The sequence below is a fragment of the Cupressus sempervirens genome, chromosome 3, assembly GCF_028749045.1.
Source record: "Cupressus sempervirens isolate cs-2001-9-10 chromosome 3, ASM2874904v1, whole genome shotgun sequence".
Classification (NCBI taxonomy): domain Eukaryota; kingdom Viridiplantae; phylum Streptophyta; class Pinopsida; order Cupressales; family Cupressaceae; genus Cupressus; species Cupressus sempervirens.
The window spans coordinates 992,819,537-992,963,715 of NC_143120.1; the positions used below are offsets into that span (position 1 = coordinate 992,819,537).

Consider the following 144,179-nt stretch of genomic DNA (forward strand, 5'->3'; position numbering starts at 1 on the left):
TTCAATGATATTATATCTAAAGGTAATCTTATCAGTTGGCAGGAAGTGATTTCAATGTATAATGTACCTCTGTCACACAAAAGGATATTTTCCATCCTAAAAGAGGCATGTGGTACTCTCAACGTCCTGAGGCTGATGATAAGCTCTCCCTACTAAGATGGCCATATGGGTCTCCCTTGTGCTCTAGCAAGGCTAAAAATGTATATAACCTTCTCTTGGATTCCTCTATCATTCTTGAACACCGTAATTTAAAATGTTCTTGTTACCTTGACCATCAAAATTGGATTAGAATCCTTGGTAATCTCTAACACTTACCCATCAAGCCCAAAACTCAATGTTTAATGTGGCAGATGCTCTTGCGTAGGCTTCCCTTCTTTAATTTGATGGTGAACCCTCTACCCAATTAGTTTGTCAACTCCTTGAATCTATTCTCCATGTTTTCTTTTATTGTCCCTTTGTGAAGGCAGTTTGGAAGTCCTTAACGTCTATGTGGGCAATTTGATTTCTATTTTTCAAGTGATATCTGGTTTTATTGCTAGGATTGATAAAAATAATGTAATATTTTATACTTTATTTTTGCTCCTCTTATGCTTTGGCACATCTATAAGATTAGGAATGATGATATTTTTTAGGGTAGTCATAGAATTTTTATCTAGTCTTTGTGGAGACTTGTTCATTTAACATAGCTATGCATGTGATTATGACTCTACAGGTGAAAGGTCATCCATTGGCTAAAGTCATCAAAAAATGCACCTCCAACCTTAGGAAAGAAAGCATCCCCTTTGAATTTACAATCAAAGACAAGGTTTAATTTGATTTTGACTATACCTTAAAGTAGTTCCTAGATCAAATTAAGATAAAGAAGATGGTGCGAGATGCATCTACCAATATAATACCATATCCTTGAATCCTCAACAAAGCTCATCAACAATTGGAAACACTTGTAATGCCTACCCCTAGTTGATTTTTCATGTTGGATTGTTAGATTATTTTAAGCCAGATTTATGATTATGTTTTATGATTAGTGGTACTTGGTTACTATATTTGATTAAATGTATTTCATATTCAATTGATATATGTGTTGAGTTAGTTATTTCATGTGTTCATGATTATTTTGATGATGATACATGTATGTTCATATAGTGATTTTAGTTATTTCATGATGTTAGTTAGAGGAATGATTTATATGCATTTCTATAGATACCCTCCCCATATTTGCATGTGTATGATGTACTTGCATCTTTTACTTTATGTGTGACATTTTTGATGTGGTTGAGGGAGGGAGTCATAGTCACCTACTAGTCAAGATATACACAATGCACCACTTCTTGCCATTGTCTATTTAGTTTAGACTATATGTGTATGTACATGCTCAAAGTTTATGCAGATTGCAAGCATCAAGTATCAACTTCCCTAAATTGACAGGAGAGCATACTGTATTACAGTATCTTAATGGTAAAAGAGGGGAGATAATTAGTCCAAATCATAACCCTAAGCCAATTGTTCTAGAAAATAGGATAAGTATCTGAGTTGTTTACCTTTTGGAATTCGTTTAGAAACCCTCATTTTGTAAATTTTTAGAGAATTGCATTTTGAAATGAGTAGGCTTTTGAAAAGAAATCAAGAATGTTATATATAGATTTGATTGATTATTCATTTCTCTCCTATCAGATCTATATGGGGAAATCTTTATATATATATATATATATATATATATATATATATATATATATATATATCACAATAATTAGTAATTACTGTGATAATTATAAATTTATATAATATAAATACAAATCATATTGATTAAGTGGGCTTGGTTTTTTATTTGTTTTTTTAAAATAAAAAAATAAAAAAATAAAATTTTAATAACTTGGTAGGACGTGGGCCACTACAACCACCTCCCCTCCTCTTTCTCTCCCTGCAACGGTTGTTGTAAGGACTGCATGCAACAATCTTGTTGTAAGGACCCTATTTATTAAATTTTAAATATTATTATTTATTATTTATTATTTTATTATTAGATTAATAATTATTTATTAATAATTTAAAATAATTTTTTTTTTTATCGGTAAATGAATGAAGCCTTTGATTAACTTTAAATAAAATGATACAGCTTAGGTTTCTCTATTCAAACAAGCACTAGTAGGAAAGAACGGAGAAGAAAACCTCTAGTCTCACCTGAGACCTTAGTCCTTTATTATTACACTATAAAAGGGGCATACCCCAATTTCACAGATGAGTATTTATTACAAAGAAAGTTGATAGTAATCCTTATCTGAATATGAGTGCTCTAGAGTGATCTAAATCAACCACATGTAATTTTCTCCAAATGAAGCAACAGACCAGACCTTAAGATGCTTAGTAGGCATCCCTTCTTTGTTGTTTTGTCAGTAGCTCACAAATCTATTAAATAGAAATCCACTTAACCAAAATTCATTAGTAGTATTAGTAAGTGATACAGATGAATAACCTGATAAGAAATTTACAATCTTTGTCAGTCTTTCTCAAAAAAATTGAGTTATATTACCAGCCCTACTTGTTCCTACTTATTCTTAGAAAACAAATATTGAAGCCAAATCTATCTTGAAAAAATCAAGGAATAATACCACATGCTTAGAACAATGTAATTATCCTAGTCATCATTAAATATTAATCAATTATTTAACTAAATTTCTTAACTTATGAAAGGATTAAATTTGCAGACTAGCTTATTGGATTATTTGAGGTGTATTTAATTTAATTAACTTGATTAGCTTCATGAACTAGTAGTTTCACAATGAACACCATCATACTACATAAGTTACAAATCAATTTATAATAATACAAAGTATTAGATCTTGAGAGCTTGGGCTATCCCGGAGGCACTGAAACTCATGATATCAGTTGCCTGAAAAAAAGTTAAGTTGAACAAAACCAATAGATTAATAAGTAACAAAACTAAACAATACTAGGATAAACCCTAATAGGTCGAATATCCAAGCTACATCATGAAATCCTAATTTATGCAAAGGGTAATTTGATAGTGAAGCACCTAGATGAGGGGATTTGATCAAAACATGACTACTACTACCTACTACTTTGTAACGGGCCTAATTACTTACACTCAGGAAGCCAAAAAAACTCCCATTCTCGAGTAATTACTACTGGGTAAGATGAAGTGACAATAGTGTAATAGGAATGAAAGCTAGCCATTAAACATCTAATATGAAAAGAGAACTAAAAGGACAAGGTGTCCGAATTACAAGTCTACCTTTAAAGTATTAAAAGATGATGGAAATAAGAACATAGTCAAAAATAGACCCAGCTAGTAGATTCCTTGATGGGTCAAAATTTCAACTACCACATCTTCTTCATTAGAGTAATGCCTTAGTCATCTTCAGATAAAGCTATGATCGCATAAGATGTTCCTATCCTAATGTAGATGTCTCTTGAGAAGATTGAGAGTAACTAGAACTGGCATGAAATAAGAAAAGGAAGGAGAGGAAGCTCAAGGGGAATAAAATGATTATTGATCTCTGATAATTAGGAAAGTTTTCCCATTAGCCCCCTCGTTAGCCAATTGATCACCCTTCTTATTACCTTCCCGATATATGTGAAATATTTGGGTATCTACAAACTTATCAAGAACATTAAGGACCTCCTCTAAATTTGAATTTAGAACCCAATTGGGCATAGCTCTATTCCTAATAGAGTTTAGGATGATCTGGGAATCACCTTCAATGATAATTTTGGAGAGTCCTAGTTTTAGACAGAGTTGGAGCCCATCTTGCAATGCTTCCAACTCAGTAAGGTTATTAGTGGTTGGGACAATGGATTTATCCCTTCTAGCTATCCAAAATCCTAAATCATTGGTTATAGTACAACATGTACCTGCTATGCCTAGGTTGCCTTTGGATGTGCCATCAAAATTTAACTTATACCATCCCATGAGAGGGGGTTTCCATATACAATATTCCCTTGCCTGTTTATTCTTCTTTTTATAAATGAGCGGAGGGTTGATGAGGTTAGTCCAATTTTTCTTGATAAATCCATCACATTTAGAGAAAGATCGTTCTTCCAATTGGTACTTCTTGAGATGACAATTAAATGTCTCTACTATGCTTGCCTCAATCTATTTCACAATCTCATCTGATTGTTTTTCCTGATCCCTAAATAATCTTCTATTTCTTTCTTTCCATACCTCCTAGATGAGGATAGAAGGGAAAGTATTCAAAATGTTGGCAGTCCAACTAGTGAGAAGATTAACTAATGAATTTGGCATGGGGGTGTGCCAACCCAACATGTGCCTAAGCTAGTCCCAACAGTGTTGGGTGTAAGGGTAGATGAATAAAATGTGGTTTGTATCTTTGCTATTTTATCTACATAACACACATTTAGAGGGTCCTTCAAAACCCAACTTGCAGAATCTATTAGTTGTGAGGATCTTGTTTTGATATGCCAACCATAGAAATAACCCAGCCTTTGGTAGGCAGGATGGCTCCCAACATAGTTTGAGTGGGATATTCACCTCATCCCTACTTTTGGAATTAGTAAGGGTTTTATAACCATCCTTAACCCTATATTTTCCATCATTTGAAGCTACCCAAACAAGCTTTTCATTCCTCTCTAGTTGTTTGATTTTTCTACTTTTGATTATCTTTCCATATATTTCTTTTTTCGAAGGTATTAAATCTATATTGTCTAGAGCTTTCCGCACCCAACTAATCATACCATTTTGAGAAATCTTTATTTTTTAATTACTAACCTTGCAACCTCATAAATTGACTAATTTCTCTTTGATTACTGCTGGAAACTCCAAGTTTTCTATAGGGGGATGTATGTCCCATGAGTCCTCCCAGAATAAGGTATCATCCCCCTTGCCAATATCCCAAGTGAGATATTTGTTGATTAGGGCTCGACAGTTTATCATAAAATTCTAACTTTTAGATCCTTTAGGGAGGGTCTTCATCCTAAAAATAGAGAAGGGGTCTGCTTCATTAAGGTACTTATTATACATAATTTTAGCCCGCTTGTTGTTTCTTTCAACAAAGAGGTGCCATATTAGTTTGGCCCCAAATGCTTCATTTTTCCAAATTAAGTTTTTGATGCCTATCCCTCCTGCATCCTTTGGATAACAAATATTTTCCATCTAATGAATGCAAGCTTTTTGGAATCCTTGTCATTCCATAGGAAACTTCTAAGTAAATTTTTGAACTTCTTATTAGTATTCTTGGGTAGAGGGAGGCGAGAAAGGGGGTAGATAGGGATGGCAAATAGAATAGATTTTATCTTAGTTATTTTGCCTACTTTCAAAAGCAATTTATCTTTCCAGTGCCCTATCCTTGTCTCTAGTCTACCCAAAATATTTTGCCACACCTTGGTGGATTTACTTGCTTTTCCTAATTCAATACCCAAGTATTTGCATGAGAATTCATGCTTCTTATACCCCATGATATGATAGATCTACTTTTCTATTTTTGGCTTAGTGTTAATGAAGAAGATTTCAGATTTTGCTGCATTTATTTTTTTGCCCGAAGCTGCAATGTAAAGTTGAATGATGGATCTAATATTTAATGCATCTCTCATAGAATTGCCACTAGGCTGAATGGTTTCATCTGCAAATTGTTGATGTGTAATATTGGGAATATTTTATGTCACCATAATACCCTTGATATCCCCTCTACTCTACGTAGTAGAGAGTGCTCTCCCAAATGCTTCCCCATAATGATATATAGAAATGGAGAGAGGGGATCTCCCTGTCTAATACCTCTAGAAGCTTTCAAGAAGCCCTTTGGGGTCCCCTTCACAAACATTGAGATCATAGTGGTTGAGATGCATTGATATATAAGGTTGATCCATTGGTGAGTGATGGCATAGAACAATAGATGATTTTGAGCCCCTTTTTATGAACATTTGTCTATATCTTGTTAAAACTTATCATCTTTTAAGCCTAGTATTTTGAACCTTTCAATGTATAAAGTATGAACTTATGGCATGAAAATGATAGTTGATATTATGTTTAAAAATGGGGTTCATTATGTTAAATCTTTCTTCATGTATGTTTAACATGGGTAGGTCTTCCTACAGTTGAAAATATTGTGGAACCGTTAGTTGAATGGTTAATGTTTTTCTTATAAATTAATAAATATGAATAGATGTTGTCGAAAGTTTCATGTGTATCATTGATGATCGAAGGAATTTAAGCCAAGCAAGAATCAATTGGATGACCACAAAAGACTCACGTTGAGGAAGCGTTGGTGTTAATGGACTTGGCAAAAAAAATTAGAAGGGACCTGTTTTCATGGATGACAAGTAGGACCTGACAAAGTAGTTGAGCAGAAAAGTAAGCATTGAAGCGGGCAGTTAAGCATGCATCGAACTATTACGAATACCTAGATTCCTGGAGGATGGTTTAAGTCAAAGGAACAAATATAGCATCCTTTGTGCTCTATATTTGTGGGAATTCATGGAATAGTTAATTTTTTTATGTTTGCATGTTGTAACGGACTATCCTTCAAGAGAAAATTGTAAATTTAGGACTTTGTTATTCCTTCCTTTTAAATAAGACCTTGTCTATATTCGAAAGGTGAGGAGAGGAAAATAATAGAAGGATAGTAGAATTGTTGGTTATCTATTTTTTTATGTAACACTGCATATTTGAATGAATATATGGTTTTACTGAGTTCTTACACTTTTATCTAAGCTTATCTTTCCTTCATTCTTCCATGGGGGCCCATGTAGAAGGTGGAGTTTACTTTAGTCATTAGGAGTTGTTTAGTTTTCTAAGGTAAGTGTAGAACTATTGTTCATATAGCCACTATAAATAGAACCAGTTACTATTCTCGCAGCAATAGGTGCATAGGTGAATGGCTTAGTAGTTAAAATCTCCTTCTAAGCATTTGATAATTGTCTTTTCTATTGGTAAAATAGATTTCCTTAATAGCACATGCATTCAAAGTAGTAGTGGCTTTTAGTGGAAATTAGAGCATATACTTTGCAGAAATCATCCCTAGTTCATGCTCTCGGATTGATATTTAATGGAGATCAGCATAGTACTTTGGTAGTAAAGGATGTCCAATCCTGTAGCTAAAAAGGTGTTATATTGGATAGAAATTTTTGGCTCCATTGTCGAGGATGCTGTCAATCTAGTATTCACTATAGAGTCACCTAGTTAGTTTCATTTTTAGTATTTTGCATACATAGGAGAAGAGACCATCTTAGAAGATTTCTTCTCAACTTCAATTAGGAAGATACTTTTCCTGAAGAAGAAGAAGAAGAAGAACTATTTGAGAACACGTTTGCAAAAATATTGAATCAAGAACACTCACCAACCACAAGATAATCCACTAGCTCTGATCATTTATCAACCCTCACTAGGACATCCACAAATGACAACTGCTCAACCAACCTTTCCATTTCCAATTCCTCCTTACTAAGGTAACCAAAATCTAAAGAATATACCCTCTGCTGCCCTACCAAAATTTTATGGTCTTATTACCAAAGATCCAGAAACCTTTCTCTTCGAGTTCAAAATTCTTTGTTGAAGCTATGACTATACCACAGATGCCCACAAACTAAAGTTGTTCCCATCAACTCTCAAGGAGGCTACTTTGACATGGTTTATGAGTCTAGGTGCCAATGTTGTGACAGACTAGCAACAAATGAGCAATCTATTCCTTGATAAATATAAGGAATATTGTCGAGGTCATGATTTAAAAAGAGATGACATTTTCAAAATGTCACAAAGGGAGGATGAGGCTTTGGAAGACTATGTTTCTTGGTTCATGTTTAACTTGTAGCATAATACGTAGCATCTGTTAAATGAGGAATCTTAGAAGCATCTCTTTTTTAAAGGAGTTCATGATAGGAGTATGGAAGCCTTAGACTTGAAGGCTGGAGGTGACATTACGCAGAAGACATGGGCTGAAATCCAAAATATTTTCTTAAATTATTCCAAAGCAACAATAAAAAAAGGGATGAGGTGTAAGAGACTTACTCCAAAAAAATCTTGGTGCAAGAGTATCCAAAACAAAATTGTCAAACCTCTTATCAGATTTCAAGCAAGACATCATTAATGATGTTGCTACACAATTAGACACCATGCAAGCAAGAAGAAAGAAGGAGGATGTTGATCTTATGCTAGAAAAATATTGTCCTCACTATAGAGAGAAGAAGCGCAATTGCCGATGCAAACCTGTCGCTAGCATGGACTCACAGCATGTGCCTAATGAGTTCAAGGTAATTGATGAAGATGGATAAATCATCTACATTTCTCAACAAAGGTTGTGGGCTCCAAAATTAGGTACTCCTCAAGACCCACTCCATAATTATAGTGGTAATAGTCAATGGCAATAGTAATGGGGTAGTCATAATAATTGGCAGTAGCCTAACCAAGGGTGGCAATAGCCTAACCAAGGTTGGCAATAGCCTAACCAAGGGTGGCAACAACCTCAGCAAGGTTGGAACCAACCTCCTCTTGGTTCTCAGAACTAGCAACAATAGCATCAGCCAGCCTTGCCACAGCCTCCCCAACAACAAGCTTTAATGCCTCCTACAAGCAATAGAGCCCCTCCTAAAAAACCACAAATGCCTGCACAACCTGCGCCTAACCCGAATAATGTAAAACCCTTAGCCTAGAAATAAATTTATTCCATCACCTTGAATGATATTCATCTACATCTAGAACAATGCTTGTGTCACCTTAGCAGACCATTATAATAGAAGTAGATGATACAAATGTTGAGTCAATCCAAGAACCTACCAACACTGTCTCTCCTATAGTAGGTTGGCAGAACAAGTATTGCCAAATGAGAATCAAGTTACATCAGATTTGCTTGATCAACTCAAGCAAATGATGGTGAAAATCTCGTTGCTTGATGCAATAAAATGTGTTCCCATATATTAAAAATCTATCAAGGAAGCCTATGTTAAAACTCTAGGAAGGAAAAAGAAATACCAAAGACCATCCATGTCCTTGGCTAGCTTTCTAATCTTATGCTTGATAACCCAAGGATACCCAAGTATGTAGATCTTGGAAGTCCAATAGTAACCCTTGCTATTCAAGGAATAGAAGTGTAGAATGTCTTGATAGATTTAGGAGCATCCATTAATGTAATGACCAAGGAACTGATGTGCAAGCTAAACATTATTGGTCTCAGAAAAACTCTAACAAATTAGCAAATAGTTCTACTATTGTTGCTGATGGTATGTTGGAGGATGTCATTGTTACATTACATTCATGGGATTAGCCTGTTGATTTTGTAGTTCTTTCTCCAAAAATAAGTGTTAGAGGATATCCTATCATCCTAGGATGACCATGGTTAGCAACAACCGATGCCTATATTGCATGTCGATTAGGAAAGATGACATTTCAGATGGTACGAATACTAAAAACTTAACCCTGTATTCTCCTGCTTAGCCTCTACTCCAAGATGACCAAGTTGTGTGGCCAAACATGGGAGATCCTAAAATGGACTTGGATTCTATTAAACAACTGATGATGATCTCAAGAGAGTCATTTCCTCTATCATCCTGAATGAGTATGGAACATAACCTGAGACATCTTCTAATCATGAGTGTCTTTTAGAAAGCATCTTGCCTTTGTTGTTTCACTCTCATTATTCTAAGTCTACACAATTACTACATTTACTCCTTCCACATGAAATAGATTCATCACCAATTGCTCACATCTCAATGGTTGAAAAAGTAGTTAGGATGGCAATTACCCCAAGGAAAGAACTTAATTTAAGTAAATCCTTATCTCAAGAACAACATCAAGCTGTCTTGTAGCTGTTACAGAAACATCAAGATGCTTTTGCATGGGAATATACATATATGAAAGGTTTGGACCCCACACTCTGTACTCATAGAATCTATAGAGAAATCAACTTGGCCACCAAAAGGGATCATTTCCCATTGCCATTTGTCGACCAAGTTCTTGACAATCTTGCAGGAAAGAAATATTTTTCATTCCTGGATGGGTTTAGTGGCTATAACTAGATTCAGATAGCACCTGAGGATCAGGACAAGACTACATTCACATGCCCATGGGGAAGATTTTCTTATTCTATCCTAGCATTTGGTTTCTTCAATGCACCTACAACCTTCCAAAGAGTTGTTATTATTATTTTGGTTGATATATCTGCAAACTATTTAGAGGTATACGTGGATGACTTCACCACATATGGGAAGACCTTTGAAAAGACTATAACTTGCCTTAAACAGTGAAAACTGTTTCATAATGATGCAAGGAGTGTTGCTAGGGCACTTTATTTCTCCCAAAGGGATTGAAGTGGATCGAACAAAGATAGAAGTTATCCATACATTGTCTATACCAACCAAACTAAAGGGAGTAAGGAGTTTTCTATGGCATTCAGGGTATTATCGGCACTTTATTAAAGACTTCAATCAAATTGTAGCCCCTCTATACAAGTTGCTCCGAAAAGATGTCGAGTTTTTATGGGACTTTGATTGTACAAAGGCTTTCTTGCAACATAAAGAATTCTTTTCGATGGCACCAGTCCTCCAAGGACTAAATTGGGAGTTACCTTTCCACATACATATTGATGCCTCAAATCATGCCATTGGAGCAATGCTTGGTCAAAAGCTGGATTCAATATAACATGCATTATATTACATTAGTAAAAACCTTCAGGGAGCCGAATATAACTATACTATAATAGAGAAAGAGCTGCGTGTTGTAATTTATGCTCTAAATAAGTTTAGACATTATATTACAAGATATCAAATATTTGTACACACAGACCACTCTACTATCAAATATATGATGAATAAACTAGCAATCTCTGGATGATTGGCTCGATGGTTGTTATTGATGCAAGAATTTGACATAACCATTATTGACAAACTAGGTAAGGCAAATGTTGTAGCTGATTTCTTGTCTCGCCTTCAGACACCTGAGGATCCTACATTCATAGACGCTAGTTTTCCTAATGAGCATCTCTTCCTTCTATCAGCACAAAATCCTTGGTATGTTGACATTACCAACTATCTAACCACTAGAAGAACACCCCCATAATTCTCTACAAAGGAAAAATGGTTGTTGGTAGAAAAGAGGTTTAACTTCTCATGGATTGCAAGGTTCATGTTTTATACTAGGCTAGATCAGGTGACATGTTGGCATCTCAGAGAAGATGAAACTTATGATGTTCTTCGCGCTTGTCATGATGAGCCTTGTGGTGGTCACTTTGCTAACAAAAGGACCACATTAAAGATTCTGAATACAGGTTATTATTGGCCCACACTTCACAAAGATGTAGTTCAATATACAAAAATATGAGACAAATGCAGAAGAATGGGTCAACCAATGAAGACAGATGAAATTCCCCTATAGCCACAAATAGTAGTAGCACCATTTGATAAATGGGGAATTGACTTTGTTTGTCCTATTGAACCACCATCAGAAGGAAAGAGTTACATCTTGGTATGGACTAATTATGTTACTAAATGGGCAAAAGAAAAGCCTATGAAGCACCCTCATGATAACAATGTTGCAAGGTTCCTGTACGAGTGTATCTTTACTAGATATGGTGTTCCAAGAGAATTGTAGTCAGATCAAGGGCCTCATTTTTCATCCAATCTAGTAGCTGCACTTATGGAGGAGTACCAAATCTAACATGGTAAATCTTCCCCATACCATCCACAAGCCAATAGACAAGTTGAAGTGACAAACAGGGAGTTGGAAAATATACTCACTAAAATAGTGTCCTTACATAAGAAGGATTGGGTAGCTCAACTTCCTGAAGCTTTATGGGCATATCGAACAGCATGGAAATCCACTACTAGGTTTACCCCTTTTGAGCTCCTCTATGGAAAAACAGTTATCATGCCCATCGAGTTTGAACACAAGACTCTGTGGACAGCCTTAGAACTTGATATCACTCTTCCTATAGCACAACAGGACATCATATTGCATCTTAATGAGTTAGATGAATGGCGCAACTCAGCTCTTCATAGCACAAAATTGATACAAAGATAGAGGAAAAAATGGCATGATAAATTTATTAAAGATAGAGAATTCTCAGTTGGTGATTGGGTGCTCCTATATGATTCATGCTATTAGCACCATCAAGAAAAAATTTAGGCTAGATGGCTTAGACCATATGAAATTGTTGCAATTTTTAATAATGGAGCAGTTCAACTATCTACAATTGATCTAATCAAATTCAAACTCTTGGTTAATGGAAATTGTTTGAAACTATATCATAAACCAGCCACCAAGGAGGAATTTCTTCAATAGTTCCAATAAGAAAAAACATTTCTTCCTGTAGCCATTATGTATGAGTCTTCCACTCAGACGCCTGCAGCCCCTTGAATTCATTTGAAGGTCTTCATAATAAAAATGTCACATTTATGTGGAATTCATTTCTTTTCCATTTCATTCCATCTCATCTTCTTGTCTTCCCATTATCACTCCATTCCTTCATCATTCAATGGTACAATATTCTTCCAACCGCGCTTCCCATCACACTCCAGGTTAATGACACTTAACTTCTCTCCATTCATTCATTTTATTATTTATTTAGAAAGGCATAATTATTTTGATTTTTGGAACTTGCAATCTTTAAGGGCTAGTGGGACCCAGTCCATGATAGGTTGGCCGGGGGGGGGGGGCGGCGGGGGGGGAATCGAAGTGATAAATAAAAATCATAAATGAAAATCAAGAGACCTAAAATCATAAATGAAAATCTAAAAAAATCTTATGTTGGCACAAAGAATGTAAGGGGTAAGATGATCTCAGGGATGAGCTGGCCTCACTTTGTACTTCCTTGGTATGTGTGAAGTAATTAAGCAAGTGCAGTCATTATTTTATGATTTCATCAGCGCATAACTTCTTACTAACACCCCCATTATGTTAATGCCATCATGTAGTACTAAAGAAAAGTGTGTTTTAAAAACTATTGTTTCATTTTCAAATGCCATTGTAACCATTGTCGAAACCTTGTAGCAATCTTCGCCCCACTTTTCAGTCATTTTCAATCCCTTTCAATTTATTTTAAAATGGGTGGAGAGCCTCAACGACATGAACTAGTAGATCATAGAGTTTTGTTGGTGGATCCCACAACATGCAATTTATTTCAACAATGAGACTTGTTGGTGTATTGTCTCAGTTTGAAGCAATTCAACCAGGAAATTGTGCTTAGGTTTCACAACACATTAAGGGATGGGTATGCTACTATGAAAGGAATTCATATAGAATTCACAGAAGAAGTGGTTGTAGAAGTCACTGGGTTACCCACAAGTGGGGAGCGATGGATAGAAGACATGGATGTGTGGGCAACAAAAGAGCAATTCTCAATGCATGGAGATCCTCGACTGGAGGAAAATAAAAAGTAAGGTACTTTGCAGTTATCTCTTCCTCTATAATTTATCTACCCTGTTGAATTTATTATAAGATATTTTACTTGTGAAGGAAGATACTCTTATCTGCATGTTGTGCATTTTAAAATTTTAAGTGGGTTACGACATGGTGATCACCCTGTGAATCTTCCAAGCTTTCTCTATAATATTATTAAAAGACAAGCTTCCGATATCCAGCAATGGAAAGTCTAGTCAGTGTCCCACCATTGTTTAATTAGGGCCATAGTTGAAAGGGAATCAACTAGGCGGCATTTAGGAACATGGGAGGATTTCATTAAATAAAAATAGGTGGGACCTCAAAGTAGTGGACCTAAAGGGCAAGGAATGGGGACACGAGAGAAGACTGTTGTAGGAATTAGGAAAGTAGTGTATAAAACAACTCCAGAAGCTTTGGCTTCTGCATCCCCACCAAAAGTTGTGAAAAGGAAAGTTTCTCCCATGGATGCCTCTACCTCCAAAAAGAGGAAAGCCCGTGCAACTATTGTAGAGGAAAGTTTAGAGGAGGCATCTTTGCCATCACATGAAACTACACTTAATTCTGAAAAGGGGAAAGTTGTTGATAAGGGTAAGAAACCAATTTCTACTCCACGAAGAGTCGCCAGAATTTCTAGGGTAAATTTGAAGAATGAACCTTCTGTGCCACCTGCTGAACCTCCTACATCACCTATTAATGTTCAAACTCGAGTACTTACACCTGCATAGTCACCAAAGCACAAAATACCTACTCCTAAACATAATAGTGATCTTGAGGAAATTCTCCAAAGACCAGTTAGTCCTATCAATACTGATAGTGATACAGATTCCTTAGAAAGAACAGTGTCTGGGTTTGAGCAACAAGTGGAAGAAAATGATAGTTTACCTTTAGAGGAATACCCATCGACTGCTCAGGAAATAGTTCAAGAAATTGTTGAAACATTCCAAGTTAAAATGGCTATTGTGTCTTCTCCTGCAGTCGTTGAGACACAAGAAGAAGTTGTCAATCATGTTGCTCATCAACCGCATGAGGATGACAGCACTATCGCTAGACCGAGTGTTAATCCTTCTACTAGCCACTTTGATGATAATCATTCTATTATCTGACATCATATGCCACCCAATATTCTTACTCCACTATCAACTAGCCTTAATGTTTATCAGCAATTTCAGTGGGAAAAAGTAAATTGGGATCTAGAAAGGAAATAATTGCTCAAAACCATTAAAGAATAGGCATGGCAACTTGAAGAAAAAGATAGTGAAATTAAGGTCCTACAACAACATGTTTCTAAAGTAACAAAACTCATTCTAGAACTTTTGAGTTGCAAGTCACCATCTCTTGTTTATACATTGTCTTTAAAAGAGAAAATGGTCAATTTTCAATTGTCTTGGGTTATTCAGGGGTTGAATCCTTCCTTGAACACACCCCAAGAGTTTTATGCAGCATTTAAATTAGTTCCAATGGCCCTCCAAAATATTCTTTATGAATTATACATCCATAATCTTGTAGTGCCACATAACAAAGATTGGAATTCACTGTTGTATGTAGGAGATGTGCAGTTTAGAGCCATTATGTCTTGGATGCAAAATGAAATCAGTCAAGAAAGTCAGGCTGCCCCATATAGGGAAAAGGAAATGTTAGAATCATTATACATTCGTCCCGAGCTACAGAATGCTCATAGAGTATTCTTTGACTGGCTCTTCATTAATAGTAAACCTAGTGATGCTGCTAAAATTCATCCCGTACGAGAATAGGCATTCCTAAACTGGGAGTGGCATTGTTCTGCAATTGGTCCTGAAGCCATACGAGCCTCTATTCAAAGGTGGATTCGATTATCTGAAGATCTAAAGACAAGGGAGTTACACTCACCTCAAAACTTGGAATTAGCCACCTACAAGATGCCTAGGTATGTGACATTGGCCAAGAATCAGAATAGCTATTGGGTCCTTCTTTGCTTTCAACCACCTATACTACTGCATCCCATGCTTGGAAAATATGAATCATTTTCTGATTATAATCTGAATCATGAGGAATAGAAATGGGAAAGATTGAAATAGGACCATGGATACTTCAACTATAGGGCTCACGAGTTAGGGGAGAAGATTCCTAATGATCTCGGGTTAGATATGCAAATCAAGAACTTGTGAATGCTGAAGGGACCAGCATTGGGGTGGTTGGGGGGAAAATGATGGCACAGAACAATAGATGATTTTTAGCCCCTTTCTATGAACATTTGTCTATATCTTGTTAAAACTTATCATCTTTTAAGCCTAGTATTTTGAACCTTTCGATGTATAAAGTATGAACTTATGGCATGAAAATGATAGTTGATATTATGTTTTAAAAGGGGGTTCATTATTTTAAATCTTTCTTCATGTATATTTAACATGGGTAGGTCTTCCTATAACCGAAAAGATTGTGGAACCGTTACTTGAATGGTTAATGCTTTTCTTATAAATTAATGAATATCAATAGATGTCATCGAAAGTTTTGTGTGTATCATTGATGACAACAAGAATTCAAGCCGAGCGAGAATCCACTAGATGACCATGAAAGACTCACATCGAGGAAGCATTGGTTTTAATGGACTTGGCGACAAAAATCAAAAGGGACCTATTTTCATGGATGACAAACAGGACCTGACAAAGCGGTTGAGCGAGAAAGTAAGCATTGAAGCAGTCAGTTAAGCATGCATGGAGTTGTTATAGATACATGGATTCCTAGAGGATGGTTTAAATCAGAGGAACAAATCTAGCATCCTTTGTGCTCTATATTTATGGGAATTCAAGGAATAGTTAATGCTTTTATGTTTGCATGTTGTAACAAACTATCCTTCAAAGTAACTCATAAATTTAGGAGTTTTTCATTCCTTCTTTTCAAATAAGACCTTGTCTGTATTTGAAAAGGTGAGAAGAGGAAAATAATAGAAGGATTATAGAATTGTTGGTTATCTATTTTTTATGTACCACTGCATATTTGAATGAATATATGGTTTGCTAAGTTCTTACACTTCTATCTGAGCTTATCTTTCCTTCATTCTTCTGTGGGGGCCCACACAAAAGGTAGAGTTTACTTTAGTCATTAGGAGTTGTTCAATTTTCTAAGCTAAGTGTAGAACTGTTGTTCCTATAGCCACTGGAAACAGAACCAGTTCTTTAAGCACTTTCATTTTTGAGACAAATATGTACATTTTAGATCCTTTGAAGATACCTTGCTTCCACCAGTCTCTAATTTGTTCAAGAAAGTTTAGGTCTAAAAACCACATTTTTTCACATTTGAATAAATTTTTAACCAGTTTCAAAGGTTTAGAAAATTCAATTCTAACCAAGAAATGATCTGAAATAGCTATTAGAAAAATAGAGGAAGAAACTTTAGCATTAATTTCACTCAATTATCCTTTGAGGAAAAACCTGTCGAATTTCTTAGCAATGTATGAAGAGTGCTTCCTTCTATTGGTCCATGTGTAATTCCCATTACTAGACAAGATGTCAATCAAATTTTTGGAGTTACACCAATATTTAAAGTCTTTAGTGGCTTCGAAAGATTGTTGAATAAGTTTGAATTTTTCATCGATATTTAAAATGGTATTAAAGACTCCTCCTAAGATGATTAGGTCTTTATCATAATTATGATGAATATAGTGATTTCATCCCACAAGATTTTCTTATCTATGTTATAGGTAGGACCACATATATTTATTAGGAAAAATTGAAAATTAGTTCTGATGATTTTGACTCTACTACTTAACCAATTGTTATTTGATTTTAAGATATCTAGAGATACTTTCATGGGGTTACAGATGAAGCCTAAGCCTCTTGAAGCCCCTCTAGATTTTTGTAGTTTAATATTCCGGCTACCTAACTTTTTTTCAAACTTTGATCCTTATAACTTGTTTAACTTGATTTCCTGTAATAGAATGATTTCAGATTCAAAAAAATTTAAGTTTTGTTTTAATAATCTCTTTTTACTAGGGTTGTTTAAGCCCCTAGCATTCCAGGTAGTGATCTCCATGTTTCCTTGGGAAGGATCTTCCCCTTCCCTATGTTTAATAATTGGCTGATCCTTTGTTGTTCTCTGGCCTATCCATCTGCCTCTTTGAGTTCCTTGTAGGATTTTCTACCTCTTTTGGATTTCACCTTACCACACTTAGGGGATTTGTTTCCCTCCTGATTCATATAAATACCTAGCTATTCTATATTATTATGTGCACTTAATGCAATTTTAGATTGATTGCTTTATGTACCTACCTTATCTTCATTTACCAGTTCCTGTAATAGTTGCTCCATAATACTCAAGTGAATGTTTATGGTTCTATCCTCTACCAGAGTTAGCTTTCTAAAGTCATTCCCTTCAAATTCCTTACCTTGAAAATTTATTGGAACATCCCTAATAAGTTGTGAAGTTTCCTCGTCTTTGTCACCACATTCAATATTTAATAGATTTCTACTTAGGTCTTCATAGGTGTAATTATCTCCTCCTAATTTTAAGACTTTTTGTATTAAGATCTCCTTTTGAGCATCACTGCTCTTGTCAATGTTCTCATAGCTAAAAACTTCAATTAATTCCTCAATCAAGGATTCTAGATTGTCCCTTTCAACCTTATTTAAATTTAGATTGTCCTGCTCTAGTTCCCAGACCGAGTCTCTATGTAGAAATTCATGAAAGTCTTGAATTAGTGGCCTATTTGTTATACTCAATTCGCTACTCTTCTCCTTTTGAATGCTACCAAAGGCGGCTTTATCTTTAGATTTAGTTGGTGGTGATTGCCAAAATTTGGAGAAACTACTATTTGATTTTTTACTAATGTTTCTTGTCTCTATCCCATTCTTTCTTGTCTGAATCTGAGGGGATCCTTGAACCTCTTCTATATTCTTGCATAACCCCTTTGTTGATTCTACCCCAACAAATAGAAGGGCATTTTCTGTTTCTTTTATGTTGCTATCACCATCATCCAGCTACTTCTTGGATAGTTGTATCTTCATTTTTTCTTAAGACTCTTCCTTTTTTATTGAAGCACTACTATCCTTATTCATCTTGGGTTTCCTTGGATTCTCCTTGGATTTCCTAGTCTTGACTATGAACCTCTGTGACTTCTTGATATCCATATCTCTTTGACTATTTATATCAGCTCTATTGGAATCGTTGGGTTTTTGGTTCTCAAAGGGAGTCTACATTTTTGAAGGAGGGCTTGCACTTTTTTATACCCCACTGTCTGATACATCTTCTTTACATTGGTTGAAACTTGGTCCTTTACTTTTTCCTTTTTCTCTACCCTGACCTCTCATTGTTTTATTTGCTTGCATTGCCTCTGGAATTTTCATTTTCACTTCCTTAAGATCCATGGGGGCATTATGTTTAGGAACGAACTGAGGAGTTGTTCTTTTGGGTTCTTCTGTGCTTGCTTTCTCGTATTCTTGGTACTGAGCAGAACTTAATGGAATGTCTTGGAGAGAATGAATTGAGGCTTTCTTCTATGTGGACTGCCTTTGAAGCTCCTTTTGTTTTCTTATATTCATCAGTGGGAAAGTTCCTTTAAGATCTATTTTTAGGTGTAGTTTTTTAAATGTAATTTTAATATCATTATCTAGTCTTATGATTTCAAAAATTTTGCCTTCATATTTGTGAAATTTAAGGCTATATATTGCTCTATTAGTTATTACTTTGATTTGGTTAGAATCTTGACTATTGATCTTGCCTCTAATCAGTAGTTTGATATTGTTACAAAATTGAAATCAAGAATCCACATCTATCAATTCACCCAAAGAAGCCCTTAATTTTTTGATGATTTCAAAATGTAGGAGCTCCGATGGTAGGGATTGTCTCAAAGTCTAACATCTCCTCCTTACAATCCGAGGTCCATTCAAAAAATTTCGCAGCATAGCCTTTAAAGAAACATTTAGAAACAAAAAGGAAATCATTTTTAACAAATTCATCACTATAGTGCAAAAATACTAATCTATCTGAATAGTGAGAAATACTTACTTGATATTCATAGAAGTCCTAAACCTACTTGCAGAGGTTGAGTAATGCACACTTTGGCCCATTCCAATATGTGAATATGCCCACTTCTTTTCATTCTTGCTAGCAAGCTTCCTTATGTGGTTGTTGATAATGATAGTATTGTCAATGGGGGAGGGGGAGAAATAGGGGAGGGCCTAGACTTATGGTTAATATGATCCAATGGAGAGGCAACGTAGAATCTAAGATGGGGTAGGAAATAAAAGTTAGGTGAGGCATAAGGGGATGAAAAGGAAAAGGGCTCAGGGCTCCTTGGTTGGGCCTTGATGGTCTGATCTGCAGCACTATTCGGGAAGAACCCCATTTTCTTAAAGCCTAAATACTTAGTGAGGTTGAAAAACCTAATTTGGCTATCTAGGGTAGCCACAGAGAAGATGATAGGGTGATAACTGCGAGCACCCGATGGGAGGGAGGGCCAAAAAGAATTGAGTCTGAGATGTCTGATGGCGAGCCTTTATGCAATGCTTGCTATCTTTTCTGATTGATGAGGCTAGGGGATGGACTTGATCAGGTCCTGAATGAATTTGTTTTAACTGATTGGTATAGGCTGCTTTTGCTCTTTATACCTATTTAGAACCTCGAAGGTGCCGTTGTAGGCACTTCTGTCCAAAAATAGAGATTCTTCAGAATCCAATGGTACACGTGTGGCATACTGACAATTAGAATCGGAAGCCAATTTTAGTCGTTTACATGCAGCATATCCAATTAGAATCTTTTACATGTAGCATAGCCAATTTTAGTTATGTTTTTCACCATTTTTGCGTAATAGGTTAGAGAGATGAGCAGGGAAGTAAAGATGAGCATCAGAGGTCAGTTATGAATTGGGGAGAAAATAAAATAGGAGGAGATTATGCTTTTGGGGGATATCAGTGAATGGACAAACAATTGGAGCAGGTTCTCTCTTTGTCTTTTGAGTACTCAAAATTGAGTTGTTTTGATGTATGGAAGCTTGAATTAAGTAGTTGTTGTCGCATTCTAAATTGGAAGTTTGGCGTATGTGGAAGTTTTTTTTTTTTCAATACAACTGCAACTTGTTTGTTTGATTTTTTTATCTTCATTTGCGTGCAATCTCCTTAGAAAATTTTTGAACAAAATGGTCAAAGCTTGGGTAAAGTAGACTCATGAGCCGTAATAGGGCTATGGAACAATTTTGTTGCACTCAGTGAAGCATTTGGTGCCACTAGAATCATAACAAAAACTTGTGATTTGAAACCCCCAACTAGCAAGAAATAAATATTTTTTTTGAGAAATCATTCTTCACCCAAAACAATCTGGCGGTGTGCTTGAACATAGGTAGGTGGAAGAACAGAGTTGATAGGATAAACTTTCCCTCTCGGACTTGAAAAATAACAAAATAGATGAAATCATTAAAGATTTTATGGTGAACCAAATGATAAAGAAACAAAAGAACAGAAGGGAACAGGAAATAATATGGGTAATACTGCTAATATGGGTTTGGGTTTGTTAAGTTTCGTTTGCTAATATGGGGTAGAAAAATCGGAAGTCAATGTATTCGTTTGCATGCACGGCAGCCATCTCTACATTTGACCCTCTGCAAACAAAAGATTCATGTTATGTATAATAACTTTCAACATAATGAAGAACAAGACAACCCACTTCACTTGATATATGTAGACAAACTATTAGTGTTAGTTTGATTTGATTTATGTAGACAAACTATTAGTGGTAGTTTGATTTGATGAGAATGTGAGTCAGACTGATGATGGTAGAATATTTAGATTAATGAGAGTGTTGAATTAATGAAAACATATTATGTTGTAATTAAAATCAATCTTCAAATATAAAAGCCGCAATGTCACAATCAACTCTCACACTATTCTACAAATGACTATTTTTAAAACAAAATAATCCAAAAGTTAGCTGGTCCCTATTTTAACAACGTATCCCTTTACATCTTGTAGTTGTAGCATTTACAATTTATTGTGACTCATAATGATATAACAGCTAAATTCAATTCAATACAGCCATACTCTCAACATAGAACAAACATTAAAAAAATTAAAACTTTTAATAAAGCTGAACAAAATAAGATTTCATAAAAACCTTAGATTTAAGAAATTTCAATCCTTGAATATAACATCAATTTATCAGAACTTGGCCTTTAAATTATAAGAATAATGTGGAAGTAAAGTCACGGTCTTACAAAACGAATATTTGGTAAGCTCGATGTGTAATCATTTCAATTCCAGCTTTCCGTATGGCACTTATGCCGTGTGCTTATTGTCTAAGCTTTTTTCAGAATGTCATTATTTTATTCCCCCGTGTCTCTACGTGGTCGTAATTTGTGAATTTGAACAAGTTCAACTTGCGTCCACCCTGATTTTATATATTTTAGTAATTAAATACATAAAGTTCAGAATCATTTAGGTGAGGTTAAATCTACATACACAAGATGAAAACTGTGAGAGAGAAATATGATGGTATCTATTGTTTTCTAGTGATATCACAATAGTGAAATATATAAAAATTTATTTTTCAAATAAAATTGTTAAGGCTAAAATTGTATTTAATATATAAGAAAAGTATTATACATGTACAAATCGTGAACATGATAAATGATGTATATGATTAGATTTAAATTGAGAATTAATTTGAAATAAAGAATTTGGTTAAGATTATAAAAGAAAGGAAAGTGACAATTCCAATTTTAATAAATTATGTGGGCTTTTAAAGTGATTTATGTTAATCACTTTATAATCTACAGAATAAATGTTAAGAGAAAACTCTGTATTGGTATACATGCAAGCATTACACTGAAAACAGTATCTAATACTTCAAAAACATTACACTGGAAGGAAAGATTTCATTGGTGGACTGTAGTGTTTGGTTTTTGGTTTTAATTATGTATATTCTTCAATCAATAATGCATAGTTATTTAAATTATATTCAATTATCATATATTTTATAATGCGTCTAATAATACACGAAGTTTAGGATCATACTTCTGTCTTTATATTGATAAATTACTGAATACGATCCAAAATATCATTTTCAAGTAAGCTTGATGCATCACTAGATGCGATCAACTAAAAACATCAAACTTAAGTGATTAAGAAAGAAGAACTCAGACCAACTAATGATATATATTGTTTAAAAATGAGATATTTGAACTTTGTAAGAATGATTTTGAATGAACAATCATAACAACAAATAGGGGGGAAAAATGAAACTTTAATTGAGAATGGCATTCAAGAACCACTCTCTTTTTCATGTTAATGGATCACTAACACGATCTAAAACATCATATTCAACTAAACATAGGCTACACTAGTCGATGATCACTTTCCTCTTCTTACTAATAGATCACTGAACGTGATAAAAATATAGATGGAAGCTATTATACACTCAATCAACACTGTTAATCACTCATAACTACTAATCATGCTATATTTTGTTTGATATATCAACTATGATTTCGAATGAATAACAAAGATAATAATGCCGCTTCACCATGAGTTTTTATTTCCACAATGCTGCTCCAGGTAGATGTCGCCCTACAAGCTGCCTGTCCCCAAATTCTAGTAGCTCTTTGAGCTCCTCATAGATAAGCAGGCAACCAATGCATCACCTTATTTATGGCTCAAACACTCTCTTACATCTTCCAGAAAACCATGGTCCTCAGAAATGGAGTCCAAGTAGGCCTGAAAAATGTCAAATGGTTTGTTGAGTTTTAAACTACAACAGTATTCTTCTGTCTTCTATTAAACTACATTAGGGTTTCATTTGTATTCATGCATGTCTAACCTGAACCTTTCTAGTCCATTCTACCAGTATTCTATCAAAAAAATCACATTTCATAATTTGACTTGAAGATTAAAAACAAATCAGGTATTCTGCAGCAGGAATAAAACTTCAAGTTGATCAAATAACCAGCTTGTTAGATAAACCATCCTTTTTATTTATTGCATTAGGGAAAAAAAATGGACAGATCTATATATTTTTGCATCTTGATTATCTGAAATTTTTATTATAAATAAAATGCTTCTTAGCAGTAGCAGAGTTTTAACCATGCTATCCACAAGATCTCAGCATTTTCAGTTCCAATTTATTTGCAGCTTCAATCATATGTTTTCAATCAGTATCCAATTTTTAACAAGTTAAACCTATCATTTTCTTTAAAATCTATAACTTACTTTTCCTAATTAGCAATTATATTTTATTTTTAACATATCATTATATTAAATTGAATGTTTTATTGAAACATTTGGTAATTATTTATTGAAATAATTGATAATTATTTTTTAATATATGACTGAATATTTTGTTAATATATTTAATTTTCTTTGTATTTTTTAATATTATTTTTCATCTTACTAATGAGTTTTTATTGTTTTAAATGAATAATGCAGATAAATATAAGTTTGGTTTTACTTTTATATAGGTACTCTCCCTTTCCTCTCAAATAAATCTTATTATTATATATATTACATATTGTTTGTGATGGGAAGAGTTAAGCTTCAGATCAAGAAAATAGAAAGCAATACAAACAGACAAGTTACCTATTCCAAGAGGCGAAATGGACTTACAAAGAAGGCCTATGAACTCTCTATTCTATGTGATATTGATATTGCACTTATTATGTTTTCGCCTTCTGGAAAACTCAGTCATTATTCTGGAAAGAAAAGGTAAGCTCTATTAGAACCATTGAATAACTTGTGTTTTTAATGTCTATGTTGCTTCTATAGATAGTTTTATTTACTAAAGAGATTTATTTCATATGTTGTATATTTAAGGAACACTTCAAATATGGTGAATATACTTTGGATTATGTATAGTATTTCATATGAAATAAATGCCTAGTATTAGGGGAATTCTCAATTAAAGTTCATTCTATTTTATTTTATACTACAATATTAAATTTTCATTTTCCTTTTAGATTGACAGAAGATGTTATAGTTCATTATGTTGATCTACTAGAATATGAGAGAGGAAGGTATGGACTTTTTTGCAATATCTTAAAAAGATAAAAATGAAATTCATAATATTTACTTTTACATTTCAATTTTTTTTTTTACATATAATATGCTCACTTCAATTCCAATATTCTTGTATCAAATTACTCATTTAATAAGATAGATCTTTTACAAAGAATAAATATAAAATTTCATTAATCTTAGTTATAAGTTGTCTATGAACAAGATTGCTCCATTATTGCACTTATATGAATGTTTGATTAGACAATTTGTATACAAATGTATTGCAATTCACAGTAATATTATACTCACTTTCTTTTAGCTTTTTCACCTACATACCTCTAATAAGATTAAGTTTTGAATAAAATTGTGTTCATGTTTAGTTTGGTTTTATAACTAATATTTTTGTCATATTTGTTCTCTATTTGGTATAAATTCTTTGAAATACGACAAATATACAGGCTTTAAAATCAAGAAGTAAGTCTCAATCTACAATGTTTAGTTTAATTTTTCTTCTTTCTGGTGTAATTTATTTTTGTGAATAATTTATTAATGTAGAAACAAAATCTTAGAATTAGACATAAATAAATGTTATTTTATGATATGTCTTAGCAGCTTTTAAATGAAATATTGAAGAAATTGAAGAGCGACAATGATCATGCCAATCATTTATCAAGGTCTTTTTTAAATTTATCTATTATTTTTGTACATGTAGTAAAACCCTTTTTACTAAGTAATATCTTACTAATGAGTGTTTCTACATTCTATCCATGACTATGCATTATCATCAACAACTCAGGAAACATTCCAAATGTTGAGGTATGCTTGATTTCACCATGATAAAGAACAATGATTTCTATTTTTTTAAGTTATGATCCAATTTTTATGTATAATTATTATGATAATTTTATAGGAGATTCAAAGAGAAATTAATACATGGAAATTGCAACTACTGAATGCAGAATCAACACTAAGGTAGAGTCTCTTACTTAATCTGAAGTAATATTTTTTAAATTAAATTATACTACATTGTAATTTAGTAAATTGATCTTAAAAACATTTAAACATCTGCAATTACTGATATGAAAATTATCCATTAACATTTTTCATTGATTTCACTGTTCATATCAATGCTACCTATACTTTTATTCAATTTCCAATAAAATTATCCCTCCCTTTCTATGAACTCCTTCGCTCTGTAACCCTCCCCTTCACTAAAATTACAAAAATAAAAATTGAAAATCATACTGTTACTTTCTGTATAAATCAAATGCCCAGGCAGTATTTGTGGGATCTTAAAGAACTATTTTTGATTTTGTAAAGAACATAAATATGAAAAAATTATATAAATATATTGAAGTTTCATATAATATTTCATTTTTTTGTTTTAAATTTGCAGGTGTTTGAAAGCAGATCCTAAAATGATAACTTCAGTACATGATGCTGAGTATTATGAGAGAGTTCTGGAAGAATCCTTAATTAAAGTTCAACTTAAAAGGGTGAAGAACTCCACTTCTATTTCATTAAATGTCTTTTTGTAAACATATCTTACAAATTTTAATATTAAAAAACCAGTATAACAATTAGTTTTGATAATTATATCATTTTCAAATTCTAAGAAAATTATAATTTTCTTCAAAACAATTTTGAAATATATTACAAAATTTTCTTGAACAATCTGGCATAGTCTCGTATGGCCAAGCTAACATCCATGGTCAATCAAATATGCAGGTATGTTCTATTTGTGAGAAATCAAAATTTTTTTTTTTAAAAATAATATTTTCCATATATCAGTGAAGATAAATTTTCATATAGAGATAACTTATTCAATGCCAAAACTTTTCTCTCCATTTTTTTCTCAAAATGTACATGGCCGATCAAAATATACAGATATGTTTCATTTGAGCAATGCCAAAAAAATTTCTTTTGTCATATCTAATGAATGGAATAGACTAGCTAAACTTTAAAAATGTTTCATACTAATGTGCATTAGAAATAGATACATTAAACGATGATAAACTATTTTGCTAACTATAAATTTTAATTTTAATTATATTGATATTTGCAGCCACAAAATAATTCAAGTGAGAGTCAAATGTTAAGCCAGATATCACAAAGAGACCAAAACTCTGTAGATCTTTCCAATACTGATGGCATCTTTAGCATTAGGTATGTCTTTAGAACTTGTATTATTCATGGCAGTGATAAATGTTTACAAATATTTTGACATTGAATAAGTGTTTGGCTTCTTGAAATGAAGGGACAGTGGGGGAGAATGCATGGCTACAACAATTTATCCATCCTTTCAACAAGGCAATGGAAGTATGCAACTTGGAAATCATGCAAGTGAATCCAATATATCACATTTGAGTTATTATAATCTCCCTGTTGAAGACAACAATAGTGATGAGCATGTTGAGCATGATATGGTGGGCAATGATTATGGCTCTACAATAATATTCCCATCACAATGGCAATCAACATATGGTGGACTTGATGACACCTTCATCAATGATGTAATGTATTGATATGCATGATTATAATGTTTTTGCTGACACTTTTGAAAACTATATTAGATTTATTTTTCCAGAAAGGATCTTAAAAATATTTCAAACAACTGTAATTAGTTTCAAACATATATTTTTCATTGCAATTTTTTGTTTCAATTATTAGTTCATGTGCCAATTTTTACATTTTGACATTTCAAACTATCAATGAAATTGCAATATTAAATTCTATTACACAAAGTTACAATAGTTAATACTTATTTCTTATAATTTAGAAAAGCAACTTTTTCTGATTTTTGATTCCTTGCAACAAACAAAAAAAAAAATTGTTTGAAAAAATACCAATTTTTTAAACAACATTTGAAGCCTCTGAGTTTCCTATTCTTCTTGACATGCAGATTCACCAAAACAAACTAAATCCATATGTATATCCATTAATGATGCAGTTTGGTGGTCTATTTTTTATATTATTCTTTAAAGTTGTTTATGCTGTTATTTTTCTTCCATTGATTTCAGAGTAGGGCTAATTTTTTTACACCTAGAGAATCCAAAATGTTCATTTTAAATTTACTGTTCCATTGCAGTTAGGGTTTCTTAAAACTAAGATAGTGCAAATGTTAATTCTGATGTCTAAAACAAAGCACTCTGCCTAACATATGTGAAGGAAGTAATTCCATATTATTTTTTCTAATACTTCTTCTACTAATATTTGTAAGGCTAGAATTCGCCTACACTTCATCATTATATTGTCACTTTCATTTTCTATATATTTTTATTTCAATGGGTGTTTGTGGAATACTACAATACTATCCCACACATTGCATTTATCTGGTAGCATTTCAACTCTTCCTAAAATAATTAAGGAGGCTCCTTACAAGTCTACAAATAAATAGAATCAGATAGTGTTCAATGAACCCATGTTGAAAGTAGCTGTAAAGATGAAGCAAAAGACTTGGGACCTTCAACTCTCGCAAACAAGGAGAAACACTCTATTCTCAGATTTGCAAGACGTGCAACTCCAAGCCAAGCCTGTACTATCAAATTCAGGATTTGATGTCCCGATTTTCTTTCTCTTATGCATTCTATTTGTTCTTAGATTCCTTTCATGAACTATATAACTCAATGAAATTGGAAGAACTTAATTCTGCAATACATGATCATGAAAGCTACATAATGAAACATTCTTTCGTTCTTTCACTACTACTACAAAATATAAGGAGATGGATTCACACAATATTTTCAACCAATGATATCAACAATGGCATCTTTTATTTAAACTTTAAGATTCATACCATGCAAGAAGAATTACATATGGAGTGGAAATCTCATCACTCAACTCATACAATACATTGAAGGAACAAAGGTAAGAAATGGAGAACTCTCCAACAACAACACTTGATCACAACAATCATCAACTCCTTTCATCACAAGGTTCCAATAGGAAGTTCAAAGCCTCCCAAGCTACCCAAGATGGACCCAAAAAACCTGCAAATAAGATTTGAACATACCATGGAGAGCTCACCTCCCAACCTAGGCTTCAAAGACACCACCCACTGAGATAGGATAACCAATGCCAAATGGGTCACAACCACAATCAAACCACAAATGCAAGAACATCACATGAACTCCAAATCCAAGGATTCACAATGGGTTTCACCTAAGAAACCATGACAAGGGTGAAGGTGGAGTAATCGTGAAGGATATTTCAATGCCAATACACACAATTGTCATGGCTTCACAAGGCTCGTAGCAATCACATTTCTTCCGCAGACATTCTCCTTATCACCCCCAAATGACATCAAGTCATTGACAAGAAAAGGCTCATACACCTTGCTTATTTTTCCTCTTATCCATGAGAAGAGAACCTACACTTTCATGGAGGTCACAACTAACCCTTTTGCCCCAAGGCCACTTCTTCCCTCCCAAGGGTGAGTAATGCCTTCACACCCATGAACGGTCCCTCAAATAAAATGCAAGAAAAACAAGATTGAAATTGGCATTTCCCAACCCTTGCAAGAAAAAAATAACAATACATGTAAAATGCAAGAAATACATGAACACTTGATCTTCAACATGCTATTCTATTATAAAAATGAAGAGCATCCTTGGAAAGAACCACCAACCTTACTCAAAATGTGATGGAATAGAAATTTGAGAAGAGCCCTATCCTTTTTTATCCAATATTCAAACCCTAGTGTCTCTAAATCTAGAGAGTTGGTGAACAACCACTAAGTTCTTCAAGGCCCTCTAAAAAGGCCTCCAAATCCCACCCACCTACTAGAAATCACTTCTTGATTTGACCCTAAGTTCTTGGGCATCATAAGTGTCTCCTACCATTAATGCAAATCTGGGAAAGTATGTGGATAAGGGTAAGGACATAAGAATTCTCCATTTTTGCAACTTTCGGAAAATGCGTCTTTTGGAGGGTCCCTAAAGTTGCTTGGGCCTTCTAGTGGTACTTAAATCCCACTAAATTAAGCTCCTATGATTACTATTTGGCTTCCAAAAGTGAATTAAATTTTCTAATTCAAATTCTTCTTTTGTGGGACTTCACATGATACCTCTAAACAAATGTGATTAACTTGAGCTCCTAATTAAGTTTAGTTTTAGTGTAAGGGTCTCATTGCAAAACCCTGATTGACATGTCATTCACACATATACATGGCATGTTTCAATTGACACCAAAAAATTATATTACACCTTACAATTGACATGTGACTAATTACATAATGAATTAACCTAATACATACATTAAAATTATGATTACAAATTAAATTATGTAACAATGAGGTTTAAATCTCATCAATGGGTTCAACCTTGGTTTCACAATTTGTACATAGGTTTAGTTTTTGGTTCTCCGATCAATACCATGGTTTATTACCTATTAATTCCCTACACACTCAATTTGAATATTAGTAGTTTGAGAAAATCACACACACAGACACACACACACACACACACACACACACACACACACACACACACACACACACACACACACACACACACACACACACACACACACACACACACACAAACACACACAAAACTTGCATAATCAAATTTAAATCAAAACATTCCTAAATTTCATTTCAATAACTTTACCATTTTCTACACATTGATTAGATATAATAGATTTGCATAATCAAAACACTATGACATCTTCATCAATTCAATTTAAATTACCAAAATAAACCATCATAATGCATGCAAGTATATAAAATATCATCAAGCATCATAAGTAGAATATGTTGAAGTAATCATCATATGACATCTATAATATAGATCAATGTCTAGCCAGTTGAACAATGTCTCAAAATCTTGAGCCAAAATGTATCAAAAATAATTGTGTCAACTGAGCTATGATGGGTTGAGGTAAGGCCTCATAGGATTAAAATGGATTTCCTTGAAGATCAAGTTCTTAATGATCACAAGAAGATCTAATGGTTACTTTTAAACTGGAATGGTCACTTATTTTTTCTTCCAATGTAACAAATTTCAAATTTCCTCCTTGTAAAAGTGACTTATGTCACTTATTGTAATTAAAGTCAACTTTAGGTCTTAATCATTGTAAAAGTTAGGTAAATCCTAACTTATTTTCAAAAGGGAGGTTATTCCAAGTTATTCCAAGTAGGCACTTAGGTAGTTATTCCATGAAGATGTCTCAAATAACTCCTAGCTAGTTAGTCTAAGTGATTGCTTGAGTAGTCTTCCTAGGTACTTACTCTGAGTAGTTATCCTAAGTAGGTATGATAAGTGGTTACAAGTTGGTTATCAAGAAAATCTTATAAAAGAAAAGGATTTGGTAATGAAAAGGGGGGAAGAGCTTTTGCAAAGGAAGAACTTTGCAGAAATATTTAGAGAAACTTTCAATAAAAAATGATTTCATATTATGTAAAGGTTTTTGGGTTGATACTTTCTTGAAAATAATAAAGAATGCATTTATTCATGTGTAAAAATGTCTCTCTAATTTATGCTTGCTAATTTATCATATGATAAATTAGTAGCTCCTTTATGCATTTGTATGGATTATGTACAATCCATGCAAAGAAAAATGTTCATCTCTTGGTATCTTGATGTGAATGCACTAGTATAGTTTATCTTTTCATATGTTAGGGTCTACTACTATCCACTCTTTTTCATTGTTGCATTTTATGCTCAAAACCCCTTTACAAATTGTTGTCTTTTAGGAATCTCATTTGGTGTTTGTATGTATATTCTTTGAGTTTTTGTTGTTCATCTTATTTAGATTCATGTTCTATCCCTTTATACTTTCAAGTGAAAAGTACACCAAAATAAAAATAAACCCATCATATGAGGGAGATGCCCCTCTCAAATGCAGAGGAAGATTGCAATTTGATAGTGAATAGCTGCAATCTCTCCAACTATTGGCATAATTTTTACTGTTCATAGAGCAAATAGGGTCAATTTTGAAGATAAACTCATAACCAAAACAAACCAAAAAGATCTCCTTTGCCTAGACCTTTTGAGCTCTAATACCAGATGATGTAGCCAAAATTCTTCAAATAATTAACTAAAATATAAGAGAGAAAGAATACAAAAATAAATTTCAGAATTACCTCTACTGAAAAGGAAGAATCGTAGCCTACTTAGTCACAACCCTAATCAACCCCATAAATCCATCGAGACATCTTAGCAGGAGAACGCTATCATTGACTGTCCTCGTACCCCTCAACTTTTTCATTATGTTATTCCTTGTGTCAATTCAAAAGCAATTTGTGCTTCTCTTGATGAATTGTAAGCTACATTCAACAAACATATAGAGGCCCCTCCTCCAAAGAGGGACCTCTCCCAAATCGTTTCCCTACTTGGTCCTAATGAGACATATATATATATATATATATATATCACAGTAATTAGTAATTACTGTGATAATTATAAATTTATATAATATAAATAGAAATCGTATTGATTAAGTGGGCTTTGTTTTTTATTTGTTTTTTTAAAATTAAAAAATAAAAAAATAAAATTTTAATAACTTGGTAGGACGTGGGCCACTACCACCACCTCCCCTCCCCTTTCTCTCCCTGCAATGGTTGTTGTAAGGACTGCATGCACCAATCTTGTTGTGGTAGTAGCATGTACTAGTAACGCAATACCCTATTGTTGTGACAGCGTTGCCATTAAGGTCAGCAAGCCATAAACATTCTTTTTTTTAAATAAAAAATTTATGTGTTTTATATTTATTAAATTTAATAATTTAATAAATGTTTTAATATTTTTAAAATGGTTATTAATTAATTTAATTAATATAGTTTTAATTATTATTTATTAAATTTTAAATATTTTTTATTATTTTATTATTAGATTAATAATTATTTATTAATAATTTAAAATAAAATAAAAAAATTTATCGATAAATGAACGAAGCCTTTGATTAACTTTAAATAAAATGATACAGCTTAGGTTTCTCTATTCAAACAAGCACTAGTAGGAAAGAATGGAGAAGAAAACCTCTAGTCTCAGCTGAGACCTTAGTCCTTTATTATTACACTATAAAAGGGGCATACCCCAATTTCACAGATGAGTATTTATTACAAAGAAAGTTGATAGTAATCCTTATCTGAATATGAGTGCTCTAGAGTGATCTAAATCAACCACATGTAATTTGCTCCAAATGAACCAACAGACTAGACCTTAAGATGCTTAGTAGGCATCCCTTCTTTGTTGTTTTGTTAGTAGCTCACAAATCTATTAAATAGAAATCCACTTAACAAGAATTCATTAGTAGTGTTAGTAAGTGATACAGATGAATAACTTGATAAGCAATTTACAGTCTTTGTCAGTCTTTCTCAAAAAAATTGAGTTATATTACCAGCCCTACTTGTTCCTACTTATTCTTAGAAAACAAATATTGAAGCCAAATCTATCTTGAAAAAATCATTGAATAATACCACATGCTTAGAAAAATGTAATTATCCTGGTCATCATTAAATATTAATCAATTATTTAACTAAATTTCTTATCTTATGAAAGGATTAAATTTGGAGACTAGCTTATTAGATTATTTGAGGTCTATTTAATTTAATTAACTTGATTAGCTTCATGAACTAGTAGTTTCATAATGAACACCATCATACTACATAAGTTACAAATCAATTTATAATAATATAAAGTATCAGATCTTGAGAGCTTGGGCTATCTCAGAGGCACTGAAACTCATGATATCAGTTGCCTGAAAAAAAGTTAAGTTGAACAAAACCAATAGATTAAGAAGTAACAAAACTAAACAATACTGGGATAAACCCTAATAGGTCGAATATCCAAGCTGCATCATGAAATCCTAATTTATGCAAAGGGTAATCTGATAGTGAAGCACCTAGATGAGGGGATTTGATCAAAACATGACTACTACTACCTACTACTTTGTAACAGGCCTGATTACTTACACTTAGGAAGCCAAAAAATCTCCCATTCTCAAGTAATTACTACTGGGTAAGATGAAGTGACAATAGTGTAATAGGAATGAAAGCTAGCCATTAAACATCTAATATGAAAAGAGAACTAAAAGGACAAGGTGTTCGAATTACAAGTCTACCTTTAAAGTATTAAAAGATGATGGAAATAGGAACATAGTCAAAAATAGACCCAGCTAGTAGATTCCTCGATGGGTCAAAATTTCAACTACCACATCTTCTTCATTAGAGTAATGCCTTAGTCATCTTCAGATAAAGCTATGATCACATAAGATGTTCCCATCCTAATGTAGATGTCTCTTGAGAAGATTGAGAGTAACTAGAACTGGCATGAAATAAGAAAAGGAAGGAGAGGAAGCTCAAGGGGAATAAAATGACTATTGATCTCTGATAATTAGGAAAATTTTCCCATTAGCCCCCTCGTTAGCCAATTGATCAACCTTCTTATTACCTTCCCGATATATGTGAAATATCTAGGGATCTACAAACTTATCAAGAACATTAAGGACCTCCTCTAAATTTGAATTTAGAACCCAATTGGGTATAGCTCTATTCCTAATATAGTTTAGGATGATCTGGGAATCACCTTCAATGATAATTTTAGAGAGTCCTAGTTTTAGACAGAGTTGGAGCCCATCTTGCAATGCTTCCAACTCAGTAAGGTTATTAGTGGTTGGGACAATGGATTTAGCCCTTCTAGCTATCCAAAATCCTAAATCATTGGTTATAATACAACATGTACCTACTATGCCTAGGTTGCCTTTGGATGTGCCATCAAAATTTAACTTATACCATCCCATGAGAGGGGGTTTCCATCTACAATATTCCCTTGCCTGTTTATTCTTCTTTTTATAAATGAGCGGAGGGTTAATGAGGTTAGTCCAATTTTTCTTGATAAATCCATCATAGTTAGAGAAAGATCCTTCTTCCAATTGGTACTTCTTGAGATGACAATTAAATGTCTCTACTATGCTTGCCTCAATCTTTTTCACAATCTCATTTGATTGTTTTTCCTGATCCCTAAATAATCTTCTATTTCTTTCTTTCTATACCTCCTAGATGAGGATAGAAGGGAAAGCATTCAAAATGTTGGTAGTCCAACTAGTGAGAAGATTAACTAATGAATTTGGCATGGGGGTGTGCCAACCCAACATGTGCCTGAGCTAGTCCCAACAGTGTTGGGTGTAAGGGTAGCTGAATAAAATGTGGTTTGTATCTTTGCTATTTTATCTACATAAAACACATTTAGAGGGTCCTTCAAAACCCAACTTGCAGAATCTATTAGTCATGAGGATCTTGTTTTGATATGCCAACCATAGAAATAACCCAACCTTTGGTAGGCAGGATGGTTCAAAACATAGTTTGAGTGGGATATTCACCTCGTCCTTGCTTTTGGAATTAGTAAGGGTTTTATAACCATCCTTAACCCTATATTTTCCATCATTTGAAGCTACCCAAACAAGATTTTCATTCCTCTCCAGTTGTTTGACTTTTCTACTTTTGATTATCTTTTCATATATTTCATTTTTTGAAGGTATTAAATCTATATTGTCCAGAGCTTTCCACACGCAACTAATCATACCATTTTGAGAAATCTTTATTTTTTAATTACTAACCTTGCAACCCCATAAATTGACTAATTTCTCTTTGATTACTACTGGAAACTCCAAGTTGTCTATAGTGGGATATATGTCCCATGAGTCCTCTCAGAATAAGGTATCATCCCCCTTGCCAATATCCCAAGTGAGATATTTTTTGATGAGGGCTCAGTAGTTTATCATAAAATTCCAACTTTTAGATCCTTTAGGGAGGGTCTTCATCCTAAAAATAGAGAAGGGGTCTGCTTCATTAAGGTACTTATTATACATAATTTTAGCCCACTTGTTGTTTCTTTCAACAAAGAGGTGCCATATTAGTTTGGCCCCAAATGCTTCATTTTTCCAAATTAAGTTTTTGATGCCTATCCCTCTTGCATCCTTTGGATAACAAATATTTTCCATCTAATGAGTGCAAGCTTTTTGGAATCCTTGTCATTCCATAGGAAACTTCTAAGTAAAGTTTTGAACTTCTTATTAGTATTCTTGAGTAGAGGGAGGCGAGAAAGGGGGTAGATAGGGATGGAAAATAGAATAGATTTTATCTTAGTTATTTTTCCTACTTTCAAAAGCAATTTATCTTTCCAGCCCCCTATCCTTGTCTCTAGTCTACCCAAAATATTTTTCCACTCCTTGGTGGATTTACTTGCTTTTTCTAATTCAATACCCAAGTATTTGCATGAGAATTCACCCTTCTTATACCCCATGATATGATAGATCTACTTTTCTATTTTTGGCTTAGTGTTAATGAAGAAGATTTCAGATTTTGCTGCATTTATTTTTTTGCTTGAAGCTGCAATGTAAAGTTGAATGCTAGATCTAATATTTAATGCATCTCTCATAGAATTGCCACTAGGCTGAATGGTTTCATCTGCAAATTGTTGATGTGTAATATTGGGAATATTTTATGTCACCATAATACCCTTGATATCCCCTCTACTATACGTAGCAGAGAGTGCGCTCCCAAATGCTTCCTCATAATGATATATAGAAATGGAGAGAGGGGATCTCCCCGTCTAATATGTCTAGAAGTTTTGAAGAAGCCCTTTGGGGTACGCTTCACAAACCTTGAGATCTTAGTGTTTGAGATGCATTGATATATAAGGTTGATCCATTGGTGAGTGATGGCATAGAACAATAGATGATTTTGAGCCCCTTTTTATGAACATTTGTCTATATCTTTTTAAAACTTATCATCTTTTAAGCCTAGTATTTTGAACCTTTCAATGTATAAAGTATGAACTTATGGAATGAAAATGATAGTTGATATTATGTTTAAAAATGGGGTTCATTATGTTAAATCTTTCTTCATGTATGTTTAACATGGGCAGGTCTTCCTACAGTTGAAAATATTGTGGAACCGTTAGTTGAATGGTTAATGTTTTTCTTATAAATTAATAAATATGAATAGATGTTGTCGAAAGTTTTGCGTGTATCATTGATGATAAAAGGAATTTAAGCCAAGCAAGAATCAATTGGATGACCACAAAAGACTCACGTTGAGGAAGCGTTGGTGTTAATGGACTTGGCGAAAAAAATTAGAAGGGACCTATTTTCATGGATGACAAGTGGGACCTGACAAAGCAGTTGAGCAGAAAAGTAAGCATTGAAGCGGTCAGTTAAGCATGTGTGGAACTATTACAAATACCTGGATTCCTGGAGGATGGTTTAAGTCAAAGGAACAAATCTAGCATCCTTTGTGCTCTATATTTGTGGGAATTCATGGAATAGTTAATGTTTTTATGTTTGCATGTTGTAACGGACTATCCTTCAAGAGAAAATTGTAAATTTAGGACTTTGTTATTCCTTCCTTTTAAATAAGACCTTGTCTGTATTCGAAAGGTGGAGAGGAAAATAATAGAAGGATAGTAGAATTGTTGGTTATCTATTTTTTTTATGTAACACTGCATATTTGAGTGAATATATGGTTTTGCTAAGTTCTTGCACTTTTATCTAAGCTTATCTTTCCTTCATTCTTCCATGGGGGCCCACGCAGAAGGTTGAGTTTACTTTAGTCATTGGGAGTTGTTTAGTTTTCTAAGCTAAGTGTAGAACTATTGTTCATACAACCACTAGAAATAGAACCAGTTATTGTTCTTGCAGCAATAGGTGCATAGGTGAATGGCTAAGTAGTTAAAATCTCCTTCTAAGCATTTGATAATTGTCTTTTCTATTGGTAAAATAGATTTCCCTAATAGCACATGCATTCAAAGTAGTAGTGGCTTTTAGTGGAAATTAGAGCATACACTTTGCAGACATCATCCCCAGTTCATGCTCTTGGATTGATATTTAATGGAGATCAACACAGTACTTTGGTAGTAAAGGATGTCCACTCTTGTAGCTAAAAAGGTGTTATATTGGATAGACATTTTTGGCTCCATTGTCGAGGATGGTGTCAATCTAGTATTCACTATAGAGTCACCTAGTTAGTTTAATTTTTAGTATTTTGCATGCATAGGAGAAGAGACCATCTTAGAAGATTTCTTCTCAACTTCAATTAGGAAGATCCTTTTCTTGAAGAAAAAGAAGAAGAAGAACTGTTTGAGAACATGTTTGCAAAAATATTGAATCAAGGACACTCACCAACCACATCTGAAGAATCCCTCCATTTAAATAATCTTTTTGCTAAGCTTGAATATCAAGATAATCCACTAGCTCTGATCATTTATCAACCCCCACTAGGACATCCACAAATGACAACTGCTCAACCTACCTTTCCATTTCCAATCCCTCCTTAGTAAGGTAACCAAAATCTAAAGAATATACCCTCTGCTGCCCTACCAAAATTTTATGGTCTTATTACCAAAGATCCAGAGACCTTTCTCTTAGAGTTTGACATTCTTTGTTGAAGCTATGATTATACCACAGATGCCCACAAACTAAAGTTGTTCCCATCAACTCTCAAGGAGGCTGCTTTGAGATCGTTTATGAGTCTAGGTGCCAATGTTGTGACAGACTAGCAACAAATGAGCAATCTATTCCTTGATAAATATAAGGAATATTGTGGAGGTCATGATTTAAAAGGAGATGACATTTTCAAAATGTCACAAAGGGAGGATGAGGCTTTGGAAGACTATGTTTCTTGGTTCATGTTTAACTTGCAGCATAATACGCAGCATCAGTTAAATGAGGAATCTCAGAAGCATATCTTTTTTAAAGGATTTCATGATAGGAGTATGGAAGCCTTAGACTTGATGGTTGGAGGTGACATTATGTAGAAGACATGGGCTGAAATACAGAATATTTTCTTAAATTATTCCAGAGAAACAATAAAAAAAGGGATGAGGTGTAAGAGACTTACTCCAAAAAACTCTTGGTGCAAGAGTATCCAAAACAAAATTGTCAAACCTCCTATCAGATTTCAAGCAAGACATCTTTAATGATGTTGCTACACAATTGGACACCATGCAAGCAAGAAGAAAGAAGGAGGATGTTGATCTTATGCTAGCAGAATATTGTGCTCACTATAGAGAGAAGAAGCACAATTGCTGATGCAAACCTGTCGCTAGCATGGACTCATAGCATGTGCCTAATGAGTTCAAGGTAATTAATGAAGATGGAGAAATCATCTACATTTCTCAAAAAAGGTTGCGGGCTCCAAAATTAGGTACTCCTCAAGACCCACTCCATAATTATAGTGGTAATAGTCAATGGCAATAGTAACGGGGTAGTCATAATAATTGGCAGTAGCCTAACCAAGGGTGGCAATAGCCTAACCAAGGTTGGCAGTAGCCTAACCAAGGTTGGTAGTAGCCTAACCAAGGGTGGAAGTAGCCTAACCAAGGGTGGCAACAACCTCAGCAAGGTTGGAACCAACCTCCTCTTGGTTCTCAAAACTAGCAACAATAGCATCAGCCAGCCTTGCCACAGCCTCCCCAACAACAAGCTTTAATGCCTCCTACAACCAATAGAGCCCCTCCTAAACAACCAAAAATGCCTGCACAACCTGCACCTAACCCGAATAACATAAAACCCTTAGCCTAGAAATAAATTTATTCCATCACCTTGAATGATATTCATCTACATCTGGAACAACGCTTGCATCACCTTAGCAGACCATTATAATAGAAGTAGATGATACAAATGTTGTGTCAATCCAAGAACCTACCAACACTATCTCTCCTATAGTAGGTTGGCAGAACAAGTATTGCCAAATGAGAATCAAGTTACATCAAATTTGCTTGATCAACTCAAGCAAACGATGGTGAAAATCTCATTGCTTGATGCAATAAAACATGTTCCCATATATTAAAAAGCTATCAAGGAAGCCTATGTTAAAACTCTAGGAAGGAAAAAGAAATACACAAAGACCATCCATGTCCTTGGCTAGCTTTCTAATCTTATGCTTGATAACCCATGGATACCCAAGTATGTAGATCTTGGAAGTCCAATAGTAACCCTTGCTATTCAAGGAATACAAGTGTAGAATGTCCTGATAGATTTAGAAGCATCCATTAATGTAATGACCAAGGAACTGATGTGCAAGCTAAACATTATTGGTCTCAGAAAAACTCTAACAAATTAGCAAATAGTTCTACTATTGTTCCCGATGGTATGTTGGAGGATATCATTGTTACATTACATTCATGGGATTAGCTTGTTGATTTTGTAGTTCTTTCTCCAAAAATAAGTGCTGGAGGATATCCTATCATCCTAGGATGACCATGGTTAGCAAAAAGTGATGCCTATATTGCATATCGATTAGGAAAGATGACCATTTCAGATGGTATGAATACTAAAAACTTAACCCTGTATTCTCCTGCTTAGCCTCTACTCCAAGATGGACATGTTGTGTGGCCAAACATGGGAGATCCTAAAATGGACTTGGATTCTATTAAACAATTGATGATGATCTCAAGAGAGTCATTTCCTCTATCATCCTGAATGAGCATGGAACATAACCTAACACATCTTCTAATCATGAGTGTGTTTTAGAAAGCATCTTGCCTTTGTCATTTCACTCTCATTATTCTAAGTCTACACAATTACTACAATTACTCCTTCCACATGAAATAGATTCATCGCCAATTGCTCACATCTCAATGGTTGAAAAAGTAGTCAGGATGGAAATTACCCCAAGGAAAGAACTTAATTTAAGTAAATCCTTATCTCAAGAACAACATCAAGATGTCTTGTAGCTATTACAGAAACATCAAGATGCTTTTGCATGGGAATATACATATATGAAAGGTTTGGACCCCACACTCTCTACTCATAGAATCTATAGAGAACTCAACTTGGCCACCAAAAGGGATCATTTCCCATTGCCATTTGTCGACCAAGTTCTTGACAATCTTGCAGGAAAGAAATATTTTTCATTCCTGGATGGGTTTAGTGGCTATAACTAGATTCAGATAGCACCTGAGGATCAAGACAAGACTACATTCACATGCCTATGGGGAAGATTTTCTTATTCTGTCCTACCATTTGGTTTCTTCAATGCACCTACAACCTCCCAAAGAGTTGTTATTATTATTTTCTTTGATATATCTGCAAACTATTTAGAGGTATAAATGGATGACTTCACTACATATGGGAAGACCTTTGAGGAAGCCAAAGAAAATTTGGATTAGGTCCTACAAAGATGTAAAGACTATAACTTGTCTTAAATAGTGAAAACTGTTTCATAATGATGCAAGAAGGAGTGTTGCTAGGGCACTTTATTTCTCCCAAAGGGATTGAAGTGGATCGAACAAAGATAGAAGTTATCCATACATTGTCTATACCAACCAAACTAAAGGGAGTCAGGAGTTTTCTATGGCATTCATGGTATTATCGGCACTTTATTAAAGGCTTCAATAAAATTGTAGCCCCTCTATACAAGTTGCTCCGAAAAGATGTCGAGTTTTTATGGGACTTTGATTGTACAAAGGCTTTCTTGCAACATAAAGAATTCCTTTCGATGGCACCAGTCCTCCAAGGACTAAATTGGGAGTTACCTTTCCACATACATATTGATGCCTCAAATCATGCCATTGGAGCAATGCTTGGTCAAAAGCTGGATTCAATATAACATGCATTATATTACATTAGTAAAAACCTTCAGGGAGCCGAATATAACTATACTATAATAGAGAAAGAGCTAGGTGTTGTAGTTTATGCTCTAAATAAGTTTAGACATTATATTACAAGATATCAAATATTTGTACACACAGACCACTCTACTATCAAATATATGATGAATAAACTAGCAATCTCTGGATGATTGGCTCGATGGTTGTTATTGATGCAAGAATTTGACATAACCATTATTGACAAACTAGGTAAGGAAAATGTTGTAGCTGATTTCTTGTCTCGCCTTCAGACACCTGAGGATCCTACATTCATAGACGCTAGTTTTCCTAATGAGCATCTCTTCCTTCTATCAGCACAAAATCCTTGGTATGTTGACATTACCAACTATCTAACCACTAGAAGAACACCCCCATACTTCTCTGCAAAGGAAAAATGGTTGTTGGTAGAAAAGAGGTTTAACTTCTCATGGATTGCAAGGTTCATGTTTTATACTAGGCTAGATCAGGTGACATGTTGGCATCTCAGAGAAGATGAAACTTATGATGTTCTTCGCGCTTGTCATGATGAGCCTTGTGGTGGTCACTTTGCTAACAAAAGGACCACATTAAAGATTCTGAATATAGGTTATTATTGGCCCACACTTCACAAAGATGTAGTTCAATATACAAAAATATGAGACAAATGCAGAAGAATGGGTCAACCAACGAAGACAGATGAAATTCCCCTATAGCCACAAATAGTAGTAGCACCATTTGATAAATGGGGAATTGACTTTGTTTGTCCTATTGAACCACCATCAGAAGGAAAGAGTTACATCTTGGTATGGACTAATTATGTTACTAAATGGGCAGAAGAAAAGCCTATGAAGCACCCTCGTGATAACAATGTTGCAAGGTTCTTGTACGAGTGTATCTTTACTAGATATGGTGTTCCAAGAGAATTGTAGTCAGATCAAGGGTCTCATTTTTCATCCAATCTAGTAGCTGCACTTATGGAGGAGTACCAAATCTAACATGGTAAATCTTCCCCATACCATCCACAAGCCAATAGACAAGTTGAAGTGACAAACAGGGAGTTGGAAAATATACTCACTAAAATAGTGTCCTTACATAAGAAGGATTGGGTAGCTCAACTTCCTGAAGCTTTATGGGCATATCGAACAGCATGGAAATCCACTACTAGGTTTACCCCTTTTGAGCTCCTCTATGGAAAAACAGTTATCATGCCCATCGAGTTTGAACACAAGACTCTGTGGACAGCCTTAGAACTTGATATCACTCTTCCTATAGCACAACAGGACATCATATTGCATCTTAATGAGTTAGATGAATGGCGCAACTCAGCTCTTCATAGCACAAAATTGATACAAAGATAGAGGAAAAAATGGCATGATAAATTTATTAAAGATAGAGAATTCTCAGTTGGTGATTGGGTGCTCCTATATGATTCATGCTATTAGCACCATCAAGAAAAAATTTAGGCTAGATGGCTTAGACCATATGAAATTTTTGCAATTTTTAATAATGGAGCAGTTCAACTATCTACAATTGATCTAATAAAATTCAAACTCTTGGTTAATGGACATTGTTTGAAACTATATCATAAACCAGCCACCGAGGAGGAATTTCTTCAATAGTTCCAATAAGCAAAAACATTTCTTCCTGTAGCCTTTATGTATGAGTCTTCCACTCAGACGCCTGCAGCCCCTTGAATTCATTTGAAGGTCTTCATAATAAAAATGTCACATTTATGTGGAATTCATTTCTTTTCCATTTCATTCCATCTCATCTTCTTGTCTTCCCATTATCACTCCATTCCTTCATCATTCTATGGTACAATATTCTTCCAACCGTGCTTCCCATCGCACTCCAGGTTAATGACACTTAACTTCTCTCCATTCATTCATTTTATTATTTATTTAGAAAGGCATAATTATTTTGATTTTTGGAACTTGCAATCTTTAAGGGCTAGTGGGACCCAGTCCATGATAGGTTGGGCGGGGGGGGCGGGGGGGGAATTGAAGTGATAAATAAAAATCATAAATGAAAATCAAGAGACCTAAAATCATAAATGAAAATCTAAGAAAATCTTATGTTGGCACAAAGAATGTAAGGGGTAAGATGATCTCAGGGATGAGCTGGCCTCACTTTGTACTTCCTTGGTATGTGTGAAGTAATTAAGCAAGTGCAGTCATTATTTTATGATTTCATCAGCGCATAACTTCTTATTAACACCCCCATTATGTTAATGCCATCATGTAGTACTAAAGAAAAGTGTGTTTTAAAAACTATTGTTTCATTTTCAAACGCCATTGTAACCATTGTCGAAACCTTGTAGCAATCTTTGCCGCACTTTTCAGTCATTTTCAATCCCTTTCAATTTATTTTAAAATGGGTGGAGAGCCTCAACGACATGAACTAGTAGATCATAGAGTTTTGTTGGTGGATCCCACAACATGCAATATATTTCAACAATGAGACTTGTTGGTGTATTGTCTCAGTTTGAAGCAATTCAACCAGGAAATTGTGCTTAGGTTTCACAACACATTAAGGGATGGGTATGCTACTATGAAAGGAATTCATATAGAATTCATAGAAGAAGTGGTTGTAGAAGTCACTGGGTTACCCACAAGTGGGGAGCGATGGATAGAAGACATGGATGTGTGGGCAACAAAAGAGCAATTCTCAATGCATGGAGATCTTCGACTGGAGGAAAATAAAAAGTAAGGTACTTTGCAGTTATCTCTTCCTCTATAATTTATCTTCCCTGTTGAATTTATTATAAGATATTTTACTTGTGAAGGAAGATACTCTTATCTGCATGTTGTGCATTTTAAAATTTTAAGTGGGTTACGACATGGTGGTCACCCTGTGAATCTTCCAAGCTTTCTCTATAATATTATTAAAAGACAAGCTTCCGATATCCAGCAATGGAAAGTCTAGTCAGTGTCCCACCATTGTTTAATTAGGGCCATAGTTGAAAGGGAATCAACTAGGCGGCATTTAGGAACATGGGAGGATTTCATTAAATAAAAATAGGTGGGACCTCAAAGTAGTGGACCTAAAGGGCAAGGAATGGGGACACGAGAGAAGACTGTTGTAGGAATTAGGAAAGTAGTGTATAAAACAACTCCAGAAGCTTTGGCTTCTGCATCCCCACCAAAAGTTGTGAAAAGGAAAGTTTCTCCCATGGATGCCTCTACCTCCAAAAAGAGGAAAGCCCGTGCAACTATTGTAGAGGAAAGTTTAGAGGAGGCATCTCCGCCATCACATGAAACTACACTTAATTCTGAAAAGGGGAAAGTTGTTGATAAGGGTAAGAAACCAATTTCTACTCCACGAAGAGTCACCAGAATTTCTAGGGTAAATTTGAAGACTGAACCTTCTGTGCCACCTGCTGAACCTCCTACATCACCTATTAATGTTCAAACTTGAGTACTTACACCTGCATAGTCACCAAAGCACAAAATACCTACTCCTAAACATAATAGTGATCTTGAGGAAATTCTCCAAAGACCAGTTAGTCCTATCAATACTGATAGTGATACAGATTCCTTAGAAAGAACAGTGTTTGGGTTTGAGCAACAAGTGGAAGAAAATGATAGTTTACCTTCAGAGGAATACCCATCGACTACTCAGGAAATAGTTCAAGAAATTGTTGAAACATTCCAAGTTAAAATGGCTACTGTGTCTTCTCCTGCAGTCGTTGAGACACAAGAAGAAGTTGTCAATCATGTTGCTCATCAACCGCATGAGGATGACAGCACTATCGCTAGACCGAGTGTTAATCCTTCTACTAGCCACTTTGATGATAATCATTCTATTATCTGACATCATATGCCACCCAATATTCTTACTCCACTATTAACTAGCCTTAATGTTTATCAGCAATTTCAGTGGGAAAAAGTAAATTGGGATCTAGAAAGGAAACAATTGCTCAAAACCATTAAAGAATAGGCATGGAAAATTGAAGAAAAAGATAGTGAAATTAAGGTCCTACAACAACATGTTGCTAAAGTAACAAAACTCATTCTAGAACTTTTGAGTTGCAAGTCACCATCTCTTGTTTATACATTGTCTTTAAAAGAGAAAATGGTCAATTTTCAATTGTCTTGGGTTATTCGAGGGTTGAATCCTTCCTTGAACACACCCCAAGAGTTTTATGCAGCATTTAAATTAGTTCCAATGGCCCTCCAAAATCTTCTTTATGAATTATACATCCATAATCTTGTAGTGCTAGATAACAAAGATTGGAATTCACTATTGTATGTAGGAGATGTGCAGTTTAGAGCCATTATGTCTTGGATGCAAAATGAAATCAGTCAAGAAAGTCAGGCTGCCCCATATAGGGAAAAGGAAATGTTAGAATCATTATACATTCGTCCCGAGCTACAGAATGCTCATAGAGTATTCTTTGGTTGGGTCTTCATTAACAGTAAACCCAGTGATGCTGCTAAAATTCATCCCGTACGAGAACAGGCATTCCTAAACTGGGAGTGGCATTGTTCTGCAATTGCTCCTGAAGCCATACGAGCCTCTATTCAAAGGTGGATTCGATTATCTGAAGATCTGAAGACAAGGGAGTTACACTCACCTCAAAACTTTGAATTAGCCACCTACAAGATGCCTAGGTATGTGACATTGGACAAGAATCAGAATAGCTATTGGGTCCTTCTTTGCTTTCAACCACCTATACTACTGCATCCCATGCTTGGAAAATATGAATCATTTTCTGATTATAATCTGAATCATGAGGAATAGAAATGGGAAAGATTGAAATAGGACCATGGATACTTCAACTATAGGGCTCACGAGTTAGGGGAGAAGATTCCTAATGATCTCGGGTTAGATATGCAAATCAAGAACTTGTGAATGCTGAAGGGACCAGCATTGGGGTGGTTGGGGGGAAAATGATGGCACAGAACAATAGATGATTTTTAGCCCCTTTCTATGAACATTTGTCTATATCTTGTTAAAACTTATCATCTTTTAAGCCTAGTATTTTGAACCTTTCGATGTATAAAGTATGAACTTATGGCATGAAAATGATAGTTGATATTATGTTTTAAAAGGGGGTTCATTATTTTAAATCTTTCTTCATGTATATTTAACATGGGTAGGTCTTCCTACAACCGAAAAGATTGTGGAACCGTTACTTGAATGGTTAATGCTTTTCTTATAAATTAATGAATATGAATAGATGTCGTCGAAAGTTTTGTGTGTATCATTGATGACCACAAGAATTCAAGCCGAGCGAGAATCCACTAGATGACCATGAAAGACTCGCATCGAGGAAGCATTGGTTTTAATGGACTTGGCGACAAAAATCAAAAGGGACCTATTTTCATGGATGACAAACAGGAGCTGACAAAGCGGTTGAGCGAGAAAGTAAGCATTGAAGCAGTCAGTTAAGCATGCATGGAGTTGTTATAGATACATGGATTCCTAGAGGATGGTTTAAATCAAAGGAACAAATCTAGCATCCTTTGTGCTCTATATTTATGGGAATTCAAGGAATAGTTAATGCTTTTATGTTTGCATGTTGTAACAAACTATCCTTCAAAGTAACTCATAAATTTAGGAGTTTGTCATTCCTTCTTTTCAAATAAGACCTTGTCTGTATTTGAAAAGGTGAGAAGAGGAAAATAATAGAAGGATTATAGAATTGTTGGTTATCTATTTTTTATGTACCACTGCATATTTGAATGAATATATGGTTTGCTAAGTTCTTACACTTCTATCTGAGCTTATCTTTCCTTCATTCTTCTGTGGGGGCCCACACAAAAGGTAGAGTTTACTTTAGTCATTAGGAGTTGTTCAATTTTCTAAGCTAAGTGTAGAACTGTTGTTCCTATAGCCACTGGAAACAGAACCAGTTCTTTAAGCATTTTCATTTTTGAGACAAATATGTACATTTTAGATCCTTTGAAGATACCTTGCTTCCACCAGTCTCTAATTTGTTCAAGAAAGTTTAGGTCTAAAAACCACATTTTTTCACATTTGAATAAATTTTTAACCAGTTTCAAAGGTTTAGAAAATTCAATTCTAACCAAGAAATGATCTGAAATAGCTATTAGAAAAATAGAGGAAGAAACGTTAGCATTAATTTCACTCAATTCTCCTTTGAGGAAAAACCTGTCGAATTTCTCAGCAATGTATGAAGAGTGCTTCCTTCTATTGTTCCATGTGTAATTCCCATTACTAGACAAGATGTCAATCAAATTTTTGGAGTTACACCAATATTTAAAGTCTTTAGTGGCTTCGAAAGATTGTTGAATAAGTTTGAATTTTTCATCGATATTTAAAATGGTATTAAAGACTCCTCCTAAGATGATTAGGTCTTTATCATAATTATGATGAATATAGTGATTTCATCCCACAAGATTTTCTTATCTATGTTATAGGTAGGACCACATATATTTATTAGGACAAATTGAAAATTAGTTCTGATGATTTTGACTCTACTACTTAACCAATTGTTATTTGATTTTAAGATATCTAGAGATACTTTCATGGGGTTATAGATGAAGCCTAAGCCTCTTGAAGCCCCTCTAGATTTTTGTAGTTTAATATTCCGGCTACCTAACTTTTTTTCAAACTTTGATCCTTATAACTTGTTTAACTTGATTTCCTGTAATAGAATGATTTCAGATTCAAAAAAATTTAAGTTTTGTTTTAATAATCTCTTTTTACTAGGGTTGTTTAAGCCCCTAGCATTCCAGGTAGTGATCTCCATGTTTCCTTGGGAAGGATCTTCCCATTCCCTATGTTTAATAATTGGCTGATCCTTTGTTGTTCTCTGGCCTATCCATCTGCCTCTTTGAGTTCCTTGTAGGATTTTCTACCTCTTTTGGATTTCACCTTACCACACTTAGGGGATTTGTTTCCCTCTTGATTCATATAAATACCTAGCTATTCTATATTATTATGTGCACTTAATGCAATTTTAGATTGATTGCTTTATGTACCTACCTTATCTTCATTTACCAGTTCCTGTAATAGTTGCTCCATAATACTCAAGTGAATGTTTATGGTTCTATCCTCTACCAGAGTTAGCTTTCTAAAGTCATTCCCTTCAAATTCCTTACCTTGAAAATTTATTGGAACATCCCTAATAAGTTGTGAAGTTTCCTCGTCTTTGTCACCACCTTCAATATTTAATAGATTTCTACTTAGGTCTTCATAGGTGTAATTATCTCCTCCTAATTTTAAGACTTTTTGTATTAAGATCTCCTTTTGAGCATCACTGCTCTTGTCAATGTTCTCATAGCTAAAAACTTCAATTAATTCCTCAATCAAGGATTCTAGATTGTCCCTTTCAACCTTATTTAAATTTAGATTGTCCTTCTCTAGTTCCCAGACCGAGTCTCTATGTAGAAATTCATGAAAGTCTTGAATTAGTGGCCTATTTGTTATACTCAGTTCGCTACTCTTCTCCTTTTGAATGCTACCAAAGGGGGCTTTATCTTTAGATTTAGTTGGTGGTGATTGCAAAAATTTGGAGAAACTACTATTTGATTTTTTACTAATGTTTCTTGTCTCTATCCCATTCTTTCTTGTCTGAATCTGAGGGGATCCCTGAACCTCTTCTATATTCTTGCATAACCCCTTTGTTGATTCTACCCCAACAAATAGAAGGGCATTTTCTGTTTCTTTTATGTTGCTATCACCATCATCCAGCTACTTCTTGGATAGTTGTATCTTCATTTTTTCTTAAGACTCTTCCTTTTTTATTGAAGCACTACTATCCTTATTCATCTTGGGTTTCCTTTGATTCTCCTTGGATTTCCTAGTGTTGACTATGAACCTCTGTGACTTCTTGATATCCATATCTCTTTGACTATTTATATCAGCTCTATTGGAATCTTTGGGTTTTTGGTTCTCAAAGGGAGTCTACATTTTTGAAGGAGGGCTTGCACTTTTTTATACCCCACTGTCTGATACATCTTCTTTACATTGGTTGAAACTTGGTCCTTTACTTTTTCCTTTTTCTCTACCCTGACCTCTCATTGTTTTATTTGCTTGCATTGCCTCTGGAATTTTCATTTTCACTTCCTTAAGATCCATGGGGGCATTATGTTTAGGAACTAACTGAGGAGTTGTTCTTTTGGGTTCTTCTGTGCTTGCTTTCTCGTATTCTTGGTTCTGAGCAGAACTTAATGGAATGTCTTGGAGAGAATGAATTGAGGCTTTCTTCTATGTGGACTGCCTTTGAAGCTCCTTTTGTTTTCTTATATTCATCAGTGGGAAAGTGCCTTTAAGATCTATTTTTAGGTGTAGTTTTTTAAATGTAATTTTAATATCATTATCTAGTCTTATAATTTCAAAAATTTTGCCTTCATATTTGTGAAATTTAAGGCTATATATTGCTCTATTAGTTATTACTTTGATTTGGTTAGAATCTTGACTATTGATCTTGCCTCTAATCAGTAGTTTGATATTGTTACAAAATTGAAATCAAGAATCCACATCTATCAATTCACCCAATGAAGCCCTTAATTTTTTGATGATTTCAAAATGTAGGAGCTCCGATGGTAGGGATGGTCTCAAAGTCTAACATCTCCTCCTTACAATCCGAGGTCCATTCAAAAAATTTCGCAGCATAGCCTTTAAAGAAACATTTAGAAACAAAAAGGAAATCATTTTTAACAAATTCATCACTATAGTGCAAAAATACTAATCTATCTGAATAGTGAGAAATACTTACTTGATATTCATAGAAGTCCTAAACTGACTTGCAGAGGTTGAGTAATGCACACTTTGGCCCATTCCAATATGTGAATATGCCCACTTCTTTTCATTCTTGCTAGCAAGCTTCCTTATGTGGTTGTTGATAATGATAGTATTGTCAATGGGGGAGGGGGAGAAATAGGGGAGGGCCTAGACTTATGGTTAATATGATCCAATGGAGAGGCAACGCAGAATCTAAGATGGGGTAGGAAATAAAAGTTAGGTGAGGCATAAGGGGATGAAAAGGAAAAGGGCTCAGGGCTCCCTGGTTGGGCCTTGATGGTCTGATCTGCAGCACTATTCGGGAAGAACCCCATTTTCTTAAAGCCTAAATACTTAGTGAGGTTGAAAAACCTAATTTGGCTATCTAGGGTAGCCACAGAGAAGATGATAGGGTGATAACTGCGAGCACCCGATGGGAGGGAGGGCCAAAAAGAATTGAGTCTGAGATGTCTGATGGCGAGCCTTTATGCAATGCTTGCTATCTTTTCTGATTGATGAGGCTAGGGGATGGACTTGATCAGGTCCTGAATGAATTTGTTTTAACTGATTGGTATAGGCTGCTTTTGCTCTTTATACCTATTTAGAACCTCGAAGGTGCCGTTGTAGGCACTTCTGTCCAAAAATAGAGATTCTTCAGAATCCAACGGTACATGTGTGGCGTACTGACAATTAGAATCGGAAGCCAATTTTAGTCGTTTACATGCAGCATAGCCAATTAGAATCTTTTACATGTAGCATAGCCAATTTTAGTTATGTTTTTCACCATTTTTGCGTAATAGGTTAGAGAGATGAGCAGGGAAGTAAAGATGAGCATCAGAGGTCAGTTATGAATTGGGGAGAAAATAAAATAGGAGGAGATTATGCTTTATGGGGATATCAGTGACTGGACAAACAATTGGAGCAGGTTCTCTCTTTGTCTTTTGAGTACTCAAAATTGAGTTGTTTTGATGTATGGAAGCTTGAATTAAGTAGTTGTTGTCGCATTCTAAATTGGAAGTTTGGCGTATGTGGTAGTTTTTTTTTTTTTCGATACAACTGCAACTTGTTTGTTTGATTTTTTTATCTTCATTTGCGTGCAGTCTCCTTAGAAAATTTTTGAACAAAATGGTCAAAGCTTGGGTAAAGTAGACTCGTGAGCCGTAACAGGGCTATGCAACAATTTTGTTGCACTCAGTGAAGCATTTGGTGCCACTAGAATCATAACAAAAACTTGTGATTTGAAACCCCCAACTAGCAAGAAATAAATATTTTTTTGAGAAATCATTCTTCACCCAAAACAATCTGGCGGTGTGCTTGAACATAGGTAGGTGGAAGAACAGAGTTGATAGGATAAACTTTCCCTCTCGGACTTGAAAAATAACAAAATAGATGAAATCATTAAAGATTTTATGGTGAACCAAATGATAAAGAAACAAAAGAACAGAAGGGAACAGGAAATAATATGGGTAATACTGCTAATATGGGTTTGGGTTTGTTAAGTTTCGTTTGCTAATATGGGGTAGAAAAATCGGAAGTCAATGTATTCGTTTGCATGCACGACAGCCATCTCTACATTTGACCCTCTGCAAACAAAATATTCATGTTATGTATAATAACTTTCAACATAATGAAGAACAAGACAGCCCACTTCACTTGATATATGTAGACAAACTATTAGTGGTAGTTTGATTTGATGAGAATGTGAGTCAGACTGATGATGGTAGAATATTTAGATTAATGAGAGTGTTGAATTAATGAAAACATATTATGTTGTAATTAAAATCAATCTTCAAATATAAAAGCCGCAATGTCACAATCAACTCTCACACTATTCTGCAAATGACTATTTTTAAAACAAAATAATCCAAAAGTTAACTGGTCCCTATTTTAACAATGTATCCCTTTACATCTTGTAGTTGTAGCATTTACAATTTATTGTGACTCATAATGATATAACAGCTAAATTCAATTCAATACAGCCATACTCTCAACATAGAACAAACATTAAAAAAATTAAAACTTTTAATAAAGCTGAACAAAATAAGATTTCATAAAAACCTTAGATTTAAGAAATTTCAATCCTTGAATATAACATCAATTTATCAGAACTTGGCCTTTAAATTATAAGAATAATGTGGAAGTAAAGTCACGGTCTTACAAAATGAATATTTGGTAAGCTCGATGCGTAATCATTTCAATTACAGCTTTCCGTATGGCGCTTATGCCGTGTGCTTATTGTCTAAGCTTTTTTCAGAATGTCATTATTTTATTCCCCCGTGTCTCTACGTGGTCGTAATTTGTGAATTTGAACAAGTTCAACTTGCGTCCGCCCCGATTTTATATATTTTAGTAATTAAATACATAAAGTTCGGAATCATTTAGGTGAGGTTAAATCTACATACACAAGATGAAAACTGTGAGAGAGAAATATGATGGTATCTATTGTTTTCTAGTGATATCACAATAGTGAAATATATAAAAATTTATTTTTCAAATAAAATTGTTAAGGCTAAAATTGTATTTAATATATAAGAAAAGTATTATACATGTACAAATCGTGAACATGATAAATGATGTATATGATTAGATTTAAATTGAGAATTAATTTGAAATAAAGAATTTGGTTAAGATTATAAAAGAAAGGAAAGTGACAATTCCAATTTTAATAAATTATGTGGGCTTTTAAAGTGATTTATGTTAATCACTTTATAATCTACAGAATAAATGTTAAGAGAAAACTCTGTATTGGTATACATGCAAGCATTACACTGAAAACTGTATCTAATACTTCAAAAACATTACACTGGAAGGAAAGATTTCATTGGTGGACTGTAGTGTTTGGTTTTTGGTTTTAATTATGTATATTCTTCAATCAATAATGCATAGTTATTTAAATTATATTCAATTATCATATATTTTATAATGCGTCTAATAATACACGAAGTTTAGGATCATACTTCTGTCTTTATATTGATAAATTACTGAATACGATCCAAAATATCATTTTCAAGTAAGCTTGATGCATCACTAGATGCGATCAACTAAAAACATCAAACTTAAGTGATTAAGAAAGAAGAACTCAGACCAAGTAATGATATATATTGTTTAAAAATGAGATATTTGAACTTTGTAAGAATGATTTTGAATGAACAATCATAACAACAAACAGGGGGGAAAAATGAAACTTTAATTGAGAATGGCATTCAAGAACCACTCTCTTTTTCATGTTAATGGATCACTAACACGATCTAAAACATCATATTCAACTAAACATAGGCTACACTAGTCGATGATCACTTTCCTCTTCTTACTAATAGATCACTGAACGTGATAAAAATATAGATGGAAGCTATTATACACTCAATGAACACTGTTAATCACTCATAACTACTAATCATGCTATATTTTGTTTGATATATCAACTACGATTTCGAATGAATAACAAAGATAATAATGCCGCTTCACCATGAGTTTTTATTTCCACAATGCTGCTCTAGGTAGATGTCGCCCTACAAGCTGCCTGTCCCCAAATTCTAGTAGCTCTTTGAGCTCCTCATAGATAAGCAGGCAACCAATGCATCACCTTATTTATGGCTCAAACACTCTCTTACATCTTCCAGAAAACCATGGTCCTCAGAAATGGAGTCCAAGTAGGCCTAAAAAATGTCAAATGGTTTGTTGAGTTTTAAACTACAACAGTATTCTTCTGTCTTCTATTAAACTACATTAGGGTTTCATTTGTATTCATGCATGTCTAACCTGAACCTTTCTAGTCCATTCTACCAGTATTCTATCAAAAAAATCACATTTCATAATTTGACTTGAAGATTAAAAACAAATCAGGTATTCTGCAGCAGGAATAAAACTTCAAGTTGATCAAATAACCAGCTTGTTAGATAAACCATCCTTTTTATTTATTGCATTAGGGAAAAAAAATGGACAGATCTATATATTTTTGCATCTTAATTATCTGAAATTTTTATTATAAATAAAATGCTTCTTAGCAGTAGCAGAGTTTTAACCATGCTATCCACAAGATCTCAGCATTTTCAGTTCCAATTTATTTGCAGCTTCAATCATATGTTTTCAATCAGTATCTAATTTTTAACAAGTTAAACCTATCATTTTCTTTAAAATCTATAACTTACTTTTCCTAATTAGCAATTATATTTTATTTTTAACATATCATTATATTAAATTGAATGTTTTATTGAAACATTTGGTAATTATTTATTGAAATAATTGATAATTATTTTTTAATATATGACTGAATATTTTGTTAATATATTTAATTTTCTTTGTATTTTTTAATATTATTTTTCATCTTACTAATGAGTTTTTATTGTTTTAAATGAATAATGCAGATAAATATAAGTTTGGTTTTACTTTTATATAGGTACTCTCCCTTTCCTCTCAAATAAATCTTATTATTATATATATTACATATTGTTTGTGATGGGAAGAGTTAAGCTTCAGATCAAGAAAATAGAAAGCAATACAAACAGACAAGTTACCTATTCCAAGAGGCGAAATGGACTTACGAAGAAGGCCTATGAACTCTCTATTCTATGTGATATTGATATTGCACTTATTATGTTTTCGCCTTCTGGAAAACTCAGTCATTATTCTGGAAAGAAAAGGTAAGCTCTATTAGAACCACTGAATAACTTGTGTTTTTAATGTCTAAGTTGCTTCTATAGATAGTTTTATTTACTAAAGAGATTTATTTCATATGTTGTATATTTAAGGAACACTTCAAATATGGTGAATATACTTTGGATTATGTATAGTATTACATATGAAATAAATGCCTAGTATTAGGGGAATTCTCAATTAAAGTTCATTCTATTTTATTTTATACTACAATATTAAATTTTCATTTTCTTTTAAGATTGACAGAAGATGTTATAGTTCGTTATGTTGATCTACTAGAATATGAGAGAGGAAGGTATGGACTCTTTTGCAATATCTTAAAAAGATAAAAATGAAATTCATAATATTTACTTTTACATTTCAATTTATTTTTTTACATATAATATGCTCACTTCAATTCCAATATTCTTGTATCAAATTACTCATTTAATAAGATAGATCTTTTACAAAGAATAAATATAAAATTTCATTAATCTTAGTTATAAGTTGTCTATGAACAAGATTGCTCCATTATTGCACTTATATGAATGTTTGATTAGACAATTTGTATACAAATGTATTGCAATTCACAGTAATATTATACTCACTTTCTTTTAGCTTTTTCACCTACATACCTCTAATAAGATTAAGTTTTGAATAAAATTGTGTTCATGTTTAGTTTGGTTTTATAACTAATATTTTTGTCATATTTGTTCTCTATTTGGTATAAATTCTTTGAAATACGACAAATATACAGGCTTTAAAATCAAGAAGTAAGTCTCAATCTACAATGTTTAGTTTAATTTTTCTTCTTTCTAGTGTAATTTAGTTTTGTGAATAATTTATTAATGTAGAAAAAAAATCTTAGAATTAGACATAAATAAATGTTATTTTATGATATGTCTTAGCAGCTTTTAAATGAAATATTGAAGAAATTGAAGAGCGACAATGATCATGCCAATCATTTATCAAGGTCTTTTTTAAATTTATCTATTATTTTTGTACATGTAGTAAAACCCTTTTTACTAAGTAATATCTTACTAATGAGTATTTCTACATTCTATCCATGACTATGCATTATCATCAACAACTCAGGAAACATTCCAAATGTTGAGGTATGCTTGATTTCACCATGATAAAGAACAATGATTTCTATTTTTTTAAGTTATGATCCAATTTTTATGTATAATTATTATGATAAATTTATAGGAGATTCAAAGAGAAATTAATACATGGAAATTGCAACTACTGAATGCAGAATCAACACTAAGGTAGAGTCTCTTACTTAATCTGAAGTAATATTTTTTCCATTAAATTATACTACATTGTAATTTAGTAAATTGATCTTAAAAACATTTAAACATGTGCAATTACTGATATGAAAATTATCCATTAACGTTTTTCATTGATTTCACTGTTCATATCAATGCTACCTATACTTTTATTCAATTTCCAATAAAATTATCCCTCCCTTTCTATGAACTCCTTCGCTCTGTAACCCTTCCCTTCACTAAAATTACAAAAATAAAAATTGAAAATCATACTGTTACTTTCTGTATAAATCAAATGCCTAGGCAGTATTTGTGGGATCTTAAAGAACTATTTTTGATTTTGTAAAGAACATAAATATGAAAAAATTATATAAATATATTGAAGTTTCATATAATATTTCATTTTTTTGTTTTAAATTTGCAGGTGTTTGAAAGCAGATCCTAAAATGATAACTTCAGTACATGATGTTGAGTATTATGAGAGAGTTCTGGAAGAATCCTTAATTAAAGTTCAACTTAAAAGGGTAAAGAACTCCACTTCTATTTCATTAAATGTCTTTTTGTAAACATATCTTACAAATTTTAATATTAAAAAACCAGTATAACAATTAGTTTTGATAATTATATCATTTTCAAATTCTAAGAAAATTATAATTTTCTTCAAAACAATTTTGAAATATATTACAAAATTTTCTTGAACAATCTGGCATAGCCTCGTATGGCCAAGCTAACATCCATGGTCAATCAAATATGCAGGTATGTTCTATTTGTGAGAAATCAAAATTTTGTTTTTTTTAAATAATATTTTCCATATATCAGTGAAGATAAATTTTCATATAGAGATAACTTATTCAATGCCAAAACTTTTCTCTCCATTTTTTTCTCAAAATGTACATGGCCAATCAAAATATACAGATATGTTTCATTTGAGCAATGCCAAAAAAATTTCTTTTGTCATATCTAATGAATGGAATAGACTAGCTAAACTTTAAAAATGTTTCATACTAATGTGCATTAGAAATAGATACATTAAACGATGATAAACTATTTTGCTAACTATAAATTTTAATTTTAATTATATTGATATTTGCAGCCACAAAATAATTCAAGTGAGAGTCAAATGTTAAGCCAGATATCACAAAGAGACCAAAACTCTGTAGATCTTTCCAATACTGATGGCATCTTTAGCATTAGGTATGTCTTTAGAACTTGTATTATTCATGGCAGTGATAAATGTTTACAAATATTTTGACATTGAATAAGTGTTTGGCTTCTTGAAATGAAGGGACAGTGGGGGAGAATGCATGGCTACAACAATTTATCCATCCTTTCAACAAGGCAATGGAAGTATGCAACTTGGAAATCATGCAAGTGAATCCAATATATCACATTTGAGTTATTATAATCTCCCTGTTGAAGACAAAAATAGTGATGAGCATGTTGAGCATGATATGGTGGGCAGTGATTATGGCTCTACAATAATATTCCCATCACAATGGCAATCAACATATGGTGGACTTGATGACACCTTCATCAATGATGTAATGTATTGATATGCATGATTATAATGTTTTTGCTGACACTTTTGAAAACTATATTAGATTTATTTTTCCAGAAAGGATCTTAAAAATATTTCAAACAACTGTAATTAGTTTCAAACATATATTTTTCATTGCAATTTTTTGTTTCAATTATTAGTTCATGTGCCAATTTTTACATTTTGACATTTCAAACTATCAATGAAATTGCAATATTAAATTCTATTACACAAAGTTACAATAGTTAATACTTATTTCTTATAATTTAGAAAAGCAACTTTTTCTGATTTTTGATTCCTTGCAACAAACAAAAAAAAAAAATTGTTTGAAAAAATACCAATTTTTTAAACAACATTTGAAGCCTCTGAGTTTCCTATTCTTCTTGACATGCAGATTCACCAAAACAAACTAAATCCATATGTATATCCATTAATGATGCAGTTTGGTGGTCTATTTTTTATATTATTCTTTAAAGTTGTTTATGCTGTTATTTTTCTTTCATTGATTTCAGAGTAGGGCTAATTTGTTTACACCTAGAGAATCCAAAATGTTCATTTTAAATTTACTGTTCCATTGCAGTTAGGGTTTCTTAAAACTAAGATAGTGCAAATGTTAATTCTGATGTCTAAAACAAAGCACTCTCCCTAACATATGTAAAGGAAGTAATTCCATATTATTTTTTCTAATACTTCTTCTACTAATATTTGTAATGCTAGAATTTACCTACACTTCATCATTATATTGTCACTTTCATTTTCTATATATTTTTATTTCAATGGGTGTCTGTGGAATACTACAATACTATCCCACACATTGCATTTATCTGGTAGCATTTCAACTCTTCCTAAAATAATTAAGGAGGCTCCTTACAAGTCTACAAATAAATAGAATCAGATAGTGTTCAATGAACCCATGTTGAAAGTAGCTGTAAAGTTGAAGCAAAAGACTTGGGACCTTCAACTTCGCAAACAAGGAGAAACACTCTATTCTCAGATTTGCAAGACGTGCAACTCCAAGCCAAGCCTGTACTATCAAATTCAGGATTTGATGTCCTGATTTTCTTTCTCTTATGCATTCTATTTGTTCTTAGATTCCTTTCATGAACTATATAACTCAATGAAATTGGAAGAACTTAATTCTGCAATACATGATCATGAAAGCTACATAATGAAACATTCTTTCGTTCTTTCACTACTACTACAAAATATAAGGAGATGGATTCACACAATATTTTCAACCAATGATATCAACAATGGCATATTTTATTGAAAATTTAAGATTCATACCATGCAAGAATAATTACATATGGAGTGGAAATCTCATCACTCAACTCATACAATACATTGAAGGAACAAAGGTAAGAAATGGAGAACTCTCCAACAACAACACTTGATCAAAACAATCATCAACTCCTTTCGTCACAAGGTTCCAATAGGAAGTTCAAAGCCTCCCAAGCTACCCAACATGGACCCAAAAAACCTGCAAATAAGATTTGAACATACCATGGAGAGCTCACCTCCCAACCTAGGCTTCAAAGACACCACCCACTGAGATAGGATAACCAATGCCAAATGGGTCACAACCACAATCAAACCACAAATGCAAGAACATCACATGAACTCCAAATCCAAGGATTCACAATGGGTTTCACCTAAGAAACCATGACAAGGATTCACAAGGGTCATGGCTTCACAAGGCTCGTAGCAATCACATTTATTCCGCAGACATTCTCCTTATCACCCCCAAATGACATCAAGTCATTGACAAGAAAAGGCTCATACACCTTGCTTATTTTTCCTCTTATCCATGAGAAGAGAACCTACACTTTCATGGAGGTCACAACTAACCCTTTCGCCCCAAGGCCACTTCTTCCCTCCCAAGGGTGAGTAATGCCTTCACACCCATGAACAGTCCCTCAAATAAAATGCAAGAAAAACAAGATTGAAATTGGCATTTCCCAACCCTTGCAAGAAAAAAATAACAATACATGTAAAATGCAAGAAATACATGAACACTTGATCTTCAACATGCTATTCTATTATAAAAATGAAGAGCATCCTTGGAAAGAACCACCAACCTTACTCAAAATGTGATGGAATAGAAATTTGAGAAGAGCCCTATCCTTTTTTATCCAATATTCAAACCCTAGTGTCTCTAAATCTAGAGAGTTGGTGAACAACCACTAAGTTCTTCAAGGCCCTCTAAAAAGGCCTCCAAATCCCACCCACCTACTAGAAATCACTTCTTGATTTGACCCTAAGTTCTTGGGCATCATAAGTGTCTCCTACCATTAATGCAAATCTGGGAAAGTATGTGGATAAGGGTAAGGACATAAGAATTCTCCATTTTTGCAACTTTCGGAAAATGCGTCTTTTGGAGGGTCCCTAAAGTTGCTTGGGCCTTCTAGTGGTACTTAAATCCCACTAAATTAAGCTCCTATGATTACTATTTGGCTTCTAAAAGTGAATTAAATTTTCTAATTCAAATTCTTCTTTTGTGGGACTTCACATGATACCTCTAAACAAATGTGATTAACTTAAGCTCCTAATTAAGTTTAGTTTTAGTGTAAGGGTCTCATTGCAAAACCCTGATTGACATGTCATTCACACATATACATGGCATGTTTCAATTGACACCAAAAAATTATATTACACCTTACAATTGACATGTGACTAATTACATAATGAATTAACCTAATACATACATTAAAATTATGATTACAAATTAAATTATGTAACAATGAGGTTTAAATCTCGTCAATGGGTTCAACCTTGGTTTCACAATTTGTACATAGGTTTAGTTTTTGGTTCTCCGATCAATACCATGGTTTATTACCTATTAATTCCCTACACACTCAATTTGAATATTAGTAGTTTGAGAAAATCACACACACATACACACACACACACACACACACACACACACACACACACACACACACACACACACACACAAAACTTGCATAATCAAATTTAAATCAAATCATTCCTAAATTTCATTTCAATAACTTTACCATTTTCTACACATTTATTAGATATAATAGATTTGCATAATCAAAACACTATGACATCTTCATCAATTCAATTTAAATTACCAAAATAAACCATCATAATGCATGCAAGTATATAAAATATCATCAAGCATCATAAGTAGAATATGTTGAAGTAATCATCATATGACATCTATAATATAGATCAATGTCTAGCTAGTTGAACAATGTCTCAAAATCTTGAGCCAAAATGTATCAAAAATAATTGTGTCAACTGAGCTATGATGGGTTGAGGTAAGGCCTCATAGGATTAAAATGGATTTCCTTGAAGATCAAGTTCTTAATGATCACAAGAAGATCTAATGGTTACTTTTAAACTGGAATGGTCACTTATTTTTTCTTCCAATGTAACAAATTTCAAATTTCCTCCTTGTAAAAGTGACTTATGTCACTTATTGTAATTAAAGTCAACTTTAGGTCTTAATCATTGTAAAAGTTAGGTAAATCCTAACTTATTTTCAAAAGGGAGGTTATTCCAAGTTATTCCAAGTAGGCACTTAGGTAGTTATTCCATGAAGATGTCTCAAATAACTCCTAGCTAGTTAGTCTAAGTGATTGCTTGAGTAGTCTTCCTAGGTACTTACTCTGAGTAGTTATCCTAAGTAGGTATGATAAGTGGTTACAAGTTGGTTATCAAGAAAATCTTATAAAAGAAAAGGATTTGGTAATGAAAAGGGGGGAAGAGCTTTTGCAAAGGAAGAACTTTGCAGAAATATTTAGAGAAACTTTCAATAAAAAATGATTTCATATTATGTAAAGGTTTTTGGGTTGATACTTTCTTGAAAATAATAAAGAACGCATTTATTCATGTGTACAAATGTCTCTCTAATTTATGCTTGCTAATTTATCATATGATAAATTAGTAGCTCCTTTATGCATTTGTATGGATTATGTACAATCCATGCAAAGAAAAATGTTCATCTCTTGGTATCTTGATGTGAATGCACTAGTATAGTTTATCTTTTCATATGTTAGGGTCTACTACTATCCACTCTTTTTCATTGTTGCATTTTATGCTCAAAACCCCTTTACAAATTGTTGTCTTTTAGGAATCTCATTTGGTGTTTGTATGTATATTCTTTGAGTTTTTGTTGTTCATCTTATTTAGATTCATGTTCTATCCCTTTATACTTTCAAGTGAAAAGTACACCAAAATAAAAATAAACCCATCATATGAGGGAGATGCCCCTCTCAAATGCAGAGGAAGATTGCAATTTGATAGTGAATAGCTGCAATCTCTCCAACTATTGGCATAATTTTTACTGTTCATAGAGCAAATAGGGTCAATTTTGAAGATAAACTCATAACCAAAACAAACCAAAAAGATCTCCTTTGCCTAGACCTTTTGAGCTCTAATACCAGATGATGTAGCCAAAATTCTTCAAATAATTAACTAAAATATAAGAGAGAAAGAATACAAAAATAAATTTCAGAATTACCTCTAGTGAAAAGGAAGAATCGTAGCCTACTTAGTCACAACCCTAATCAACCCCATAAATCCATCGAGACATCTTAGCAGGAGAACGCTATCATTGACTGTCCTCGTACCCCTCAACTTTTTCATTATGTTATTCCTTGTGTCAATTCAAAAGCAATTTGTGCTTCTCTTGATGAATTGTAAGCTACATTCAACAAACATATAGAGGCCCCTCCTCCAAAGAGGGACCTCTCCCAAATCGTTTCCCTACTTGGTCCTAATGAGACATATATATATATATCACAGTAATTAGTAATTACTGTGATAATTATAAATTTATATAATATAAATAGAAATCGTATTGATTAAGTGGGCTTTGTTTTTTATTTGTTTTTTTAAAATTAAAAAATTAAAAAATTAAATTTTAATAACTTGGTAGGACGTGGGCCACTACCACCACCTCCCCTCCCCTTTCTCTCCCTGCAATGGTTGTTGTAAGGACTGCATGCACCAATCTTGTTGTGGTAGTAGCATGTACTAGTAACGCAATACCCTATTGTTGTGACAACATTGCCATTAAGGTCAGCAAGTGATAAACATTCTTTTTTTAAAATAAAAAATTTATGTGTTTTATATTTATTAAATTTAATAATTTAATAAATGTTTTAATATTTTTAAAATGGTTATTAATTAATTTAATTAATATAGTTTTAATTATTATTTATTAAATTTTAAATATTTTTTATTATTTTATTATTAGATTAATAATTATTTATTAATAATTTAAAATAAAATAAAAAAATTTATCGATAAATGAACGAAGCCTTTGATTAACTTTAAATAAAATGATATAGCTTAGGTTTCTCTATTCAAACAAGCACTAGTAGGAAAGAATGGAGAAGAAAACCTCTAGTCTCAGCTGAGACCTTAGTCCTTTATTATTACACTATAAAAGGGGCATACCCCAATTTCACAGATGAGTATTTATTACAAAGAAAGTTGATAGTAATCCTTATCTGAATATGAGTGCTCTAGAGTGATCTAAATCAACCACATGTAATTTTCTCCAAATGAACCAACAGACTAGACCTTAAGATGCTTAGTAGGCATCCCTTCTTTGTTGTTTTGTTAGTAGCTCACAAATCTATTAAATAGAAATCCACTTAACAAGAATTCATTAGTAGTGTTAGTAAGTGATACAAATGAATAACTTGATAAGCAATTTACAGTCTTTGTCAGTCTTTCTCAAAAAAATTGAGTTATATTACCAGCCCTACTTGTTCCTACTTATTCTTAGAAAACAAATATTGAAGCCAAATCTATCTTGAAAAAATCATTGAATAATACCACATGCTTAGAAAAATGTAATTATCCTGGACATCATTAAATATTAATCAATTATTTAACTAAATTTCTTATCTTATGAAAGGATTAAATTTGGAGACTAGCTTATTAGATTATTTGAGGTCTATTTAATTTAATTAACTTGATTAGCTTCATGAACTAGTAGTTTCATAATGAACACCATCATACTACATAAGTTACAAATCAATTTATAATAATATAAAGTATCAGATCTTGAGAGCTTGGGCTATCTCGGAGGCACTGAAACTCATGATATCAGTTGCCTGAAAAAAAGTTAAGTTGAACAAAACCAATAGATTAAGAAGTAACAAAACTAAACAATACTAGGATAAACCCTAATAGGTCGAATATCCAAGCTGCATCATGAAATCCTAATTTATGCAAAGGGTAATCTGATAGTGAAGCACCTAGATGAGGGGATTTGATCAAAACATGACTACTACTACCTACTACTTTGTAACAGGCCTGATTACTTACACTTAGGAAGCCAAAAAATCTCCCATTCTCAAGTAATTACTACTGGGTAAGATGAAGTGACAATAGTGTAATAGGAATGAAAGCTAGCCATTAAACATCTAATATGAAAAGAGAACTAAAAGGACAAGGTGTTCGAATTACAAGTCTACCTTTAAAGTATTAAAAGATGATGGAAATAGGAACATAGTCAAAAATAGACCCAGCTAGTAGATTCCTCGATGGGTCAAAATTTCAACTACCACATCTTCTTCATTAGAGTAATGCCTTATTCATCTTCAGATAAAGCTATGATCGCATAAGATGTTCCCATCCTAATGTAGATGTCTCTTGAGAAGATTGAGAGTAACTAGAACTGGCATGAAATAAGAAAAGGAAGGAGAGGAAGCTCAAGGGGAATAAAATGACTATTGATCTCTGATAATTAGGAAAATTTTCCCATTAGCCCCCTCGTTAGCCAATTGATCAACCTTCTTATTACCTTCCCGATATATGTGAAATATCTGGGGATCTACAAACTTATCAAGAACATTAAGGACCTCCTCTAAATTTGAATTTAGAACCCAATTGGGTATAGCTCTATTCCTTATAGAGTTTAGGATGATCTGGGAATCACCTTCAATGATAATTTTAGAGAGTCCTAGTTTTAGACAGAGTTGGAGCCCATCTTGCAATGCTTCCAACTCAGTAAGGTTATTAGTGGTTGGGACAATGGATTTAGCCCTTCTAGCTATCCAAAATCCTAAATCATTGGTTATAATACAACATGTACCTGCTATGCCTAGGTTGCCTTTGGATGTGCCATCAAAATTTAACTTATACCATCCCATGAGAGGGGGTTTCCATCTACAATATTCCCTTGCCTGTTTATTCTTCTTTTTATAAATGAGCGGAGGGTTGATGAGGTTAGTCCAATTTTTCTTGATCAATCCATCATAGTTAGAGAAAGATCCTTCTTCCAATTGGTACTTCTTGAGATGACAATTAAATGTCTCTACTATGCTTGCCTCAATCTTTTTCACAATCTCATCTGATTGTTTTTCCTGATCCCTAAATAATCTTCTATTTCTTTCTTTCTATACCTCCTAGATGAGGATAGAAGGGAAAGCATTCAAAATGTTGGCAGTCCAACTAGTGAGAAGATTAACTAATGAATTTGGCATGGGGGTGTGCCAACCCAACATGTGCCTGAGCTAGTCCCAACAGTGTTGGGTGTAAGGGTAGCTGAATAAAATGTGGTTTGTATCTTTGCTATTTTATCTACATAAAACACATTTAGAGGGTCCTTCAAAACCCAACTTGTAGAATCTATTAGTCGTGAGGATCTTGTTTTGATATGCCAACCATAGAAATAACCCAGCCTTTGGTAGGCAGGATGGCTCAAAACATAGTTTGAGTGGGATATTCACCTCGTCCTTGCTTTTGGAATTAGTAAGGGTTTTATAACCATCCTTAACCCTATATTTTCCATCATTTGAAGCTACCCAAACAAGATTTTCATTCCTCTCCAGTTGTTTGACTTTTCTACTTTTGATTATCTTTTCATATATTTCATTTTTTGAAGGTATTAAATCTATATTGTCCAGAGCTTTCCACACGCAACTAATCATACCATTTTGAGAAATCTTTATTTTTTAATTACTAACCTTGCAACCCCATAAATTGACTAATTTCTCTTTGATTACTACTGGAAACTCCAAGTTGTCTATAGTGGGATGTATGTCCCATGAGTCCTCTCAAAATAAGGTATCATCCCCCTTGCCAATATCCCAAGTGAGATATTTTTTGATGAGGGCTCAGTAGTTTATCATAAAATTCCAACTTTTAGATCCTTTAGGGAGGGTCTTCATCCTAAAAATAGAGAAGGGGTCTGCTTCATTAAGGTACTTATTATACATAATTTTAGCCCACTTGTTGTTTCTTTCAACAAAGAGGTGCCATATTAGTTTGGCCCCCAATGCTTCATTTTTCCAAATTAAGTTTTTGATGCCTATCCCTCTTGCATCCTTTGGATAACAAATATTTTCCATCTAATGAGTGCAAGCTTTTTGGAATCCTTGTCATTCCATAGGAAACTTCTAAGTAAAGTTTTGAACTTCTTATTAGTATTCCTGGGTAGAGGGAGGCGAGAAAGGGGGTAGATAGGGATGGCAAATAGAATAGATTTTATCTTAGTTATTTTTCCTACTTTCAAAAGAAATTTATCTTTCCAGCCCCCTATCCTTGTCTCTAGTCTACCCAAAATATTTTTCCACTCCTTGGTGGATTTACTTGCTTTTTCTAATTCAATACCCAAGTATTTGCATGAGAATTCACCCTTCTTATACCCCATGATATGATAGATCTACTTTTCTATTTTTGGCTTAGTGTTAATGAAGAAGATTTCAGATTTTGCTGCATTTATTTTTTTGCTTGAAGCTACAATGTAAAGTTGAATGCTAGATCTAATATTTAATGCATCTCTCATAGAATTGCCACTAGGCTGAATGGTTTCATCTGCAAATTGTTGATGTGTAATATTGGGAATATTTTATGTCACCATAATACCCTTGATATCCCCTCTACTATACGTAGCAGAGAGTGCTCTCCCAAATGCTTCCTCATAATGATATATAGAAATGGAGAGAGGGGATCTCCCTGTCTAATATGTGTAGAAGTTTTGAAGAAGCCCTTTGGGGTACCCTTCACAAACCTTGAGATCTTAGTGTTTGAGATGCATTGATATATAAGGTTGATCCATTGGTGAGTGATGGCATAGAACAATAGATGATTTTGAGCCCCTTTTTATGAACATTTGTCTATATCTTGTTAAAACTTATCATCTTTTAAGCCTAGTATTTTGAACCTTTCAATGTATAAAGTATGAACTTATGGAATGAAAATGATAGTTGATATTATGTTTAAAAATGGGGTTCATTATGTTAAATCTTTCTTCATGTATGTTTAACATGGGCAGGTCTTCCTACAGTTGAAAATATTGTGGAACCGTTAGTTGAATGGTTAATGTTTTTCTTATAAATTAATAAATATGAATAGATGTTGTCAAAAGTTTTGCGTGTATCATTGATGATCAAAGGAATTTAAGCCAAGCAATAATCAATTGGATGACCACAAAAGACTCACGTTGAGGAAGTGTTGGTGTTAATGGACTTGGCGAAAAAAATTAGAAGGGACCTATTTTCATGGATGACAAGTGGGACCTGACAAAGCAGTTGAGAAGAAAAGTAAGCATTGAAGCGGTCAGTTAAGCATGTGTGGAACTATTACAAATACCTGGATTCCTGGAGGATGGTTTAAGTCAAAGGAACAAATCTAGCATCCTTTGTGCTCTATATTTGTGGGAATTCATGGAATAGTTAATGTTTTTATGTTTGCATGTTGTAACGAACTATCCTTCAAGAGAAAATTGTAAATTTAGGACTTTGTTATTCCTTCCTTTTAAATAAGACCTTGTCTGTATTCGAAAGGTGGAGAGGAAAATAATAGAAGGATAGTAGAATTGTTGGTTATCTATTTTTTTTATGTAACACTGCATATTTGAGTGAATATATGGTTTTGCTAAGTTCTTGCACTTTTATCTAAGCTTATCTTTCCTTCATTCTTCCATGGGGGCCCACGTAGAAGGTTGAGTTTACTTTAGTCATTGGGAGTTGTTTAGTTTTCTAAGCTAAGTGTAGAACTATTGTTCATACAGCCACTAGAAATAGAACCAGTTATTGTTCTTGCAGCAATAGGTGCATAGGTGAATGGCTAAGTAGTTAAAATCTCCTTCTAAGCATTTGATAATTGTCTTTTCTATTGGTAAAATAGATTTCCTTAATAGCACATGCATTCAAAGTAGTAGTGGCTTTTAGTGGAAATTAGAGCATACACTTTGCAGACATCATCCCCAGTTCATGCTCTTGGATTGATATTTAATGGAGATCAACACAGTACTTTGGTAGTAAAGGATGTCCAATCTTGTAGCTGAAAAGGTGTTATATTGGATAGACATTTTTGGCTCCATTGTCGAGGATGGTGTCAATCTAGTATTCACTATAGAGTCACCTAGTTAGTTTAATTTTTAGTATTTTGCATGCATAGGAGAAGAGACCATCTTAGAAGATTTCTTCTCAACTTCAATTAGGAAGATCCTTTTCCTGAAGAAAAAGAAGAAGAAGAATTGTTTGAGAACATGTTTGCAAAAATATTGAATCAAGGACACTCACCAACCACATCTGAAGAATCCCTCCATTTAAATAATCTTTTTTCTAAGCTTGAATATCAAGATAAGCCACTAGCTCTGATCATTTATCAACCCCCACTAGGACATCCACAAATGACAACTACTCAACCTACCTTTCCATTTCCAATCCCTCCTTAGTAAGGTAACCAAAATCTAAAGAATATACCCTCTGATGCCCTACCAAAATTTTATGGTCTTATTACCAAAGATCCAGAGACCTTTCTCTTAGAGTTTGACATTCTTTGTTGAAGCTATGATTATACCATAGATGCCCACAAACTAAAGTTGTTCCCATCAACTCTCAAGGAGGCTGCTTTGAGATGGTTTATGAGTCTAGGTGCCAATGTTGTGACAGACTAGCAACAAATGAGCAATATATTCCTTGATAAATATAAGGAATATTGTGGAGGTCATGATTTAAAAGGAGATGACATTTTCAAAATGTCACAAAGGGAGGATGAGGCTTTGGAAGACTATGTTTCTTGGTTCATGTTTAAATTGCAGCATAATACGCAGCATCAGTTAAATGAGGAATCTCAGAAGCATATCTTTTTTAAAGGAGTTCATGATAGGAGTATGGAAGCCTTAGACTTGATGGTTGGAGGTGACATTATGCAGAAGACGTGGGCTGAAATCCAGAATATTTTCTTAAATTATTCCAGAGCAACAATAAAAAAAGGGATGAGGTGTAAGAGACTTACTCCAAAAAAATCTTGGTGCAAGAGTATCCAAAACAAAATTGTCAAACCTCCTATCAGATTTCAAGCAAGACATCATTAATGATGTTTCTACACAATTGGACACCATGCAAGCAAGAAGAAAGAAGGAGGATGTTGATCTTATGCTAGCAGAATATTGTGCTCACTATAGAGAGAAGAAGCACAATTGCCGATGCAAACCTGTCGCTAGCATGGACTCATAGCATGTGCCTAATGAGTTCAAGGTAATTGATGAAGATGGAGAAATCATCTACATTGCTCAACAAAGGTTGCGAGCTCCAAAATTAGGTACTCCTCAAGACCCACTCCATAATTATAGTGGTAATAGTCAATGGCAATAGTAACGGGGTAGTCATAATAATTGGCAGTAGCCTAACCAAGGGTGGCAATAGCCTAACCAAGGTTGGAAGCAGCCTAACCAAGGTTGGTAGTAGCCTAACCAAGGGTGGAAGTAGCCTAACCAAGGGTGGCAACAACCTCAGGAAGGTTGGAACCAACCTCCTCTTGGTTCTCAGAACATGCAACAATAGCATCAGTGAGCCTTGCCACAGCCTCCCCAACAACAAGCTTTAATGCCTGCTACAACCAATAGAGCCCCTCCTAAACAACCAAAAATGCCTGCACAACCTGCACCTAACCCGAATAACGTAAAACCCTTAGCCTAGCAATAAATTTATTCCATCACCTTGAATGATATTCATCTACATCTGGAACAACGCTTGCATCACCTTAGCAGACCATTATAATAGAAGTAGATGATACAAATGTTGTGTCAATCCAAGAACCTACCAACACTATCTCTCCTATAGTAGGTTGGCAGAACAAGTATTGCCAAATGAGAATCAAGTTACATCAGATTTGCTTGATCAACTCAAGCAAACGATGGTGAAAATCTCATTGCTTGATGCAATAAAACATGTTCCCATATATTAAAAAGCTATCAAGGAAGCCTATGTTAAAACTCTAGGAAGGAAAAAGAAATACACAAAGACCATCCATGTCCTTGGCTAGCTTTCTAATCTTATGCTTGATAACCCATGGATACCCAAGTATGTAGATCTTGGAAGTCCAATAGTAACCCTTGCTATTCAAGGAATACAAGTGTAGAATGTCCTGATAGATTTAGAAGCATCCATTAATGTAATGACCAAGGAACTAATGTGCAAGCTAAACATTATTGGTCTCAGAAAAACTCTAACAAATTAGCAAATAGTTTTACTATTTTTCCTGATGGTATGTTGGAGGATGTCATTGTTACATTACATTCATGGGATTAGCTTGTTGATTTTGTAGTTCTTTCTCCAAAAATAAGTGCTGGAGGATATCCTATCATCCTAGGATGACCATGGTTAGCAAAAACCGATGCCTATATTGCATATCGATTAGGAAAGATGACCATTTCAGATGGTATGAATACTAAAAACTTAACCCTGCATTCTCCTGCTTAGCCTCTACTCCAAGATGGACAAGTTGTGTGGCCAAACATGGGAGATCCTAAAATGGACTTGGATTCTATTAAACAACTCATGATGATCTCAAGAGAGTCATTTCCTCTATCATCCTGAATGAGCATGGAACATAACCTAACACATCTTCTAATCATGAGTGTGTTTTAGAAAGCATCTTGCCTTTGTCGTTTCACTCTCATTATTCTAAGTCTACACAATTACTACAATTACTCCTTCCACATGAAATAGATTCATCACCAATTGCTATAACTAGATTCAGATAGCACCTGAGGATCAGGACAAGACTACATTCACATGCCTATGGGGAAGATTTTCTTATTCTATCCTACCATTTGGTTTCTTCAATGCACCTACAACCTCCCAAAGAGTTGTTATTATTATTTTCTTTGATATATCTGCAAACTATTTAGAGGTATAAATGGATGACTTCACTACATATGGGAAGACCTTTGAGGAAGCCAAAGAAAATTTGGATTAGGTCCTACAAAGATGTAAAGACTATAACTTGTCTTAAATAGTGAAAACTGTTTCATAATGATGCAAGAAGGAGTGTTGCTAGGGCACTTTATTTCTCCCAAAGGGATTGAAGTGGATCGAACAAAGATAGAAGTTATCCATACATTGTCTATACCAACCAAACTAAAGGGAGTCAGGAGTTTTCTATGGCATTCAGGGTATTATCGGCACTTTATTAAAGGCTTCAATTAAATTGTAGCCCCTCTATACAAGTTGCTCCAAAAAGATGTCGAGTTTTTATGGGACTTTGATTGTACAAAGGCTTTCTTGCAACATAAAGAATTCCTTTCGATGGCACCAGTCCTCCAAGGACTAAATTGGGAGTTACCTTTCCACATACATATTGATGCCTCAAATCATGCCATTGGAGCAATGCTTGGTCAAAAGCTGGATTCAATATAACATGCATTATATTACATTAGTAAAAACCTTCAGGGAGCCGAATATAACTATACTATAATAGAGAAAGAGCTACGTGTTGTAATTTATGCTCTAAATAAGTTTAGACATTATATTACAAGATATCAAATATTTGTACACACAGACCACTCTACTATCAAATATATGATGAATAAACTAGCAATCTCTGGATGATTGGCTCGATGGTTGTTATTGATGCAAGAATTTGACATAACCATTATTGACAAACTAGGTAAGGAAAATGTTGTAGCTGATGTCTTGTCTCACCTTCAGACACCTGATGATCCTACATTCATAGACGCTAGTTTTCCTAATGAGCATCTCTTCCTTCTATCAGCACAAAATCCTTGGTATGTTTACATTACCAACTATCTAACCACTAGAAGAACACCCCCATACTTCTCTGCAAAGGAAAAATGGTTGTTGGTAGAAAAGAGGTTTAACTTCTCATGGATTGCAAGGTTCATGTTTTATACTAGGCTAGATCAGGTGACATGTTGGCATCTCAGAGAAGATGAAACTTATGATGTTCTTCGCGCTTGTCATGATGAGCCTTGTGGTGGTCACTTTGCTAACAAAAGGACCACATTAAAGATTCTGAATACAGGTTATTATTGGCCCACACTTCACAAAGATGTGTTTCAATATACAAAAATATGAGACAAATGCAGAAGAATGGGTCAACCAACGAAGACAGATGAAATTCCCCTATAGCCACAAATAGTAGTAGCACCATTTGATAAATGGGGAATTGACTTTGTTTGTCCTATTGAACCACCATCAGAAGGAAAGAGTTACATCTTGGTATGGACTAATTATGTTACTAAATGGGCAGAAGAAAAGCCTATGAAGCACCCTCATGATAACAATGTTGCAAGGTTCTTGTACGAGTGTATCTTTACTAGATATGGTGTTCCAAGAGAATTGTAGTCAGATCAAGGGCCTCATTTTTCATCCAATCTAGTAGCTGCACTTATGGAGGAGTACCAAATCTAACATGGTAAATCTTCCCCATACCATCCACAAGCCAATAGACAAGTTGAAGTGACAAACAGGGAGTTGGAAAATATACTCACTAAAATAGTGTCCTTACATAAGAAGGATTGGGTAGCTCAACTTCCTGAAGCTTTATGGGCATATCGAACAGCATGGAAATCCACTACTAGGTTTACCCCTTTTGAGCTCCTCTATGGAAAAACAGTTATCATGCCCATCGAGTTTGAACACAAGACTCTGTGGACAACCTTAGAACTTGATATCACTCTTCCTATAGCACAACAGGACATCATATTGCATCTTAATGAGTTAGATGAATGGCGCAACTCAGCTCTTCATAGCACAAAATTGATACAAAGATAGAGGAAAAAATGGCATGATAAATTTATTAAAGATAGAGAATTCTCAGTTGGTGATTGGGTGCTCCTATATGATTCATGCTATTAGCACCATCAAGAAAAAATTTAGGCTAGATGGCTTAGACCATATGAAATTGTTGCAATTTTTAATAATGGAGTAGTTCAACTATCTGCAATTGATCTAATCAAATTCAAACTCTTGGTTAATGGACATTGTTTTAAACTATATCATAAACCAGCCACCAAGGAGGAATTTCTTCAATAGTTCCAATAAGCAAAAACATTTCTTCCTGTAGTCTTTATGTATGAGTCTTCCACTCAGACGCCTGCAACTCCTTGAATTCATTTGAAGGTCTTCATAATAAAAATGTCACATTTATGTGGAATTCATTTCTTTTCCATTTCATTCCATCTCATCTTCTTGTCTTCCCATTATCACTCCATTCCTTCATCATTCTATGGTACAATATTCTTCCAACCATGCTTCCCATCGCACTCCAGGTTAATGACACTTAACTTCTCTCCATTCATTCATTTTATTATTTATTTAGAAAGGCATAATTATTTTGATTTTTGGAACTTGCAATCTTTAAGGGCTAGTGGGACCCAGTCCATGATAGGTTGGGCGGGGGGGGAATCGAAGTGATAAATAAAAATCATAAATGAAAATCAAGAGACCTAAAATGATAAATGAAAATCTAAGAAAATCTTATGTTGGCACAAAGAATGTAAGGGGTAAGATGATCTCAGGGATGAGCTGGCCTCACTTTGTACTTCCTTGGTATATGTGAAGTAATTAAGCAAGTGCAGTCATTATTTTATGATTTCATTAGCGCATAACTTCTTATTAACACCCCCATTATGTTAATGCCATCATGTAGTACTAAAGAAAAGTGTGTTTTAAAAACTATTGTTTCATTTTCAAACGCCATTGTAACCATTGTCAAAACCTTGTAGCAATCTTCGCCCCACTTTTCAGTCATTTTCAATCCCTTTCAATTTATTTTAAAATGGGTGGAGAGCCTCAACGACATGAACTAGTAGATCATAGAGTTTTGTTGGTGGATCCCACAACATGCAATTTATTTCAACAATGAGACTTGTTGGTGTATTGTCTCAGTTTGAAGCAATTCAACCAGGAAATTGTGCTTAGGTTTCACAACACATTAAGGGATGGGTATGCTACTATGAAAGGAATTCATATGGAATTCACAGAAGAAGTGGTTGTAGAAGTCACTGGGTTACCCACAAGTGGGGAGCGATGGATAGAAGACATGGATGTGTGGGCAACAAAAGAGAAATTCTCAATGCATGGAGATCCTCGACTGGAGGAAAATAAAAAGTAAGGTACTTTGTAGTTATCTCTTCCTCTATAATTTATCTACCCTGTTGAATTTATTATAAGATATTTTACTTGTGAAGGAAGATACTCTTATCTGCATGTTGTGCATTTTAAAATTTTAAGTGGGTTACGACATGGTGATCACCCTGTGAATCTTCCAAGCTTTCTCTATAATATTATTAAAAGACAAGCTTCTGATATCCAGCAATGGAAAGTCTAGTCAGTGTCCCACTGTTGTTTAATTAGGGCCATAGTTGAAAGGGAATCAACTAGGCGGCATTTAGGAACATGGGAGGATTTCATTAAATAAAAATAGGTGGGACCTCAAAGTAGTGGACCTAAAGGGCAAGGAATGGGGACACGAGAGAAGACTGTTGTAGGAATTAGGAAAGTAGTGTATAAAACAACTCCAGAAGCTTTGGCTTCTGCATCCGCACCAAAAGTTGTGAAAAGGAAAGTTTCTCCCATGGATGCCTCTACCTCCAAAAAGAGGAAAGCCCGTGCAACTATTGTAGAGGAAAGCTTAGAGGAGGCATCTCCGCCATCACATGAAACTACACTTAATTCTGAAAAGAGGAAAGTTGTTGATAAGGGTAAGAAACCAATTTCTACTCCACGAAGAGTCGCCAGAATTTCTAGGGTAAATTTGAAGACTGAACCTTCTGTGCCACCTGCTGAACCTCCTACATCACCTATTAATGTTCAAACTCGAGTACTTACACCTGCATAGTCACCAAAGCACAAAATACCTACTCCTAAACATAATAGTGATCTTGAGGAAATTCTCCAAAGACTAGTTAGTCCTATAAATACTGATAGTGATACAGATTCCTTAGAAAGAACAGTGTCTGGGTTTGAGCAACAAGTGGAAGAAAATGATAGTTTATTCAGAGGAATACCCATCGAATCCTCAGGAAATAGTTCAAGAAATTGTTGAAACATTCCAAGTTAAAATGGCTATTGTGTCTTCTCCTGCAGTCGTTGAGACACAAGAAGAAGTTGTCAATCATGTTGCTCATCAACCGCATGAGGATGACAGCACTATCGCTAGACCGAGTGTTAATCCTTCTACTAGCCACTTTGATGATAATCATTCTATTATCTGACATCATATGCCACCCAATATTCTTACTCCACTATCAACTAGCCTTAATGTTTATCAGCAATTTCAGTGGGAAAAAGTAAATTGGGATCTAGAAAGGAAACAATTGCTCAAAACCATTAAAGAATAGGCATGGCAAATTGAAGAAAAAGATAGTGAAATTAAGGTCCTACAACAACATGTTGCTAAAGAAACAAAACTCATTCTAGAAATTTTGAGTTGCAAGTCACCATCTCTTGTTTATACATTGTCTTTAAAAGAGAAAATGGTCAATTTTCAATTGTCTTGGGTTATTCGGGGGTTGAATCCTTCCTTGAACACACCCCAAGAGTTTTATGCAGCATTTAAATTAGTTCCAATGGCCCTCCAAAATCTTCTTTACGAATTATACATCCATAATCTTGTAGTGCCAGATAACAAAGATTGGAATTCACTGTTGTATGTAGGAGATGTGCAGTTTAGAGCCATTATGTCTTGGATGCAAAATGAAATCAGTCAAGAAAGTCAGGCTGCCCCATATAGGGAAAAGGAAATGTTAGAATCATTATACATTCGTCCCAAGCTACAGAATGCTCATAGAGTATTCTTTGACTGGCTCTTCATTAACAGTAAACCCAGTGATGCTGCTAAAATTCATCCCGTACGAGAACATGCATTCCTAAACTGGGAGTGGCATTGTTCTGCAATTGCTCCTGAAGCCATACGAGCCTCTATTCAAAGGTGGATTCGATTATCTGAAGATCTGAAGACAAGGGAGTTACACTCACCTCAAAACTTGGAATTAGCCACCTACAAGATGCCTAGGTATGTGACATTGGCCAAGAATCAGAATAGCTATTGGGTCCTTCTTTGCTTTCAACCACCTATACTACTGCATCCCATGCTTGGAAAATATGAATCATTTTTTGATTATAATCTGAATCATGAGGAATAGAAATGGGAAAGATTGAAATAGGACCATGGATACTTCAACTATAGGGCTCACGAGTTAGGGGAGAAGATTCCTAATGATCTCGGGTTAGATATGCAAATCAAGAACTTGTGAATGCTGAAGGGACCAGCATTGGGGTGGTTGGGGGGGAAATGATGGCACAGAACAATAGATGATTTTTAGCCCCTTTCTATGAACATTTGTCTATATCTTGTTAAAACTTATCATCTTTTAAGCCTAGTATTTTGAACCTTTCGATGTATAAAGTATGAACTTATGGCATGAAAATGATAGTTGATATTATGTTTTAAAAGGGGGTTCATTATTTTAAATCTTTCTTCATGTATATTTAACATGGGTAGGTCTTCCTACAACCGAAAAGATTGTGGAACCGTTACTTGAATGGTTAATGCTTTTCTTATAAATTAATGAATATGAATAGATGTCGTCGAAAGTTTTGTGTGTATCATTGATGACCACAAGAATTCAAGCCGAGCGAGAATCCACTAGATGACCATGAAAGACTCGCATCGAGGAAGCATTGGTTTTAATGGACTTGGCGACAAAAATCAAAAGGGACCTATTTTCATGGATGACAAACAGGAGCTGACAAAGTGGTTGAGCGAGAAAGTAAGCATTGAAGCAGTCAGTTAAGCATGCATGGAGTTGTTATAGATACATGGATTCCTAGAGGATGGTTTAAATCAAAGGAACAAATCTAGCATCCTTTGTGCTCTATATTTATGGGAATTCAAGGAATAGTTAATGCTTTTATGTTTGCATGTTGTAACAAACTATCCTTCAAAGTAACTCATAAATTTAGGAGTTTTTCATTCCTTCTTTTCAAATAAGACCTTGTCTGTATTTGAAAAGGTGAGAAGAGGAAAATAATAGAAGGATTATAGAATTGTTGGTTATCTATTTTTTATGTACCACTGCATATTTGAATGAATATATGGTTTGCTAAGTTCTTACACTTCTATCTGAGCTTATCTTTCCTTCATTCTTCTGTGGGGGCCCACACAAAAGGTAGAGTTTACTTTAGTCATTAGGAGTTGTTCAATTTTCTAAGCTAAGTGTAGAACTGTTGTTCCTATAGCCACTGGAAACAGAACCAGTTCTTTAAGCATTTTCATTTTTGAGACAAGTATGTACATTTTAGATCCTTTGAAGATACCTTGCTTCCACCAGTCTCTAATTTGTTCAAGAAAGTTTAGGTCTAAAAACCACATTTTTTCACATTTGAATAAATTTTTAACCAGTTTCAAAGGTTTAGAAAATTCAATTCTAACCAAGAAATGATCTGAAATAGCTATTAGAAAAATAGAGGAAGAAACGTTAGCATTAATTTCACTCAATTCTCCTTTGAGGAAAAACCTGTCGAATTTCTCAGCAATGTATGAAGAGTGCTTCCTTCTATTGTTCCATGTGTAATTCCCATTACTAGACAAGATGTCAATCAAATTTTTGGAGTTACACCAATATTTAAAGTCTTTAGTGGCTTCGAAAGATTGTTGAATAAGTTTGAATTTTTCATCGATATTTAAAATGGTATTAAAGACTCCTCCTAAGATGATTAGGTCTTTATCATAATTATGATGAATATAGTGATTTCATCCCACAAGATTTTCTTATCTATGTTATAGGTAGGACCACATATATTTATTAGGACAAATTGAAAATTAGTTCTGATGATTTTGACTCTACTACTTAACCAATTGTTATTTGATTTTAAGATATCTAGAGATACTTTCATGGGGTTACAGATGAAGCCTAAGCCTCTTGAAGCCCCTCTAGATTTTTGTAGTTTAATATTCCGGCTACCTAACTTTTTTTCAAACTTTGATCCTTATAACTTGTTTAACTTGATTTCCTGTAATAGAATGATTTCAGATTCAAAAAAATTTAAGTTTTGTTTTAATAATCTCTTTTTACTAGGGTTGTTTAAGCCCCTAGCATTCCAGGTAGTGATCTCCATGTTTCCTTGGGAAGGATCTTCCCCTTCCCTATGTTTAATAATTGGCTGATCCTTTGTTGTTCTCTGGCCTATCCATCTGCCTCTTTGAGTTCCTTGTAGGATTTTCTATCTCTTTTGGATTTCACCTTACCACACTTAGTGGATTTGTTTCCCTCTTGATTCATATAAATACCTAGCTATTCTATATTATTATGTGCACTTAATGCAATTTTAGATTGATTTCTTTATGTACCTACCTTATCTTCATTTACCAGTTCCTGTAATAGTTGCTCCATAATACTCAAGTGAATGTTTATGGTTCTATCCTCTACCAGAGTTAGCTTTCTAAAGTCATTCCCTTCAAATTCCTTACCTTGAAAATTTATTGGAACATCCCTAATAAGTTGTGAAGTTTCCTCGTCTTTGTCACCACCTTCAATATTTAATAGATTTCTACTTAGGTCTTCATAGGTGTAATTATCTCCTCCTAATTTTAAGACTTTTTGTATTAAGATCTCCTTTTGAGCATCACTGCTCTTGTCAATGTTCTCATAGCTAAAAACTTCAATTAATTCCTCAATCAAGGATTCTAGATTGTCCCTTTCAACCTTATTTAAATTTAGATTGTCTTGCTCTAGTTCCCAGACCGAGTCTCTATGTAGAAATTCATGAAAGTCTTGAATTAGTGGCCTATTTGTTATACTCAGTTCGCTACTCTTCTCCTTTTGAATGCTACCAAAGGGGGCTTTATCTTTAGATTTAGTTGGTGGTGATTGCCAAAATTTGGAGAAACTACTATTTGATTTTTTACTAATGTTTCTTGTCTCTATCCCATTCTTTCTTGTCTGAATCTGAGGGGATCCCTGAACCTCTTCTATATTCTTGCATAACCCCTTTGTTGATTCTACCCCAACAAATAGAAGGGCATTTTCTGTTTCTTTTATGTTGCTATCACCATCATCCAGCTACTTCTTGGATAGTTGTATCTTCATTTTTTCTTAAGACTCTTCCTTTTTTATTGAAGCACTACTATCCTTATTCATCTTGGGTTTCCTTGAATTCTCCTTGGATTTCCTAGTGTTGACTATGAACCTCTGTGACTTCTTGATATCCATATCTCTTTGACTATTTATATCAGCTCTATTGGAATCTTTGGGTTTTTGGTTCTCAAAGGGAGTCTACATTTTTGAAGGAGGGCTTGCACTTTTTTATACCCCACTGTCTGATACATCTTCTTTACATTGGTTGAAACTTGGTCCTTTACTTTTTCCTTTTTCTCTACCCTGACCTCTCATTGTTTTATTTGCTTGCATTGCCTCTGGAATTTTCATTTTCACTTCCTTAAGATCCATGGGGGCATTATGTTTAGGAACTAACTGAGGAGTTGTTCTTTTGGGTTCTTCTGTGCTTGCTTTCTCGTATTCTTGGTTCTGAGCAGAACTTAATGGAATGTCTTGGAGAGAATGAATTGAGGCTTTCTTCTATGTGGACTGCCTTTGAAGCTCCTTTTGTTTTCTTATATTCATCAGTGGGAAAGTGCCTTTAAGATCTATTTTTAGGTGTAGTTTTTTAAATGTAATTTTAATATCATTATCTAGTCTTATGATTTAAAAAATTTTGCCTTCATATTTGTGAAATTTAAGGCTATATACTGCTCTATTAGTTATTACTTTGATTTGGTTAGAATCTTGACTATTGATCTTGCCTCTAATCAGTAGTTTGATATTGTTACAAACTTGAAATCAAGAATCCGCATCTATCAATTCACCCAATGAAGCCCTTAATTTTTTGATGATTTCAAAATGTAGGAGCTCCGATGGTAGGGATTGTCTCAAAGTCTAACATCTCCTCCTTACAATCCGAGGTCCATTCAAAAAATTTCGCAGCATAGCCTTTAAAGAAACATTTAGAAACAAAAAGGAAATCGTTTTTAACAAATTCATCACTATAGTGCAAAAATACTAATCTATCTGAATAGTGAGAAATACTTACTTGATATTCATAGAAGTCCTAAACTGACTTGCAGAGGTTGAGTAATGCACACTTTGGCCCATTCCAATATGTGAATATGCCCACTTCTTTTCATTCTTGCTAGCAAGCTTCCTTATGTGGTTGTTGATAATGATAGTATTGTCAATGGGGGAGGGGGAGAAATAGGGGAGGGCCTAGACTTATGGTTAATATGATCCAATGGAGAGGCAACGCAGAATCTAAGATGGGGTAGGAAATAAAAGTTAGGTGAGGCATAAGGGGATGAAAAGGAAAAGGGCTCAGGGATCCCTGGTTGGGCCTTGATGGTCTGATCTGCAGCACTATTCGGGAAGAACCCCATTTTCTTAAAGCCTAAATACTTAGTGAGGTTGAAAAACCTAATTTGGCTATCTAGGGTAGCCACAAAGAAGATGATAGGGTGATAACTGCGAGCACCCGATGGGAGGGAGGGCCAAAAAGAATTGAGTCTGAGATGTCTGATGGCGAGCCTTTATGCAATGCTTGCTATCTTTTCTGATTGATGAGGCTAGGGGATGGACTTGATCAGGTCCTGAATGAATTTTTTTTAACTGATTGGTATAGGCTGCTTTTGCTCTTTATACCTATTTAGAACCTCGAAGGTGCCGTTGTAGGAACTTCTGTCCAAAAATAGAGATTCTTCAGAATCCAACGGTACACGTGTGGCGTACTGACAATTAGAATCAGAAGCCAATTTTAGTCGTTTACATGCAGCATAGCCAATTAGAATCTTTTACATGCAGCATAGCCAATTTTAGTTATGTTTTTCACCATTTTTGCGTAATAGGTTAGAGAGATGAGCAGGGAAGTAAAGATGAGCATCAGAGGTCAGTTATGAATTGGGGAGAAAATAAAATAGGAGGAGATTATGCTTTTGGGGGATATCAGTGACTGGAAAAACAATTGGAGCAGGTTCTCTCTTTGTCGTTTGAGTACTCAAAATTGAGTTGTTTTGATGTATGGAAGCTTGAATTAAGTAGTTGTTGTCGCATTCTAAATTGGAAGTTTGGCGTATGTGGTAGTTTTTTTTTTTTTCGATACAACTGCAACTTGTTTGTTTGATTTTTTTATCTTCATTTGCATGCAGTCTCCTTAGAAAATTTTTGAACAAAATGGTCAAAGCTTGGGTAAAGTAGACTCGTGAGCCGTAACAGGGCTATGCAACAATTTTGTTGCACTCAGTGAAGCATTTGGTGCCACTAGAATCATAACAAAAACTTGTGATTTGAAACCCCCAACTAGCAAGAAATAAATATTTTTTTGAGAAATCATTCTTCACCCAAAACAATCTGGCGGTGTGCTTGAACATAGGTAGGTGGAAGAACAGAGTTGATAGGATAAACTTTCCCTCTCGGACTTGAAAAATAACAAAATAGATGAAATCATTAAAGATTTTATGGTGAACCAAATGATAAAGAAACAAAAGAACAGAAGGGAACAGGAAATAATATGGGTAATACTGCTAATATGGGTTTGGGTTTGTTAAGTTTCGTTTGCTAATATGGGGTAGAAAAATCGAAAGTCAATGTATTCGTTTGCATGCACGGCAGCCATCTCTACATTTGACCCTCTGCAAACAAAAGATTCATGTTATGTATAATAACTTTCAACATAATGAAGAACAAGACAGCCCACTTCACTTGATATATGTAGACAAACTATTAGTGGTAGTTTGATTTGATTTATGTAGACAAACTATTAGTGGTAGTTTGATTTGATGAGAATGTGAGTCAGACTGATGATGGTAGAATATTTAGATTAATGAGAGTTTTGAATTAATGAAAACATATTATGTTGTAATTAAAATCAATCTTCAAATATAAAAGCCGCAATGTCACAATCAACTCTCACACTATTCTACAAATGACTATTTTTAAAACAAAATAATCCAAAAGTTAACTGGTCCCTATTTTAACAACGTATCCCTTTACATCTTGTAGTTGTAGCATTTACAATTTATTGTGACTCATAATGATATAATAGCTAAATTCAATTCAATACAGCCATACTCTCAACATAGAACAAACATTAAAAAAATTAAAACTTTTAATAAAGCTGAACAAAATAAGATTTCATAAAAACCTTAGATTTAAGATATTTCAATCCTTGAATATAACATCAATTTATCAGACCTTGGCCTTTAAATTATAAGAATAATGTGGAAGTAAAGTCACGGTCTTACAAAACGAATATTTGGTAAGCTCGATGCGTAATCATTTCAATTCCAGCTTTCCGTATGGCGCTTATGCCGTGTGCTTATTGTCTAAGCTTTTTTCAGAATGTCATTATTTTATTCCCCCGTGTCTCTACGTGGTCGTAATTTGTGAATTTGAACAAGTTCAACTTGCGTCCGCCCCGATTTTATATATTTTAGTAATTAAATACATAAAGTTCGGAATCATTTAGGTGAGGTTAAATCTACATACACAAGATGAAAACTGTGAGAGAGAAATATGATGGTATCTATTGTTTTCTAGTGATATCACAATAGTGAAATATATAAAAATTTATTTTTCAAATAAAATTGTTAAGGCTAAAATTGTATTTAATATATAAGAAAAGTATTATACATGTACAAATCGTGAACATGATAAATGATGTATATGATTAGATTTAAATTGAGAATTAATTTGAAATAAAGAATTTGGTTAAGATTATAAAAGAAAGGAAAGTGACAATTCCAATTTTAATAAATTATGTGGGCTTTTAAAGTGATTTATGTTAATCACTTTATAATCTACAGAATAAATGTTAAGAGAAAACTCTGTATTGGTATACATGCAAGCATTACACTGAAAACTGTATCTAATACATCAAAAACATTACACTGGAAGGAAAGATTTCATTGGTGGACTGTAGTGTTTGGTTTTTGGTTTTAATTATGTATATTCTTCAATCAATAATGCATAGTTATTTAAATTATATTCAATTATCATATATTTTATAATGCGTCTAATAATACACAAAGTTTAGGATCATACTTCTATCTTTATATTGATAAATTACTGAATACGATCCAAAATATTATTTTCAAGTAAGCTTGATGCATCACTAGATGCGATCAACTAAACACATCAAACTTAAGTGATTAAGAAAGAAGAACTCAGACCAACTAATGATATATATTATTTAAAAATGAGATATTTGAACTTTGTAAGAATGATTTTGAATGAACAATCATAACAACAAACAGGGGGGGAAAATGAAACTTTAATTGAGAATGGCATTCAAGAACCACTCTCTTTTTCATGTTAATGGATCACTAACACGATCTAAAACATCATATTCAACTAAACATAGGCTACACTAGTCGATGATCACTTTCCTCTTCTTACTAATAGATCACTGAACGTGATAAAAATATAGATGGAAGCTATTATACACTCAATGAACACTGTTAATCACTCATAACTACTAATCATGCTATATTTTGTTTGATATATCAACTACGATTTCGAATGAATAACAAAGATAATAATGCCGCTTCACCATGAGTTTTTATTTCCACAATGCTGCTCCAGGTAGATGTCGCCCTACAAGCTGCCTGTCCCCAAATTCTAGTTTGTTGAGTTTTAAACTACAACATTATTCTTCTATCTTCTATTAAACTACATTAGGGTTTCATTTGTATTCATGCATGTCTAACCTGAACCTTTCTAGTCCATTCTACCAGTATTCTATCAAAAAAATCACATTTCATAATTTGACTTGAAGATTAAAAACAAACCAGGTATTCTGTAGCAGGAATAAAACTTCAAGTTGATCAAATAACCAGCTTGTTAGATAAACCATCCTTTATATTTATTGCATTAGGGAAAAAAAAATGGACAGATCTATATATTTTTGCATCTTAATTATCTGAAATTTTTATTATAAATAAAATGCTTCTTAGCAGTAGCAGAGTTTTAACCATGCTATCCACAAGATCTCAGCATTTTCAGTTCCAATTTATTTGCAGCTTCAATCATATGTTTTCAATCAGTATCCAATTTTTAACAAGTTAAACCTATCATTTTCTTTAAAATCTATAACTTACTTTTCCTAATTAGCAATTATATTTTATTTTTAACATATCATTATATTAAATTGAATGTTTTATTGAAACATTTGGTAATTATTTATTGAAATAATTGATAATTATTTTTTAATATATGACTGAATATTTTGTTAATATATTTAATTTTCTTTGTATTTTTTAATATTATTTTTCATCTTACTAATGAGTTTTTATTGTTTTAAATGAATAATGAAGATAAATATAAGTTTGGTTTTTCTTTTATATAGGTACTCTCCCTTTCCTCTCAAATAAATCTTATTATTATATATATTACATATTGTTTGTGATGGGAAGAGTTAAGCTTCAAATCAAGAAAATAGAAAGCAATACAAACAGACAAGTTACCTATTCCAAGAGGCGAAATGGACTTATGAAGAAGGCCTATGAACTCTCTATTCTATGTGATATTGATATTGCACTTATTATGTTTTCGCCTTCTGGAAAACTCAGTCATTATTCTGCAAAGAAAAGGTAAGCTCTATTAGAACCACTGAATAACTTGTGTTTTTAATGTCTACGTTGCTTCTATAGATAGTTTTATTTACTAAAGAGATTTATTTCATATGTTGTATATTTAAGGAACACTTCAAATATGGTGAATATACTTTGGATTATGTATAGTATTTCATATGAAATAAATGCCTAGTATTAGGGGAATTCTCAATTAAATTTCATTCTATTTTATTTTATACTACAATATTAAATTTTCATTTTCTTTTTAGATTGACAGAAGATGTTATAGTTCGTTATGTTGATCTACTAGAATATGAGAGAGGAAGGTATGGACTTTTTTGCAATATCTTAAAAAGATAAAAATGAAATTCATAATATTTACTTTTACATTTCAATTTTTTTTTTTACATATAATATGCTCACTTCAATTCCAATATTCTTGTATCAAATTACTCATTTAATAAGATAGATCTTTTACAAAGAATAAATATAAAATTTCATTAATCTTCGTTATAAGTTGTCTATGAACAAGATTGCTCCATTATTGCACTTATATGAATGTTTGATTAGACAATTTGTATACAAATGTATTGCAATTCACAGTAATATTATACTCACTTTCTTTTAGCTTTTTCACCTACATACCTCTAATAAGATTAAGTTTTGAATAAAATTGTGTTCATGTTTAGTTTGGTTTTATAACTAATATTTTTGTCATATTTGTTCTCTATTTGGTATAAATTCTTTGAAATACGACAAATATACAGGCTTTAAAATCAAGAAGTAAGTCTCAATCTACAATGTTTAGTTTAATTTTTCTTCTTTCTGGTGTAATTTATTTTTGTGAATAATTTATTAATGTAGAAACCAAATCTTAGAATTAGACATAAATAAATGTTATTTTATGATATGTCTTAGCAGCTTTTAAATGAAATATTGAAGAAATTGAAGAGCGACAATGATCATGCCAATCATTTAGCAAGGTCTTTTTTAAATTTATCTATTATTTTTGTACATGTAGTAAAACCCTTTTTACTAAGTAATATCTTACTAATGAGTGTTTCTACATTCTATCCATGACTATGCATTATCATCAACAACTCAGGAAACATTCCAAATGTTGAGGTATGCTTGATTTCACCATGATAAAGAACAATGATTTCTATTTTTTTAAGTTATGATCCAATTTTTATGTATAATTATTATGATAAATTTATAGGAGATTCAAAGAGAAATTAATACATGGAAATTGCAACTACTGAATGCAGAATCAACACTAAGGTAGAGTCTCTTACTTAATTTGAAGTAATATTTTTTCCATTAAATTATACTACATTGTAATTTAGTAAATTGATCTTAAAAACATTTAAACATGTGCAATTACATATATGAAAATTATCCATTAACATTTTTCATTGATTTCACTGTTCATATCAATGCTACCTATACTTTTATTCAATTTCCAATAAAATTATTCCTCCCTTTCTATGAACTCCTTCGCTCTGTAACCCTCCCCTTCACTAAAATTACAAAAATAAAAATTGAAAATCATACTGTTACTTTCTGTATAAATCAAATGCCCAGGCAGTATTTGTGGGATCTTAAAGAACTATTTTTGATTTTGTAAAGAACATAAATATGAAAAAATTATATAAATATATTGAAGTTTCATATAATATTTCATTTTTTTGTTTTAAATTTGCAGGTGTTTGAAAGCAGATCCTAAAATGATAACTTCAGTACATGATGTTGAGTATTATGAGAGAGTTCTGGAAGAATCCTTAATTAAAGTTCAACTTAAAAGGGTAAAGAACTCCACTTCTATTTCATTAAATGTCTTTTTGTAAACATATCTTACAAATTTTAATATTAAAAAACCAGTATAACAATTAGTTTTGATAATTATATCATTTTCAAATTCTAAGAAAATTATAATTTTCTTCAAAACAATTTTGAAATATATTACAAAATTTTCTTGAACAATCTGGCATAGTCTCGTATGGCCAAGCTAACATCCATGGTCAGTCAAATATGCAGGTATGTTCTATTTGTGAGAAATCAAAATTTTGTTTTTTTTAAATAATATTTTCCATATATCAGTGAAGATAAATTTTCATATAGAGATAACTTATTCAATGCCAAAACTTTTCTCTCCATTTTTTTCTCAAAATGTACATGGCCGATCAAAATATACAGATATGTTTCATTTGAGCAATGCCAAAAAAATTTCTTTTGTCATATCTAATGAATGGAATAGACTAGCTAAACTTTAAAAATGTTTCATACTAATGTGCATTAGAAATAGATACATTAAACGATGATAAACTATTTTGCTAACTATAAATTTTAATTTTAATTATATTGATATTTGCAGCCACAAAATAATTCAAGTGAGAGTCAAATGTTAAGCCAGATATCACAAAGAGACCAAAACTCTGTAGATCTTTCCAATACTGATGGCATCTTTAGCATTAGGTATGTCTTTAGAACTTGTATTATTCATGGCAGTGATAAATGTTTACAAATATTTTGACATTGAATAAGTGTTTGGCTTCTTGAAATGAAGGGACAGTGGGGGAGAATGCATGGCTACAACAATTTATCCATCCTTTCAACAAGGCAATGGAAGTATGCAACTTGGAAATCATGCAAGTGAATCCAATATATCACATTTGAGTTATTATAATCTCCCTGTTGAAGACAACAATAGTGATGAGCATGTTGAGCATGATATGGTGGGCAGTGATTATGGCTCTACAATAATATTCCCATCACAATGGCAATCAACATATGGTGGACTTGATGACACCTTCATCAATGATGTAATGTATTGATATGCATGATTATAATGTTTTTGCTGACACTTTTGAAAACTATATTAGATTTATTTTTCCAGAAAGGATCTTAAAAATATTTCAAACAACTGTAATTAGTTTCAAACATATATTTTTCATTGCAATTTTTTGTTTCAATTATTAGTTCATGTGCCAATTTTTACATTTTGACATTTCAAACTATCAATGAAATTGCAATATTAAATTCTATTACACAAAGTTACAATAGTTAATACTTATTTCTTATAATTTAGAAAAGCAACTTTTTCTGATTTTTGATTCCTTGCAAAAAACAAAAAAAAAAAATTGTATGAAAAAATACCAATTTTTTAAACAACATTTGAAGCCTCTGAGTTTCCTATTCTTCTTGACATGCAGATTCACCAAAACAAACTAAATCCATATGTATATCCATTAATGATGCAGTTTGGTGGTCTATTTTTTATACTATTCTTTAAAGTTGTTTATGCTGTTATTTTTCTTCCATTGATTTCAGAGTAGGGCTAATTTGTTTACACCTAGAGAATCCAAAATGTTCATTTTAAATTTATTGTTCCATTGCAGTTAGGGTTTCTTAAAACTAAGATAGTGCAAATGTTAATTCTGATGTCTAAAACAAAGCACTCTGCCTAACATATGTGAAGGAAGTAATTCCATATTATTTTTTCTAATACTTCTTCTACTAATATTTGTAATGCTAGAATTTGCCTACACTTCATCATTATATTGTCACTTTCATTTTCTATATATTTTTATTTCAATGGGTGTCTGTGGAATACTACAATACTATCCCACACATTGCATTTATCTGGTAGCATTTCAACTCTTCCTAAAATAATTAAGGAGGCTCCTTACAAGTCTACAAATAAATAGAATCAGATAGTGTTCAATGAACCCATGTTGAAAGTAGCTGTAAAGTTGAAGCAAAAGACTTGGGAGCTTCAACTCTCTCAAACAAGGAGAAACACTCTATTCTCAGATTTGCAAGATGTGCAACTCCAAGCCAAGCCTGTACTATCAAATTCAAGATTTGATGTCCCGATTTTCTTTCTCTTATGCATTCTATTTGTTCTTAGATTCCTTTCATGAACTATATAACTCAATGAAATTGGAAGAACTTAATTCTGCAATACATGATCATGAAAGCTACATAATGAAACATTCTTTCGTTCTTTCACTACTACTACAAAATATAAGGAGATGGATTCACACAATATTTTCAACCAATGATATCAACAATGGCATCTTTTATTTAAACTTTAAGATTCATACCATGCAAGAAGAATTACATATGGAGTGGAAATCTCATCACTCAACTCATACAATACATTGAAGGAACAAAGGTAAGAAATGGAGAACTCTCCAACAACAACACTTGATCACAACAATCATCAACTCCTTTCGTCACAAGGTTCCAATAGGAAGTTCAAAGCCTCCCAAGCTACCCAACATGGACCCAAAAAACCTGCAAATAAGATTTGAACATACCATGGAGAGCTCACCTCCCAACCTAGGCTTCAAAGACACCACCCACTGAGATAGGATAACCAATGCCAAATGGGTCACAACCACAATCAAACCACAAATGCAAGAACATCACATGAACTCCAAATCCAAGGATTCACAATGGGTTTCACCTAAGAAACCATGACAAGGGTGAAGATGGAGTAATCGTGAAGGATATTTCAATGCCAATACACACAATTGTCATGGCTTCACAAGGCTCGTAGCAATCATATTTCTTCCACAGACATTCTCCTTATCACCCCCAAATGACATCAAGTCATTGACAAGAAAAGGCTCATACACCTTGCTTATTTTTCCTCTTATCCATGAGAAGAGAACCTACACTTTCATGGAGGTCACAACTAACCCTTTCGCCCCAAGGCCACTTCTTCCCTCCCAAGGGTGAGTAATGCCTTCACACCCATGAACGGTCCCTCAAATAAAATGCAAGAAAAACAAGATTGAAATTGGCATTTCCCAACCCTTGCAAGAAAAAAATAACAATACATGTAAAATGCAAGAAATACATGAACACTTGATCTTCAACATGCTATTCTATTATAAAAATGAAGAGCATCCTTGGAAAGAACCACCAACCTTACTCAAAATGTGATGGAATAGAAATTTGAGAAGAGCCCTATCCTTTTTTATCCAATATTCAAACCCTAGTGTCTCTAAATCTAGAGAGTTGGTGAACAACCACTAAGTTCTTCAAGGCCCTCTAAAAAGGCCTCCAAATCCCACCCACCTACTAGAAATCACTTCTTGATTTGACCCTAAGTTCTTGGGCATCATAAGTGTCTCCTACCATTAATGCAAATCTGGGAAAGTATGTGGATAAGGGTAAGGACATAAGAATTCTCCATTTTTGCAACTTTCGGAAAATGCGTCTTTTGGAGGGTCCCTAAAGTTGCTTGGGCCTTCTAGTGGTACTTAAATCCCACTAAATTAAGCTCCTATGATTACTATTTGGCTTCTAAAAGTGAATTAAATTTTCTAATTCAAATTCTTCTTTTGTGGGACTTCACATGATACCTCTAAACAAATGTGATTAACTTAAGCTCCTAATTAAGTTTAGTTTTAGTGTAAGGGTCTCATTGCAAAACCCTGATTGACATGTCATTCACACATATACATGGCATGTTTCAATTGACACCAAAAAATTATATTACACCTTACAATTGACATGTGACTAATTACATAATGAATTAACCTAATACATACATTAAAATTATGATTACAAATTAAATTATGTAACAATGAGGTTTAAATCTCGTCAATGGGTTCAACCTTGGTTTCACAATTTGTACATAGGTTTAGTTTTTGGTTCTCCGATCAATACCATGGTTTATTACCTATTAATTCCCTACACACTCAATTTGAATATTAGTAGTTTGAGAAAATCACACACACATACACACACGCACACACACACACACACACACACACACACACACACACACACACACACACACACACACACAAAACTTGCATAATCAAATTTAAATCAAATCATTCCTAAATTTCATTTCAATAACTTTACCATTTTCTACACATTTATTAGATATAATAGATTTGCATAATCAAAACACTACGACATCTTCATCAATTCAATTTAAATTACCAAAATAAACCATCATAATGCATGCAAGTATATAAAATATCATCAAGCATCATAAGTAGAATATGTTGAAGTAATCATCATATGACATCTATAATATAGATCAATGTCTAGCCAGTTGAACAATGTCTCAAAATCTTGAGCCAAAATGTATCAAAAATAATTGTGTCAACTGAGCTATGATGGGTTGAGGTAAGGCCTCATAGGATTAAAATGGATTTCCTTGAAGATCAAGTTCTTAATGATCACAAGAAGATCTAATGGTTACTTTTAAACTGGAATCGTCACTTATTTTTTCTTCCAATGTAACAAATTTCAAATTTCCTCCTTGTAAAAGTGACTTATGTCACTTATTGTAATTAAAGTCAACTTTAGGTCTTAATCATTGTAAAAGTTAGGTAAATCCTAACTTATTTTCAAAAGGGAGGTTATTCCAAGTTATTCCAAGTAGGCACTTAGGTAGTTATTCCATGAAGATGTCTCAAATAACTCCTAGCTAGTTAGTCGAAGTGATTGCTTGAGTAGTCTTCCTAGGTACTTACTCTGAGTAGTTATCCTAAGTAGGTATGATAAGTGGTTACAAGTTGGTTATCAAGAAAATCTTATAAAAGAAAAGGATTTGGTAATGAAAAGGGGGGAAGAGCTTTTGCAAAGGAAGAACTTTGCAGAAATATTTAGAGAAACTTTCAATAAAAAATGATTTCATATTATGTAAAGGTTTTTGGGTTGATACTTTCTTGAAAATAATAAAGAATGAATTTATTCATGTGTACAAATGTCTCTCTAATTTATGCTTGCTAATTTATCATATGTTAAATTAGTAGCTCCTTTATGCATTTGTATGGATTATGTACAATCCATGCAAAGAAAAATGTTCATCTCTTGGTATCTTGATGTGAATGCACTAGTATAGTTTATCTTTTCATATGTTAGGGTCTACTACTATCCACTCTTTTTCATTGTTGCATTTTATGCTCAAAACCCCTTTACAAATTGTTGTCTTTTAGGAATCTCATTTGGTGTTTGTATGTATATTCTTTGAGTTTTTGTTGTTCATCTTATTTAGATTCATGTTCTATCCCTTTATACTTTCAAGTGAAAAGTACACCAAAATAAAAATAAACCCATCATATGAGGGAGATGCGCTTCTCAAATGCAGAGGAAGATTGCAATTTGATAGTGAATAGCTGCAATCTCTCCAACTATTGGCATAATTTTTACTATTCATAGAGCAAATAGGGTCAATTTTGAAGATAAACTCATAACCAAAACAAACCAAAAAGATCTCCTTTGCCTAGACCTTTTGAGCTCTAATACTAGATGATGTAGCCAAAATTCTTCAAATAATTAACTAAAATATAAGAGAGAAAGAATACAAAAATAAATTTCAGAATTACCTCTAGTGAAAAGGAAGAATCATAGCCTACTTAGTCACAACCCTAATCAACCCCATAAATCCATCGAGACATCTTAGCAGGAGAACGCTATCATTGACTGTCCTTGTACCCCTCAACTTTTTCATTATGTTATTCCTTGTGTCAATTCAAAAGAAATTTGTGCTTCTCTTGATGAATTGTAAGCTACATTCAACAAACATATAGAGGCCCCTCCTCCAAAGAGGGACCTCTCCCAAATCGTTTCCCTACTTGGTCCTAATGAGACATATATATATATATATCACAGTAATTAGTAATTACTGTGATAATTATAAATTTATATAATATAAATAGAAATTGTATTGATTAAGTGGGCTTTGTTTTTTATTTGTTTTTTTAAAATTAAAAAATAAAAAAATAAAATTTTAATAACTTGGTAGGATGTGGGCCACTACCACCACCTCCCCTCCCCTTTCTCTCCCTGCAATGGTTGTTGTAAGGACTGCATGCACCAATCTTGTTGTGGTAGTAGCATGTACTAGTAACGCAATACCCTATTGTTGTGACAGCGTTGCCATTAAGGTCAGCAAGCCATAAACATTCTTTTTTTAAAATAAAAAATTTATGTGTTTTATATTTATTAAATTTAATAATTTAATAAATGTTTTAATATTTTTAAAATGGTTATTAATTAATTTAATTAATATAGTTTTAATTATTATTTATTAAATTTTAAATATTTTTTATTATTTTAGTATTAGATTAATAATTATTTATTAATAATTTAAAATAAAATAAAAAAATTTATCGATAAATGAACGAAGCCTTTGATTAACTTTAAATAAAATGATACAGCTTAGGTTTCTCTATTCAAACAAGCACTAGTAGGAAAGAATGGAGAAGAAAACCTCTAGTCTCAGCTGAGACCTTAGTCCTTTATTATTACACTATAAAAGGGGCATACCCCAATTTCACAGATGAGTATTTATTACAGAGAAAGTTGATAGTAATCCTTATCTGAATATGAGTGCTCTAGAGTGATCTAAATCAACCACATGTAATTTGCTCCAAATGAACCAACAGACTAGACCTTAAGATGCTTAGTAGGCATCCCTTCTTTGTTGTTTTGTTAGTAGCTCACAAATCTATTAAATAGAAATCCACTTAACAAGAATTCATTAGTAGTGTTAGTAAGTGATACAGATGAATAACTTGATAAGCAATTTACAGTCTTTGTCAGTCTTTCTCAAAAAAATTGAGTTATATTACCAGCCCTACTTGTTCCTACTTATTCTTAGAAAACAAATATTGAAGCCAAATCTATCTTGAAAAAATCATTGAATAATACCACATGCTTAGAAAAATGTAATTATCCTAGTCATCATTAAATATTAATCAATTATTTAACTAAATTTCTTATCTTATGAAAGGATTAAATTTGGAGAGTAGCTTATTAGATTATTTGAGGTCTATTTAATTTAATTAACTTGATTAGCTTCATGAACTAGTAGTTTCATAATGAACACCACCATACTACATAAGTTACAAATCAATTTATAATAATATAAAGTATCAGATCTTGAGAGCTTGGGCTATCTCGGAGGCACTGAAACTCATGATATCAGTTGCCTGAAAAAAAGTTAAGTTGAACAAAACCAATAGATTAAGAAGTAACAAAACTAAACAATATTGGGATAAACCCTAATAGGTCGAATATCCAAGCTGCATCATGAAATCCTAATTTATGCAAAGGGTAATCTGATAGTGAAGCACCTAGATGAGGGGATTTGATCAAAACATGACTACTACTACCTACTACTTTGTAACAGGCCTGATTACTTACACTTAGGAAGCCAAAAAATCTCCCATTCTCAAGTAATTACTACTGGGTAAGATGAAGTGACAATAGTGTAATAGGAATGAAAGCTAGCCATTAAACATCTAATATGAAAAGAGAACTAAAAGGACAAGGTGTCCGAATTACAAGTCTACCTTTAAAGTATTAAAAGATGATGGAAATAGGAACATAGTCAAAAATAGACCCAGCTAGTAGATTCCTTGATGGGTCAAAATTTCAACTACCACATCTTCTTCATTAGAGTAATGCCTTAGTCATCTTCAGATAAAGCTATGATCGCATAAGATGTTCCCATCCTAATGTAGATGTCTCTTGAGAAGATTGAGAGTAACTAGAACTGGCATGAAATAAGAAAAGGAAGGAGAGGAAGCTCAAGGGGAATAAAATGACTATTGATCTCTGATAATTAGGAAAATTTTCCCATTAGCCCCCTCGTTAGCCAATTGATCAACCTTCTTATTACCTTCCCGATATATGTGAAATATCTGGGTATCTACAAACTTATCAAGAACATTAAGGACCTCCTCTAAATTTGAATTTAGAACCCAATTGGGTATAGCTCTATTCCTAATAGAGTTTAGGATGATCTGGGAATCACCTTCAATGATAATTTTAGAGAGTCCTAGTTTTAGACAGAGTTGGAGCCCATCTTGCAATGCTTCCAACTCAGTAAGGTTATTAGTGGTTGGGACAATGGATTTAGCCCTTCTAGCTATCCAAAATCCTAAATCATTGGTTATAATACAACATGTACCTACTATGCCTAGGTTGCCTTTGGATGTGCCATCAAAATTTAACTTATACCATCCCATGAGAGGGGGTTTCCATCTACAATATTCCCTTGCCTATTTATTCTTCTTTTTATAAATGAGCGGAGGGTTGATGAGGTTAGTCCAATTTTTCTTGATAAATCCATCATAGTTAGAGAAAGATCCTTCTTCCAATTGGTACTTCTTGAGATGACAATTAAATGTCTCTACTATGCTTGCCTCAATCTTTTTCACAATCTCATCTGATTGTTTTTCCTGATCCCTAAATAATCTTCTATTTCTTTCTTTCTATACCTCCTAGATGAGGATAGAAGGGAAAGAATTCAAAATGTTGGTAGTCCAACTAGTGAGAAGATTAACTAATGAATTTGGCATGGGGGTGTGGCAACCCAACATGTGCCTGAGCTAGTCCCAACAGTGTTGGGTGTAAGGGTAGCTGAATAAAATGTGGTTTGTATCTTTGCTATTTTATCTACATAAAACACATTTAGAGGGTCCTTCAAAACCCAACTTGCAGAATCTATTAGTCGTGAGGATCTTTTTTTGATATGCCAACCATAGAAATAACCCAGCCTTTGGTAGGGAAGATGGCTCAAAACATAGTTTGAGTGGGATATTCACCTCGTCCTTGCTTTTGGAATTAGTAAGGGTTTTATAACCATCCTTAACCCTATATTTTCCATCATTTGAAGCTACCCAAACAAGATTTTCATTCCTCTCCAGTTGTTTGACTTTTCTACTTTTGATTATCTTTTCATATATTTCATTTTTTGAAGGTATTAAATCTATATTGTCCAGAGCTTTCCACACGCAACTAATCATACCATTTTGAGAAATCTTTATTTTTTAATTACTAACCTTGCAACCCCATAAATTGACTAATTTCTCTTTGATTACTACTGGAAACTCCAAGTTGTCTATAGTGGGATGTATGTCCCATGAGTCCTCTCAGAATAAGGTATCATCCCCCTTGCCAATATCCCAAGTGAGATATTTTTTGATGAGGGCTCAGTAGTTTATCATAAAATTCCAACTTTTAGATCCTTTAGGGAGGGTCTTCATCCTAAAAATAGAGAAGGGGTCTGCTTCATTAAGGTACTTATTATACATAATTTTAGCCCACTTGTTGTTTCTTTCAACAAAGAGGTGCCATATTAGTTTGGCCCCAAATGCTTCATTTTTCCAAATAAAGTTTTTGATGCCTATCCCTCTTGCATCCTTTGGATAACAAATATTTTCCATCTAATGAGTGCAAGCTTTTTGGAATCCTTGTCATTCCATAGGAAACTTCTAAGTAAAGTTTTGAACTTCTTATTAGTATTCCTGGGTAGAGGGAGGCGAGAAAGGGGGTAGATAGGGATGGCAAATAGAATAGATTTTATCTTAGTTATTTTTCCTACTTTCGAAAGAAATTTATCTTTCCAGCCCCCTATCCTTGTCTCTAGTCTACCCAAAATATTTTTCCACTCCTTGGTGGATTTACTTGCTTTTTCTAATTCAATACCCAAGTATTTGCATGAGAATTCACCCTTCTTATACCCAATGATATGATAGATCTACTTTTCTATTTTTGGCTTAGTGTTAATGAAGAAGATTTCAGATTTTGCTGCATTTATTTTTTTGCTTGAAGCTGCAATGTAAAGTTGAATGCTAGATCTAATATTTAATGCATCTCTCATAGAATTGCCACTAGGCTGAATGGTTTCATCTGCAAATTGTTGTTGTGTAATATTGGGAATATTTTATGTCACCATAATACCCTTGATATCCCCTCTACTATACGTAGCAGAGAGTGCTCTCCCAAATGCTTCCTCATAATGATATATAGAAATGGAGAGAGGGGATCTCCCCGTCTAATATGTCTAGAAGTTTTGAAGAAGCCCTTTGGGGTACCCTTCACAAACCTTGAGATCTTAGTGTTTGAGATGCATTGATATATAAGGTTGATCCATTGGTGAGTGATGGCATAGAACAATAGATGATTTTGAGCCCCTTTTTATGAACATTTGTCTATATCTTGTTAAAACTTATCATCTTTTAAGCCTAGTATTTTGAACCTTTCAATGTATAAAGTATGAACTTATGAAATGAAAATGATAGTTGATATTATGTTTTAAAATGGGGTTCATTATGTTAAATCTTTCTTCATGTATTTTTAACATGGGCAGGTCTTCCTACAGTTGAAAATATTGTGGAACCGTTAGTTGAATGGTTAATGTTTTTCTTATAAATTAATAAATATGAATAGATGTTGTCGAAAGTTTTGCGTGTATCATTGATGATCAAAGGAATTTAAGCCAAGCAAGAATCAATTGGATGATCACAAAAGACTCACGTTGAGGAAGCGTTGGTGTTAATGGACTTGGCAAAAAAAATTAGAAGGGACCTATTTTCATGGATGACAAGTGGGACCTGACAAAGCAGTTGAGCAGAAAAGTAAGCATTGAAGCGGTCAGTTAAGCATGTGTGGAACTATTACAAATACCTGGATTCCTGGAGGATGGTTTAAGTCAAAGGAACAAATCTAGCATCCTTTGTGCTCTATATTTGTGGGAATTCATGGAATAGTTAATGTTTTTATGTTTGCATGTTGTAACGGACTATCCTTCAAGAGAAAATTGTAAATTTAGGACTTTGTTATTCCTTCCTTTTAAATAAGACCTTGTCTGTATTCGAAAGGTGGAGAGGAAAATAATATAAGGATAGTAGAATTGTTGGTTATCTATTTTTTTTATGTAACACTGCATATTTGAGTGAATATATGGTTTTGCTAAGTTCTTGCACTTTTATCTAAGCTTATCTTTCCTTCATTCTTCCATGGGGGCCCACGTAGAAGGTTGAGTTTACTTTAGTCATTGGGAGTTGTTTAGTTTTCTAAGCTAAGTGTAGAACTATTGTTCATACAGCCACTAGAAATAGAACCAGTTATTGTTCTTGCAGCAATAGGTGCATAGGTGAATGGCTAAGTAGTTAAAATCTCCTTCTAAGCATTTGATAATTGTCTTTTCTATTGGTAAAATAGATTTCCTTAATAGCACATGCATTCAAAGTAGTAGTGGCTTTTAGTGGAAATTAGAGCATACACTTTGCAGACATCATCCCCAGTTCATGCTCTTGGATTGATATTTAATGGAGATCAACACAGTACTTTGGTAGTAAAGGATGTCCAATCTTGTAGCTGAAAAGGTGTTATATTGGATAGACATTTTTGGCTCCATTGTCGAGGATGGTGTCAATCTAGTATTCACTATAGAGTCACCTAGTTAGTTTAATTTTTAGTATTTTGCATGCATAGGAGAAGAGACCATCTTAGAAGATTTCTTCTCAACTTCAATTAGGAAGATCCTTTTCCTGAAGAAAAAGAAGAAGAAGAACTGTTTGAGAACATGTTTGCAAAAATATTAAATCAAGGACACTCACCAACCACATCTGAAGAATCCCTCCATTTAAATAATCTTTTTGCTAAGCTTGAATATCAAGATAATCCACTAGCTCTGATCATTTATCAACCCCCACTAGGACATCCACAAATGACAACTGCTCAACCTACCTTTCCATTTCCAATCCCTCCTTAGTAAGGTAACCAAAATCTAAAGAATATACCCTCTGCTGCCCTACCAAAATTTTATGGTCTTATTACCAAAGATCCAGAGACCTTTCTCTTAGAGTTTGACATTCTTTGTTGAAGCTATGATTATACCATAGATGCCCACAAACTAAAGTTGTTCCCATCAACTTTCAAGGAGGCTGCTTTGAGATGGTTTATGAGTCTAGGTGCCAATGTTGTGACAGACTAGCAACAAATGAGCAATCTATTCCTTGATAAATATAAGGAATATTGTGGAGGTCATGATTTAAAAGGAGATGACATTTTCAAAATGTCACAAAGGGAGGATGAGGCTTTGGAAGACTATGTTTCTTGGTTCATGTTTAAATTGCAGTATAATACGCAGCATCAGTTAAATGAGGAATCTCAGAAGCATATCTTTTTTAAAGGAGTTCATGATAGGAGTATGGAAGCCTTAGACTTGATGGTTGGAGGTGACATTATGTAGAAGACGTGGGCTGAAATCCAGAATATTTTCTTAAATTATTCCAGAGCAACAATAAAAAAAGGGATGAGGTGTAAGAGACTTACTCCAAAAAAATCTTGGTGCAAGAGTATCCAAAACAAAATTATCAAACCTCCTATCAGATTTCAAGCAAGACATCATTAATGATGTTGCTACACAATTGGACACCATGCAAGCAAGAAGAAAGAAGGAGGATGTTGATCTTATGCTAGCAAAATATTGTGCTCACTATAGAGAGAAGAAGCACAATTGCCGATGCAAACCTGTCGCTAGCATGGACTCATAGCATGTACCTAATGAGTTCAAGGTAATTGATGAAGATGGAGAAATCATCTACATTGCTCAACAAAGGTTGCAGGCTCCAAAATTAGGTACTCCTCAAGACCCACTCCATAATTATAGTGGTAATAGTCAATGGCAATAGTAACAGGGTAGTCATAATAATTGGCAGTAGCCTAACCAAGGGTGGCAATAGCCTAACCAAGGTTGGCAGTAGCCTAACCAAGGTTGGTAGTAGCCTAACCAAGGGTGGAAGTAACCTAACCAAGGGTGGCAACAACCTCAGCAAGGTTGGAACCAACCTCCTCTTGGTTCTTAGAACTAGCAACAATAGCATCAGCCAGCCTTGCCACAGCCTCCCCAACAACAAGCTTTAATGCCTCCTACAACCAATAGAGCCCCTCCTAAACAACCAAAAATGCCTGCACAACCTGCACCTAACCTGAATAACGTAAAACCCTTAGCCTAGCAATAAATTTATTCCATCACCTTGAATGATATTCATCTACATCTGGAACAACACTTGCATCACCTTAGCAGACCATTATAATAGAAGTAGATGATACAAATGTTGTGTCAATCCAAGAACCTACCAACACTATCTCTCCTATAGTAGGTTGGCAGAACAAGTATTGCCAAATGAGAATAAAGTTACATCAGATTTGCTTGATCAACTCAAGCAAACGATGGTGAAAATCTCGTTGCTTGATGCAATAAAACATGTTCCCATATATTAAAAAGCTATCAAGGAAGCCTATGTTAAAACTCTAGGAAGGAAAAAGAAATACACAAAGACCATCCATGTCCTTGGCTAGCTTTCTAATCTTATGCTTGATAACCCATGGATACCCAAGTATGTAGATCTTGGAAGTCCAATAGTAACCCTTGCTATTCAAGGAATACAAGTGTAGAATGTCCTGATAGATTTAGAAGCATCCATTAATGTAATGACCAAGGAACTGATGTGCAAGCTAAACATTATTGGTCTCAGAAAAACTCTAACAAATTAGCAAATAGTTCTACTATTGTTCCTGATGGTATGTTGGAGGATGTCATTGTTACATTACATTCATGGGATTAGCTTGTTGATTTTGTAGTTCTTTCTCCAAAAATAAGTGCTGGAGGATATCCTATCATCCTAGGATGACCATGGTTAGCAAAAACCGATGCCTATATTGCATATCGATTAGGAAAGATGACCATTTCAGATGGTATGAATACTAAAAACTTAACCCTGTATTCTCCTGCTTAGCCTCTACTCCAAGATGGACAAGTTGTGTGGCCAAACATGGGAGATCCTAAAATGGAGTTGGATTCTATTAAACAACTGATGATGATCTCAAGAGAGTCATTTCCTCTATCATCCTGAATGAGCATGGAACATAACCTAACACATCTTCTAATCATGAGTGTGTTTTAGAAAGCATCTTGCCTTTGTCGTTTCACTCTCATTATTCTAAGTCTACACAATTACTACAATTACTCCTTCCACATGAAATAGATTCATCACCAATTGCTCACATCTCAATGGTTGAAAAAGTAGTCAGGATGGAAATTACCCCAAGGAAAGAACTTAATTTAAGTAAATCCTTATCTCAAGAACAACATCAAGATGTCTTGTAGCTATTACAGAAACATCAAGATGCTTTTGCATGGGAATATACATATATGAAAGGTTTGGACCCCACACTCTGTACTCATAGAATCTATAGAGAACTCAACTTGGCCACCAAAAGGGATCATTTCCCATTGCCATTTGTCGACCAAGTTCTTGACAATCTTGCAGGAAAGAAATATTTTTCATTCCTGGATGGGTTTAGTGGCTATAACTAGATTCAGATAGCACCTGAGGATCAGGACAAGACTACATTCACATGCCTATGGGGAAGATTTTCTTATTCTGTCCTACCATTTGGTTTCTTCAATGCACCTACAACCTCCCAAAGAGTTGTTATTATTATTTTCTTTGATATATCTGCAAACTATTTAGAGGTATAAATGGATGACTTCACTACATATGGGAAGACCTTTGAGGAAGCCAAAGAAAATTTGGATTAGGTCCTACAAAGATGTAAAGACTATAACTTGTCTTAAATAGTGAAAACTGTTTCATAATGATGCAAGAAGGAGTGTTGCTAGGGCACTTTATTTCTCCCAAAGGGATTGAAGTGGATCGAACAAAGATAGAAGTTATCCATACATTGTCTATACCAACCAAACTAAAGGGAGTCGGGAGTTTTCTATGGCATTCAGGGTATTATCGGCACTTTATTAAAGGCTTCAATCAAATTGTAGCCCCTCTATACAAGTTGCTCCGAAAAGATGTCGAGTTTTTATGGGACTTTGATTGTACAAAGGCTTTCTTGCAACATAAAGAATTCCTTTCGATGGCACCAGTCCTCCAAGGACTAAATTGGGAGTTACCTTTCCACATACATATTGATGCCTCAAATCATGCCATTGGAGCAATGCTTGGTCAAAAGCTAGATTCAATATAACATGCATTATATTACATTAGTAAAAACCTTCAGGGAGCCGAATATAACTATACTATAATAGAGAAAGAGCTACGTGTTGTAATTTATGCTCTAAATAAGTTTAGAAATTATATTACAAGATATCAAATATTTGTACACACAGACCACTCTACTATCAAATATATGATGAATAAACTAGCAATCTCTGGATGATTGGCTCGATGGTTGTTATTGATGCAAGAATTTGACATAACCATTATTGACAAACTAGGTAAGGAAAATGTTGTAGCTGATTTCTTGTCTCGCCTTCAGACACTTGAGGATCCTACATTCATAGACGCTAGTTTTCCTAATGAGCATCTCTTCCTTCTATCAGCACAAAATCCTTGGTATGTTGACATTACCAACTATCTAACCACTAGAAGAACACCCCCATACTTCTCTGCAAAGGAAAAATGGTTGTTGGTAGAAAAGAGGTTTAACTTCTCATGGATTGCAAGGTTCATGTTTTATACTAGGCTAGATCAAGTGACATGTTGGCATCTCAGAGAAGATGAAACTTATGATGTTCTTCGCGCTTGTCATGATGAGCCTTGTGGTGGTCACTTTGCTAACAAAAGGACCACATTAAAGATTCTGAATACAAGTTATTATTGGCCCACACTTCACAAAGATGTAGTTCAATATACAAAAATATGAGACAAATGCAGAAGAATGGGTCAACCAACGAAGACAGATGAAATTCCCCGATAGCCACAAATAGTAGTAGCACCATTTGATAAATGGGGAATTGACTTTGTTTGTCCTATTGAACCACCATCAGAAGGAAAGAGTTACATCTTGGTATGGACTAATTATGTTACTAAATGGGCAGAAGAAAAGCCTATGAAGCACCCTCATGATAACAATGTTGCAAGGTTCTTGTACGAGTGTATCTTTACTAGATATGGTGTTCCAAGAGAATTGTAGTCAGATCAAGGGCCTCATTTTTCATCCAATCTAGTAGCTGCACTTATGGAGGAGTACCAAATCTAACATGGTAAATCTTCCCCATACCATCCACAAGCCAATAGACAAGTTGAAGTGACAAACATGGAGTTGGAAAATATACTCACTAAAATAGTGTCCTTACATAAGAAGGATTGGGTAGCTCAACTTCCTGAAGCTTTATGGGCATATCGAACAGCATGGAAATCCACTACTAGGTTTACCCCTTTTGAGCTCCTCTATGGAAAAATAGTTATCATGCCCATCGAGTTTGAACACAAGACTCTGTGGACAGCCTTAGAACTTGATATCACTCTTCCTATAGCACAATAGGACATCATATTGCATCTTAATGAGTTAGATGAATGGTGCAACTTAGCTCTTCATAGCACAAAATTGATACAAAGATAGAGGAAAAAATGGCATGATAAATTTATTAAAGATAGAGAATTCTCAGTGGGTGATGGGGTGCTCCTATATGATTCATGCTATTAGCACCATCAAGAAAAAATTTAGGCTAGATGGCTTAGACCATATGAAATTGTTGCAATTTTTAATAACGGAGCAGTTCAACTATCTACAATTGATCTAATCAAATTCAAACTCTTGGTTAATGGACATTGTTTGAAACTATATCATAAACCAGCCACCAAGGAGGAATTTCTTCAATAGTTCTAATAAGTAAAAACATTTCTTCCTGTAGCCTTTATGTATGAGTCTTCCACTCAGACGCCTGTAGCCCCTTGAATTCATTTGAAGGTCTTCATAATAAAAATGTCACATTTATGTGGAATTCATTTCTTTTCCATTTCATTCCATCTCATCTTCTTGTCTTCCCATTATCACTCCATTCCTTCATCATTCTATGGTACAATATTCTTCCAACCGCGCTTCCCATCGCACTCTAGGTTAATGACACTTAACTTCTCTCCATTCATTCATTTTATTATTTATTTAGAAAGGCATAATTATTTTGATTTTTGGAACTTGCAATCTTTAAGGGCTAGTGGGACCCAGTCCATGATAGGTTGGGCGGGGGGGGAATCGAAGTGATAAATAAAAATCATAAATGAAAATCAAGAGACCTAAAATCATAAATGAAAATCTAAGAAAATATTATGTTGGCACAAAGAATGTAAGGGGTAAGATGATGTCAGGGATGAGCTGGCCTCACTTTGTACTTCCTTGGTATGTGTGAAGTAATTAAGCAAGTGCAGTCATTATTTTATAATTTCATCAGCGCATAACTTCTTATTAACACCCCCATTATGTTAATGCCATCATGTAGTACTAAAGAAAAGTGTGTTTTAAAAACTATTGTTTCATTTTCAAACGCCATTGTAACCATTGTCGAAACCTTGTAGCAATCTTCGCCCCACTTTTCAGTCATTTTCAATCCCTTTCAATTTATTTTAAAATGGGTGGAGAGCCTCAACGACATGAACTAGTAGATCATAGAGTTTTGTTGGTGGATCCCACAACATGCAATTTATTTCAACAATGAGACTTGTTGGTGTATTGTCTCAGTTTGAAGCAATTCAACCAGGAAATTGTGCTTAGGTTTCACAACACATTAAGGGATGGGTATGCTACTATGAAAGGAATTCATATAGAATTCACAGAAGAAGTGGTTGTAGAAGTCACTGGGTTACCCACAAGTGGGGAGCGATGGATAGAAGACATGGATGTGTGGGCAACAAAAGAGAAATTCTCAATGCATGGAGATCCTCGACTGGAGGAAAATAAAAAGTAAGGTACTTTGCAGTTATCTCTTCCTCTATAATTTATCTACCCTGTTGAATTTATTATAAGATATTTTACTTGTGAAGGAAGATACTCTTATCTACATGTTGTGCATTTTAAAATTTTAAGTGGGTTACGACACGGTGATCACCCTGTGAATCTTCCAAGCTTTCTCTATAATATTATTAAAAGACAAGCTTCTGATATCCAGCAATGGAAAGTCTAGTCAGTGTCCCACCATTGTTTAATTAGGGCCATAGTTGAAAGGGAATCAACTAGGCGGCATTTAGGAACATGGGAGGATTTCATTAAATAAAAATAGGTGGGACCTCAAAGTAGTGGACCTAAAGGGCAAGGAATGGGGACATGAGAGAAGACTATTGTAGGAATTAGGAAAGTAGTGTATAAAACAACTCCAGAAGCTTTGGCTTCTGCATCCCCACCAAAAGTTGTGAAAAGAAAAGTTTCTCCCATGGATGCCTCTACCTCCAAAAAGAGGAAAGCCCGTGCAACTATTGTAGAGGAAATTTTAGAGGAGGCATCTCCGCCATCACATGAAACTACACTTAATTCTGAAAAGGGGAAAGTTGTTGATAAGGGTAAGAAACCAATTTCTACTCCACGAAGAGTCGCCAGAATTTCTAGGGTAAATTTGAAGAGTGAACCTTCTGTGCCACCTGCTGAACCTCCTACATCACCTATTAATGTTCAAACTCAAGTACTTACACCTACATAGTCACCAAAGCACAAAATACCTACTCCTAAACATAATAGTGATCTTGAGGAAATTCTCCAAAGACCAGTTAGTCCTATCAATAATGATAGTGATACAGATTCCTTAGAAAGAACAGTGTCTGGGTTTGAGCAACAAGTGGAAGAAAATGATAGTTTACCTTCAGAGGAATACCCATCGACTGCTCAGGAAATAGTTCAAGAAATTGTTGAAACATTCCAAGTTAAAATGGCTATTGTGTCTTCTCCTGCAGTCGTTGAGACACAAGAAGAAGTTGTCAATCATGTTGCTCATCAACCGTATGAGGATGACAGCACTATCGCTAGACCGAGTGTTAATCCTTCTACTAGCCACTTTGATGATAATCATTCTATTATCTGACATCATATGCCACCCAATATTCTTACTCCACTATCAACTAGCCTTAATGTTTATCAGCAATTTTAGTGGGAAAAAGTAAATTGGGATCTAGAAAGGAAACAATTGCTCAAAACCATTAAAGAATAGGCATGGCAAATTGAAGAAAAAGATAGTGAAATTAAGGTCCTACAACAACATGTTGCTAAAGTAACAAAACTCATTCTAGAACTTTTGAGTTGCAAGTCACCATCTCTTGTTTATACATTGTCTTTAAAAGAGAAAATGGTCAATTTTCAATTGTCTTGGGTTATTCGGGGGTTGAATCCTTCCTTGAACACACCCCAAGAGTTTTATGCAGCATTTAAATTAGTTCCAATGGCCCTCCAAAATCTTCTTTATGAATTATACATCCATAATCTTGTAGTGCCAGATAACAAAGATTGGAATTCACTGTTGTATGTAGGAGATGTGCAGTTTAGAGCCATTATGTCTTGGATGCAAAATGAAATCAGTCAAGAAAGTCAGGCTACCCCATATACGGAAAAGGAAATGTTAGAATCATTATACATTCGTCCTGAGCTATAGAATGCTCATAGAGTATTCTTTGACTAGCTCTTCATTAACAGTAAACCCAGTGATGCTGCTAAAATTCATCCCGTACGAGAACAGGCATTCCTAAACTGGGAGTGGCATTGTTCTGCAATTGCTCCTGAAGCCATACGAGCCTCTATTCAAAGGTGGATTCGATTATCTGAAGATCTAAAGACAAGGGAGTTACACTCACCTCAAAACTTGGAATTAGCCACCTACAAGATGCCTAGGTATGTGACATTGGCCAAGAATCAGAATAGCTATTGGGTCCTTCTTTGCTTTCAACCACCTATACTACTGGATCCCATGCTTGGAAAATATGAATCATTTTCTGATTATAATCTGAATCATGAGGAATAGAAATGGGAAAGATTGAAATAGGACCATGGATACTTCAACTATAGGGCTCACGAGTTAGGGGAGAAGATTCCTAATGATCTCGGGTTAGATATGCAAATCAAGAACTTGTGAATGCTGAAGGGACCAGCATTGGGGTGGTTGGGGGGAAAATGATGGCACAGAACAATAGATGATTTTTAGCCCCTTTCTATGAACATTTGTCTATATCTTGTTAAAACTTATCATCTTTTAAGCCTAGTATTTTGAACCTTTCGATGTATAAAGTATGAATTTATGGCATGAAAATGATAGTTGATATTATGTTTTAAAAGGGGGTTCATTATTTTAAATCTTTCTTCATGTATATTTAACATGGGTAGGTCTTCCTACAACCGAAAAGATTGTGGAACCGTTACTTGAATGGTTAATGCTTTTCTTATAAATTAATGAATATGAATAGATGTCGTTGAAAGTTTTGTGTGTATCATTGATGACCACAAGAATTCAAGCCGAGCGAGAATCCACTAGATGACCATGAAAGACTCACATCGAGGAAGCATTGGTTTTAATGGACTTGGCGAAAAAAATCAAAAGGGACCTATTTTCATGGATGACAAACAGGACCTGACAAAGCGGTTGAGCGAGAAAGTAAGCATTGAAGCAGTCAGTTAAGCATGCATGGAGCTATTATAGATACATGGATTCCTTGAGGATGGTTTAAATCAGAGGAACAAATCTAGCATCCTTTGTGCTCTATATTTATGGGAATTCAAGGAATAGTTAATGCTTTTATGTTTGCATGTTGTAACAAACTATCCTTCAAGAGTAACTCATAAATTTAGGAGTTTGTCATTCCTTCTTTTAAAATAAGACCTTGTCTGTATTTGAAAAGGTGAGAAGAGGAAAATAATAGAAGGATTATAGAATTGTTGGTTATCTATTTTTTATGTACCACTGCATATTTGAATGAATATATGGTTTGCTAAGTTCTTACACTTCTATCTGAGCTTATCTTTCCTTCATTCTTCTGTGGGGGCCCACACAAAAGGTAGAGTTTACTTTAGTCATTAGGAGTTGTTCAATTTTCTAAGCTAAGTGTAGAACTGTTGTTCCTATAGCCACTGGAAACAGAACCAGTTCTTTAAGCATTTTCATTTTTGAGACAAATATGTACATTTTAGATCCTTTGAAGATACCTTGCTTCCACCAGTCTCTAATTTGTTCAAGAAATTTTAGGTCTAAAAACCACATTTTTTCACATTTGAATAAATTTTTAACCAGTTTCAAAGGTTTAGAAAATTCAATTCTAACCAAGAAATGATCTGAAATAGCTATTAGAAAAATAGAGGAAGAAACGTTAGCATTAATTTCACTCAATTCTCCTTTGAGGAAAAACCTGTCGAATTTCTCAGCAATGTATGAAGAGTGCTTCCTTCTATTGTTCCATGTGTAATTCCCATTGCTAGACAAGATGTCAATCAAATTTTTGGAGTTACACCAATATTTAAAGTCTTTAGTGGCTTCGAAAGATTGTTGAATAAGTTTGAATTTTTCATTGATATTTAAAATCGTATTAAAGACTCCTCCTAAGATGATTAGGTCTTTATCATAATTATGATGAATATAGTGATTTCATCCCACAAGATTTTCTTATCTATGTTATAGGTAGGACCACATATATTTATTAGGACAAATTGAAAATTAGTTTTGATGATTTTGACTCTACTACTTAACCAATTGTTATTTGATTTTAAGATATCTAGAGATACTTTCATGGGGTTACAGATGAAGCCTAAGCCTCTTGAAGCCCCTCTAGATTTTTGTAGTTTAATATTCCGGCTACCTAACTTTTTTTCAAACTTTGATCCTTATAACTTGTTTAACTTGATTTCCTGTAATAGAATGATTTCAGATTCAAAAAAATTTAAGTTTTGTTTTAATAATCTCTTTTTACTAGGGTTGTTTAAGCCCCTAGCATTCCAGGTAGTGATCTCCATGTTTCCTTGGGAAGGATCTTCCCCTTCCCTATGTTTAATAATTGGCTGATCCTTTGTTGTTCTCTGGCCTATCCATCTGCCTCTTTGAGTTCCTTGTAGGATTTTCTACCTCTTTTGGATTTCACCTTACCACACTTAGGGGATTTGTTTCCCTCCTGATTCATATAAATACCTAGCTATTCTATATTATTATGTGCACTTAATGCAATTTTAGATTGATTGCTTTATGTACCTACCTTATCTTCATTTACCAGTTCCTGTAATAGTTGCTCCATAATACTCAAGTGAATGTTTATGGTTCTATCCTCTACCAGAGTTAGCTTTCTAAAGTCATTCCCTTCAAATTCCTTACCTTGAAAATTTATTGGAACATCCCTAATAAGTTGTGAAGTTTCCTCGTCTTTGTCACCACCTTCAATATTTAATAGATTTCTACTTAGGTCTTCATAGGTGTAATTATCTCCTCCTAATTTTAAGACTTTTTGTATTAAGATCTCCTTTTGAGCATCACTGCTCTTGTCAATGTTCTCATAGCTAAAAACTTCAATTAATTCCTCAATCAAGGATTCTAGATTGTCCCTTTCAACCTTATTTAAATTTAGATTGTCCTGCTCTAGTTCCCAGACCGAGTCTCTATGTAGAAATTCATGAAAGTCTTGAATTAGTGGCCTATTTGTTATACTCAGTTCGCTACTCTTCTCCTTTTGAATGCTACCAAAGGGGGCTTTATCTTTAGATTTAGTTGGTGGTGATTGCCAAAATTTGGAGAAACTACTATTTGATTTTTTACTAATGTTTCTTGTCTCTATCCCATTCTTTCTTGTCTGAATTTGAGGGGATCCCTGAACCTCTTCTATATTCTTGCATAACCCCTTTGTTGATTCTACCCCAACAAATAGAAGGGCATTTTCTGTTTCTTTTATGTTGCTATCACCATCATCCAGCTACTTCTTGGATAGTTGTATCTTCATTTTTTCTTAAGACTCTTCCTTTTTTATTGAAGCACTACTATCCTTATTCATCTTGGGTTTCCTTGAATTCTCCTTGGATTTCCTAGTGTTGACTATGAACCTCTGTGACTTCTTGATATCCATATCTCTTTGACTATTTATATCAGCTCTATTGGAATCTTTGGGTTTTTGGTTCTCAAAGGGAGTCTACATTTTTGAAGGAGGGCTTGCACTTTTTTATACCCCACTGTCTGATACATCTTCTTTACATTGGTTGAAACTTGGTCCTTTACTTTTTCCTTTTTCTCTACCCTGACCTCTCATTGTTTTATTTGCTTGCATTGCCTCTGGAATTTTCATTTTCACTTCCTTAAGATCCATGGGGGCATTATGTTTAGGAACTAACTGAGGAGTTGTTCTTTTGGGTTCTTCTGTGCTTGCTTTCTCATATTCTTGGTTCTGAGTAGAACTTAATGGAATGTCTTGGAGAGAATGAATTGAGGCTTTCTTCTATGTGGACTGCCTTTGAAGCTCCTTTTGTTTTCTTATATTCATCAGTGGGAAAGTGCCGTTAAGATCTATTTTTAGGTGTAGTTTTTTAAATGTAATTTTAATATCATTATCTAGTCTTATGATTTCAAAATTTTTGCCTTCATATTTGTGAAATTTAAGCCTATATATTGCTCTATTAGTTATTACTTTGATTTGGTTAGAATCTTGACTATTGATCTTGCCTCTAATCAGTAGTTTGATATTGTTACAAAATTGAAATCAAGAATCCACATCTATCAATTCACCCAATGAAGCCCTTAATTTTTTGATGATTTCAAAATGTAGGAGCTCCGATGGTAGGGATTGTCTCAAAGTCTAACATCTCCTCCTTACAATCCGAGGTCCATTCAAAAAATTTCGCAGCATAGCCTTTAAAGAAACATTTAGAAACAAAAAGGAAATCGTTTTTAACAAATTCATCACTATAGTGCAAAAATACTAATCTATCTGAATAGTGAGAAATACTTACTTGATATTCATAGAAGTCCTAAACCAACTTGCAGAGGTTGAGTAATGCACACTTTGGCCCATTCCAATATGTGAATATGCCCACTTCTTTTCATTCTTGCTAGCAAGCTTCCTTATGTGGTTGTTGATAATGATAGTATTGTCAATGGGGGAGGGGGAGAAATAGGGGAGGGCCTAGACTTATGGTTAATATGATCCAATGGAGAGGCAACGCAGAATCTAAGATGGGGTAGGAAATAAAAGTTAGGTGAGGCATAAGGGGATGAAAAGGAAAAGGGCTCAGGGCTCCTTGGTTGGGCCTTGATGGTCTGATCTGCAGCACTATTCGAGAAGAACCCCATTTTCTTAAAGCCTAAATACTTAGTGAGGTTGAAAAACCTAATTTGGCTATCTAGGGTAGCCACAGAGAAGATGATAGGGTGATAACTGCGAGCACCCGATGGGAGGGAGGGCCAAAAAGAATTGAGTCTGAGATGTCTGATGGCGAGCCTTTATGCAATGCTTGCTATCTTTTCTGATTGATGAGGCTAGGGGATGGACTTGATCAGGTCCTGAATGAATTTGTTTTAACTGATTGGTATAGGCTGCTTTTGCTCTTTATACCTATTTAGAACCTCGAAGGTGTCGTTGTAGGCACTTCTATCCAAAAATAGAGATTCTTCATAATCCAACGGTACACGTGTGGCGTACTGACAATTAGAATCGGAAGCCAATTTTAGTCGTTTACATGCAGCATAGCCAATTAGAATCTTTTACATGCAGCATAGCCAATTTTAGTTATGTTTTTCACCATTTTTGCGTAATAGGTTAGAGAGATGAGCAGGGAAGTAAAGATGAGCATCAGAGGTCAGTTATGAATTGGGGAGAAAATAAAATAGGAGGAGATTATGCTTTTGGGGGATATCAGTGACTGGACAAACAATTGGAGCAGGTTCTCTCTTTGTCTTTTGAGTACTCAAAATTGAGTTGTTTTGATGTATGGAAGCTTGAATTAGGTAGTTGTTGTCGCATTCTAAATTGGAAGTTTGGCGTATGTGGTAGTTTTTTTTTTTTTCAATACAACTGCAACTTGTTTGTTTGATTTTTTTATCTTCATTTGCGTGCAGTCTCCTTAGAAAATTTTTGAACAAAATGGTCAAAGCTTGGGTAAAGTAGACTCGTGAGCCATAACAGGGCTATGCAACAATTTTGTTGCACTCAGTGAAGCATTTGGTGCCACTAGAATCATAATAAAAACTTGTGATTTGAAACCCCCAACTCGCAAGAAATAAATATTTTTTTGAGAAATCATTCTTCACCCAAAACAATCTGGCGGTGTGCTTGAACATAGGTAGGTGGAAGAACAGAGTTGATAGGATAAACTTTCCCTCTCGGACTTGAAAAATAACAAAATAGATGAAATCATTAAAGATTTTATGGTGAACCAAATGATAAAGAAACAAAAGAATAGAAGGGAACAGGAAATAATATGGGTAATACTGCTAATATGGGTTTGGGTTTGTTAAGTTTCGTTTGCTAATATGGGGTAGAAAAATCGGAAGTCAATGTATTCGTTTGCATGCACGGCAACCATCTCTACATTTGACCCTCTGCAAACAAAAGATTCATGTTATGTATAATAACTTTCAACATAATGAAGAACAAGACAGCCCACTTCACTTGATATATGTAGACAAACTATTAGTGGTAGTTTGATTTGATTTATGTAGACAAACTATTAGTGGTAGTTTGATTTGATTTATGTAGACAAACTATTAGTGGTAGTTTGATTTGATGAGAATGTGAGTCAGACTGATGATGGTAGAATATTTAGATTAATGAGAGTGTTGAATTAATGAAAACATATTATGTTGTAATTAAAATCAATCTTCAAATATAAAAGCCGCAATGTCACAATCAACTCTCACACTATTCTACAAATGACTATTTTTAAAACAAAATAATCCAAAAGTTAACTGGTCCCTATTTTAGCAACGTATCCCTTTACATCTTGTAGTTGTAGCATTTACAATTTATTGTGACTCATAATGATATAACAGCTAAATTCAATTCAATACAGCCATACTCTCAACATAGAACAAACATTAAAAAAATTAAAACTTTTAATAAAGCTGAACAAAATAAGATTTCATAAAAACCTTAGATTTAAGATATTTCAATCCTTGAATATAACATCAATTTATCAGAACTTGGCCTTTAAATTATAAGAATAATATGGAAGTAAAGTCACGGTCTTACAAAACAAATATTTGGTAAGCTCGATGCGTAATCATTTCAATTCCAGCTTTCTGTATGGCGCTTATGCCGTGTGCTTATTGTCTAAGCTTTTTTCAGAATGTCATTATTTTATTCCCCCGTGTCTCTACGTGGTCATAATTTGTGAATTTGAACAAGTTCAACTTGCGTCCGCCCCGATTTTATATATTTTAGTAATTAAATACATAAAGTTCGAAATCATTTAGGTGAGGTTAAATCTACATACACAAGATGAAAACTGTGAGAGAGAAATATGATGGTATCTATTGTTTTCTAGTGATATCACAATAGTGAAATATATAAAAATTTATTTTTCAAATAAAATTGTTAAGGCTAAAATTGTATTTAATATATAAGAAAAGTATTATACATGTACAAATCGTGAACATGATAAATGATGTATATGATTAGATTTAAATTGAGAATTAATTTGAAATAAAGAATTTGGTTAAGATTATAAAAGAAGGGAAAGTGACAATTCCAATTTTAATAAATTATGTGGGCTTTTAAAGTGATTTATGTTAATCACTTTATAATCTACAGAATAAATGTTAAGAGAAAACTCTGTATTGGTATACATGCAAGCATTACACTGAAAACTGTATCTAATACTTCAAAAACATTACACTGGAAGGAAAGATTTCATTGGTGGACTGTAGTGTTTGGTTTTTGGTTTTAATTATGTATATTCTTCAATCAATAATGCATAGTTATTTAAATTATATTCAATTATCATATATTTTATAATGCGTCTAATAATACACGAAGTTTAGGATGATACTTCTGTCTTTATATTGATAAATTACTAAATACAATCCAAAATATCATTTTCAAGTAAGCTTGATGCATCACTAGATGCGATCAGCTAAAAACATCAAACTTAAGTGATTAAGAAAGAAGAACTCAGACCAACTAATGATATATATTGTTTAAAAATGAGATATTTGAACTTTGTAAGAATGATTTTGAATGAACAAGCATAACAACAAATAGGGGGGGGGGGGGGGGGGGGAAAGCAACTTTAATTGAGAATGGCATTCAAGAACCACTCTCTTTTTCATGTTAATGGATCACTAACACGATCTAAAACATCATATTCAACTAAACATAGGCTACACTAGTCGATGATCACTTTCCTCTTCTTACTAATAGATCACTGAACGTGATAAAAATATAGATGGAAGCTATTATACACTCAATGAACACTGTTAATCACTCATAACTACTAATCATGCTATATTTTGTTTGATATATCAACTACGATTTCGAATGAATAACAAAGATAATAATGCTGCTTCACCATGAGTTTTTATTTCCACAATGCTGCTACAGGTAGATGCCGCCCTACAAGCTACCCGTCCCCAAATTCTAGTAGCTCTTTGAGCTCCTCATAGATAAGCAGGCAACCAATGCATCACCTTGTTCCCAAGTTTCTCCACAAGCCAAGGAAGAAGCGCCCTATTTATGGCTCAAACACTCTCTTACATCTTCCAGACAACCATGGTCCTCAGAAATGGAGTCCAAGTAGGCCTGAAAAATGTCAAATGGTTTGTTGAGTTTTAAACTACAACAGTATTCTTCTGTCTTCTATTAAACTACATTAGGGTTTCATTTGTATTCATGCATGTCTAACCTGAACCTTTCTAGTCCATTCTACCAGTATTCTATCAAAAAAATCACATTTCATAATTTGACTTGAAGATTAAAAACAAATCAGGTATTCTGTAGTAGGAATAAAACTTCAAGTTGATCAAATAACCAGCTTGTTAGATTAACCATCCTTTTTATTTATTGCATTAGGGAAAAAAAATGGACAGATCTATATATTTTTGCATCTTAATTATATGAAATTTTTATTATAAATAAAATGCTTCTTAGCAGTAGCATACTTTTAACCATGCTATCCACAAGATCTCAGTATTTTTAGTTCCAATTTATTTGCAGTTTCAATCATATGTTTTCAATCAGTATCCAATTTTTAACAAGTTAAACCTATCATTTTCTTTAAAATCTATAACTTACTTTTCCTAATTAGCAATTATATTTTATTCTTAACATATCATTATATTAAATTGAATGTTTTATTGAAACATTTAGTAATTATTTATTGAAATAATTGATAATTCTTTTTTAATATATGACTGAATATTTTGTTAATATATTTAATTTTCTTTGTATTTTTAAATATTATTTTTCATCTTACTAATGAGTTTTTATTATTTTAAATGAATAATGCAGATAAATATAAGTTTGGTTTTACTTTTATATAGGTACTCTCCCTTTCCTCTCAAATAAATCTTATTATTATATATATTACATATTGTTTGTGATGGGAAGAGTTAAGCTTCAGATCAAGAAAATAGAAAGCAATACAAATAGACAAGTTACCTATTCCAAGAGGCGAAATGGACTTACAAAGAAGGCCTATGAACTCTCTATTCTATGTGATATTGATATTGCACTTATTATGTTTTCTCCTTCTGGAAAACTCAGTCATTATTCTGGAAAGAAAAGGTAAGCTCTATTAGAACCATTGAATAACTTGTGTTTTTAATGTCTACGTTGCTTCTATAGATAGTTTTATTTACTAAAAATATTTATTTCATATGTTGTATATTTAAGGAACACTTCAAATATGGTGAATATACTTTGGATTATGTATAGTATTTCATATGAAATAAATGCCTAGTATTAGGGGAATTCTCAATTAAAGTTCATTCTATTTTATTTTATACTACAATATTAAATTTTCATTTTCTTTTTAGATTGACAGAAGATGTTATAGTTCGTTACGTTGATCTACTAGAATATGAGAGAGGAAGGTATGGACTTTTTACAATATTTTAAAAAGATAAAAATGAAATTCATAATATTTACTTTTACATTTCAATTTATTTTTTTACATATAATATGCTCACTTCAATTCCAATATTCTTGTATCAAATTACTCATTTAATAAGATAGATCTTTTACAAAGAATAAATATAAAATTTCATTAATCTTAGTTATAAGTTGTCTATGAACAAGATTGCTCCATTATTGCACTTATATGAATGTTTGATTAGACAATTTGTATACAAATGTATTGCAATTCACAGTAATATTATACCCACTTTCTTTTAGCTTTTTCACCTACATACCTCTAATAAGATTAAGTTTTGAATAAAATTATGTTCATGTTTAGTTTGGTTTTATAACTAATATTTTTGTCATATTTGTTCTCTATTTGGTATAAATTCTTTGAAATACGACAAATATACAAGCTTCAAAATCAAGAAGTAAGTCTCAATCTACAATGTTTAGTTTAATTTTTCTTCTTTCTGGTGTAATTTATTTTTGTGAATAATTTATTAATGTAGAAACCAAATCTTAGAATTAGACATAAATAAATGTTATTTTATGATATGTCTTAGCAGCTTTTAAATGAAATATTGAAGAAATTGAAGAGCGACAATGATCATGCCAATCATTTATCAAGGTCTTTTTTAAATTTATCTATTATTTTTGTACATGTAGTAAAACCCTTTTTACTAAGTAATATCTTACTAATGAGTGTTTCTACATTCTATCCATGACTATGCATTATCATCAACAACTCAGGAAACATTCCAAATGTTGAGGTATGCTTGATTTCACCATGATAAAGAACAATGATTTCTATTTTTTTAAGTTATGATCCAATTTTGATGTATAATTATTATGATAAATTTATAGGAGATTCAAAGAGAAATTAATACATGGAAATTGCAACTACTGAATGCAGAATCAACACTAAGGTAGAGTCTCTTACTTAATCTAAAGTAATATTTTTTCCATTAAATTATACTACATTGTAATTTAGTAAATTGATCTTAAAAACATCTAAACATGTGCAATTACTGATATGAAAAATATCCAATAATGTTTTTCATTGATTTCACTGTTCATATCAATGCTACCTATACTTTTATTCAATTTCCAATAAAATTATCCCTCCCTTTCTATGAACTCCTTCGCTCTGTAACCCTCCCCTTCACTAAAATTACAAAAATAAAAATTGAAAATCATACTGTTACTTTCTATATAAATCAAATGCCCAGGCAGTATTTGTGGGATCTTAAAGAACTATTTTTGATTTTGTAAAGAACATAAATATGAAAAAATTATATAAATATATTGAAGTTTCATATAATATTTCTTTTTTTTATTTTAAATTTGCAGGTGTTTGAAAGCAGGTCCTAATATGATAACTTCAGTACAGGATGCAGAGTATTATGAGAGAGTTCTGGAAGAATCCTTAATTAAAGTTCAACTTAAAAGGGTAAAGAACTCCACTTCTATTTCATTAAATGTCTTTTTGTAAACATATCTTACAAATTTTAATATTAAAAAACCAGTATAACAATTAGTTTTGATAATTATATCATTTTCAAATTCTAAGAAAATTATAATTTTCTTCAAAACAATTTTGAAATATATTACAGAATTTTCTTGAACAATCTGGCATAGTCTCGTATGGCCAAGCTAACATCCATGGTCAATCAAATATGCAGGTATGTTCTATTTGTGAGAAATCAAAATTTTGTTTTTTTAAATAATATTTTCCATATATCAGTGAAGATAAATTTTCATTTAGAGATAACTTATTGAATGCCAAAACTTTTCTCTCCATTTTTTTCTCAAAATGTACATGGCCGATCAAAATATACAAATATGTTTCATTTGAGCAATGCCCAAAAATTTTCTTTTGTCATATCTAATGAATGGAATATACTAGCTAAACTTTAAAAATGTTTCATACTAATGTGCATTAGAAATAGATACATTAAACGATGATAAATGATTTTGTTAACTATAAATTTTAATTTTAATTATATTGATATTTGCAGCCACAAAATAATACAAGTGAGAGTCAAATGTTAAGCCAGATATCACAAAGAGACCAAAACTCTGTAGATCTTGCCAATACTGATGGCATCTTTAGCATTAGGTATGTCTTTAAAACTTGTATTATTCATGGCAGTGATAAATGTTTACAAATATTTTGACATTGAATAAGTGTTTGGCTTCTTGAAATGAAGGGACAGTGGGGGAGAATGCATGGCTACAACAATTTATCCATCCTTTCAACAAGGCAATGGAAGTATGCAACTTGGAAATCATGCAAGTGAATCCAATATATCACATTTGAGTTATTATAATCTCCCTATTGAAGACAACAATAGTGATGAGCATGTTGAGCATGATATGGTGGGTAGTGATTATGGCTCTACAATAATATTCCCATCCAAATGGCAATCAACATATGGTGGACTTGATGACACCTTCATCAATGATGTAATGTATTGATATGCATGATTATAATGTTTTTGCTAACACTTTTGAAAACTATATTAGATTTATTTTTCCAGAAAGGATCTTAAAAATATTTCAAACAACTGTAATTAGTTTCAAACATATATTTTTCATTGCAATTTTTTGTTTCAATTATTAGTTCATGTGCCAATTTTTACATTTTGACATTTCAAAATATCAATGAAATTGCAATATTAAATTCTACTACACAAAGTTACAATAGTTAATACTTATTTCTTATAATTTAGAAAAGCAACTTTTTCTGATTTTTGATTCCTTGCAACAGACGAAAAAAAAAAATTGTTTGAAAAAATACCAATTTTTTAAACAATATTTGAAGCCTCTGAGTTTCCTATTCTTCTTGACATGCAGATTCACCAAAACAAACTAAATCCATATGTATATCCATTAATGATATAGTTTGGTTGTCTATTTTTTATATTATTCTTTAAAGTTGTTTATGCTGTTATTTTTCTTCCATTAATTTCAGAGTAAGGCTAATTTGTTTACACCTAGAGAATCCAAAATGTTCATTTTAAATTTACTGTTCCATTGCAGTTAGGGTTTCTTTAAACTGAGATAGTGTAAATGTTAATTCTGATGTCTAAAACAAAGCACTCTGCCTAACATATGTGAAGGAAGTAATTCCATATTATTTTTTCTAATACTTCTTCTACTAATATTTTTAACGCTAGAATTCGCCTACACTTCATCATTATATTGTCACTTTCATTTTCTATATATTTTTATTTCAACGGGTGTCTGTGGAATACTACAATACTATCCCACACATTGCATTTATCTTGTAGCATTTCAACTCTTCCTAAAATAATTAAGGAGGCTCCTTACAAGTCTACAAATAAATAGAATCAGATAGTGTTCAATGAACCCATGTTGAAAGTAGCTGTAAAGTTGAAGCAAAAGACTTGGGACCTTCAACTCTCGTAAGCAAGGAGAAACACTCTATTCTTAGATTTGCAAGACGTGCAACTCCAAGCCAAGCCTGTACTATCAAATTCAGGATTTGATGTCCCGATTTTCTTTCTCTTATGCATTCTATTTGTTCTTAGATTCCTTTCATGAACTATATAACTCAATGAAATTGGAAGAACTTAATTCTGCAATACATGATCATGAAAGCTACATAATGAAACATTCTTTCGTTCTTTCACTACTACTACAAAATATAGGGAGATGGATTCGCACAATATTTTCAACCAATGATATCAACAATGGCATATTTTATTTAAACTTTAAGATTCATACCATGCAAGAAGAATTACATATGGAGTGGAAATCTCATCACTCAACTCATACAATACATTGAAGGAACAAAGGTAAGAAATGGAGAACTCTCCAACAACAACACTTGATCACAACAATCATGAACTCCTTTCATCACAAGGTTCCAATAAGAAGTTCAAAGCCTCCCAAGCTACCCAACATGGACCCACAAAACCTGCAAATAAGATTTGAACATACCATGGAGAGCTCACCTCCCAACCTAGGCTTCAAAGACACCACCCACTGAGATAGGATAACCAATGCCAAATGGGTCACAACCACAATCAAACCACAAATGCAAGAACATCACAAGAACTCCAAATCCAAGGATTCACAATGGGTTTCACCTAAGAACCCATGACAAGGGTGAAGGTGGAGTAATCGTGAAGGATATTTCAATGCCAATACACACAATTGTCATGGCTTCACAAGGCTTGTAGCAATCACATTTCTTCCGTAGACATTCTCATTATCACCCCCAAATGACATCAAGTCATTGACAAGAAAAGGCTCATACACCTTGCTTATTTTTCCTCTTATCCATGAGAAGAGAACCTGCACTTTCATGGAGGTCACAACTAACCCTTTCGCCCCAAGACCACTTCTTCCCTCCCAAGGGTGAGTAATGCCTTCACACCCATGAACAATCCCTCAAATAAAATGCAAGAAAAACAAGATTGAAATTGTCATTTCCCAACCCTTACAAGAAAAAAATAACAATACATGTAAAATGCAAGAAATACATGAACACTTGATCTTCAACATGCTATTCTATTATAAAAATGAAGAGCATCCTTGGAAAGAACCACCAACCTTACTCAAAATGTGATGGAATAGAAATTTGAGAAGAACCCTATCCTTTTTTATCCAATATTCAAACCCTAGTGTCTCTAAATATAGAGAGTTGGTGAACAACCACTAAGTTCTTCAAGGCCCTCTAAAAAGGCCTCCAAATCCCACCCACCTACTAGAAATCACTTCTTGATTTGACCCTAAGTTCTTGGGCATCATAAGTGTCTCCTACCATTAATTCAAATCTGGGAAAGTATGTGGATAAGGGTAAGGACATAAGAATTCTCCATTTTTGCAACTTTCGAAAAATGCGTCTTTTGGAGGGTCCCTAAAGTTGCTTGGGCATTCTAGTGGTACTTAAATCCCACTAAATTAAGCTCCTATGATTACTATTTGGCTTCTAAAAGTGAATTAAATTTTCTAATTCAAATTCTTCTTTTGTGGGACTTCACATGATACCTCTAAACAAATGTGATTAACTTAAGCTCCTAATTAAGTTTAGTTTTAGTGTAAGGGTCTCATTGCCAAACCCTGATTGACATGTCATTCACACATATACATGGCATGTTTCAATTGACACCAAAAAATTATATTACACCTTACAATTGACATGTGACTAATTACATAATGAATTAACCTAATACATACATTCAAATTATGATTACAAATTAAATTATGTAACAATGAGGTTTAAATCTCGTCAATGGGTTCAACCTTGGTTTCATAATTTGTACATAGGTTTAGTTTTTGGTTCTCCGATCAATACCATCGTTTATTCCCTATTAATTCCCTACACACTCAATTTGAATATTAGTAGTTTGAGAAAATCACACACACACACACACACACACACACACACACACAAAACTTGCATAATCAAATTTAACTCAAAACATTCCTAAATTTCATTTCAATAACTTTACCATTTTCTACACATTGATTAGATATAACAGATTTGCATAATCAAAACACTACAACATCTTCATCAATTCAATTTAAATTACCAAAATAAACCATCATAATGCATGCACGTATATAAAATATCATCAAGCATCATAAGTAAAATATGTTGAAGTATTCATCATATGACATCTATAATATAGATCAATGTCTAGCTAGTTGAACAATGTCTCAAAATCTTGAGCCAAAATGTATCAAAAATAATTGTGTCAACTGAGCTATGATGGGTTGAGGTAACGCCTCATAGGATTAAAATGGATTTCCTTGAAGATCAAGTTCTTGATGATCACAAGAAGATCTAATGGTTACTTTTAAACTGGAATGGTCACTTATTTTTTCTTCCAATGTAACAAATTTCAAATTCCCTCCTTGTAAAAGTGACTTATGTCACTTATTGTAATTAAAGTCAACTTTAGGTCTTAATCATTGTAAAAGTTAGGTAAATCCCAACTTATTTTCAAAAGGGAGGTTATTCCAAGTTATTCCAAGTAGGCACTTAGGTAGTTATTCCATGAAGATGTCTCAAATAACTCCTAGCTAGTTAGTCTAAGTGATTGCTTGAGTAGTCTTCCTAGGTACTTACTCTGAGTAGTTATCCTAAGTAGGTATGAAAAGTGGTTACAAGTTGGTTATCAAGAAAATCTTATAAAAGACAAGGATTTGGTAATGAAAAGGGGGGAAGAGCTTTTGCAAAGGAAGAAATTTGCAGAAATATTTAGAGAAACTTTCAATAAATAATGATTTCATATTATGTAAAGGTTTTTGGGTTGATACTTTCTCGAAAATAATAAAGAATGCATTTGTTCGTGTGTAAAAATGTCTGTCTAATTTATGCTTGCTAATTTATCATATGTTAAATTAGTAGCTCCTTTATGCATTTGTATGGATTATGTACAATCCTTGCAAACAAAAATGTTCATCTCTTGGTATCTTGATGTGAATGCAGTAGTATAGTTTATCTTTTCATATGTTAGGGTCTACTACTATCCACTCTTTTTCATTGTTGCATTTTATGCTCAAAACCCCTTTACGAATTGTTGTCTTTTAGGAATCTCATTTGGTGTTTGTATGTATATTCTTTGAGTTTTTGTTGTTCATCTTATTTAGATTCATGTTCTATCCCTTTATACTTTCAAGTGAAAAGTACACCAAAATAAAAATACACCCATCATATGAGGGAGATGCCCCTCTCAAATGCAGAGGAAGATTGCAATTTGATAGTGAATAGCTGCAATCTCTCCAACTATTGGCATAATTGTTACTATTCATAGAGCAAATAGGGTCAATTTTGAAGATAAACTCATAACCAAAACAAACCAAAAAGATCTCCTTTGCCTAGACCTTTTGAGCTCTAATACCAGATGATGTAGCCAAAATTCTTCAAATAGTTAACTAAAATATAAGAGAGAAAGAATACAAAAATAAATTTCAGAATTACCTCTAGTGAAAAGGAAGAATCGTAGCCTACTTAGTCACAACCCTAATCAACCCCATAAATCCACCGAGACATCTTAGCAGGAGAACCCTATCATTGACTGTCCTCTTACCCTTCAACTTTTTCATTATGTTATTCCTTGTGTCAATTCAAAAGCAATTTGTGCTTCTCTTGATGAATTGTAAGCTACATTCAATAAACATATAGAGGCCCCTCCTCCAAAGAGGGACCTCTCCCAAATTGTTTCCCTACTTGGTCCTAATGAGACTAATTCAAGATTCATCCAACATATGCCTAAGCTCAACACAAAACCCAAAACACCGAAAAAAACATTCTAGAGAAAATTAAGAAAATCTTAAGCCACAAGTTCATGAACCAATCTATGATTCCTCTAATGTTGCCTCCCACTGATTTTCTTGCTTCTCTCTCTTAGTCAACCTCTTTGAAAGCAAGAACATCAGGGGGAGGGAACATCAAGCCAACTAAGATCCCAAGAAAGAAACTCCTTAAATGCTCCACAATCTTCCAAGCTCCTATGGATATTGAAAATTATAGGTTTCCCAATTACTGCCAAATTCATATCATGGAATGTCAAAGTACTTGGGTCTCCTAGCCGAAAGTATGTTATGAAGAGGTTTTTGAGAAACCATAATGGTGTTGATTTTCTCTTCCTGCAAATAATCAAAGCAATTGATTTTCAACTTCATATATCTCTCAAATGTATTTTGAAGGATGCAAAGTCTTCTTCACAAACCATTAAAAAGGCAAGGGAGGGGTTGTTGAGATAATGGGTGTTGCACACATTGCATAGTATTGTTATATTTTATTATGTAAAGCTGCACCTAGGACTACCTAGATGGGCATGCAACATGTAAAGATTTCCATGGGATATACTTGATGATGTAATTATTTAACATTGAGGAAAAGAATTAAATGTCCAATATTAAATGTGGGATCAATAGGTTAGACAACACATAGTTTATATAATACTACTTGGTGGCTTTGTGGGACTTTCTACTATATAAGAAGCCACAAAGGTAGTTGTAGAGACAAGACCAAAAGGCAAAAGGCAAAAAGGAAAGTCAAGCAAAATAGGGCTTGACAGGTTAGCCAAGGGAGCATTTTTGAAGGTTGGAAGCATGGCATTAGATGTGTGAATTCGTGATTGTTCACATGGATTTTTTGGTTGTGGCTATGGCTTTGAAGGCTTCCATGGTTGTATTGCAATGGTGATAAATGCTTTTGGAGGCTAGGTTTTTTCCCTCAATGAGGGTTTCCCAAGTTATATCTTGTGTCACATTTTTTGTGGGTATGTTTTCTAGTCTCTTTCACATGGATTTTAATTACATATTTATTTCAAACCTATTATGTGTTATTTGAAAGAAATTATATTTTTGGTTGCAATTTACCTTGCAAGGAATACCATTCTAATTGGTCACAGGTGGCACAAATGCATCTATTATTAGGGCTCCTCTGCTTGCAACATAATTTTGTGAGTTATCTTGAACCTAGATGGTAAAGACAAAAGAGTTTGATTTTCTTGTCCTCCTAAGGACCATAATGATAGAAGCACCCTTTGGAATTGGATGTGCCAACTAAAAGACATTCCTTGGGAGTTTATTGGGGATTCTAGTATGGTATAAAGACAACAAGACAAGTTAGGATGTTCCAAATTAGATTTGAAATAGGAAGAAAAGTTTTTTTGGACTAAGATGGGTGGTAAGTATAATCTCTTTGACCCTTTGACCGATAACAAGAATGGACATAAAGGCATTTAGCACATGTTCTCTAGATTCCAAAAGGGTGGGAGGAGGATATATTGTAGACTAGATAGATTCTATGCATGTAGGAATACTTTCAGCTTTAGAAAGAATGAAGAAGGTGATTGTGTACAAGTCTTCCCTTACACTCTCTTTGATCACCGTCACATAGTAGCATCAATCTTTTTGTTTAATAAGAACCAAGTCATCCCTCACAAATCTGATGGCTTTTCCCTTAATACTTCTCTCCTTAAAGATGAAGATACTAGGACTATTGTCTTGGTAATCAGATGGTATAACCATAATATTGTCAAACATGAGTGATATCCAGAGATGGGAGACTGTGACTGAAAGCTAGAAAGGGCTCTTCTAAACTATGGGGAAGAAGAAAACTACAGACTCTAGATTCAAAGAATGTACCATTCGAAAATCTCTAATTGAAGCTTAAAAAACTACTTAGTTTAGGCAAAACCACATAACCATGATACTCTAGACACTCTGACCATTGCCATAGATTCATTAAGAAAGATAACACATTCTAAGATTTAGGGAACTAAAACAAGGACTAGAATTAATTTATTAGAACATGGTGATAAGGGGACAAGATAATATTCCTAGCTATTGAATTTGAAAGAAGCCACAGACAAGATAGACCATATTTGTGAGGATGGTAAGGATATCTATTATCAAGGAGATATTCTTAAAGCTTTTGCCAACTATTACTCTAACCTTTTCACCTTAGAAGAGGTGGATGATTCTATGAATAGCAAGTTGGATAGAATCAAAAGTCTTATCCTGATGTGGAGCACACAACAAAAGGGTAAATAAAGCCCAGTCAAATATATTCAAACACTGCATAATTACCAAGACAATATGACTGTGCCTGACGGCCAGTGAAAACAACAATTCCCAAACATATCATATTTCATTAATTCAACTTGCTGTTACATCTTGGCTATCCTCTATTGAGACAGCATCCACTATCCTCTTCTATTCTACCATTACTCATGTCTCCCCTTGTCCCTTATTGGATTTCCTTACATTATTTATAGCTTTGCAAAAACTGAATAACTAACTCCACTAATTACTAACTTCCCACAACTGGAAACATTCCTGTTCTAAACACATTAACTAAACTATAAAGTTATCATGGTTTATTCAAACCTTTCTAAATATCAATGATACTTAGATCACTTAGACTTACATTCAAATTTTCATAAAATCAATTTATCGTGCACTCCATAGTTCTTAACTTTGATCTTGGTGCTCCTGCACCATACTCCCCGACTTTGAAATTGTTCCAAGTCCTCTTGGAAAGCTCTATCAAAAAAACTTTATCAAATGTAGTTCCATTTCTTCTTGTGCTTTGGAGTTAGTGACCAAATTAGTATAAAGAAAAGGACATAACATAGCCCTGCCATTATTTGGCTTTGACACAACCTTGTCAACTTTATCATGCCATAAATTTGTACCACAGTTGGATATACCTTCAACACAAACAAACTTAGTACCAAAAAACATAGTAATATCTTCATACTAGTACAGGCTGCCCCTATACACATGCTTGGAATGATTTCCTCATGACTCTTCATCCTTATGCTCTTCTCATATTCAGATACTTCATGTTTATACACCTCTGCCCATGTAAGTAACTTATCATCATCATTTAGCCATGCTCATTGTCCTTTCACCTTCCTCTTGGTGACTACCTTACCATTCTCACCAAACTTTAATGGACATAGAATTGTACCAACTAGTATCATTTTTTCCGCATCAAACTTTACTTCTTCCTCTTTGTCTTCCTCAGAAACTGTATTCTTTACTACTGTCTTGCATCTTAGAACCTCTTTATTATGAGATTCACTCCTCTCCATGCAACCTATCTACTGCAATATTTCTTCTTGTCCCTTAGATGGACCACATACTTTTGTATCAACATTCTCGATGTCTTCATGCTCCAAAGTACCATCACTCTTCCTCAGCATTTTCTCTTCACCTTCATGTTCCTTACACCTTAGGAACTCTCTTCTTCCCATCAACCATGTCCTTGACATTCCCCATGTAGCCTTATCATCTTGCAGTGAACTCATCACAAACTTATTTCCATCATTGTTAATAACATATTCATTTTTCCAACCAAAATGTATGGCTTTGACATCAACTTTCCATGTCCTACCCACAATCATATGACAATCATCCAAAGGTACAATATGACATAATATTTTATCAACATATGGACCAATACTGAAAGGTATATATTATTGTTCTTTGACATCAACCCATTGATCATTATTCATTCCATACATTCTATAAGGTGTACTATGTGCTATCTTCTCAAAATTCAACTTAGAAATCATATCACCTGAAACAAGATTAGTGAGAGTACCATTAGAAACAACAACTTACTCCTACATTTGCATTGTGTCTTGAGTATGGATGACATCTGAATGTACCTTGTACCATCACTATCTGCCATCATGACCTGCTACCAACCTTCTTCAAATAGCATCCTCAGAAAACACCTTCAACCAAGATCTATTTGACTTGGAATAACCACTTGGAACACTCTTAGAGGATGATTCAACTCAAAGCATCAACAAAGGACTCCTGGTCTTCAAAATCTCAGATCTTCACCCCAAACCAGATCTTTTATTGTGCTCTTATACCAATCTGATGCAGAGCATCATACAAATCAACCAATTAGTGGGATACATGCTAATCCCTTTCAAATATATTAAATAAACTCTATAATTTGAGGCATCTTACAAGGTATAACAAAACATTTTCCAACATAAAAATATCAACCTTTCTCCATTCACATATCTTTATTTCTATATCTGATTCCATTATTCATAACTTCAATTCTACTTATCTTCTTGAAAAAAAAATTTATTATAGTTGTTCCAAATTAGAAATAATAAAACATATCCGAAGATGAGCCAAAATTAATAAATCTATTGAATTTTATAGTCTGTATACTTAGACCCATTTTCTCTGTCATAAACTAGAAATAAAACTAGTAACCCTTCCTAGGGAATCAAATAACTTTCTCAAGATGATTCCAAATTACATCAAATAAATTTCCACTCAACCTTATATGAGTCTATTTTCAGAATATATAAGCCATTAATTCTTACAATGCATAAATCATTCTACAAGGACCAATTGTGTCTTGTAACTTCGGTGGAGATTTGTAAAAACCAGTCTTCATCAAAATGAACATAACTTACACAAATTTGAATGAAAATAACTCAAACCAATTTTAAATCAACCTTTATTCACATATATTTCCAATTAATATAAATAAACTTTATTATTCATTCAAATGTGATCATTCCAAACATTTCAATTTGACTACAGTTGGGCATCCTCAAATCTGCAATTTACAAGCTTTTCTAAAACCTACATAACTTCTTCATTTCTAAATGAAATAAATCCAACCCAAAGCCAAAAGAAATTTTATTCACTTCTCTATCCCAATATACAATATTTTCATTTTTTTCAGGCTTTACATGGCCGTACAAGACCTAGAACCAACACTAAAATTGAAAAACCAATCAAAATAACAACACAAGATATTACCAATTGTGTTTCAAAATGTATCTCTTCCTTTCATTTATTCTTTAGTTCAACCACACATCTATTTTTACATATTTTTTGGTTGGTTATAACTTCCAAACCACCCTTTAAACCAACTCATTACATTCTTTTAACCCTTTTGCATTTTTGACAACATTTTATGCACTTTATGCATTTTTACATATCAACTTTCATACAAACCCAACATAGACCAAAATTATGACTCAAATGACTTTAGATGGATGTCAATAGATCCATTCACCTATGAATTGAATATTTTGACATTATTTTTCATATTAAGACCTCCTATTTACAACTTTGACAACTTATTACAAATGGCTTCTCTAGCCTGTATATCTTGACTCAAAAGACTCAAATATATAATAAATGGATCACATTATTTCAACATATGACTTAATGACTATAAACCAATTTTCTCTCTTGAAATTTAGGTGCCTCTGCACCATACTCCCAACCTTGAAAAGTTTCTAGGTCCCTTGAAAACATGGAATCAATAACCTGCAAGAAAAAAAATATTAGATCAAAATCCTCATCTTCACCTTCATTTGCCTTTGCTTCTTCATGCCTTTATCACCATCATCATTTCTCCTAATGACATAGGACTATCCCTAAAATCATCTTTTCAAATACTCCTATCACTGGAGCATTAATGGCTACAACTCCATGGTTCCTTATCAGTCAGAGATCCACCTTTATCATTGCTGCTTCAAACTCACCACAAACAACTCTCCCCTATGCCTCACCTAGGATTCCTCCTCTTTGCCTCTCTCCCTAGTCTCTTGGAAATCAACTAGACCAATCCTTGGCCCTTGGCCATTCATCTTACCCAATAGTAGATCTCAGAAGATGCTTCTCTCTTTAGATTGCACTATCTACCAAACTTGATCTCCATCGGAGAATGGTTATGATAGACCTTCTCTTGTCTACCCATCATTCCAACCTTCATATGCAGCAAGATGGATAAGCACCTACAACCAAAAAAATCATAAAAAAAATACCAAATCTCCAAGGTCCTAGCGTGGATTGCCTCTATTGACGCTCTATCCACACACTCAAGATCTTCAAGCTCTGATACCAATCTAATGCGGAGCGTATAGTAGAAGGGTAAATAAAGCCCAGTCAAATATATTCAAACACTACATAATTACAAAGACAATATGACTGTGCCTGACAGCCAGCAGGAACATCAATTCCCAAACATATCATATTTCATTAATTCAACTTTGTGTTACATCTTTGCTCTCCTCTATCGAGACACCAACCACTATCCTCTTCTGTTCTACCATTACTCCTATCTCCCCTTGTCCCTTATCAGATTGCCTTACATTATTTATAGCTTTGCAAAACCGAATAACTAACTCCACTAATTACTAACTTCCCACAACCGAAAACATTCCTGTTCTAAACACATTAACTAAACTATAAAGTTATCATGGTTTATTCAAACCTTTCTAAATATTGATGATACTTAGACCACTTAGACTTACATTCAAATTTTCATAACATCAATTTCTTGTGCACTCCATAGTTCTTGACTTTGATCTTGGTGCTCCTGCACTATATCCCTAAGAAACTTAATGAAGAAGACAAATATATGCTTGAACAACTAATATTGAAAGAGGAAATTATTAATGCAATCATGAAGATGAGTGATGAGAAGTTACCCAGGCTTGATGGGTTTCTACTTGGTTTCTACAAGACTAATATTGAGTGGATTTGGCAAGATCTATTGATACTTTATGAGGAAGTCATAGATAATGGATCCCTAGGCTTTGCAATTAACTTGAAACTTATCCAACTAATTTCAAAATATGGTGATAAAGCCTTAATCAAGAGTTGGAGGCATGTTATCCTTCTTAATGTTTCATAAGATTCTATCAAAAGCTCTCTCTCCAAGACTGGAAAACATCATTCCCAAGGAAATGAACTGCACACAAACTATCTTTATTAAAGGGAGATACATTTTAGATAATTTAATTACTTGTTGGGAGGCCATGGAATGGGCTAGAAGTTGGGGACAACACGTATGTATGTTTCTAGTAGATTATAAAAAAGAATATGACAAAATTGAATGGATTTACATCATGATTATGTTAGTAGGGCTTGGCTTTCCTAATTTTTTAACAAAATGGTTATGTTTCTCATAATCAATGCTATAACCCCAATGAAGATAAATGGTACTAGATCCAACTCCTTTGGCCTCTCTAGATTTATCAGACAAGGGTGCCCATTTGCCTCGTTATTGTCTATTAAAGTAACAAATTACCTATTATATATATCGAGACATAATTCTTTATAACAAAGGGATTGTGCTTCGCAACCAAGAGGATCTAACTAATATCAAACTTGCAAATGATAAAACCTTTCTTATATGGTTATCAGAAGAAAAAATATATTGAAAATTTTGTTGCCAAGATACATACCTTTTGTTCCACTTTTGGTAGTAAAGTCTCATTAACCAAGTCTATCATGTTAGTTTAGGAGGGTAGTCCTCAAATTTGGTATGAAAAATTTGGTATTTCTTGGGAAGTCCTAAGTAGTAGGTAAGATACCTTAGTATCTCATTCTTGGTTCATCCTAATCAATGTAGGAATTGGTCAAGACAAAGATTGATAAGAAACAATACTAATGGAACAATGGGTACTTATGTTTAGTGGGGAGATTGTAGGTATGCCAAAAAGTCTTATCATACTATATATTATTCTTTTGCTTGGCTATTCAACCAAGCCCATATTAACTATGTTCAAAAAGCTATAAGAAATTTTTTGTGGTCTAATGAAAAATGAAAGAAGAGGTATGGTGTTAGAAGGGACGAGCGTGTTAGAAGAAAAGAGTTGGGGTGTCTTAAGCAAAAAGACCTTAGATGGCAAAGCATTTCCCTTGCCATCAAATGGGTTGCTAAGGCCACCCAAGGAAAAGAACCATGTATAATTCTAATCAAGAATAACATATCAAGGGGTGCTTCTATTGATGCTAAATCTTGGAATGGTTTACACATTTCAAGCTATTTGGAAGCAGTGGGAGAAAGTAAGACATCTAATATTTGGGAATGATTTGGTTTATCATCATCACAAAATCTATGGGGAAAAATCTATTTGGTGGATCTTAAATGAAATGATAAGCCCCTTATCCTTCTTCAAGATTGTCCTACAAAGAGATGGTCCATAAATGTTATTAATAAGTTCAATGATATTATATCTAAAGGTAATCTTATTAGTTGGTAGGAAGTGATTTCAATGTATAATGTACCTCTCTCATACAAAAGGATCTTTTCCATCCTAAAAGAGGTATGTGGTACTCTCAATCTCCTGAGGTTGATGATAAGCTCTCCCTACTAAGATGGCCATATGGGTCTCCCTTGTGCTCCACCAAGGCCAAAAATGTATATAACCTTCTCTTGGATTCCTCTATCATTCTTGAACATTGTAATTCCAAATGGTCTTGTTACCTTGACCATCAAAATTGTATTAGAATCCTTGGTAACCTCTGACACTTACCCATCAAGCCCAAAACTCAATGTTTAATGTGGCATATGCTCTTGCACAAGCTTCCCTTCTTTAATTTGATGGTGATACATGTATGTTCATATAGTGATTTCAGTTATTTCATGATGTTAGGTAGAGGAATGATTTATATGCATTTTTATAGATACTTGCCCCATATTTGCATGTGTATGATGTACCTTTATCTTTTACTTTATGTGTGACATTTCTGATGTGGTTGAGGGAGGGAGTCATAGTCACCTGCTAGTTAGGATCTACAGAATGCACCACTTCCTACCATTGTCTATTTAGTTTAGACTATATGTGTATGTACATGCTCAAAGTTTATGTAGATTGCAAGCACTAGGTAAAAGAGGGGAGATAATTAGTCCAAATCATAACCCTAAGCCAATTGTTCTAGAAAGTAGGATAAGTATTCGAGTTGTTTACCTTTTGGAATTTGTTTAGTGACATGAATTCATGATTTTGACCCTAGAGTTTGATTATGTTCTTAGATAGGAAAGCATACTGTATTGCAGTATCTTAATGGTAAAAGAGGGGAGATAATTAGTCCAAATCATAACCCTAAGCCAATTGTTCTAGAAAGTAGGATAAGTATTTGAGTTGTTTACCTTTTGGAATTCGTTTAGTGACATGAATCCATGATTTTGACCCTGGAGTTTGATTATGTTCTTTGTCTTCAGTTGAGTTGTCATATTTAGTCTTGTGAGTTTGTTGTGATTTTCAGTTATAATCAAATCAAATTAAAAGATAATTTAATAGAAATTTTATAAAGAAAAATCAATATTTAATTATATTTAATTAATTGAGAAATTAATTAAATTAAAGAATTAAATTTAAAGATATAATTAAAGTTCTAATCTTGGCATAAGCATATTTATTTAATTTAATAACAATAAATTTAGGAGTTTCATTTTTATAATAAACTCTAAATATTATTATTAGTTAGGTTAATAAATATTTTATTAAAAACATCTTGTGAATTAATAAAAAAAATGAAAAAAATTGATTTAATAAAGATATTTTAATTAATTTGTAAAAAGGTTGCACATGAAAATTAAAATATAATAAAATAATTAAGGAAAAGGGTTTCGCGTGATTGCAAAATTGAAGCCCTGATTTGGGGGAAAACTCTTTATTTGCAAAGTAGAGTTCATTTCTTAATACTAAGATTTGGAGGAGCCAATTTCCGAGAAGAAGGGGAAATTTCTTGTGAGCTCCATGCGTTCATTATTTTAGCATCAAATTCAAGTAGGATCTTGTGGGTTTTGCAAAATAGTTTCCATTCTTTGATTTCTCTATCTTCTTCGTGTTTGTTGTGGGTTTGTTTTCAAAATTTTAAATTGAGTTGAAACCCTTGTTGCAAATTTCATTATTCTTCATTTTGGAATCATCTATATATGAATTGAGAATTAGAAACCCTCGTTTTGTAAATTTTTAGAGAATTGCATTTTGAAATGAGTAGGGTTTTGAAAAGAAATCAAGAATTTTATATATAGATTTGATTGATAACTCGTTTCTCTCCTATCAGACCTATATGGGGAAATCTTTATACATACATACATACATACATACATACATACATACATATATATATATATATATATATCACAGTAATGATTAATTACTGTGATAATTATAAATTTATATAATATAAATAGAAATTGTATTGATTAAGCGGGCCTGGTTTTTTATTTTTCTTTTTAAATAAAAAACAAAAAAAAAAAAATTTAATAACTTGGTAGGACGCAGACCACTACCCCTACCTCCCCTCCCCTTTCTCTCCCCACAACGGTTGTTGTAAGGACTGCACGCAACAATCTTGTTGTGGTAGCAGTATGTACTGCTAACGCAGTACGCTATTGTTGTGATAGTGTTGCCATTAAGGTCGGCAAGCCATAAACATTCATTTTTTAAAATAAAACAATTTAAGTGTTTTATATTTATTAAATTTTATAATTTAATAAATGTTTTAATATTTTTTAAATGGTTATTAATTAATCTAATTAATATAGTTTTAATTATTATTTATTAAATTGTAAATATTATTTTTTATTATTTATTATGTTATTATTAGATTAATAATTATTTATTAATAATTTAATATAAGTTTTTTTTTTATCGGTAAATGATTGAAGCCTTTGATTAACTTTAAATAAAATGATACAACTTAGGTTTCTCTATTCAAACAAGAAATAGTAGGAAAGAACGGAGAAGAAAACCTCTAGTCTCACTCGAGACCTTAGTCCTTTATTATTACACTATAAAAGGGGCATACCCCAATTTCACATATGAGTATTTATTACAAAGAAAGTCGACAGTAATCCTTATCTGAATATGAGCGCTCTAGAGTGATCTAAATCAACCATATGTAATTTGCTCCAAATGAACCAACTAACCAGAGCTTAAGATGCTTAGTAGGCATCCCTTCTTTGTTGTTTTGTCAGTAGCTCACAAATCTATTAAACAAAAATCCACTTAACAAGAAGTCATTAATAGTGTCAGTAAGTGATACAGATGAATAACCTGATAAGCAATTTACAGTCTTTGTCGATCTTGCTCAAAAAATTTGAGTGATATTACCAGCCCTACTTGTTCGTACTTATTCTTAGAAAACAAGTATTGAAGAAAAATCTATCTTGAAAAAATCAAGGAATAATACCACATGCTTAGAACAATGTAATTATCCTGGTCATCATTAAATATTAATCAATTATTTAACTAAATTTCTTAACTTATGAAAGGATTAAATTTGGAGACTAGATTATTAGATTATTTGAGGTCTATTTAATTTAATTCCTAGATGGGTTTAGTGGCTATAACTAGATTCAGATAGCACCTGAGGATCAGGACAAGACTGCATTCACATGCCCGTGGGGAACATTTGCTTATTCTGTCCTACCATTTGGTTTGTTCAATGCACCTGCAACCTTCCAAAGAGTTGTTATTAGTATTTTCTCTAATATATCTATAAACTATTTAGAGGTATACATGGATGACTTCACTACATATGGGCAGACCTTTGAGGAAGCCAAAGAAAATTTGGATCAAGTCCTACAAAGATGTAAAGACTATAACTTGTCTTAAATAGTGAAAAGTATTTCATAATGATGCAAGGAGTGTTGTTGGGGCACTTTATTTCTCCCAAAGGGATTGAAGTGGATCCAACAAAGATATAAGTTATCCATACATTGTCTATACCAACCAAACTAAAGGAAGTTAGGAGTTTTCTATGGCATGCAGGGTATTATTGGCACTTTATTAAAGACTTCAATCAAATTGTAGCCCCTCTATACAAGTTGCTCCTAAAAGATGTTGAGTTTGTATGGGATTCTGATTGTACAAAGGCTTTCTTGCAATTTAAAGAATTCCTTTCGATGGCACCAGTCCTCCAAGGACTAAATTGGGAGTTACCTTTCCACATACATATTGATGCCTCAGATCATGTCATTGGAGCAATGCTTGGTCAAAAGCTAGATTCAATAGAACACACAATATATTACATTAGTAAAAATCTTCAGGGAGCCCAATATAACTATACTATAATAGAGAAAGAGCTATGTGTTGTAATTTTTGCTCTAAATAAGTTCAGACATTATATTATAGGATATCAAATATTTTTACACATAGACCACTCTACTATAAAATATATGATGAATAAACTAGCAATCTCTGGATGATTGGCTCGATGGTTGTTATTGATGCAAGAATTTGACATAACCATTATTGACAAACTAGGTAAGGCAAATCTTGTAGCTGATTTCTTTCCTCACCTTCAAACACCTAAGGATCCTATAGTCATAGAAGATAGTTTTCCTAATGAGCATCTCTTCCTTCTATCAGCACAAAATCCTTAATATGCTAACATTACCAACTATCTAACCACTAGAAGAACACCCCCATAATTCTCTACAAAGGAAAAATGGTTGTTGGCAAAAAAGAGGTTTAACTTCACATGGATTGCAAGGTTCATGTTTTATACTAGGCTAGATCAGGTGACACGTTGGCATCTTAGAGAAGATGAAACTTATGATGTTCTTCGTGCTTGTCATGATGAGCCTTGTGGTGGTCACTTTGCTAACAAAAGGACCCCATTAAAGATTCTGAATACAGGTTATTATTGGCCCACACTTCACAAATATGTAGTTCAATATACAAAAATATGAGACAAATGCAGAAGAATGGGTCAACCAACAAAGATAGATGAAATGCCCCTACAGCCACAAATAGTAGTAGCACCATTTGATAAATGGGGAATTGAATTTGTTGGTCCTATTGAACTACCATTAGAAGGAAAGAGTTACATCTTGGTATGGACTAATTATGTTACTAAATGGGCAGAAGCAAAGCCTATGAAGCACCCTCATGATAACAATGTTGCAAGGTTCATGTACGAGTGTATATTTATTAGCTATGGTGCTCCAAGAGAATTGCAGTCAGATCAAGGGCCTCATTTTTCATCCAATCTAGTAGTTGCACTTATGGAGGAGTACCAAATCTGATATGGTAAATCTTCCCCATACCATCCACAAGCCAATGGACAAGTTGAAGTGACAAACAGGGAGTTGGAAAATATACTCACTAAAATAGTGTCCTTACATAAGAAGGATTGGGCAGCTCAACTTCCTAAAGCTTTATGGGCATATCGAACAGCATGGAAATCCACTATTGGGTTTACCCCTTTTGAGCTCCTCTATGGAAAAATAGCTATCATGCCCATCGAGTTTGACCACAAGACTCTGTGGACAGCCTTAGAACTTGATATCACTCTTCCTAGAACACAACAGGACCTCATATTGCATCTTAATGAGTTAGATGAATGGCGCAAGTCAGCTCTTCATAACACAAAATTGATATAAAGATAGAGGAAACAATGGCATGATAAATTTATTAAAGATAGAGAATTCTCAGTTGGTGATTGGGCACTCCTATATGATTCATGCTATCAGTACCATCAAGAAATTTTTTAGGCCAGATCGCTTAGACCATATGAAATTGTTGCAATTTTTAATAATGGAGCAGTTCAACTATCTACAATTGATCCAATCAAATTCAAACTCTTCATTAATGGACACCATTTGAAGCTATATCATAAACCAACCACCTAGGAGGAATTTCTTCAACAATTTCAAACAACAGAAACATTTCTTCCTGCAGCCTCTACATCTGAGTCTTCCACTCGGACGCCTATAGCCCCTTGAATTTATTTCAAGGTCTTCATAATAAAAATGTCGCATTTATGTGGAATTCATTTCTTTTTCGTTTCATTCCATCTCATCTCCTTGTCTTCCCATTATCACTCCATTCCATCATCATTCTATGGTACAATATTCTTCCAAGCACGCTTCCTATCACACTCCAGGTTGGTGACACTTAACTTCTCTCCATTCATTCATTTTATTATTTATTTAGAAAGGCATAATTATTTTGATTTTTGGAACTTGCAATCTTTAAGGGCTGGTGGGAACCAGTCCATGATAGGTTGTGGGGGGGGGGGGGGGAATCGAAGTCATAAAAAATCATAAACGAAAATCAAGTGACCTAAAATAATAAATGAAAATATGAGAAAATCTTATGTTGGCATAAAGAATGTACGGGGTAAGATCATCTGAGGGATGAGTTAGCATCACTTTGTACTTCCTTTGTATGTGTGAAGTAATTAAGCAAGTGCAGTCATTATTTTATGATATCATCAGCGCATAAATTCTTATCAACACCCCCATTATGTTAATGCCATCATGTAGTACTAAAGAAAAGTGTGTTTTAAAAACTATTGTTTCATTTTCAAATGGCATTATAACCATTGTTGAAATCCTCTAGCAATCTGCACCCCACTTTTCAATCATTTTCAATCCCTTTCAATTTTTTTTAAATTGGGTGGAGAGCCTCAATGACATGAACTAGTAGATCATAGGGTTTTGTTGGTGGATCCCACAACATGCAATTTATTTCAACAATGAGACTAGTTGGTGTATTGTCTCAGTTTGAAGCAATTTGACCAGGAAATTGCGCTTTAGCAACACATTGAGGAATGGGTATGCTACTGTGAAAGGAATTCATATAGAATTCATAGAAGAAGTGGTTGCAGAAGTCACTGGGTTAGCCACAAATGGGGAGCGATGGACAGAAAACATGGATGTGCGGGCAGCAAAAAAGAAATTCTCAATGCATAGAGATCCTCGGCTAGAGGAAAATAAAAAGCAAGGTACTTTGCGGTTGTCTCTTCCTCTACAATTTATCTGGCTTGCTGAATTTATTATTAGATATTTTTCTTGTGAAGGTAGATACTCTTATCTACATGCTGTGCATTTTAAAATTTTAAGTGGGTTACGACATGGTGATCACCCTGTGAATCTTCCAAGATTTCTCTATAATATTATTAAAGGAAAAGCTTCTTATGTCCAGCAAGGGAAAGTCTAGTCAGTGTCCCACCATTATTTAATTAGGGCCATAGTTGAAAGGGAATTGACTAGGCAACACTTAGGAACATCGAAGGATTTCATTAAATTAAAACATGTGGAACCTCAAAGTAGTGGGCCTAGAGGGCAAGGAATGGAGACACAGGAGAAGATTGCTGTAGGAATTAGGAATGTAGTGTATAAAACAGCTCCAGAAGCTTTGGCTTCTGCATCCCCACCAAAAGTTGTGAAAATCAAAGTTTCTTCCGTGGATGCCTCTACCTCCAAAAAGAGGAAAGCCCGTGCAACTATTGCAGAGGAAAGTTTGGAGGAGGCATCTCTGCCATCACATGAAATTGCACTTAATTCTAAAAAAGGGAAAGTTGTTGATAAGGGTAAGAAACCATTTTCTACTCCATGACGAGTCACCAGAATGTTTAGGGTAAATTTAAAGACTGAACCTTCTATGTTGCCTGTTGAATCTCCTGCATCACCTATTAATGTTGAAACCCCAGTATTTACACCTGCACAGTCACCAAAGCACACAATACTTACTCCTAAACATAATAGTGATCTTGAGGAAATTCTCCAAAGACAAGTGAGTCCTATCAATATTGATAGTGATACGGATTCCTCAAAAAGAATAGTGTCTGGGTTTGAGCAACAAGTGGAAGAAAATGATAGTTTACCTTTAGTGGAATACCCATCGAATGCTCAAGAAATAGTTCAGGAAATTATTGAAACATTCCAAGCTAAAATGGCTATTGTGTCTTCTCCTATAGTGATTGAGCCACAAGAAGAAGTTGAAAATCTTGTTGCTCATCAACTGCCTGAGGATGACAGCATTGTCATTGGACCAAGTGTTAATCCTTCTACTAGCCACTTTGATGATAATCATTCTATTGTTCAACATTATACACCACCCAATATTCTTACTCTTCTATCAACCAGCCTTAATGTTTATCAACAATTTCAGTGGGAAAAAATAAATTGGGATCTAGAAAGTAAACAATTGCTCAAAACCATTAAAGAAAAGGCATGGAAAATTGAAGACAAAGATAGTGAAATTAAGGTCCTACAGCAACGTGTTACTAAAGTAATAAAACTCATTCTAGAACTTCTGAGTTGCAAGTCACCATCTCCTATTTATACATATTTTTTGAAAGAGAAAATGGTCAATTTTCAACTGTCTTGGGTTATTCGCAGGTTGAATCCTTCCTTGAACACACCCCAAGAGTTTTATGCAGCATTTAAATTAGTTCCAATGGCCCTCCAAAATCTTCTTTGTGAATTATACATCCATAATCTTGTAGTGCTAGATAACAAAGATTGGAATTCATTGTTGTATGTAGGAGATGTGCAGTTTAGAGCCATTATGTCTTGGATGCAAAATGAAATCAGTCAAGAAAGTCAGGCTTCCCCATATAGGGAAAAGGAAATGTTAGAATCATTATACATTCATCTTGAGGTGAAAAATGCTCATAGAGTATTCTTTGACTAGCTCTTCATTGACAATAACCTCAGCAATGCTGCTAAAATTCATCCCGTATGAGAATAGGCATTCCTAGACTGGGAGTGGCATTGTTGTCCAATTGCTCCTGAAGCCATACGAGCCTCTATTCAAAGGTGGATTCAATTATCAGAAGATCTGAAGACAAGAAAGTTACACTCACCTCAGAACTTGGAATTGGCCACCTACAGGATGCCTAGGTATGTGATGTTAGAATCTGATAAGATTAATAATCCAAAAAACTAGTGCGAAGAATAAATATCTAAACTATGAATGCAAATGATACTAAAACAAAATAGCATCATAGAGTTAGTCTCCAAGAGAGTAATGCAAATGCTAGAAGAAAAATAGCATTAAGAGGATGCAATAACAAGAGATGCAAATACAAGCCAGGTAGCATGCTTATATAGGCTAGGAAGAGGCAGGAGGTGGCAACACCAACCAATGAGGAGCAACCATCTATCGGACTAAAGATAGAAAAGTATCTTCCCAAGATAGCTAATGGATGCTCACATGTAGGAAGGTAACACCTCACAACCATTCACCTAATAAGACATGCTTTATTAACCTAAGTGAGATTGCTAAAAGTGTAGGAAAAACCTAGCAAAATAGGAAAAATAAAAAACTACACTAACACCCCCCCATAAGCAAAGCTTAGGTGGGTGTAGAAATGGGTCCTGGCAAGTCAAGCCTGATGAGGTACCCATGTACATAAAATTCCCCCAAAATAGCGAGAAAAGAGACTGCCCAAAGAAAATTAGGACTCCAAGTGAGAGGAAGAGGCTCCCCCAAAAGATGAAGCATCCTGTACCCCCAACAAAGCTCACAAATTTTGTCCGGTAGATCCACTTACATCGAACAAGTTTTCTTCTTTTAGGAAAAGGGACAAGATCCCAAGTGTGGTTCCTCATCAAGGAACTATACTCTTCCTGCATAGTTGTATCCCACTCAAAAATAGCAAAAGCCTCATGAAAGGACTGTGGATTTGAGGCAGTAGCAATGAAGGTATGCAAAGCATCCTGGAATTGTGAACGATTTTTCTTGGTGTCTAATGGATCCCCAAGCCAATCACCTACAAACTGCAAGGTCTATCTAGCCCAAAGTGGACCAGAAGATTGAGAATCTGGAGGAGAATCATCAACTTGTGAATGATGACTAGGAGAGGAAGGAGGTGAGTCCTCTAAATCACTCTCTGCATCAAAAGTGGAGGTAGAAGACTACTCAAGTGAATATGACCCATCAGAAGATCTATCATGTATTCCAAGTGACTCCAATGTCAAAGTAGAAGGAAACCCTGTGACCATGCTCTACTGGTTAAGCTAATGCAAGTAGTGGAAGTTAAGATGGCCAAACCGCTCATGCCATAATTTTCTCATATCATTAAAGTGAGTGAGCGAAATAGTCAAAGGAGGATCACGAACAAAGTGAGAAAATATATAGAGTCGTGACTGATGGTCTACTCTCCCAACTGCAATTGTAGATTCATTGTGCAACTCACATATCTCCACTGAACTAGGAGTGAACTTAGCCCACTTGCCTAAACTTGTGTGAGTGATCTAGTATACCGATAGGAGATTAGTTGACAATGAGGGTACATAAGGAACATCATGGAATGTGCCATCCCCCACATCAACAAACCCTCTCCCACACACCTCAACAAGAGTGTTATCACCCATCAAAATAGAAGGCATAATACATGGCTCCAAGGATGCAAGTTCTTCCTTAGATGAAGCCATGTGGTGTGAAGCACCCGAATCAAGAACCCAAATGGATGGTGAGGAAGCAACTGCAAAAAGAGCCTTGCCCTTTCCTTTCCCCTTGCTATTTTCTTTTCTTTGTTAGACCCTTCATTATAACTTTGTTTGATAGACTCAAGAACACTGATATTATTCTTCTCAAGAATGTATGTCAAGTGATCAAGTTGTTTCTACAAACATTTATGTTCATCTTGACCAAATCTTTCACAATAGGCACATTTGACCTTTTCTTTCTTAGGCTTATCGCCCTTGGAAGATGGTGTATCAATAGTTTCTTTTGAAGAAATCGATATCTGATTCGTCTTCTCCTCACTATTCTTTTGTTTCTTGTCCTTACTATTTTTGTTACTACTTTGTCCTTGTTGTTCTTTTGTGCCTTGGTTGGCAGCCAAGGCATGCGACTTAGAGGACTTAAGAGTGCCCATCTAGATTAGATTGTCCTATTATCGAGTGAGATTGACGGAAAAATCATCTAAAGATGGCATGGTGAATTGAGTACCAAGTGCACCCTTAATAGCATAGAAGGTAGAGACAAACACAGAATATTCTAAACTTAGCTTAGAGAGAATACTAAGAATTAGTTGTTCATCTTTGTTTTCAATTCCACATTGTTTTAACTACAGCCTTAGTGATTTTAATTTAATGAAGAAATCTTGGATTGTGTTGAAATTGCTTGGACTCAAACTAATTAATTCATTTTCCAACATATGACCCCTCATTGAATCTTGTGTGCCAAATAGTGTTTCTAGCTTTGTCTATACTTCATTTGGTGTATCCAAAGACTCAATGTGAAATAGCAAGTCAGGAGAAACAGACAAACACAATGTTTCATATGCCTCATCACATTTGTTAAACCACTTAGGCTTATCTTCATCTTTAGCAGGTTTAGTTTCAAGTCCCATAGTTATCCTATTTAATCTAGCTTTCCTTAAGTGAATTTTCATGCGTGATTTCCACTCAAAGTAATTGTATGGAGTTAGGATGGGAATATTTTTTTGATCCATGATGAAGAAATGCAGAGAAGAAATGTTGAAAAGAAGAGAACCCAACCACGACAATGCCCCCCCTTTTTACTCAATCAAAGAACCCCCCCCCCCCCCCCCCCCAAAGAAATATGATTTGGCACTTTATTTTACTGCGTTTACAACTACCAGTAGAAAGAAATACTTAGTGGTCTTGATTTCAATGCATTACAAACCCTCATGAAGAGCATATGTTGAAAGTAAAATTTAGGCACAATAATCAAGGAAACAAATAGCACCACTGTTATCTACTTGAAAAATCATGCACTTTCAAAAAAAGAATCGCCTCGATACGAGGTGGTATGTGAAAGTTATGATCCTTTGAAGTTTTCAAAATGAGAACTGTGCACAATCATGGCCGAGAATCTGCAATTTTTGAAGAATTAATGCATGAAAATCAAAAAACAACTCCACTAGTGGATAGAGCACAAAAAAAAAGCCAAGTTCATAACAAGAATCATCAAAATTGAAGTCCGTATGAGCAAGAACGAGACATTTGAAAATTGCATTCAAATCTATGATTGCCAATGGAGAGGGGTATGGCTATATCTTTTCATGCTCAATTCTGAAAAATATACAGACTACATGCAAAATCTAAAAAATACCCAGATGGTTTTTTGGGGCTGCAAACAAAACCCAAAAAGCATTTTTCTTGTTGATGTACAAAAGATGTTGTTGTAGTGTAAATTAGACAGCTTTAACAGTAAAAAATGGCTCCAAAAATTAAAAAATGGCCCTAGCAACCAAAATATGACATGCAAATGCTAGATCAGCTTCGTAAATCCATCAATGGCATGTTGGAACCTGCAATACTGATTGGAAACTCCAACTATGCAAGTTCGTTATCAGATTTGAAATTGAAACCCCAGAGAAAAATCATTTTTGTCAAAACTTTTTTGATTCTTAGGATCATCTAAAGATGCAAGAGAAGAGCATACTTCATTTTTCAAAAAATTACAATAAAGTTTATTGCTCCCCCCCCCCAAAATCTCTCAAATAAGGAAACTAAAATCTACTCTTGCACCTAAAAAAGCTCTGATACCATGTTAGAATATGAAAAGATTAATAATCCAGAAAACTAGTGCTAAATATCTAAACTATGAATGCAAATGATACAAAATCAAAATAGCATCATAGAGTTAGTCTCCAAGAGAGTAATGCAAATGCTGGAAGCAAAATAGCATTAAGAGGATGCAAAAACAAGAGATGCAAATACAAGCCAGGTAGCATGCTTATATAGCTAGGAAGAGGGAGGAGGTGGCAACACCAACCAATGAGGAGAAACCATCTATAGAACTAAAGATAGCAAAGTATCTTCCCAAGAAAGCTAATGGATGCTCACATGTAGGAAGGTGACACCTCACAACCATTCACCTAATAAGACATGCTTTATTAACCTAAGTGAGATTATTAAAAGTGTAGGAAAAACCTAGCAAAATAGGAAAAATAAAAAACTACACTAACATGTGACATTGGCCAAGAATCAGAAAAGCTATTGGGTCCCTCTTCGCTTTCAACCACCTATACTACTACATCCCATACTTGAAAAATATGAATCATTTTCTAATTATAATCTGAATCATGAGGAACAAAAATGGGAAAGATTGAAATAGGACCATGGATACTTCAACTACAGGGCTCATGAGTCAAGGGAGAAGCTTCCCAATGATCTTAGGTTACGGATGCAAATCAGGAACTTGTGAATGTTGAAGGGACTAGCATTAGGGTGGTTGGGGGGGAAATGATGGCATAGAACAATAGATGATTTTTAGCCCCTTTCTATGAACATTTGTCTATATCTTGTTAAAACTTATCATCTTTTAAGCCTAGTATTTTGAACCTTTTGATGTATAAAGTATGAACTGATGGCATGAAAATGATAGTTGATATTATGTTTTAAAAGGGGGTTCATTATGTTAAATCTTTCTTCATGTATGTTTAACATGGGTAGGTCTTCCTACAACTGAAAAGACTATGGAACCGTTAGTTGAATGGTTAATGCTTTTCTTATAAATTAATATATATGAATAGATGTCGTCCAAAGTTTTGTGTGTATCATTGATGACCGTAAGAATTCAAGTCGAGCGGGAATCAACTAGATGACCATGAAAGACTCGCATTGAGGAAGCATTAGCGTTAATGGACTTGGCGGAAAAAATCAAAAGGGACTTGTTTTCATGGATGACAAGCAGGACCTGACAAAGCGGTTGAGCGAGAAAGTAAGCATTGAAGCAGTCAGTTAAGCATGCATGGAGTTGTTACAGATACTTGGATTCCTAGAGGATGGTTTAAGTCAGAGGAAAAAATCTAGCATCCTTTGTGCTCTATATTTGTGGGAATTCAAGGAATAGTTAATGCTTTTATGTTTGCATGTTGTAACAGACTATCCTTCAAGAGGAAGTCATAAATTTAGGAGTTTTCCATTCCTTCTTTTTTAATAAGACCTTGTCTGTATTCAAAAAGGTGAGAAGAGGAAAATAATAGAAGGATAATAGAATTGTTGTTTATCTATTTTTTTATGTACCACTACATATTTGAATGAATATATGGTTTTGCTGAGTTCTTACACTTCTATTTGAGCTTATCTTTCCTTCATTCTTCTGTGGGGGCCCACGCAGAAGGTGGAGTTTACTTTAGTCATTAGGAGTTGTTTAATTTTCTAAGCTAAGTGTAGAACTATTGTTCCTGTAGCCACTAGAAACAGAACCAGTTACTGTTCCTGCAGCAATAGGTGCATAGGTGAATGGCTAAGTAGTTAAAATCTCCTTCTAAGCATTTGATAACTATCTTTTTTGTTGGTAAAATAGACTTCCTTAATAGCACCTGCATTCAAAGTAGTAGTGGCTTTTAGTGGAAATTAGAGAATATACTTTGTAGACATCATCTCAAGTTCATGCTCTCGGATTGATATTTAATGGAGATCAGCATAGTACTTTGGTAGTGAAGGATGTCTAATCCTGTAGCTAAAAAGTTGTTATATTGGTTAGACAATGAGAGAAACCAAACGCTTCTAAGGTTTTGCATAAGAATCTCCAATCCACCATGTCATAAGCCTTTTGGATATCTAATTTTATGAATATGCTTGCCATTTTATTCTTATTTGTTGAGTGGATTGTTTCTCAGACGATAAGGATACCATCTAGGATAGATCTTCCTTGAAAAAAACCTATTTGATCTTCGGATATGATTTTAGGGAGGATTG

The 144,179-nt window shown here is 33.8% G+C and overlaps 4 pseudogenes; all 4 read left to right on the forward strand.

Annotated features, from left to right (window-relative positions):
* Window positions 1-23,812: 23,812 nt before the first annotated feature.
* LOC149570088 (uncharacterized) lies at window positions 23,813-43,565 on the forward strand (annotated as a pseudogene).
* Window positions 43,566-54,005: 10,440 nt separating this feature from the next.
* On the forward strand, window positions 54,006-73,346 carry LOC149570089 (uncharacterized; annotated as a pseudogene).
* Window positions 73,347-83,685: 10,339 nt separating this feature from the next.
* LOC149570090 (uncharacterized) lies at window positions 83,686-103,386 on the forward strand (annotated as a pseudogene).
* Window positions 103,387-113,951: 10,565 nt separating this feature from the next.
* On the forward strand, window positions 113,952-116,942 carry LOC149570091 (agamous-like MADS-box protein AGL66; annotated as a pseudogene).
* Window positions 116,943-144,179: the final 27,237 nt, after the last annotated feature.